Genomic DNA, 124052 nt, shown 5'->3' with positions numbered 1-124052 from the left:
CAAAGATACACACACGTTCTACACGATGCATGTTATTTGAATTTCTGTTTACGTGAATCCATTGACCATGAACCTGAGCATTTTGTTCTGTTGGTGTTAATTCTCGCTGCTTGTTGACAGCTTTTCTGTGTCATTTTGTAACAAACACGACAAACTTGCAGAAATTTATGCAGTTCTCGGGGCTTGTCATAAGACACGAAAACATTTTTGACGCCCTCGACAAGGCAAATTTGTCCATTTTCTTTTCAACATTCTTTTTTTTTTTCTATCTAATCTCGGAGCAACTTATAAAGTAGCTTGATCTTGGTGCTCGAGTCTAGTTATACAATGCTTGCTAAATGGGCTCAAAAAATATTTTATGTATTTAACATTTTATATATCGGCTATCTAGTTTATGGGCATATAATATCATATACTGTCGTATCAACATAGAGCTAAGAAGCTATTTTGGGTGCTTATCAAGCGACACGTTTCAAATTTATAATCAAAATATCCTAGGATAAACAGTTATTAAGGCTGCATAATGTTATCGAAAATTAATTTAACTGGGAAGCTTTTATTTATGGCATACCTTTAGAAACTCTTCCGTATTTATGTTGAATGGCAATTTGTTTTCATTTCGTGTAATGTGATTGAATGCATTTGGTCCGGCTTTTAAATTTAGACTGCGCAAATTATGGAATTAGTTGGAAAAAATAATAATCAAAAATTCACATGACAATAAACTGGCTATACAACCAGATCTGAAATTTAGACATTTGCTGCGATTGTAAATATACAAAATGTAAATATGAAAGACTTGTATTGTCTTTAGCTTGTTGTTAAGGTTAACCAGATTTCGCTTACACGTCACCCAAAAAAAAAAAAAAAAACAGGAAAACAGACAATTTTTTGCCTAAGCAAATTGTAACAATATTTAAACATTTGCATATATGAGTGCCCCGTGCTCGACCATTCGCCCATTAATCCCATAAATTTGTTGTTGTTGTTTTCTTTTCTTAGTTTTATTTTAACTAAACACTAAACAAACAAAACAAAGCAGAAACACGCAACGTTGACGTTGACAGCCCAGTTCCGGTAAAACGGCGCTGAACCCTCCCATACCAAAACGCGAAGGTGAGTCGCTTTGTCCACCAGCCCAGGCAGGGCGGGCAGCTACTGGTCTTGGTGCGCTCTTGTCCAGCTGACGATCCGCTGATGTCATATCAAATGGTTAATGACTAATCTCGTGAGCTGAACAGAGTTGAACCTTCCGACATTGTCGCGCGATTTGTTTGTAAACATTCAACAAAAGAAGCGCACATACTTGTCTAATTAAGCCAACACTTACTGGAGTAATTGGCAAAAAGAGCTGACACCAGCTTCAGATGGAAATAAGATTTATCCAACAACAGCAATACTGTTAATCACAAACTTCACAAAAAACTTCCAATTGGCGACAGCTCCGGTTCGGTTCAGGATCCAATTCCTGTTTTACTTCGAGTCGGTTCAGCTTCTGGTTTAGTTCACAGTCAGCCTCAGACTACATTACCTTGAGATCGTGTTAACATATTTATCTATACCAGTTCTTTTTTCTTTTGTTCCATTCCTGTTCCTTATATGAGTTCTACAAAGAACTTCCAATGTGCTGCAACTCCGGTTCGGTTCAGGTTTCTAGTTCATGTTTACGTCGAGTCGGTTCAGCTTCTGGTTTAGTTCGCCTGAGATCCTATTGACTAGCTTATCGATACCAGTTCTTTTTTTGTTCCATTGCGGTTCCTAAACTGGTTCACTCCGTGTTACGCAAACGCTACGGTTTCTGCTTTCAGTTAAGTTTGAATAACGGTTCGCATCCAGTTTGGCTTTGAAACCAAATTCTTTCATATTTCTGTTCGGGCTATGGTCTATTTCCTCAGGCACTCAAATTAATGTCGGTAAACGATGCAGTCCAACATTTTTTGGTGGCTCAACTCAAGTATTTAGGGATTGGTGAGCATTTAACAACATTTTCCATTATACTTATCATATTATGCAATTAGTCATTTAACTTTATCAGGCTGTGATTGTTGGCAACGACTCTCAATTGGGGGATTGGTATAAATGCAAAGCGTGACGACATCATCAGACAAAGCGCCATTTAAAATGTGCTGTGATATTCAATATGCGGCAATTAAAATGTAAATTGTATAAAATGCAATTCGTTTTGCCGCTGGCGTGCCAGTTAAAATATTGCACCTCATAATCAAGCCAACAAATGTCTAGTTGTAACCAATACCCAGAAATAATTGTATTGCTCATACGCAATGTTGACTTTAAGGTTATTGTCAAGAATTTATTTCGAAATGTTAAACAAGTCGCTGAAATTGACACGTTTCAAGTTTAGCATATTTTTGTAATTGATTCGAAATGATTATTATTATGGTTATGATCGCAAATTGTGAAAACGATTTGCATTTAAACATATCAGATTGCCACCTAAACACACACCCAGAAATGCCTAAAGATTAACTTCATATTTCGTATTTGAACATATCAAATTGCATAATTTATAACTAAATACCTAGTACTACTAACTTTTCAAATTTCAATTAATTAACTTTAAATTGCGCTAATGCATAAAACGTGCTTTTTGCTGTTGCCTTGCAGCCATTTGTTCGTCTTCTTCTTCACTTAACGTTACTTCAATAAGCAGCGCTGGTCACACTGTGCAATACGCCCCCACTCACAACACACACACACACACACACACACAGAAAATGTGACGTATGCGAGTTGATAAAATGCATTTGTTAAATTGCATTCAATCGTTTTTCAATTTTTCGCAATTGAAGTGCATGCGTTGCTAAATACTTGTGGAAAATGCATTTAACTATCTCGTCTACTGTCAACGAATCAGCGAATTGACAAATGACGTCATTGTTGTGTCTCATGGCCCATTGAAAGTGCAAATACGTACGTTTCTGCCGGCTGACTAGACGCTCAGGTATTTGCGGGTAATCGCCATTGAGTGCTCTAATCGCTAGTATAAACACGGATCTGCTTAGGCACTCAGCTGACCAATTACCTTCGTTATGCGCATGTGACGTCACAGCTGTCATGTTACTTCATAAATGGAGCTAAAAAGTGAACCTGAACCTGAACTTCAGTCTAAAGCCTATTTGCATATCAAGAGGTGTGAACTAGTGTCAAATTAGCAGTTCACACCTCTTTGTTTATCATCTGTTGCCCATAGCTTTAACCGTTAGAGCGTTGGAAACTAGCCTGGAAGTGAGAAATTGGTTGTCTCTCCAATTATGCAACAGATGATAATTGAATAAAACAAGAGAAATGTTAAAAAAAGTAAGCCCATAAATTAGTTCGCCATGCGTGGGTGGGTTAGTCAGAAGCTAATGAAAATATACGCAAAGTAAACAAGGTTGTTTAAACACTTAATGCCAAGCGTATTGACTATATTCACTGCATGCGGGATTCAGAGAACGTTAACATTCATAACACTGATAAAATGTCTAGAATGCATAAATATGCCAGACATGCGCAGCTGAATCAACTTAAGAATTAACCCAATAAGACTTGGAAGTGAAGGCTTAACTCATTGACTCACATAAAATATTCATTGAAAACAATTCAATATTCAATTCTGTGTCAATGTTTGCAGCAAACATTTTAAAAGGGAAAATTTGGCAAATTTAATCGATCGTATTAGTCAGCTCTATAAATTTGTTGATGAGCTATCCTATAATGAGTTTTGTTTTTTCTATGTCAACGCTTTTGCACTTCATGACAGCATTTAGACAACCCCCTCAGTTAGATTATATATGCATATTATAGCGTAATTAATTGATGATGACACATGTTTCGGACGCGCGATGACGAAAAGCCTCAAACTCAGATTAATTATTCAACTGGGCAATCAATCTTTGCAATAATCATATACATAATACACGTAATAAATAATAATGATCTAATTAATATAACATTATTATAAACAAACGTCTATTGATGTATGGGTACATTTGAGTGTGGCTAAAAATGATTTAATTGTTATTAATTTATAATAAAATAGCTATTGCTAGGGTTTTTAGCTATTAAGTGATTATTTCTGATAATTAATCGTCCTAATCAAAGTGTATCGAAATTTGGACTATGCTTTATGGTTTTTTTATGTTTTCAGCCCATAAACTACCTTCTATAGCCTTTGCGCACATTAAATCGACGAGGGGGATATTGGGAATTGCTTGTCATTCAGATCGCAGATGTTGGCTGCGAGTGTCACTGACATCAGATGGGGCCACATAGGTAGATATAGACAGGCACATATATACATGTTTACCTACTCATTTGTAGACGAAATGATTCGCATTTGGCATTGACAATGACTTTTGGCCGAAATGCTTAAATAAATTAGCAAGCCGCAAACTGAAACCTGTGGGCACGGCCAAAAAGAAAAACAGAAAACAATATAAACAATCGCTTGGCTCATTTACAATGAAAGCGAAGTGTTCTAATTCTGTAATTATTTCTTATAAATAATTTGACTGTCGTAAGCACAGTCAAGGCCTTGTCTGCTAGCCATAACTCTCTCTCTCTCTCTCTCTCTCTCTCTCTCTCTCTCTCTCTCTCTCTCTCGCTCTCTCTCTTTGGGACATCAAGAAAAATGGCAATTAAGGTGACAAAAGTGCATTCGAAATGTAAATGCTTGCAGATGTTTCTAAAATTAGAACTAATCGGAATGCAAACAAATTAATTACTTTTAGGTACAAATATGTGTGCCATTTATTATTAATTAAATATATTCCTAGCTATCTGTGCTGTTACTGCAGATCTAAATATATATATATATATATATATGGATAGCTGGAATCGTGGAGTAAATGTACCTTTACAGGTACAAAGAGTGCGCAAATAAACAGTTTGTCATGCATATCAAAAGAATCAGAGCAACTGCTATTTATATGTAGACAATACGATTGTTTTTTCTTTTTCGCAGACATTGTTATGGCAGACGGAATACGGAGTGCGAGTACATTCCAAAAATATACGTAGGCCCATGTACATACACTGGGAATGCAAAAAGTTACACAAATGTTTTTTAAAGACGCAAAGTTTTGCGTCCCACACAATTTCTAATTAGGCATTGAAAGTAAATAAATGTTAGGCCTCAGCAAAAAAGAAATAGATGTTTATATTTATAAGGGTGTAAAATGTACATTACCAAAAGTTAAACCCAACCTTATAGAGTCTTTATGGGAAATCAAATTTTTGAATGGTTGCAAATCGAGTTTTTAACAATAAAGTTTTTCTCAGTGCACAAATGTAATAATAAATAAAACAAAATACAGGTATGGACCCGATTCTGTCAGCTAGAGAGAGAGAGAGAGAGGGGGGGGGGGGGGCTGGCGCCGATTTCATGGTGTCCCAGTGGCCGATATATAGGCGTTTAGCCGTAGCACTCTGTGGGCGTTACAAAATGGGGCATATGCTCAGACAGGCATTTACATTTGTATCTCTCATTGACTTAATATAATTTAAATATTTATTTTGCACCTTAAGCAATATAATTAACAGCGGGTCGCAATGTGAATGCCCCATAGGCTTGAAAGCTTACTGGAAATGCTTGTGAACATTTTAAAATAATTAATGGTCCGTTATTACGAGCAATGTTAATCTAAAGCTCACGAGCACACTCTATATAGTCTAGAAATTTAATATATATATAATTGACTTTCCCTTTTTTTATTACCGCTCTTTTATCTGAATGTTAAATGCTTGACAAACTAGAATAAACGCATTTTTATTATCAGTTTGTCACTTAAGGGTGACAAAAATAGCACGCGAAACGAACAGCGTGTGAGTAAGCGAGAGAGAAACAATGAGACGATGGCATAACATTAACATAAGAGCGCATTGAAAACAACATGTTAAACTCTACAGTGCGCCGTGTTTAACATAGAAAATGTTGTCTGTTTAACGAAATAGTTGTTGTGCTGTTATTAACATTTTACCACTTGCTATGCCTAATAATTCACAAGCAGTTCTGGCGCTGCCAAGTAGTAACTGTAAAGCGCACACTTATCGCTCGCGAGAGGTGAAGATTGGGTTACTCTTGCCTTAACCATGCTTGAGGGTTTTGTTCGCCCAACTTATACGTTACGACTAACAGAACAGCCTTGAGAACATCTGATCTCGCCAAATATAAACATGAGAATTAATAAATAAATTCACTTCGAGATGCATATTAGATTTTGGTCAGGTGTCAATTGTTGCCGTTTGTTTGGTATTGGCATTTCAGCAAATTGTGATTATAGTTTGATTGACAGCGCACCTAATATGGGTACCCGAGTACTGCTGCTTTATGTACTGCTGTCAAGTACCGGAGATAATTACTACTAACTACAGGCCAAAAAGTGTTCGGTTTTTGCTGCCCTGTGGGCGAGTTGAGTGCATTCAAAACGTCAACATTTCAAACGAAATATATATACCTGTATTATATAAGTACCTGGGCACCCTAGGCCGATAAAGCTGCACTGCTAATTCGCTCGACGGGGCAGATAAAAATAGAATCTTACGAATGACTTCGCAACTTGAAAATTGTTTCCAATAAGCAAATTATGAATTATCAACAGTGAACACTGAATACAAATCTATTTTTTTTCCTTTTGTTTTTTATTTTTATTGAAAGGGGGTAGGGTGAGGGGGAGGGGGCGATGAGTACAATGGAAACATGCGTAAATAATTGTGTATACAAAATGTGTTTATGACGACGTTGCCCACAAAAGACCATGATCTTCCAATGGGTTTATTTTTGTGCAAATTTTTATAAACATTTTATCTGAAAATATCTGAATATTACTAAAGCGTTTCCAGCTGATACGCAAATTGCTGGCACGGTATTTTCATTCAAAAACAAGAAATGATACACCCCATCAAATGTTGCCATGCTACGAGATGACCTGTAGCCGGTGCCAAAAATAAAATCAATTATTTGTATTGACATATAATTCCCCAGACAGGTTATATAACTCGACGATCTGACTTATCAAGGAGGTCTTTGTTTCCCAGTTTCTGTGATAACAGTTGATTTCGTGTATAAAAACCTCAATGTGCAGGTCGGGCATATCTGTGCAAGCAATTGGTTAGGGTATTACAAGAACACGTGACGAAGCGCTATAAAAACATATTCTCTATTGAGCTGCAGCTAAATATGCGGAATTTCTAGAAAAGACCAGAATACCTGGACAGATAGTACATTCTCTTGGCGTATTATCAAAACAATAAAGCAATCTTTATAATTAGGGTCTTGAGCAATGCCTCCAGACGATCAGCTGTCGAATGTTTAAAATCAAAATAAAAGCATGGGCTAAATAAATTGCAATATTTTTCAGTAAAGTGTATAAATTATGGGGCTAGTTGCTCCAATGAACGAAAATGTTTCTGGGAACTTTCGACGGGGCTTTGTATTATTTTTGCTGCCTTTAACAATGACGTCAAAAGTATTCGCTGGGTATTTAGAATTAGAGCGTCTATTTGTGCGCGCAGAACTCAATCTAAATCCGAATAGTACTTGTATTAATAATGATATAATTTCCTCAAAATAGATTCGATTAGGTTATCAATGTGTAGAATATCAATTTGGGCAATGCTTGAATTCAATTGAATTGTTTGGTTTTTGGGGGGTTTGTTGGGAATTGAAGATTCCGAGCACCCGGAAACAGTACGCATAAAAAACACAAAAAAGTCAAAATGTCAAATTCCAGCATGTTTTCTGCATTCCAAAACATTCCGTACGGCACATAAATGTCACAAATACACATAATACTCTCAACAAATCAACAATATATCAAAATGAATGTGTAGACATTTGAATTATGAAAGAGAAGATCGCTTGTCGCCGCATTTATTATTATTATTATTATTATTTTAATGTCATTGATACGCGCTCAATGCCAGACGCAAGGCATATAGACCCCCTGTCGGGAGTTGCATTTGAGTAAAAACCTGAACAAATTCGCATGGCATGCGAAATATTAATACCCCAGCAACATTCCGGGCAGGGGGGGGGGGGGGGGGGGGGATATACAGAGGGGCGCCAAGTTGCACTTGAAGGCGCAGACAATTGAAATTGTAATTGAAAATGAAACGAATCGACCAAATTTTAACAGTTATTAAACACAAATATGCCAACAAATATTTTATTACTCGGCCACGGGCTAAGCAGCTGTCAGCCGTTTGTTGCTGCCGCCAAATTGATACCCTGTAAACGACTAGAGGCAGTCTATGCTAGACGGATAGAGATTGGATGAAACATCTACAGATTTATAATTATATAGAACTATGAGCTAAGCAACCATAGACTTATAATTAATAATAATAATACCCTATAAAAGAGTTGATCTATAGAAATTTGATTGAAAGCCTACAAAAAGTCTCCACCTATAGACTTATATGTAATTAACTATAATAATAATAATAGTAATAATAATTCTTTATAATAAAATTCACCAAATACTAATCGTCTAATAATTAAAAGAAAAAGTATAAAGCATAAATAAGTTAAAGAAAGATTCTCTGTCATTTGAAAACTATTTCAAGGGTGTTGCTTTGTCGATTACACGGATCTGCCCAAATGCTTCATTGTTTTTGTTGAGTATTTGTTAAATTGTCGCTGTCAAAATTAACTAGAATTTAATTCAATTGAATTTATGGTCACACTTCCACTGACGACAGTCTTCAAAAGCCAATACGATTTCGTCATTATTTGACGTGTGGGTCTGTCTGATAGAGAATGAGGCCCTGAACACCCAATTTGTGAATTGGGTTCTTTCTCGAAATGCTGATGCGAATATCGCGTGCAAGTGTGCCCAGCCTTGAGAACATATTGATGCTATACCATATTGCACTCGCCAACAGCCAAACTCACCAAAATCTGAGTTTCGATTTGTTTGGCGTGAGAAATATTTTCCATACTGAAGTCAAATTTCCGTGTAATGCTGCCAAATAATTGGCACTATTGTAGGTGCTGTAATTCCTTGATATTGCATTCTCAGAATGTACGTGCATAGCTCAAGGTTGGCCTTTCTATGATGTTTACCCACACATTGACCTTGATCGGATGAGGAAAATCGAACGAATTTCTTATAGAGCCCACAATTTCAGTTTACACCAGACAATACGTGCGTTAAAGAACCACCCAAATACCAAAATAAACACGATATTGTCCATGAAATTGATTATCAACAGAATCGATTATTTTAATGAGCCGAAATTAAGGTGTTAACACATCTATTTAACGTATCTATTTTTCGTTTTTATTTATTTATTTTTATTGCACCTCAATGCACGGTTTTATGTCATAGAGGTAAACATTGCGCTTGGCTGTAAAGCTCGGCGAATAATTTACGTTTTTGCAACTCACAAACTTTCCATATTCAAACATATTCAGTATATATATCATGATATATGTATTTACTTATGTGTCTCTGGATTTGTTTACTGAGTAACCCATAATATTCTTGCTACTTTTATTAAACGGCATTAACTATTCAGCTAATCTGTGACAATGACCAACATTTCTGATCTATCGAGAAAATGTGTACTAAGTAAAATGCTCGACTAACAGCTGCCCTGTATTTGATATTTGAACTAGATATATACGATCCAAGATCAAATAAACTATGCTGTTGTCATTTGTTCTCTTGGGAGTCAAAATATGATTGAATATATAATTTTGAAATATTCAACATTTTTTATTCCCTTGATATTTATTTAAGTTAAAATTAAAAATCTTTCAAATGTTTTATCATGTCCTTGCCATATACAAGATATTTCTTGTAAAACAAATGAAGTCTAAGACTAGAAAGAACTAGTAGAACTTAGAGCTTGCTTCAAAAAGTTTTATAATCTAATATGATCTAGAAATCGTTTAATTATGCTTTCACAAAAATACAGCCTAGCCAACACACCCTTTAAGGGGTATATACCCAAGGCTTCGATAAGTGAAGCATTTCAAGTCTTTGGCATAGAATTTATATACAATATATGTATTGCGAAACAAACAGATTATTGTTCTTTGGGCATATATTGACTAGGAGCTGTGCTGATGCAATCTTTTTAGTTGCCTAATCCCAAGGCAGATGATTGTGCACAACGATATCTGGTCAAGCATTCCATAGCCATAGACAATTGGAAAAATAAAAATTCTCTGAACGTATTGAAATACGTTGCGATCTTATCGCATTTGTTATCCACGTGAATACGTCACAAATTTGACAGCTTAGAGAGTACAATGTTAATTTATCAATGGGTTCGATTACGCCCGTTGTCTGATAAGCTATTACATGGGTAATACAATTAGGAATATGTACTTGAACTACTTTCCAGGTTGATAAGAGATTTTATAACCTGGAATGTTCAGTTCTCGTTAAACATTGACGAACCACGAGAGAATCTCAAAACATAAATTCTACGCACTTTTTTTTTGCTCAGGGGCTGGCAACTTGAGTTGTTGTTTATTGTAGTTGTAGTTGTTGTTGTTGTTGTTCGTTGTTGTTGTTGTTGTTTGGCCGGCAGTTCATAAATATTTTATCACATGACTTAAATACATTGGAATGCCGCACTTTTGCGCTGATACCGAAGCACCATATTGACTGGCTATTGACCAGAATGACAATATCGTTCAATGTGCCCGGAATTGGTAATAATAATCAACTAAGTACTTAATAGCATATAAATATCAGCTAATTGAATGCCTGCCCAATCGTGTTGGCGGGCCAATCGAACTGCCAAATTTTGGACGAGTTCGAAGCCAGCCAGATGGTATCTGTTGTTTCTCCAAATCCTGCAGGTTGCCAATAAGCGTGCCAGCTGCTTGATTATAGGTAAATCATTGATAAACCCAACAAATGACGTAGCAATTAGTGTGCCTATAGAGACGACACGCTCCGGACATGTTGTCATCGCCATTATTCACATTAGACAATTCAGTTTTTGTACTTGAAACAGAATTCAAGTTCAATAGCTAGACACATGCATACACACATATTCCTATTGTTGTTCTTTTCGTAGCAAATTCATTTAATTGTGCACAAAATTAACCGATTAAAATTTGGAATGAAATATAAGTCGGTGATACTATTGACTTTTTTAAAGAAAAGCATTGCGTAAACGCTACCAAACGCTTTTATTTTTATAAAAATCTGTGCCAAACCGAATTTCCTTATATTCCGACTTTTCCCTGAACACTTAATATATAGTATAAAAGATATAATTAATAAAAAAAAGAAAAAAATTAGATCGTGTATAATCTATAATATAGTATATGGCATATGGTATGTATATATATATAGTACATAGTATATGGAATAGATATATATAGCATAGGGTATATATTTAGTAATTCTTAACAGAACGCAATCTGACCTTGGTTTTATCTATGTGTACATCAATTTCGTCGATTATATATATATATATATATATCATAGTGCCTGGCATGAATCAGAAGGGAATTGAGTTCTTCAATGATAAGAACGTGTGACCTTGGAGTTTGCATTGCATATATTGATACAGCCAGTCATTTATTTAGAACCAAAGTTAAATAATGCCAAATTTTTTATGTACTCTATTACTCATTACCCTGGCCAAGGTTTACGTTGTCGATTTTCGAATCCATCATATAAGATTAAAGTTTTGCTGAATCATAGAAAGCATTTCCGTTTCTGGTGAGTTGCAACGTTGAATGCCTTCAACTGTTTTTTTTTTTTTGACTTCTTAAACATTTAGCATTTACCAAAATTGTGGGTATTGTTATGTTGTCCTCTCATCCTAGCCAGCCGGCGGACAAAGAGTTTCTTTATGCTGTGTCCACTCTCTTTGTAATGGGTCAACATTATGTTGTTGTTTATTTATTCATTTTCATTTTGTTTTTTTTTTTTTTTTTTGGTCTGTTCAATCTCCGGTTTCTGCGATTCTTTTGTTTGTTTGCGTTTGGCCCAAAAGCGATTTTTGTACTCAGACAGAAATCGGCCATAAAACTTAAGTTTAATGTCAAGCAAATGGCGACACTGGGAATTAGCAAATGTCGACGTCTGATGGCTTTATTTCCATGGCTTGATATGCTCTGGGGTGTTTATGGATATGAGGACTGAGTAGAGACTCAGTTGGCCTGAGTCGATTTTAATTAGCTTTCTTAATGTGTCGGCTTATATTTCTTCAGTTCCTTTGTTGCCGTTTGTTTATTATCATCTGCTCTTTGTGGGCGTTAAAACTGAGTTACGATAAATATCTACGAAGCTCATTTGCAATTTCTTTTAAACAAACTCTAATATTCTAAATAATCTCCAAATAGAGAATGGAGAGCCGAATCTTAAAGAACTGGCAGCTCTCTAAATAGATTTCGCAGCGGCTGTGAAAATATTGTACATAATAAAAAATATGCAAATTCCTGCATTGTATTTATGGGAAAACCAGAAGTTCTGAATGATGCCAAGCGAAATGCCAGATCCAGATAGTATCTGATCATATTGAAACGTGCACAGATTTCAGTTTCTTTTTTTCAATGTACATATATTTGAGTACAAGAAGCTATTTATTCAAATTTCGCACAATTTTGGCAAACAAGAAATTGAATAAATATTTGATATGCATACATATATGGTATGTTTGTAGAATTTATCTATATTTTGATTTGGTTTTACAGCCTTGAACTTAAATTGGATACAATTAAGTACGTTTGTAGATATATCGTATCAATTTCGTTTGATAATAAACACAAACAGGCAAACAAACATTGAAAACAAAAATATATTCGTAAATTAACTGCGCACAAGAAATGCTCACGCCTTTGCCCCGGCCAAAGGTCTTGGCAAACAATTTAAGGAATTTTACCAAAATTCCATGTCTGTGTTACATATCACAGGTTTGCATCTGGCGAGGCATACGTGATACTAGTGGAGAATACACATACACACGCATGCATTCACACACTTGGAAAGTGTCTTTTTGCATCTTCTCTGAAATTTGCCATATAAAGCTATTATTGTTGTGCAGTGGGAGAGCTTAGAAAACTGTCTCTGTTAACGGAAGTGCTACAGCTAAGGCAATGCGCTCTCCGATCTCTTTCGCACCTCTATACAAGCAGCAAGCGGTGGGCAACAACAGCGCAGCTTTGTCACAAACACTGTAAACTTAACAGTGCTGTTATAGCCAACGCGTTCGCGCACTCTCGCGCTCTCTGCGTCTCTCGCTCTCTCGCGCTCTCTCTTTCGCACACCACCTACACACCGCAGCGTTCATTGCAGGCGCTTAACAGTAACAGCAAACAAAAAAGTAAACAACAGCAAAAGCATTTGCAAAAGAGACCTCAACAGCAGCGACGGCTTTGGTTTGATGGTGCCCAATAACTTTTATTGAGTTCAGTCATCGGCTGGCCGCGATCGCTTGAGGAACGTGTTGGCGAAAAGAAAAAAGGAAAAACAATTGATTATATTATTATTACGGTACTGTTTGGCAAAAGAACTTATTGGCTGTAGTGTTAAATTTTGAATAAGGCCCTCATTCATTGTGCAAGTTATCAAAAAAGTTAGTATGAATACGTATACTTAATATATTTACAAATTCGCAAAGTGATAATGCTTAAATTTAAATTTATGAGTTTCGATTATGTGCGCTCTTTTACTATGCCAATAATTTTGGAAAACTTGCAAAATTGTTCAAACACTTTTGAAAAATTTAATGTGCAAATGTGAATTAATAGAAATAGTGCAATTATATTTTATTCACACTTCGAAAATATGTGAAATTCTTTTTCAATGCATGTCTATAAATGTGTAACAAACAGCTTAATTCAAATTATTGTTTATTTATTTTAGAAATATTTGATAACAACGATATATTTCTGGTTTCATTAGAGTATATTTCAATTGGGGTAAATAAACTCTGAAAATTTGCAGAGCCAAATAAGATAAAGCTATTTTTATCACGTTTTATTAAACAATTCAAGCTCGTCCGTTAAGCACATATTTAAAATTAGTTTCCCTTATATCAATTAACACATTCCAGAGTTTTAGCTAATTGAATTTGGCTAACTAATTGGTGAATCAAACTCTTAAATAACTTAACACATAATTAAAAACGGGTTCAGCTTTAGAAAAAAATGAAAACAAAAAAGAGTTGCGAATTTTATACAAATGTTTGAACACCCCGAATTATTCAAAAAGTATTTATGATACGATAATTAAATACATTTTGTGGCACTCCATAAAAAAAAAAAAATTAACACAATATAAGCATAAAAACTCACGAAACTGGAAAAATCTATTTGCAATTTGCATTTAAATAAGTAATAAACCTTCTTTATTATTATCATTTTTATTTATTATTATTTTTTGTTTAAGTCAAACAAGTTTAATGCTCTGTCATAACTCTCCGAGTCCCGTGTCCGGAACCCAGCAAAAACGGGCGCTTTGTGCTTCTTTTTTTTTATTACTATTTTCATTTTTTGCTGCCTTTGCGTAAATTTGGATTCGGTGCCTGAACCAAAGACAAAAAAAAAAAAAATAAAAAACTTTCGGGCTTAAAATGAGTTTTTAAAGCTGACGTCATCAGAATTTTTTAAAAGTTTACTGTTATTTGATTGCTGGCGTTTCGGGCTATGTTTATGTTGCCAATTGTGGCCCACAACTTTGGCACTACGCGTAGCATATCATCTCGTTGCCTGTGTTTGTCACACACACATCTATTTGAGTCCCTAAAAGAAATTGATTCATAAGAATCCACAAGTGCCTTAATTGGGATCAAGGAACTTGTCTTCTCTTACATCCCAAACAATCTACAATTCATTTCATTTTCCCATAAACCTTTTGGCAATATGACTACAGGGTATCTGCTGGCACATACTCTTGATCATCATAAATGTGATTTGACAATGCATGAAGTGAATTTCTGATGAGCGTGAAATTTCCAAGGGGTTTGTGTGCGTGAGCTCCTTAACTTTATTTTTACAAGCCAAAAATATGTGATAAACTAATTGATTTCGTAGATTTTTACTACGTCTCTAGCCTCAGCTCCAGTTCTTAACTATACCACAAAACCGATAAAAAAAAGCTATGCAAATGCTGAAATTAGGAAGCCAGCGAAACCAGTTTAGAGCTACCTCAGCTTTATTTAGCCATGCATAATTGAAATTCATCGAGACTTAATTAGACTTTGATGTTCATATTTATCGCTGCATGGGGCGTATGCGTAATACGCAAATTTCAGGAGCTTTCTATTAAACAAAAATAAAAAAAAAAAAAAACAAACGCTGATAAGAGCTGAGATAGCTAATTTGTTGACAAATTGCAAACTTCTTATCTAATCGCAGCCTCACAATTTGCGACCGATGATCTCATAGACCTCCAGACTAGTTGGGATTAGATAAACAAAAATATTTGGGTTAATTTCCACACTAATCTATTTACTTTATCATTTACAGTTGAACGCGCCTAGCTGCATTTTCAACTACAAGACATGGCTGTCAAGTGCGCCCTGCTGGGGCTCTCACTACTCCTGGTGCTTCTAGGCCTGGCCGTTGCCTACGATCACACACTGAAACTGGACTTCCCGGGTCCGTATTGTGCGCGACAGAACACATGCTGCAAGGATCGGCGCGACGGCTGCTCGTTGCCTATATCCAGTTAGTACCAGATTCAATTATTTCCCCATATTCATATAGTAGCCTATTTAAATATTTCACCATATTTCTACATATTATTTAAGTATTTTCTTTTATGCTATCCATATTTGTATATCCAGTTAGTACGAAACTCAAATATTTCCTCATATTAATATAGTACCTTATATAGATATTTTTTGAATATTGATTTTTGATGATTTTTTTGTAATATCTCGGCCAAAAAATGTCCGAATTTATAATTTTATACCTTTTTGAATTCGTACGGATCCCTACTATAAATTGGCATTCAAAGAAATTAAAAATTGATTGGTTAAAAAAAGTTATTGACCAAAAAACGGTTCATTTCTGAAGTCAACCTTTTTTGATGATTTTTTGGAATATCTCGGCCAAATAATGTCAGATTTTGGAATTTTATACCATTTTGGACTCGTAAGGATCAGAACTATCGATTGGCATCAAAAATATGCAAATCAAAATTTTGAACCAAATCGGCCAAAAAGCAAGGGGTTACATCACGTTTTTTGTCAAAATCGGGTTCGGATCGAAAATCAAAACTTTTTTGATGATTTTTTTGTAATATCTCGGCCAAAAAATGTCCGAATTTATAATTTTATACCTTTTTGAATTCGTACGGATCCCTACTATAAATTGGCTTTTAAAGATATTAAAAATCGATTGGTTAAAAAGAGTTGTTGACCAAAAAACGGTTCGTTTCTGAAGTCAACCTTTTTTGATGATTTTTTTGAATATCTCGGCCAAATAATGACAGATTTTGGAATTTTATACCATTTTGGACTCGTAAGGATCAGAACTATCGATTGGCATCAAAAATATGCAAATCAAAATTTTGACCCAAATCGGCCAAAAAGCAAGGGGTTACATCACGTTTTTTGTCAAAATCGGGTTCGGATCGAAAATCAAAACTTTTTTGATGATTTTTTTGTAATATCTCGGCCATAAAATGCCCGAATTTATAATTTTATACCTTTTTGAATTTGTACGGATCCCTACTATAAATTGGCATTTAAAGAAATTAAAAATCGATTGGTTAAAAAAAGTTGTTGACCAAAAAACGGTTCGTTTCTGAAGTCAACCTTTTTTGATGATTTTTTGGAATATCTCGGCCAAATAATGACAGATTTTGGAATTTTATACCATTTTGGACTCGTAAGGATCAGAACTATCGATTGGCATCAAAAATATGCAAATCAAAATTTTGACCCAAATCGGCCAAAAAGCAAGGGGTTACATCATCATTGAATATTGTTCCTTATTCAAATATATCCCTATATGCTGCCCATGTTTACATGTTCAGTTAATACCAAATTCAATCAATTCCCAATATTGTACCTGATTTAAATATTTCCCTATATTTCTACATTAAAATAGTGTCTTATTCAAATAATTCCGTATATGCTACCCATATTTGAATATTTAGTATCTAATTTAAATATTTCCCCATATGCCTAGTCACAACCTAATTCGAAATATTTCCCTTTGTTCCACTTACCCATATCCAGTTAGTTCTTACTCCAAATATTTTCCCATATCTCTTCCTTTTTGTCCTTGTCAGACAGTCTTCATAAATCTGCTAACTGTTGCATATTTCCCTCACTTACAGCAACACTGTGCTATTGCGATGAGTTTTGCGATCGGGATGACTCCGGTGACTGCTGTCCGGACTACCGTTCGTTCTGCTTCAATGAGCCGGATCCGGTGCTCAGCTGCCTGCACAACGGCATCTATTTCCACAAGTACAACACCACGTGGGACAATTGCAACGAGTGCCGTTGTCTGGACGGCGGCCGGGTGCAGTGCGACACGGATTTGTGCCTGACCGACGACGAGCTGGTCCATAGCGTCAATTCGATTCATCGGCTGGGCTGGTCGGCGCGCAAATACGACGAATGGTGGGGCCACAAGTACAGCGAGGGTCTGCGCCTGCGCCTGGGCACCAAGGAGCCCACCTATCGGGTCAAGGCGATGACACGTTTGACCAATCCATCGGATGATCTGCCAAGTAAATTCAACGCCGTAGAGAAGTGGTCCAGCTATATATCCGAGGTGCCCGATCAGGGCTGGTGCGGTTCCTCCTGGGTGCTGTCCACCACTTCGGTGGCATCCGATCGTTTCGCTATCCAGAGTCAGGGCAAGGAAGTGGTCCAGCTGTCGGCACAGAACATACTCTCCTGTACGCGTCGCCAGCAGGGCTGCGAGGGCGGGCATCTCGATGCCGCCTGGCGTTACCTGCATAAGAAGGGCGTTCTCGATGAGAAGTGCTATCCATACACACAGCATAGGGACAGCTGCAAGATTCAACGCCACAATAGTCGTTCCCTGAAGGCCAACGGCTGCCAGCCGGCGTATGGCGTCAATAGGGATAGCTTGTACACAGTGGGCCCTGCGTACAGTCTGAGTCGCGAGGCAGATATCATGGCTGAGATCTATCACTCGGGACCCGTACAGGCCACCATGCGCATCTACCGCGACTTCTTCTCCTACTCGGGCGGCATCTACCGTCAGACGGCTGCCAATCGCGGTGCACCCACCGGCTTCCATTCGGTGAAGCTTGTCGGCTGGGGTGAGGAGCACGATGGCGTCAAGTACTGGGTAAGTAGATGAAGGAACATTGATTAAGATGGGAGATGGGAAACGTATTTACTTAACTTTAATTTCTCCCATTTACCAGATTGCGGCCAACTCGTGGGGTCCCTGGTGGGGTGAGCACGGCTACTTCCGCATATTGCGCGGCTCCAATGAGTGCGGCATCGAGGAGTACGTGCTGGCCTCCTGGCCGTACGTCTACAACTACTACAACACGAAGTCGGTATAAATGGAGCCGAGTGGCAAACTTCTCGTAATCTCGAGCTATACGCCGTGACGAACAATTTATCTCATGTTTCAAAATTTTCCATTTGCTACGACACTGAAAGTGAATTAGGCGCTTCTAATTGTAAATTTATGCTAGAACTTAGATACTAAAAATGATTAGCTTTAAGTCGCGCTGAGACGACAACATTGTTAACTGCCCCCGTGTCCAAGTCCAGCTCCAGCACCCAACGAAATAACTCTTCAACTTTTATAGCCACCTCTCCCTGAACGATTAATTTTCTGAGCTCTCGATGGATATGGAACTGCAAATCAATTCGTAACACGAAACTGCCACATATTAACCTTACCGTCCTGCCCCGAACCACACTCTCTCTCACACATAATACTGCCACAGTAAATAGCAAATCGTATTATCGTCGAAGGACTTTGGAATGCGCTTGGTCCACCAATCAGGTTATTTTGATCGAGGCATGATATGAGATGCGCAAAGGTATTCAAAGAAATGATTAGGAACGAGTTGGGTCTACGTCTACTTATCCACACTCATGTATTGTAAATGAAAGCTAAGTTAACTGATTTATAACCGGATTGAACGTGTTCGGCTTTATAATGTATGTATATTTTTAATAAACGAATTGTATTTCATGTTTGCGTCGTCTTTCCTTATCCCCATTCGTCGTGACAATAACATTCGAATACTTAATATTTGACTATTAATTGGCTAAAAACAATTTGATCTTAACTTTATTTATCCACAATCAAAAATCTATCAAATTGCATATAATCAATAATTGGTTAATGATTAATTTATAATGGTATAATTTTTCGTTTTAGATCTTTTCCTTTGTTTAACAATATTTCACATCTTTATTTATTTATTTATTTTTTTTGTTTTTTTCTTTTGCAAGGGGTTAAATAATAGAATACAATAAAATACAATTCTTTATGGGGGGTAATTACTTGTAATTATGAACTAAATACGCGATAATAAAGGAGAAAAATCATTAAGAATGTTGATACTTTGCACTTACAATTATATAATCGAAAATCAAAGTCATAAGCACTTTTTTGGATAGTTCTTGCACTATCCTAAACAATCTACAATTTATCATGGAATTTCGTTTCTTTTAGAAAACACAGTTGTTACCGTTGTTTTTGATCGTTTTGCAAGGTTCTGCATTATTCTCTGTTTAACCAGCCTTTTGAAGAGTGGGTTTTACTATTTGCTCACTGATAAGTAGCTTTACAAAAATAGGCGTGTATGAGGGGCGTTGTTTGCTGTGTTTTTAAGTGGTTAGCAAATGGAGAAGGTGGAGGAGGAGTTCATCATTAATTGAGTGTGATGCCGGCAAAGGAGACTTCCAGTGCGGTGTCATTGGACTCCATGCGGCTGCGCAAGTGCGCCAGCGTATTCTTATAATGACTCTCAATCTGCTTAGTTTCCTCGCTGGGTTCCAGATTGGGCAGCTCTTCGTTTACCTTGGCAATGAGCTGGAAAATACAATAGAATGTAGTGCAGCACATTGGTTGTGTTCAGTGTGGGCCCTTACCTGATTCAGCATGGCGACTGTGATGAGTGAGTTGCCACGCTCAAAGTAGAACAGATAGTGATTCAATAGTTCCACGTACAGTTGCACTTGCACGCCCGTATCCAGACACTGTGAGGCTATGCGTGCGCCCTTCTTCAGACAATCCAGCGTACGCTTCTCATCGCGCATCTCCTCTCCATTTTGCCTGGAAGTATTGAAATTTTCAAATGTCTGATTTCAAATGTTTATTCGCGATTGACTTACTTGCCGCTCCAGAAGAGCGCCGCACAGGCCACAACGCCGCGACACTGATCTGGCTTTTTGAGCAGCTTGGACGCAGCCAGCGCACAGTTGGTGCGCAGCGGCTCGGCGTTCTCCTCGCCGAAACAGGACATTTGCTCAAATGTGGACATAATGAGCGTTATGGCCGCCAGTTGTGCCTTCGAATCGGATATCTCATCCTCGTACAACGAGAAGGCCTGCGTCATAAATTCATACGCCACAGTCTCGTGATTTGTATAACGTATCTCGCCAATAACCAAAGCGCCCTGCAGATACAGGCGCAACGCCAAATCAGGCAAATCCGCTTTGGCCAATGCACTGATTGTGCTGTGACAGTACTGCACAATCTTCTGACACTTCTTGTCCCAGTTCTCATCCTGTTCAGCAATTGCTTTGTATTTAAATGCCAGCTGATAAGCGGCGAACACAAGTGGCGGCAGGACATGCTTCAGTCTCTGGCCGCCGCCGTTGCCCAAATGTTTGCGCGCTATTTGCAGCATTTTGTATTGCATGTCCGGCTCATCGGACTTCAGGAGGTGTATAAAACTGCGAAATAAAAGACATATGAAATTGAGTTTCAACTTAATTTGAATGCAGCGACAACTTACCGTGCCACTACGCCCTGCTCTTCCGCAAACTCCTCGGCATCCGCGCTATTATTGGCAGCCGTCGTGCTCGTCTCATCGTCCTTGATCAGCGGTGTTATGATCGTCAATATGCTGTCCGCCTGATCGGCTGTGGGCACCAGAGTTTCATTCTCCAATATGTTCATAACCAAATATAATGCCAACGATTTTCGCGAGGTGTAATCGAACTTTTCCAGCAGCGGACAAAAGTTATTCAATTGTATAATGGTCAGCGCATTATTGTAGAAATCTATGCAGATGCGAAGCAGGCGCGAAAGTTCCTGATTAACGGACAACAGGTGTGAAATGCTGCAAGTTAAGTGTAACAATTAACGTATTTTCATATCCAGAGATAACGAAATGAGCACTCACTTGTTCATGTTCATGCGATCGAGTATTTGTGCGGTTGTGCCCAGCACTTTGTCCACATAGTCGACGCGATCGGCATACACTTTCTGCGCCAAGCTGAGTAAGGCCACTTGTAGCGATATTGTGTCCTCGAGCGGCATATCTGTGCGGGTCTGCACAATGTTTGCCACCTGCACGCTGAACACCTCAAATAGCTCCACTTCGGCGGGTATGATGGCATCAATGGCATTGCCGCTCGTCTGTAATAAAATTTGATTATAATAAAATCTCAATTAATATTTGAATGGAGCACTTACCTTGCCGCTGCGTTGATTATAGGCCGCCAGTCGTTCAATTAGCGAAATAATAATGTTCTTAACATTCACGCCTGTCTCCAGCTGGGCGCAGGACTTTAGGAACGGATCAAGTGTCTGCAGATGAAACTCATCGGGAAATACCTGAATAATGCACTCCATCAGATACTCCTGCGCGATGGCATCCCGACAGCTAACCACCTGTTCTAGTATGCCGGGTAGTATCAGACGCCTGTAAGTCTCCAGTGTGGCGGACTCCAGCTGCGACAGACGCACCAGATTCGTGCCCACCAGAATTTTCAGTTCTTCGCGCTCCTTTTCCCGGCGCGTCTTCTCGCTGGAATGGCCCTGATGCTGCATGCGCACCCACAATTTATTCATTTCTGCGAAATTCGTCAATACAAAATCGATGGCATCGTACACATTGCCCTCGTGCTCGTTCTCCGCCACCAGCACATCGGGTAGTATGTTGCGGGTGCACTGCAGCAGATAGTTGCGAAGAAAGAGGCCGCGCAGAGGATGCTGCACACCACGACACATCTCCACCAGATCCTTGAGAATGCTGCGCTTAAGCGTCGAGTCGTTCTTAATGTATACAATGCCCACTGTGATGAGCAGGTAGAGGCGCGGGACTATCGTGTGCGAATACTGAACCAATTCATACAGATCCGTCTCTTTATTGCTTTTCTCGCTGAGATACAGCTCCAGGTGGCACAGCTCATTCGTGACGGACATGTCTGTACACAAATGGAAATATATGAAGAATATACATCTATTTGTCAATCCAATATGTACTTACATAGCTCATAGTAGCTCTTGGGGGATAGCATCGAGGTGCGCAACTCGCTTAACATTGTGCTAGCACACTTGAGGGCGTCCAGCATGCGCTCCTTGTCCAGAAAGTGATTCATTTGGAATGCCTGTTTGCGTGCTGCACCGGCCGCCTCGGCGAGCAGCTTCTCCTGGTCGTCCAAACCATTCGGCATCGTCTGGAACGAGACATAGCATACAGTGTCGGGCAAAGTGGGCCAACCAGTCGATGTGCGCGAATACATGAGAGTGTGAGTAATGGCGATGACACGAATTTGAGAGAATTGAGAGAAACAACACACAAAATATGAAACACATAGCGACATGAGATAAGCGTCGACAGCTCATTCGGATGTTGCTGGATTAAGCTGGGCTCTGGAAATGGGCGAACGATGATAACACAAAAAACAAGAGCTGAAAATGGATTCGCAAGAATGCGACCAATTGCCGACTGCGCCCCCCGCAGCGTGCATTCATCGTGGAAACGAACAAATAGTAGTAGTAAATAATTAATGTGAACAGCAGTAGATAGTGCAAAGGTGGGTGGAGTGGAGTGTTGCATTAGAGTATTGGCTGTGCGTGGCGTATTTACCCTGGTTAGGCCACCAGTGGGCACTTGGCCGCTGTACGTGGAGGAGTTCCAGGGATACATGCTGGATGATCGGGGTGCTGTGCTTGTGGTGGTGGTTGAGGTTTTGGTGGTATGTGGTTATGCGAACTCCTATTATGCTTGCGGCCGCAGTTGCAAGTTGCACAGGTTTTGCCGCTTGCAAAGTGGGCGGGCGAGGGCGCAGTCAGCGTTTTCAGTTTGTGTTTTCTTCTACTTAATGTGGTATTTGCGCTAGGCTGAAATGTCTGGTTCCGGCTGCTGGCGACTACGCGTTGATTGGGAGTGCACTTACCATTACAGCAGCGATGAGTGGGCGGAGCAAGGATGCGAAATTGTCTTAAATTAAAGTAATTTTTTCAATAGTTTTGTACTCAATGTGACCAAATGCGGTTAACAGTAAAAAACCATGTATGTACAAATACCAAACGAATAAAAATACCAACGCGTATAGACACACAACCTGGTCACACTTATTTTTCACACTTCTTCCTGATCACATTTATTCCTGGCGAAAATTTAATAAAATGAAATACATTTTGCATTGTTTTGTGTGATGAGAACGCACAATTAATTTTCCGATTGCTGCTTTTTGCGCAGCTCCTTGCAAGTAGCATCTACACTACCTTCCTCTGATGCCTGCGGATTAGTCTGATTGGCCTCAGCAGCCTCGCGTTCCAATATGGCAACACCGTCGCGCACAACTTTTTCAATGTCATCCAGCAGCCCGGAAGCGCCAAAACGAAAGCGATGCGGTGTCAACCAACGACTTCCCAGCGTCTCGTTAACGAGCGTCATCCAAGAGACCGCGTCTCGCACTGTGCGTACCCCACCCGCTGCCTTCAGGCCAACTTTTTGGCAAGTGCGTCGCTTGAACTCTTGTATGGCAAATATCATAACCAAGCCGACTGGCAGGGTCGCATTCACAACCTCCTTGCCTGTGGAGGTCTTTAGAAAGTCTGCGCCCGCCATCATGCATACCATGGAGGCTTTGTAGACCTGAAAATAACAGAAATTCAGGAGAAAATGCAGCTGTTGCATGCAGCAGCGGGCTACTTACATTTTCCATAGTACCCAGCTCACCAATAGCCAAAATGGTCTTGAGAATTGCGTGGTCACCGCAGGCACTGCGCATGAGCACCACCTCGTTGTAGAGCGCCTCCCAGTCGCCTAAAAGCGCCAGCTGCCGGTTGATAACAACGTCAATCTCTGTGGCGCCCGCCAGGATGGCGTGACTTATTTCCTGCAAGCGCGTCTGCAGACCATATTGGCCTGTGGGAAATCCAGTTGCCACAGCAGCAATAGCCACGCTATCCAATTGGTTAAACTGCTGAATTGTTGTATAGGCGTCCTTAACACGCGCCGGATACACACAAACAGCAGCACAGTGAATGTCCAGCAGGAGCGTGCGCTCAAAGTATTTGTCGAAGAACTGCGGTTCAAAGGGATAGCAAGCGCGCACACATAGTCGACGCACGTTCGCTCGGGTGTCATCTCCCGACAGCGTAGTCAAGTCTGTCAGCATGAGCGCTCTCAGGGCCCAGGCGATTTCATTTACACCAGAGACGACACAACGCTGGGATAAGCTCGATGCTATCTCCTCCACCTGACGCAGCGATATGTTAACCGTTAGCAATGACGCATCTGAGTAAACCAGATTCATATCATGAGTGTAGAGCACGTTATATGCAGACATTTACGGGGCTTACCGAAAGGCAAGGTTTTGTTCACAATCAAAGACTTGCCGTCCATAATGGAACCGGGACTTATAATTAAGCTAAGACTGAGGCTTCTTTTGACTCGATTTAACAGGAAAATCCAAACACTAATCTTTGTATAAAGGTAAGTGGAAAAGAGTTTTCATTTGATTTCGGCAAAAACTATTGACAAGTGTTATACCCAAATATGTTTTTTTTCGAGCATATAATGAAAATGACTTCAAAGTCAGAACTCATAGCCAGCAGGCTAGGAAATTCTTGCATAGTCAGCGCAGCCTCAGGGTGTGTGTGTAGGTGAAACACAAATCTACACACGTGCCAACAACGTACGCGCATACATATTCCTACATATAAACTCTCATACCCACAGGTGCATACATATATGTACGTTTACATACTAACAAGCATTGATATGCCTACATATATATATATATATATATATATCTACACATATATCTACACATATATACACTTGTGTACATGCATATATACATACATAACTTCTTACAATACAATACAATACTTGTTAGCTTACACCACCTTGCCTAAGTTGAAAGCATGAAGACAAGCAGGACCTACTTGAATTCATGAGAATCGCAGAGTAGAGCACTAGACCAAATAATTCTTTTTTAGCAGTATACTTGTGTTTGCCATTGGGAAACATACATACATTAACAACTACATTTGTCTATACTTATATACAAACAGGCAGGTGTACTTACAGACATACATACGAACAAAGACATTCATTCACACAAATATACAGTCAGTCATAGATAAATATTTGTAATAATTACGATTGTGCTAATATCGCCACGCCTTCACATAGCTTTTTATAATATTGGACTGATAATGATTTGGATTGTGCTGGTGCTCGTTACTCAATTAATAAATGGACTGATAAGAGCTAAATTAATTGGATTAGGGCGTTATAAATATGTAAATAATAACACAAAAAGTAATTGATTTGTGACGGCCAGCAGAAAATAGGATAACGTTTAATTCTACTAATTACACTAAAAATTTGCATTGATTTTGGATGGGATATGTTGCTAAATCAGCGATGCTTCGCCCACTGCTCCCAGTACTCTCGCTTCTGCATCTCGTGTAGACGTGATATTGTTCGCTCAAAGGCAAAAAGTTCCTCTTCACCAGTAAAAACACTCGACTGTGTAGCATGAAAGAGAGAAAAGTTTAGAATTAGAATAACATATTTTTTAATGGCATATTGGTTGCTCACCGAATTCTCGTTCAGTTTTAAGTCATCCATTAGTGCACGATCCGAATCAGACATTGAACTAGATTTGTCCGAGATTTGAAATAGATTATCTAGCGATTCATCCGCTGAGATAACTACGCGCACTCGATTATCGTATAGTGTATCTATAAGCGTAATAAAACGACGCATTTGGGACCTAACGTTCAGATTCAGCTGAGGCACGTCGTGTATGAGCACCGTGTGAAAGTACTGTGCAATTTGCAGATAGTCGCTACCTGCTAACGGCTAAGAAACATAGATTAATGCCAGTCCCAATATTATTATTATCGAGAAATACTCACGCGATCGCAAAGCTCGTCGAAGCTGCTGTCCAAGACCTGGCCACACGTGCGTGCAAATTTCAAATCGCGACCAAAATGCGTGATTGTGCGAGGTCGAATGATGTCATTCTCCTCGGCGCACAGAATCTTGAACATGCGATTCATATCGGCTTCGGCGTCCGTCTCACCTTTCACGAAATAATTCGTGTCGCCAGATTGAGCAATTCGCCGATAGTCAATCGAGTCGAGCTTTGCCGTCGCGCACCGTTTCTGCAACAGTGCGATAAACGGCAAAAAGTTGACGCGCTGCAATCCATTTTTATATAGATCCTCAGGGTGTCGATTGCTTGTGGCCACTACAACAATGCCCTGCCTAAATAGGTGGGTGAAGAGCCGCTTAAGTATCATAGCGTCCGCAATGTCTGTCACTTGGAATTCGTCAAAGCAAATGAGCCATGACTCGTTCGCGATCAAATCAGCGACCGGCTTCGTTGGGTCGAAGGGTTCGGGTTTCTCCGAGTTGAAGGCACGATCCGCTGGACCCTGCCGCTCCTTGGCATCGTGTATGAGCGCGTGCACTTTGGTCATGAAGGCGGTGAAGTGTACTCGACGCTTGCGGGGAATCTGTTGAAAAGGGAAAGTGAATTAAATTTGGTATTTCATATATTATTATTAAGTATAGCATATAGTATTAGCAATGTTGGAAGGGACCTTTGGTTAAGGGCCTTTGGGCCTAAAGTTCTAGCCGTAACAGTCCTCGGTAAAAATGTCCTCTAAGTGAGCCAGTCTACTGTTCAAGAAGGATTCCAGCTCGAGTTCTAGGATAGCATGCAGCATTAACAAAAATAGGCTGTGTTATGTAAGAGTATTAATAAAAGTTTATAAACCACATAGCATGATATTAGAAAGCAGTACGTTCGCATGCATTATATCATGTATACTTATGATATATAGAAGGGCGAAACTGAAGATTTTTTAGTCTGGTGTGAGAGATTACGCTAAACTGTTCGGTTGCTCGCCACTTGTTCGGCTAATTAGGTTTTACCTATTGTGTCATATAGTTCACGTATTATACACATATCGTTGTATAAGCCAAAGATTTCCCTTATCGTATCCTCTGAGAAAACGGCTGTTTACACACACCTCTGTACAGCAGTCGAAGAACAGATCCATTAGCGTGGTCTTGCCCACGCCGACGCTGCCGTAGATGTAGAGACCCTTGGGGGAGTGGCTGCCTGCGGTCATGTCATCATCGGCATCGGTGTCTTCACTGGATTTCTTGCCAAAAATCGATTTAAGGAATCCACCGCTAGATGAACTTTGCGTGCTTGGTTGATAGTCCTGGAGGCGACGGTAGAGTGCGTCCAGCTGCTTCATTGTTTGTTGTTGCTTATCGTCAGTCATCAGTTGACCGGAAGCAACGCGCTGCTCATACTCTTTCATGGGGGTCAGGTGGCGGCATTGAAAGACTGCACATGTTAGCTGAGTAACGGGGAGCAACAATTTCGCCTGAAATTGCAGAGTGCTGCGCGCCACCGAACTTACTTGATAGAGCAACATGCTATGGCCTAATTATTTATATCACACGATTTTTGGTAGACTAAAGGAATATTTTGCGTCAGCTTAACATATTACATAAAGCACTGGGGCGTCTTCCGCGTAGCCGAAACGATGACCGCGAATTTCGTACGTTGGCGTTGGCCGTGAATTTATACTGCTGGTCAAATGACAGACAGACATTCGCACAGAATCGAACAGCTGTTGTTGATTTTGCCATTCACCGTTGACTGTCATGAAATGAACAGATGTTTTTCAATTGAACATCAATTCTAGTTCATTTTGGAACTACCTGCACCGGCTTAACGAACTTTTGCATAACCGTTGACTGTCGTGAAATGTCTATTGAATATCAGTTCTAGTTCATTTTGGAACTAGCCGTAACGGTTTAACGAACTTTGGCATAATTTGAATTTAATTTTGATGCAAAGAAAAACGAAATATGCGATTAAAGTTCAAAGTTTACACATTTATTATACATTTATTACACATAATAATCGTAATCGTAAATGGAATATATTCGACTCTCAATCTTTAACTTTCTTGTGGGCTTCTACCTCATGACAAATATTTATTTATTTATGGCTGACTTTCGCGATTCTACATAGCTTTATACATTCAGTTTTTAGACCAGTTTGAATCTGGGTATATTTGCCATTTACTTTTCACGGCTCGAATTCATTTTGGTTTTACGTTTTTCGGCTGGATTTTATGCTGGAGCAAAAAAATACATCTAAATATTTTTACTAATAAATTCATAGACAAGTTTTACATTAGTATCATTTTTGGTTGCTATTTAAAAGTGAATTGGGCATTGCCAAATTTTTGTTTTGTTTTGTAAGTTATTATGTATTCTTTTAAATTCCATTGTGCTGCAATAGTTTTGATATACAATACACTTTAGTTCACATCTATAATTATGAAGCGCAAAGTTTTTTTTTTAACATATTAAAATATGTACGAGCTGTTAAATTGTGACATTGATATTCCAAAAAGAAAAAAAAAAACTTTGTTGCACAGAATCTCCTCAAATCTGATACAGACAGTTATTGTTGTACCCATGATTTAACTTTACTAAACAATTTCTTATTTATTTCTTTTGGATTTTGATATTCTTGTTCATTTTATGTAAGATCTAATCGAATTCCCCATTATAGGAGAACACAAATTTTGTGTGGTAGCTCTAGTTCAATTTCGAATGGTCCCGACTTATCTAAGAAACCTATAATGTGTGCCTAAGCTGTGCACATGGTTTCCGCATTAAAAATATTTTGCTTGCATGCGCCGAAAATAAGCAAATTACTTAAAAACTACATAATGCAAATTGAATTTGAATATTATAATGAATTTTTACTTTTTTTTTTGTTTTTTTTGTTTGTTTTAAATATTGAATAATCAATTTGGAACAACACGAAGATTAGTACGATTTAATAAAATGCAATTGAATTAGCATTATAAGTATATAATTTAATTAATGTTAAATTCTATTCGGCGAACAATTGCCAAACATGCTAAAAATCAGTACAATTGATTCATATCTCATTTTGGGTTATAATTAAACTCTTTAAAAAATTACAAAAAATTATTGCTTTTGATTTGCATTTACCTTCTTTTTTTTACATTTCGAATTTAATATAATATGTTATTAAATGGTCAAGCTTCGTAAACTAATTTGATTTCATTGACTGTTTAATTAAATTGTGAAGTCTTAGGTGAGAAATAATAAATAATAATAATAAAAAAATATTTTTGGCATGGAAGTCGATTTGGATTGTACGTAATTAAACGAAAGCAAACACATTTATAAAATAAATTAAAAGTATATTTATATTTGTTGAATATGTACACAAAGTTTCATACACAATTATAAGGACTTAATACAAATAATATTAAACTGACTAGCATTAAAGTATATATTTTATAAATTATACATACATATATACAAAGATAATACAGCTATGAGTTAGGAGTCTATTTGTAGCTTGTACGTTTCAAAACTTAGGCGAAATGTATCTTTAGGGAGCTTTTCTATTTATTGTATATGTAAATAATCCTCGGGATTTTGTATGCACCAAATTTGGGAAAACCAAAAGGCTAAATGGGTTAATAACTAAAATGTCCCCCCCTCTTCCCATGCTAATTGCTGCCCCATGCTCAGTCGATGTGTGTGTGGGTGTGTGTGTTGGTGTGTGGAGGCGTTTAGAGCACGTGCAGATTCTCGCAGCTCTTCGACTTGGAGTCACGCGTCCAGACGCGACCAAGCAGACCCTTGACCTTGAGACTCGTGGAGGTTCGCGAACCGCGATATTTACGCGGGCTACAAATTGAGAAGCAGAAAAGAGGTTTGCTTGTTATTAGCTGGCAGGTGTTAAGGCCACAGTGTGAGACTAACCTGCTGTGTGCGCTGCCTGGCGGCGTACCAGACGCATCACCCAGTGGTCCTCCAAGCGGACCCAGCGGCGTGTTGGCATTGAGGCAACCAGCGCTGAGCGGTGAGCAGGCACGACGCTTGGACTTGCGAATGGAACGCTTGCGAAACAGATCCCTAAAAGTTGCATAACAGAAAAAAATAGCATTATAAATCTGCAATCGAAAGTTTTGTGCGCTTTTGCAAATACTAACCTGGATTTTTCGGGATTTTCGAGCTTGAGGCGTATCTGCGATAGCAGACCCACCAGCAGCTCATCAACATTGTGATTAATGCCCACCGATGTCTCAATGAACTTGCAATCGTATGCGGTGGCCATGGCTTTGCCCTCTGTAATAAACAAGTTGCGAATTTTTAAGTGCCTCGGTGAATCTCAGATATGCGGCAAGTTAATCAAATCAAATTGCGTCGCTTAGTTAAACTCTTGGGCGTGTAATAAAAAGCAAAACTTGGACACTTAATACCTAAACACGTTGCCCATTAACCTCAGCCACCCTGCGCCAGTCCCTCCGTTCCAGCCCCTGACCCTGCGCCTGCCCCTGGTGTTACCATGTCTGCCTTCTCTATAGATTTCGTCACGTTTACTGCGCCTGCTGTCGTTAAAATCTGTAGCCTACGACTACAATAAGTAGCTATGCGTTTGTTTTCGCAGGCCTGTTTTTATGACAACCACACTCGCACACACACACACACACCAGCACACACACCCTCTCAAGAGCTCATATATATAGATTTTTATTAACGATGTGCGAAAAAAAAGTTTGCGTCATTTTATTAGATTTTGATAGGATGTTCTCATCTCCCTTCCTCTTAAATGCCACCAGCTTATCACGGTGCTTTTATTAAACCCCCAGCTGGCCAAACATTCTGCACTACGAGAAGCTTTAAAGATTTATATGAGAAATATTTATCAGCCCCTTCTTCATACCCTAACCATCGGCATGGTACAACAAAAGTCAGCTGGCTCCTGCTCAGGCGCCTTAATTAAAAGCAAACAAAACTCATAAACAATGAAAACTACTTGGCAGCCAAATGGCAAATGCTATGAATTCTAAATGTTTCTGAGTGCAGCTGCTTAAATATAGTATATACCCATGCCACAACCAGATACTCAGCCTGCCTTATTAAGCGTGTTTTCTATGCATTTTCACAGTTCAGTTGCTTTAATTGATTTTTTATTTATTTATTTACTTATTATTTTTTCAGTTATTAAATTCTTTGAGGTACCCTCATATTTTCGTTGATGTTGCTCCTCAGAAGGCTATAAATATTTTATGAAATTTTGGGAAACACCATCCCCAAGCATTCTCTTTGTATTGACAACAATAGCAATGAGCTTATTAAGGCGTAAGCCGCAGGAATGAAATGTAATCAATTTTGCGCTTAAACAATTTTACCCCGCCTCAGTTTTCCCACACCGCTCACAGTTTATTTGCTTGTCCCATGCCCCAACCTGCTGCCGTATGACCTAAATTTGCTTCTCGTTTTTTTTTTGTTTTGTCTACTGTTGACGCTGACACTTTCGTAAACGGCCATTAAAAACAAATGTAATTTGTGAAAATATTGAATTTGTTAGATGAAAGCCATAAGCCTGGCATGTGCGCCCGCTAACGGTGAATAAATCTGCTGACCTTTTAAATTGATATAAAACAAGAATTAGCATTTGTCTAGCAGATGCCACAATGTGAATACTCTATTTCATCTTAAATTTGCCTTCTGATTTGCCAAGTGGTAAATTTCATTGTTAAATACTCTGAGCCTACGGAATCTGCTATATCAACAGAAACAGAAATTTTATCCACATTAACAGTGAGATATTCACTTAAGATATGTTATTACAACTGCACTTAACAGCGGCTCTTGTTAACATTAAGCTAACGTCTGTTAATGTTTACAGCTGTCAAGCGAACAATTGGTTAAAATGCCTGAAAACACTTTCTACTTTAATAGTGTCACAAACATTTCATTCAACTTAAAATGTAAGTGAATTTCATAGGGTATTTTAAGTGGATATACTTAAATGTACATAAAAGGCAATGAGCGTCCAGTAAAGCAGTTTAGCGACCTTCACTTGCTTTACGTTTAACGATGGCTTGTTTTTGCCGCTAGACATATATATCTATTATATATATATATATATATATATATGTCTTTATACATATGCATCATGAGTATGGGTGGGTGTGTATGTGCGTGTGACTGTGTGTAGGTGTGTGCTGGGTTGGACCAATCGGCAATCGACTTCCGCTTGATCAACTTCCATTGAAAACCCAAAATTAAAGCGACTGCAGCTGTCTGTGGCTGCTTTTGTGGTGTCCTTTGCAGATATCCAACGACACTCAAATACACACACATTCACATACACACACATTGTGACAGTGTAGCTATTTTAACTTGATAAAAAAAAACCCAATCGAGCGCATTTTGAAGTGTTAATGAAAGGAAAATCTGGAAATCGTTTAGTCAGCTGAATTGAGTCTCATTTATTTACCTTCGGATGTAACGAGTCGACTCCTGGCGAGGTCCGCTTTGTTCGACACCAGTATAACGGCTTTCTGTGCGATATTCTGATTGGTCCATAGCACCTGAAGCACCTGTTCGGCAATGTTAAAGCTGCTTCGGTCCGCGGCAGAATAAATGACGCAATAGCCATGTGGATCATAGTTGGTCAAGCATTCATCCGGCTGTGAAAGCAAAGGACACAAAACTGACATTGAGTGAGGTTCAAGAGATGCCTGAGTTGTGTGTTGGTGTGTGTGTGTGTCTGTGTGTTGATTGTATATGTTAATAGCATTATGAAATGTCACAGATAAAGTATCTCTAAGGTTGAATGATGGTGACTGGTGTGGATGCCTGTGGATTGACCTTACTTCAAAGTGACATTTCGAGTGTGCGGGCAAATAGCTATATCCCTATATAAGTCATAGTACTTACAGTCATTTCGGTGTATCCATGATCTATGAATATTAATTCGGACTCCTCGCCGCTGAGTAATACTGATACGGCTTTTTCGCCAGATTCATCATCTGTTTATTGAAAAACATTTCATTAATAACGAATTCCGATATAATTTATTTTATATATAATTATAAAATAAAATAAAGTTTATAATAACCTAGAGCAAGATAAAGCTACAAATAAAAGGTGCAAATAACGTGAATTTCATTCAGATAGTATATATTTTACAAATGTATTTACAATTGACGGACAGGTTTGTGGCTTGGTGGTGTTTGGTGGAGGTATTTCTCATGCAATTCTGGTTCTGTATTCAGGGGCTCTAATATGAGATGTGAGGACAAATACATATAGCTTGGGATGGTAGCATGAAGATTCAGATTGTGCACAATGCGCTGCCAAATATTTTATGAGGGGTTTTAAATATTTTTGATTGATTTTTAACAAAAATTAAATTCCCGCCGCGCGCCCATTGGTATGCTATGAAATATGAATGGCTGTGTGCTTGACTGTGTGTTTGTGTGTGTATGTGCGTGTGCTTTATTTTTATCAGCCATATTGCATATATTGAATTTATTGTTTTTAGAGCTCATTGAATGTACTATACGGTTAAATTGATGATATATCTGAACCAGCCTGACCCTTCAACCTGCACTTATTCAATTTATGGCAGCACATAAATTACAATTGTAATTGACTCTTCAATTGTTATTGTTGTTTGCCTATTGGTTGGATTTATTGATTACCCAACTGAAATTTCATGAGATTTTATAGTTGCTTTCACATTTATCAGCTGAGCGGACATTTAAATTAAGGCCCGGGTAAAATAAAGCGTGTGTATGGATTATTAATTATATTTTTGGACACACAGCATATATGACATATATTATTCTATGACTTTATTTCAAAGGACTTTACCAAACTCTCTCAACTTCATAACATGTACACATATATGTGTTTATTTTGTAATAAGTTGACCCATTCACAGGGGACTAGAGTGAGGGGGGAGTTCTTGAGCAAACAGAGCCGCATTTATTGGAAGAAGGTAATTACTATTTTTTTTTTTTTTGGGGTGGGAAATAGTTTATGTTAGTTTTGGAAACTTTGCGTGTGGTTGTGTGGTAGAGAAAACTACTTAGGACTAAGCCAGTGGCCTAAATTTGAAGGGAGTGTACGTGGGCGTGTGTCCAGTGTGTTTAGATTAGATAAAATTAAGAGCTAGTTGAGTAAGTTAATCGGAATTCAATTGGAAACGCAACGCAAATGCAGCTCAAACGTTAAACAAGTGAAAAATAAAAATATTTTGTAGATATTTTTTTAATATTTTTTTTTTTTCGTTGAAAGCATTTAGTATAGATTAAGTATGGAATTTGAATAAATATAATTATAGTAATAATTATTTGTAATAGATTTTTGTTTGATTGTTGTTATTGTTGCTATTACCGTCGGCGGCTTTTTCAATATGTATGCGTATATCACAGTTGCCTAGATCTGAATTAAGTTTTGTTATTGAATTCGTTAGATTTTGTTTAATTTTGTTGTTGTTGTTGTTGTTATGTTGAATGAAACATTAGGTTTATTATATATGGTTAATGGTCAAAAGACGAGAGAGAACAGAAAAATATCAATAATTTTATATTGTTGTTGGCAAGTGTTTGGTGTTTAGAATATTAAAAAAATGCATTTTTACACTTAAATTAGTTTTAGGTGCTTGCGTTAAATTTCTGATAAATTAAAAGCTAAAACTATGGGAATTTGAAGTCTCAATATTTGACTTTTTATGTATTTTGGAAAGTGTCCAACATTTTTGCCGATATTCACTCCAAATTCCCGCATTGTGAAAAGCATTTAGCCGCACTGTACATCTGCAACATTTTCTATTTGTTTCTTTTTTCGTATTGATTTTAATTTAGTGTGTAAATTTTCCAATTCGAATTGTAAAAATTTTCCAGCAAAAATTTGCTTTTTTTTTCCATGGACTTTTACGCCAATTTATGAGATCAAATCTCCGTGTCCATATGTACAAGGCGGGGGTCGTAAAAAGTCAACCAACATAAAGCGAAAATTAACAAAAAAAAAAAAAACCAAAGCAAATAATAATAAATACAAATATGTTTGTGAGATGGTCGTAAATTGTTGTAGTCAAGGGCAAAGCACAAAACGACACACAAATTCAACAGATAAACAAAAACATACTCAAAAGCCACGTAAAAAAAATTAAAAGAAAAACATTTGTGAAGGCAAATGCCAAGGCAACAAACACAAACCAAACCAAAAATTAAAGGCACAACAAAACTAGACATACACACACTTAAGGGTCAAGGGTTGAGGACCAGACTGACACTAACACAAGGAGTACAAACACACACAAGCACACGCACAGACACACACACAGACACACACACATAGACACACACACATACAATGACAAAGCATTAAAACCTAAACACTAAGACGAAGTTTAAGCAGCATTCAAGTGGTATTTGGTTGTGGCCAGTGGCTGACCGTGCAACAGTTGCAGGACGGGAGATTCGGGCTACTCACCAATGCTTGTGTCATACGCATGCAAATATTCCGAGGTCATGAACTGTGAGACCAGCGAACTTTTGCCCACCGCCGGACCGCCAAGCATCAGAACTCTGAAAAAGGGATTAGATTCAAGTTGAGTGGCAAATTCTGTAGTTGTTCTTAGTGCCGGATTTACCTGTAGGGTCCATTGCCCGGATTAGAGGTGCTGCTCTCACGACTGGAGGCCAGCGAGGTGCGTGCCGACTGGGAAGTGGGCGCGGGCAGCTGTTGTTGTCCCTGTTGCAGCTGCTGTTGTTGCTGCTGCTGCTGGGCGGTCAGGTGCTCCGTGCTGGAGTTGGAGCTGGCCACGCTGTTGTTGGAGCGACTGCGTCGACTCTTTAACGAATCGCCGCGATTTACAACGCCTTTGCCGGTGATGGAAAAGTGCCGCAGTCTGTAGTATTCCTCCTCGACACCAGTATTGGGCATGGAGGCGACGCTATATTTTGCGGCGGGATTGAAGCATGAGTCGAGCTTCTTTAACAAATGCAGCAGCAGCACTTACCGTGATCTCTGCTGGGGCAGACATAGCTGATTGGGGCGTCCAGAGGCGCGACTGCCAGGCATCTTCACCGACTGAGACCGGCTGTGATGTGGTGAGCCATAGCTGCAATTGTTAAGCGCGTTAATAAAAAATAAATATTGCTGCTTTAAATCTAAAAATCAGTTTTTTGCAGCTGAAAAGCTGCAATTGACAGCAGCTGAAACCCAATTTCAGCGGAATGTTGCATCATGTAAGCTTTAATTGGAATACGCCTTAACAACAGATACGCGCACACACGCTCACACTCACATACCCACACAGCCGTATCGAAGTGCGTGTGCGGCTTGGCCTTGGCAACAGTTGCAGGCACTTTTGTTAACTTGGCTTTCAAATGTGCACGGCAGGTGGTATTCTGGCTCTGAGGCCATGGCTTGTGCAAGCCGTTGACCACATATTGTCCGCACGAGCTCAGCCCCAATTTCGATTAGTGCCACAAAGTTGCATGCACTGTGCTGCAAACCTTCCACATGGGAAAGGTGTAAACGAAATGTGCTTCAAACTGCAATATCGTGCATTAATTCAATGGCAATTCAATTTATTTGCTGCTGCTTCAAAAGTATATCAACTTTAATTGAGCATTAGATTTGAGCCTTTTTTGCATATATATTTAAGCTTCTCTACGATTTACATTGTAGGACTTAAGAGCTGCAGACATCTTCCCAAATTCTTAAGCTACTCGACAAGTAAATCTCTTCGATAGGGCGGACATTTCAGATTCCGTACAGCGTCTGGATTATGTCTGCTGAATATCTAAGGCCTTAAGATTTCATTGATAGACGTCATAGTCAGGCCTTTTAAGCTTGCTATGCACACTACAAAATCAAAATGTCAAGTTTTCGAATCACTTTTTACATGATGAGCTTCATGATGTAAAGGTTAAATCGAATCTATAAAAGTATACCCTTGGCAAAGACATTACAATATCTATTCCCTGCCTGCTCGTTTTTTTTCTTTTATAACATTTTGAAGGGCATATCAACACGTAAACTGCCATTAAACTGGGCAACAGATCGTATACGTTATATATGAATTTAGAATTTAGCGTTTTTGATATTCAAAATAAATAAATTTTAAATCAGTTGCAGCCCATCAAATGCAGTCGAAGGCCGTATTTTATAAACACATATATATTTTTACATACAACATTTTAATAGCCTTTTGTTATTTGATTTGCCTGGTTGAAGGTTAAAAGGAATTTGTTGTCATGTTTATGGCTGTGGCATAAAATGCAATCTTCAATAGATGACTTTGGCGTTCTCAAAGACTTACCGCATTTCAAAGTCGCGCAGCTCCTCAATTGTCAGGGTATTGGTTACATCCAACAGCTGTCGCATGTTCTCATCGCGTTTGTGTTGTTGCTGTTGCTGCTGCTGTTGTTGTTGTTGTTGCTGCTGTTGAGAGTAGCCATGTCCCTGCACCTGGTGATGATGATGATGATGATGATGCAGTTGGCCGGCATGCGGCGGATGTGCCAGCTGCTGTGAGTGCCGCTTACGCGCATTCAGCTCCTTGCCCTGCTCCACACTGATGAAATCCCCCTCATTTTTGATCAGCAGCGTTTCGACCGTATTGTCCATGCTGAGGGATGGCTGTATGGGTTGGAACAAGACGAGAGGATTTGCTTTAAGCGGATTCTTATAATTCAATGAACACCCCCTTATGCCCAGCCACTTCTACGCTTTCTTCAATTAGCATTGAATGGTGCTCTTAAAATATTTTTTAGCATTTGGCTTTACATTGTAAAAATTCTATTCAGTCCTTCGTCCATTGCTGTTTGAGTGGCTCAAGGCTGTGCTCCACTTAGCTGGAGTGCCTCAGTCCAATCTGTACAATAACTTTTCGCCTTATCTACACCTTGAAGCGTTCCAGTTGCAACTGCTTCAAGGCATCGCGTGTTGCCTGCTGGCAAAAACTGACGCTCAGCATTTTGCCAATTGGTGTCGAGGCAAAATACTTTTTTAAACAACTAAATGAATAGGGTCAAAAGCAGGCGAATAAATTTTAAACCATGAAAACCTCAAATTTCGTGCTTTCCGGTTCGTTTTTAGACCTTGCATCTATACATTTAGTTAGCTATTGACATGCTTCTTAGGCTCAGCTGAGCTAAATTACAAGTGAAAGTTACTAAGAATATTTGTCTAGCTTTATAAGAAGAGCCTCCTTCACCTGCAGAAGCACTCGTAAATATACGCGAATAAACAAGCAGAACGCATTAATTTCAACAAATTGAAAATTTTTCAACAAATTTACGCAAGCAACAAAAGTTTTACCATAAATTACAGGATGGGTTAGGCCTCCACCTGTAAAGACGAAGTACGGACTGCCTGACTGACACACTCAGCACACACACACACCAATACTCAGCACACACACACATGGTAAACACGGTAAATACTTGAGTATTTATTCAGTAAATGTTGATATTAATTTTGTATACTTTATTGGCTCGCATGACAAAAAACCTTTTTTTCCGCTTGCCCAATTAATGCACACATGAGTGTGTGCGTGTTACACCTTTGGTTATGCTGCCACGCGACTTGCCGCATATATATATATATATATATATATATATATATATATGAAAGTTATACCCGCAAATGCCTCAAGTGGACGCAAGTGAAACTTTTTGGACAAACGCACACGGGGGAGCAATTTACGGGTGCAATCGCCCGCAGCTCGCAGTCCTTGATGGAGACATCAATTTTTATGATGCCAACGCGGCGTATGCGTAATTTTGCGACATGTGCCACACACACACAAGACCGAAAGAGTTAAATGTTAATTAAAACCTGACTTGTGTTGTTAATTAACTCGTGCTCTAGAAGTTTGGTTTTTTTTCTCTTGGCCACCCGCTTATATCTGGTCGCCGTCATACGCCCCGTTGTGCCGAGCAGCTTTGAATGTGCTCGTGAGTGCAGTCACGTAGCTGGAAAGCCTCAAAAAATAAATTTATTTAGCTATATGTGAGTGTGAATGCGTATTTATGCAAAATTGTGGTGTTGGTTATTTTAGAATAATTTAAAACAAATCAAACAAATTATGAATTCATCTTCAATTAAGGACTCAATTGATTGCGCAAACTATTTTGAGCGGTTTATTTAATCGAGGCTGTTTTGTTTAATAAAAAATTAACATTTTATTTTAATCAATCACGTAAAACACCAAAAAAAAAAATAAACAAATTCTGGTTCATGCGTTGCTATGCATTTATTTTCTAGTTGAATAAATTCGATATGAATATGAAAAAAAAAAACTTATATAGAGTACTAGCGGGTATACCTCGGTCTTGCCCACGGTACGTTTAAAATAAATACTCCCAAAGATCTTTGAAAATGAATCTTAATCCGATCGGACGGTTAGTCAATTTACCAATATTGAGGGCGAAGTTTCCCAAACCGCTGAAACATGTATTCATTTAGTTCTTATATAGAGCTTTGAATATAAGTTTAGAGCAAATCAGAATAAGCCAGAATATTGTTTTCAGATTTAGATGCCAAATTGATCTGGAGGCCAACAAACAAAGATCACCAACCAGTCAGTCAGTCATTCAGTCAGTCAGGACAAAGAGTTTTATGTACAGTGATTGGCATTTTTTGAGAAGTTTGGATTTATGAATCAATATGTCAGACATGAAAACTATTTTAATTCGATCAAAAAACTGTCTAAAAAGCTCATGTAGAGTATTTGTTAGTGGAGTAAACTCAACTATGGTTTGATTTCTTTTTTTTTCTCTGCAGAGAGTGTGCTTCCCATCAATTCACAATTGGCCATTAGCCGAAAGCTGCGAACAGAATGAGAGAAACATATGCAGCGATTTTTAAATAGACAAATTAATGAAATTCGTGCCCAAAAATGAACTAATAAAAATGCGAAAAATACCGCCTGATGCTTTTGTTGCGTTCCGATCCGGCCAACATGGCGTATGACTATGTTTGTTAGTTTAACAGAACTCAAATGGATCTCATTTGTTTATTAAGTATTCGCTGCACATCGCTAATATTTATGCAGTTTTTCAAGCTATGCAATATACATTTTAATTTAATGCAAATTCCATAAAAAGTATGGACTTTATAAGGGCCAAGTGTTGTTTGTGCAGACAAAATATGCCGAATGTGTGCATAATTTTATTGCCCGAGTTGTCGGCGTCTGCCAGCGCTCATTTCACACCTCCATGTGCCAGCCTTGCCCCGTGCCACCCATTGCCGTGCCTTATTGTATTTTTTTTGCATGCATTAACATGTCGACGTTTAAAAATACATTAAGTTTGCTTTGAATGTGTATAAAAATAAGCTCGCTCTCTCTGGCCTGCTCCATGCCAGGCGAATCACTTGATTTTTATTATAATGGCGCTTTTTCTATGTTCAATAGCGTAAATAATTCGATGCTGGCAACAACAAGCGCGAACATTATAAATACAACATTTTTAAGCTAAAGATTGCATTTGCTTGGCTACGAGTTGGGGGCGGGGCGGGGGCGTATGTGTCTAAAACGGTTGGCCATTGAACACAGCTGCCATATGCTGGCCGTTGGCTCTTTAAAATTGTGCAAACTTCTGCAGTACGAATAAAAGCGTTTGATTTTGACCAAGCAAAGCAAACATCGAACATTGGACAATTAACACAGCTTGCGTTAAAACTAATTGGGAATTATAAGCCAAAAGTAGATCAGCGTAAAGTTGTGTTAACGGACGCTCGCTTAAGGGCTGTGCAGCTGCAAGCTTTAAACAATTTGTTTGTGTTTCATATGCCAGAAACATATTAATAGATCAACATTGTTATTACTGAGATATTTGCCGTTTTTCTGTTAATAATTAACTTAATTGTTATTGGCTCTATTGTTACAATTCCCCGTTCCCCAATCCCCATATCGCGTGTGCGATATTTCAGTTGATTACATATGGTTATTAATAACGCTGTGGGGAATTTCTCATACGGTTTTATTGTAATTTTGTTGGCCAAGCGCCAGATGCCTGTCGCAAGGGTGCAAAGTCTGTGCAAAATCACGCTTTACAAAGGTGCGTGTTGGCCGCAACCCAATTGAACTGATCAGTTCATCTCGCCCGCTAGCCCATTGCATCTGAACTCGCCTCCAGTTGTTGCAGCTCAACTATTCGTGTTTGCTTAAACATTTCCGTGTGCTGCGGCTATTTTCAGATGCTGAACAATGAAGTGCATGGCATATAGACACAACAGTATCTTGTATCTTGCATCTATATGCATGCATATGTGTGTGCTTATTTATAGCCGTAGTTTATTTATGGAACTGCAAAAAACTGCAGCAAAACGCAGCTGCAACGCACTGCAATTGGGGTCAATGGATTCCAAGCCAAGTCGCCGCCTCGCAGCAGGAAGACACAACGTATTCAGTTGCACTCGCAGGCCGAGCGGGGCACTTGGCCAGGGCAGCGCATTTATCACTTAATTAATGACACTTACAAGACACTTGGAACTCGGCTAACATACTGCCCCCGAAAAAGGCCAACAAAGGTGTTCCCAGCACAAACAAATCGATGGAAATCAGGTAAGAGGGCCATAAACAAAAGTGCTGCACCAGCAGATACCCCGTGGCGAGATTTTCTGTGAGATATGTACAGCTAAGTGTTCTATATGTAGGAGTAGAGTTCCATTTAATGATAGATTTCAGTATTCAAAAGTTAAAGTCGCTTTTAAAGACCAACAGCATTCTATAAATACTTTAAATGTATATAAAACTAATTGCAAATAGATTTGACCTGCGTGTTATATATATTAAGTATTTCTCAACCAGTTACATATCATTTGCATAATTTGATTATACCTGTTTGATCCATTTTTAATGGGCACAGGGTATAAAAACATGCGAATGTTTAATTAAGGATAAATAATTCATTCACACATACACCAACTATTTAACTGAACGCCAGCTGCTGGCTGCCAACTGGCGCTAAAAAGAGAAATTGCTGAAATTAAGTATACGCCAGCGACATTAAGTATACGCCTCATCTAACGGGCCAAGTAAACTGAGTGGCGGCGGCGGCCTGTGAACTTTTTCTTTTCTTTTATTTTTCTGCCATGTCTGTGGCTATAATTAGCCGTAATTCGTGCGCGGCCTTGACAAATGTGCCAAAAAACAAAACCAAAAAAAATATTAAAAGTAAACAAAAACTGTAGTCAGCCAAGTCAATAACCGCGTTTTAAGAGGCAGCATAATATGTTTGGCCATATTATTTTCTTTCACTTATATAATTTAAGCACACGGGGCTAAAACTGTTGACCCGCAAATTGTTTGATTGACCTCTATCGAAATATGCTTCGATATCTAATATGCGAGCAATGAACCCAAGTGGAAATTTCGCGTGCCTTCCAGTTGCCATGTGAATAATTGAGCACCATCTTGTTGCCCACTAGCTACACCTGCCCCAGGGCCAGTTGGCCTTTTTTAGAGTGGAATCAAATTTAAATAATAATCTCATTAAATATTCAATTAAATGCGAGAAAGGCGCGTTGTCTTTCTGAGGATCTGACGTGCTTCAAGCTGTGCAGCCATTAGTCGAGGCTCCTTTTTAGCTGAAGGACACTCAACGTGAGCACAAGAGCTGGCAGAGTGGCTGGGACGGGCGACTGTTCTCTGAATTGAGTTGCCAAATGCATTCATGTGGGCGACTTTGGCGTTGGCCTTAAATGTTACCTGTTTGCGACACCAAGGCCTAAAAACAAATGCATTTGCACGTTAACACTTTGTTTAGCCTTCCCCGCAGCCCCCAGCCGTTGCGTCTCCAGTTGCTTCAATGTAAAATCAATAGACAAGCAACAAAAACAAAAGCTGCAGCTAAGCGAAAATGTTATTTGCCTGTTTTTGATATATTCAACGTGTGTTTTATAGCCAGGCCAGGATGGAAGAGTGTGAGGCGAGTGTGAGGGACAGCAAGTGCAGGAAACTTGCCGCAAAACATTTGTTGTTTACATAGCATGTGTGTGTGTTTGGCGTGTGTGTGTCGGTGTGTGTGTGTGTGGGGTGGGGCAGCAGATAGTGACCACCAAGGCTGCATTCGTTTCAGTTGCAGTTGCTAATAATTCGTTTTCGACCAGTCCAACAATGGGCTGGCTCTTGTTATGATTTGCAAGGATTGCGCAACAAAGCAAAATACTAGAACGGTCAAAAAATTACTTTGCCTTCAAAGGGCGTTCGATTCGCAACCGTTCTGCTAGCTAGAATAGTTAACAAAGATGTCGCTTGCATAAATTACACAGAAATATCAATTTCTTCGTATAAGTCTCAATTTCTCTTTCCAGAGAAAGTGCTCGAAAGCGATTTTCAACTGCAATCAAAATATCAGCTGAACACAAAGTTTAATAGCCACCCTCTCACCCTTTGTTTTTGATTTCACAACAGGTTTTTTATAGCAAATTCTACGAAATGACCGTGTCGGATACTATATGAAATAATTGCGTTGTTTTGGAAAATTTCTTATGAACACGCTGCATATTGAGGAAATTGTATCTTTTTTTTTTGTTTGTTTTTGTTTTATTAACTCAACAATAGACATAGGGCACCTTATTACAGGATGTCTGAGTCTCTATAATAGAGTATAATATGGATATATAATTGCAGCTGTTCGTGTCATGTTTGTTTTTGCTATAATTATAAGTAATTTTCCGTTATTTTTCTCCTACTTATGTTTATCTGTATATACATGAAAAGAAACTCTGATATCATACATGTTTTTCCCCCGAGGGTATTAAAGAACGAACTACTCACAATGAAATCGTAAAAAGTTCATAAATCAAAATAAGTCGCGGGTAAGGAGGTGCGACAACTCGCACAACTTGGACATTGTTTTCGCCTCAGTCTCTCGGTCTCAGTCTGGGAATGGATTACATATGCTTCATGTTTTTATTTTGCAAGTAAATAAATATGCATGTAAAATACTTGTGTATATTGTATCTATAGGAATCGGACAACCTGCGCCTTGGCATGATTCCATTTTCATTTGTTGCTGATTCTGGTAGTTTATTTTGACATCGCTGTCATCGCACGGCGTGAGTTGTGGAAGACGTTGCATAAATGAATTAACAAATAGTACAACTGCAACAATTCAATTAAAAATGATATATGATATTTACGAGCACAGTTATGGCATGGGAACAGATTTAAAAGCTTTTCAAAACGATTAAATAACTTGGAAATTTGTTTTTCTCGAAACTTGAGATGTGACTTTAATGGATATTAAAAATATATTGAAATAGTTTTACCAAAAATTTCTGTCACAAGTTATATAAATGACAATTTAAGAGATTGAAAGTATTTTAAATCAAATTGCTGAAGAATTTGAAAACTATTAAGGAAAAGATGTAACTTAACATATTTAAAGTAAATCCCTTTAAAATCGTACGTTGTTCTTTTAAAGTTATAATACTAAAAGAATTGTGATGATGTTTTCTAAGGTTTCAAACTAAAGTTCTGCAATATTGAGTTCAACTCAACATAATTGTAAATGTTTAGTCTTGGTCTGAGTAACGAAAAACCAGGCATTTCATTTAATTAGATATTTGATCTTTGCAATCAGCTTGTTTTCATGGGACCAGGAAAGTCAATTGCCTGGAAAATCTATTCGGCAGGGCCCTCAATTTAATAGTTAAGCTAATTAACTTTTGCCAGCTGACCTCGACTTCACTTTCACGGCCATTTGATTACAAATGCTCCCCAGCGCCCATTTTCTTTCAGTACTATGGGGCATCGGCGCCAGATTGTCAAATTGACGTCATATAATAAATCAGCATATCGGTATCGATATTGATATAGGCGCCATAAACTGGGCAACAGCTCATTGCCAAACAATGAACTGCGCGCTATATCCTACCCTATCTTATCTGATGGCCTGTTGATGTACTCAATCAGTCATGGTCAAAATCAATAAACTCGACTGGAAACATTTTTGATACACCTACCTCCTTGTAGCGCTTCGATAGGCTGCGGCAAATGCGCTTATAGAAGGGCGCCATTATAGTTGTACTTTTTTCACGTTGAATCAATTCGGAAATGTGCAACAATTGAGATTATATTTCTTTGGTATAGTCTATGATCGGGTTTCTTGGTTAAAGTGGATGAATACGGATTTACAGTTTACATGTCGGGCAGACTTTCAGGAGTGGATCGCGGCACATACACGCACTTGATAAAACAATATTTTTCGACACTTGATGCCACTGTTTGTGTATTTAAAGTACTTTAAGATATTCTGGCGAATTTTCAGTTAAGAACTTTTTGTGTTTTTTACGCAGTGGTTAATATCGTATTTTGTATTTTATTTTACGGATTGTTGCTTGGATGCTGTGTTGCTCTCTGGCGGATCGTAAACATATGAATGACTCGATCCGCCAACGGTGCGAGGCTTTTTATGAGCTGCCACAAGGCACGGCAACAAAGCAGAGAGCTTGTGAGAGATAGCGATAAGAGAGGAAGAGATAGAGAGTGTGTGAGCGAGAGAGAGTGCGCGCGCAGCTAGAAGCGGAAATGAGGCACAAAGAGAGCCAGACAGACAGACAGATAGACGAAGAGGCAGACAGCCAGATATATGTACATATATGTATGTTATATATGGAGAGGATGGAGGGGTACTTACTTGTTGTACAACGATTGTGGCACGGGGCTGCTTGCAGACGGCGGCTGCCTCTAAGGGATTTGCAGTCACATTAATGGCGCCCGCACTCGAACTTGAACCCGGTAGTAAATCCTCCAGTGCCTGAGCCTGCAGCTGCGTCTGCGTCTTCGATTTGGATTTGCTTTTGAAAGAGCGTTTCCGTGTGGTATCTGTGGGACTAAGTGATGCTGATGCCAAGGATTCGCTGCCTGGACTATGCATATGCAGCATCTGCAGATTTAGCGTCGAGTTGGAGCCATGTTTGGGTGGTATTTGCTCAAATTTGCTAGCGATATCCTCGAATTTGTTCAGCTCGGCATATGAATGATCGCTGGGCGAGGAGGATGACTTGGTCTGCGGATAGAACGCGTCCGATTGTGGCACATATTGCTGATTCTCGCGTATGGTTGTGTGTATCACGGAATCTGGTCGTATGCGCTTGGAGTTCTTTCGGGAGGGTGGACGCTCGCGCTCCCGCTCCCAATCCCTATCCCGCTCATGATTAAGCTGATGCTGCTGCTGTTGCTGCTCCTGTTGGGTGAGACGCGAGTATTGCTGAAAGATGTCGGCGCTCAGCTTGCGCTCGTATACGGAACAATTCTCCCCTTCTTCCGAGTCGCTGCTGGTGCTGGCCGTTGCCGAGCTGGGCGCAAAGCATTCCCGCTGGATGCGCTCATAGTCGAGGGCCTCACGATCAAAGGGAAACATTGTGCCGCCAGCGGCTGCGTCTCGTAGACAGCGTTCGCTGCTGCCGCTGGATGAACTGGACGAATACTTACGCTGCTGCGCAGAGGTCGAAGAAGAGGGTGACAGCTGCTGCTGCTGGGATTGACGCTGCTTTTGGTTCTGGCAGCTGCCGAAGAAGTTGCCTTCCTTCATTGTTGGCGGCGCAGAGTTGATCTTGGCTATGGCGCCCGTTGAAGCAGAGGGCGTGGTGCGCTTCCGTTCACGCTTGGGACTGGTGCGGTTGCTGGACGAGGGTGAAACGCTGGGCGAGATCCGATTACGTGTGCTGCCACCGCTGCCGCTGCCGCCGCCGCCATTAGCATTCATTGTATCGCGCTCCCTGGCACGCAGTTTCTTGTTGCGATTGGCCGCAGTGCGCTCCTCGTGCATCTCTTTAGCCTCGGCGGTGGCTGTACTGCCCGTATAATGGGAGCTACTAGCTCGGCGCGCCTGCTGTGTCTCATCCTTGAAGGTGAAGTGACTGCGGGCCTTCTCGCTGCTGCGCGCCGACTTCGGTGACTGCGGCGGATCGAAGGTGAAGTGCTCACGTCCACGTGTGGGCGGCGGCGCCGTGCTGGGCTGACGTGACGACACGAGCAGCGGGGTTGTTGATGACGGCTCCCCCGTCAATATGGACAAACAGGATTCCTGGCTCTGGCGTGTGCATATGTGTGCGTGGGTGTATGCAAATGAGCGAAAGGCAGAGCAAGATACAGAAACAGCCTTTGGCGTACTCACCTCGGTACTGTCCTGGAGATTCATGTCGGGTCGCGGGGGATAGCGTGAGCAGCTCGTTAGTTCCAATTCAGTGCCGCCCGCCTCATGTTCTGAATCGATTTGTATGGCCGTGAGCAAAGGCTCCTCCAGCGAGCTGAACAGCGGCTCGCTGGGGCCAGAATTGTCGCCTGATGGACAAGCCAAACGTAAACCATTGTGATTAGTTGATTAATTAAAATGGCCGTCAATCAATCAATCAATGCAGTCCGACTACATACCCAAGTCCAGGGAATCGCAGGTCTCCGACGTGTCCGTGTGCGTCACATTGGTAATGAGTGTGCAGGCCGAGTCCGTGGATGTGTTGATGGTCGTATCCGGAATGGAGGCCGATGAAGTGCCCATCACAACCAGCTATGCAAAAAATTTAATTACAGTATACTTAAAAACAAATAATAGGAGAGATTAATTTCAAAACAGGGCTTCAAATTTAATATAACTACTCGCAATTCAATTAAATTCAACTTAACTTCTAAACCTATCTATAAAAGTTTTAAGAGCAGTTTTCTGTTAATCGTAGTTGTCAGTTGGTATTGAGAACCTGCACAGTTGCCTTTTAAAATTCGCATCGCCTTTCTATGCGGTTCTCACGAATTCAAGTAACGTTTACATACTTTGAATAGTGTTAGGTTTATATTATGTTGTGCGACTGTTTTCTGTTTTCTTCTGTGTACATAAACCTAAACTCAGAAGCGGAACAGGGTATATCCCATAGGAAAAGAATGTCTGCCTTTTCTCCTTTTTAATCTTTGTTTGAATATTACTCACCTTGGGCACTCCAGAGACCCCCATTGTATGCATGGCCGTTGCACCACTCACCGAGTTGTGATAGGCGCTGGAGACGGCATTCATGGGCAAATTGTTGAGTGGTGCGGAGGAGGTGGATGAATTGATCTTGTTCTTGATGCTGCGCCCGCTTTTGAAATACAATCGACGGAGAGCCGTTGCCGTTGAGGAGCCCGAAGTGCTGAATCCATCATTGTCCGAGCCGCTTGAGTTGCTGCCGCCCGAGAGGATACCTATGCCGTTTAACTGGGCAGCAGCCCGCACTGCTGTGGGCGTTGATGGCTTCGTGGCTCTGGACGTGGTCGTGGACGTAGCTGTTGCTGTGCAAGTTGAATTAGCAGCATTCACAGTGGACATAGCTGCCGTTGCGGGCGTGGATCGGTTAGCAGGACGCGTCATGGAGACAGCTCTATTGTTAGTGCGTGGCGAGGCATTGGAACTGGAACTGGACGTGGTTTGCTTGCCGCTAGCTGGTTTTGATGACTTCTTCTCGCTGGATTGTTGGCCCAGCGTAAGTGCCATCATCGCCGCGGACCGAGTGCTCATGTAGCAGGTGGGCAAAGGCTTGGGTTCGTTGTTGTTGTTGCTGCTATTGTTAGTGGTGCTCTTTGAGGCCGTTACGTTGCCCTGTGCTGCATGTGAAAGGGATATTGTCATGGCTGTCGATAAAAAGCAGATAAATATAAGGTTTAATTACTTTGCCTCAACCTGAAGAGATAAAAGCGTGAAGGTTTTATTAAAGCTTAAAGCTTGACAAACTGATGCTCAAAGCTCGACTAACTGAAGCCAATATCTTGATATTTTTGATAACTCTAACGTTGACTTTAAGCTTTGAAATTAAAGTTCGACAGAATAATGCTGCATTCTATGTGCACATGCCAGCTTAAGGCTTTACTTAATGCTCGACTAACTGTCAACCAAAAGCTTACTCCACTTTTTATATTAATTACAGCTTTAAAAAACTGTTTACTCTAATGTCATTGTGATTTAAAGTGTTGAACTAATTAAAATCGACACCTGCTCATTCTATGAAAGCTTAGCTGCAGTGCTTGACTATATGAGAAATCGCGCGCTCTAAATCAACAAAGAAAATCGATAAACTGTAGCGTGGCACGCACCCTAATCACCCACACATTAAATGGGTAAATGACTCATGTGCTGTTGGCTATTTGGGGTTGGGGTTTGGAGACGCTTTGCTCTCAGGGTACTTTACCGAAACGCGTCAGGAAACGCCGCCCGGCTGAACTCAACCTGTGCAATTTGGCACGTAAACAGATTCGAGATTTCGAGGAAAACAAAACAAAACAAAAACATAGAATAAGGCATTGAGATAGATATGTACATAAAAATAATATCGTACAATCAAATTCCACAAATAATTGAGTAAAAGATTCGTCTAACGTATGTCTGGATATCATTCGAACTCATTGTTGTTGTCGATGTTGTTGTTTACCTGCAGCTGTGTATATCTACCTGAGCTGAACGCGCTGCTCTATGAAATTGCCCGTTAGTTTTGAAGGCTATACAATTCGCAAAATATCGATGGCAAAATAGCTGAAAATAACAACGGAAGCAACTGTGTACGTGGCATGCAATGGCAACCTCTCCCCGCCCCCTCACAATGGATATGGAGACTTTGACCCAAAAAATTGGCAACATGTCGAATCTTTTCATATGTCGCGCCCCGCCGAGAAAAAGCATTACGAGCCAGTTAATGCAGCAGGCGTCCAGCTTTATTTACACAAAATGTCACCGAAAGTGTGTCAACCATTGCGGCAGGAATATGTCAAAAGATGTGTGTGTGTGAGAAAGTGGGAAAATGCGGGCTGCTTGTACTCTCTATAAAGAAAATCTGGCGGAAAATTGAGTTTACTTGAAAGCAAAAATAAAGCTTACCTTGACCACGACTCCTGGAGGTGGGGGAAGCGCTCGCTGTGGTCGTCGTCGTGGCGGCTGCTGCTGCTGCTGAGGGCGCAGCTGTTATAGGTGTTGTAGGCGTGGCATTGGGCGGTGCGCTGCTATCGCGAAAGATGGGTGAGCCGGGTACATAGCGCTCAGGCTGTAAAAACATAAAATGTCCTTAATGACAGTTCTTATAAGCAAACTGATCAGAGATAAGATAAGACAGCAAACTAGCTATAAAAAGTAAAAGACAGTTGGCCTTTTCTATGTAAATAAAGAAAGCACAGCCCTTATCAGCAGGCGCTGACTGATAAGATATGACTCTCCAATTCCAATTGAGTCCAACAGTTTAAAAGCCAAACGGCAGTTGGCCTGCAATCGAGCCCTCTACTGAAAGATGTCAGTTTCAGTCGTACTCCAGACCCAAAGCCGTTAACATTATCAACTGTCAATACCGAGAACCGATTTACGTGCTGCCGAAGACAACTTGAGATGCGAAAAGCCTCATTGATTTTGGCATTTTATGTCATTTGCTGTGCAGCACAAACGCACGGTTCGTATCGTGATTATAATGATATTGTTGTGTGTCATAAGTATATCTTGTGTGTGTATATACACGCGCCCAATTCAAGACTATTCGATTTCCACTTAACTAAATTAGCTGGTTTTATTTCGAAACTTGTCTACTCAGTATTCCGAATTTATGACAGCCAACAAAAATCAGGTAAATTTCAAACGCTTTTCTGCTTGGCACGCTCTCTGGCTAATTCTGCAAGAGACCTCCACGCGATTCCAAGAACTTTGCTCTGCTGACGTATTCCAAATATACTATATATATGTATGTTAATGTCTTTGAGTATATGCAGTTGAGTCTTTTAACCATAAACATTTACAGTGTATAATAACCAATCTCTAGTTCAGCTGTCGACGCCACTCTCCAGTGACCGCATTTAATTTATTGATTGCTACACAAAAGATGATACGAATCATTTCTCGAAGATCTCACGGTATAACGCAATATTTTTAGAACTCGCATAACCGTGAGACCAAATCGAATGATTTTGATTGGATTTATCAATATTATAGAAAGAATTCCTTTAATGGATAAATTCACAAATATTCCCTCTTGCTTAAATTGTGTAAGATTTTAGGAGCAACTATTCTGATCGTATCATATGTAAGCAAAGACAACTCTGATATGAAATATTTACCTAACATTGTTTAACCATTTCAATTATTTACCTATCGATTCCATTGATGATGACTAAGGTGTAGCTGTCTTTTATGAATTCTGATTTCAAATATAGAGCCCTATAATATCATCGTCTATTTATCTACTGGAAATATTGTACTAAGTAATTGATTTTACAATACCATGCACATTGGATTGAGCACACTGTGCGTTGAGTTAATTTTGATCTGTTTGGGTGCTGGGATTTCGTACGAATGAATGACGAGTATTTTATGACTGATTCGCGAATACGGGGAACTGAAGCGTGCCAGTGGATTTTGTTTTATGCAGAAATCGTGCAGTGCAAATGTTTTAAAAATAATCTTTAATTCTGAGCGCTAATTTTCTTGTCTATACACAGATTTTACGATGAAATTGTGAATCTGTAAAAGGCCTATTAAAAGAGCACAGCTCATTATTTTGATTGCCCCTAAATGAGTTGGTGGGGCATGGTAGGGGAGGGGCGACAGCTGTGCCATCTGTTAGACAATCAGTTGATGTAAATGCACAGGGTCGTTTGGGGTCTGGGACCGAGCCGAGATGTGTTTCAATGATGCCCTTCCCAAGGGAAATTTTACTTCTTTATGAAATATGCAACTGTTTTAGTGAAACGTACTTCCGGCTTCATAAAGAATATACATATGTATAATATCTAGCAATGCCTTGAATTGAGAGAAATTTACTAAAAGCTACTGCAAAATATTTGTATGTGCATAATCTTCTGAATTTGCTAAAACATATACATACATAAATACATAATAATTTCTAGTCTTTCGAGATCGTTCTTAACCAGATTAAGATTAAATCAGGTCTACTCTTTTATTAATATATGTACATGTCTCGAGCTTAAGATAAAATCCGTTCTACTCTTCAACATATATGTACATACATATATCTGCTAGGGTATATAAGCTTCGGCAACTTGTAATTTACTGGGCTATATTTTTTTTTCAATATTTTTTGACTATTTTTATGAAGCACTAAGTCTCGTGTCATGAAATCAGTTTTTACAAATGCTAGCCATTGGCTGTGCCTGTTGCTATTCTTGTTACCCGTTGTTTTTGTTGTTGTTGTTTTTGATGTTGTCTATTGACGTCATTGTTATTACACAAAACGCATGTAGAGTATAGAGAAGTATAGATGTGTAGATACATGTCGAGGACGCTGTCGTGCCACTTGGCAAATAGACAGAAAGTCTCGTTGCCAAAATTCTCACTTTAATGCAATTAATTTGTATAAAAACAACAAAAAGAACAGATTTTGTGTTTTTAATAGAAATTCATGTGTGTTGTTGCTTCTGTTGTTGTTTTGTTGCGTTGCCTATAAATAAATTCTAAGAAAAGCACAACAACATCATCATCATCTTCATCAGTTTTATCATCTTCATCAGCGGCCACAGAAAGCGAAAGGCAACGTCATGACCTCGTTCAATATTTGTGAGTTGCGTACTTTTTCGTGTTTCTTATATAGTTTCTATATAGTTTTTATTTATGGATTTTTGGACTTGCAGCTCTCGAGTGCTACGTCTGCAGCTATTTGCTCGGCCAGAGCGATGCCACCTGCCTGACGAACGCGAGCGCTGTGCGCGCCCTCAACTGCACCAAGAAGTATTGCCTGACGGTGCGGCAAGAAGCGATTGTGAGTATCATACAATGTCGTGCAACTTCTCTTGTAGCCAACAGTGGCAAGCACAGTAGCCACCCATCCAAAAAGCCATAATCCTGCTAGAAACTAGACTCGTATATTCCAAGCTTAACTTCTTTTAGCCGCAGCTGGCTGATTGCTTTGCAACAAAGTGGCAGCTGCACACGAGTCCTCGATTTTTGGCGCTTTTCTTTCTCTTTTCTTTCATTGTGTATATATGTATGTATGTACATATGCAACAGCAAAAAGTTCGGTGGGGCAACTTTGTTGCTAAGTGTGGCAAAAACTGAAGTTTTTGCTCAACAAATTAGCGAAAAACTCATATCCAGTGAAGCTTTTAAGCTAGACTCTTGAATACACACACACATACGCACACACACACCCACAGGCAAAGTAATTGAATATATGATGGGCACTGGGCGCATGTGGCGTATGAGCAATAAGTGCCTGAAACTCACATCATTTTGAGCGCCATTTTAAATTACATTTATATGCATTTCATTCTGTGCATTTCAAAGTGACTTTCAGGTCAAAGGATAAAAGGAGAGTATATTAATTTTGCTACAAAGCAAAAAAAAAATAGAGTGTAATAATTGCGCAGAAAATGCTCTTCAGAGTGCAAAGTACGCACTTTACAAAAGAGTATATTAATACAAACCTTTCAGCGCAATAGCAGCAAAGTTAATTTTCCCCCAAATGAAGTCTTCTTTTTTTTTTTAAATAATTGTTATAGATATCGTTAGTGGCTAAAGCCTTAAAGCTTTAATGAAGAGTTACCAACAATAGTTAAGAAATTAAAGGGTTTCCTAATTAGCAATTGTTTAGTTTATTTCAGAGTAAAAACCAGTCGGTCATAGTCTTATGCTTTTCGTCAATTTTGAATAGCAAATTTATGTAGCAATTGCCATGGAAATAGGGAGACGTAGCTGCAAGCTGCTGAATGAGGCACGAAGCTGCAATTCGCAATAAAAAACTTGGCTCACAAATGGTTAACTCAAGCACCCCATCATACATGGGGCTGGGTGTCCGGGAAAAGCTGTGATTCTGCTGCTGATGAAGTGCTTGGCTGGGTGACAAAATCATGTACTACTACACAATACTTTTTTCTTTAGTCCAGGGCAGTTCAAGTATTCAAGCTCTAGGTCTATAACGATTGTTTTGACACAGCAATGCAAATAAGACTAGAATTGGGAAGTTGTTTTTTGTTGTTGACGTTGAAGCTTTTGTGCTTTAATTTCCACGGCCACAAGAGAAAATCAAGCCAAGAGCTGCGCTGAAAAGTGGAGTGCATAAAAAGTCCATTACCATAATTTAATGGAAAGCCAGAAAGGCGTATAAAAGCCACAAAAGCCGCGTCAAGCAGCGCGTCACACACAACATCAAGGCATACGCAGCTGCTAACCCCATGCTCCCCACCTCCTACACTCCATAATATGGGGCTTTAACTTTGTCTTCTATTTGGTATCGTCCCACTTGTGGAACAGCATAATCTGCGTATTTCTTTTTTTTTTTTTTTTTTTTTTACCATGGGCTGGATAAACATTTGCTGGCGCTTCATTAGTCGACAAGCCTTGAACTCTTTGTTATTGAATTTACCGGATCAAAGGAGCATTGAGCCAGCGGGAAATGAACTAAAAGTTACTTTGTACAAGGCACAAAGAGCACCGCACCATCTGCTGCTTCTCACTTCCAGACTAAATGCCCCATTGATGCTCTGGCATAATGCAATTAAAACTTTATCTTCACTGGGTCTGGTTTAATGATGAATAAGACAAGTAAATTGAGGCTGTGACTTTACTGGGTTAACAAGAGCTCGCAATGTTAACTTGTTTTCGCTCCAGCCATAGGAAAACTAATGATAGTTAAATTATAATCAGTAATTGATCAATAAGATTAAAGCCGGCATTTGCAGATTAATCTGATGCTAAGCTTAAAGCCTTACGATTTCCAAGGCTTCCGCACTTTAGTCGAGCTTAAGTGTTTCATTTTAACTTTAAGAGTGAACCAAGTGCTTAGCGAACCACATTTTATGTTATTTTCAACTTTAAGCTGAAGTATAGAAGTGGCATAAAATCGAAAGACAATTTAAAATCAAAAAATGTGAAAAATTACAAACACGCAGCTGAACAAACTTCGAATATAGCGTCTGGGACATCTTTGGGAACATTTTGAAAAATTGCTGAAGTAACTTTTTCTTATGGTCCTTCTTCTTCCTTTTTTTTTCTTCCTCATATGTCGCCGCTAGCAAAATGGAAACAAAGTCATGTCCTTTCTACGTGACTGTCAGGATAAGCCGGTTGTGAGTATGGGCTTGGGTTGGAATGGGAGATCAACTGATAGACAGATTGCGTCTGGAGCAAAAATAAAATTTACGCACTTTGCAGATACTGAATGGAGTTAAAACGGATGCCTCCTTTCGCACCTACTACCGCTCCTGCCAGCAGAATCTCTGCAATGGCCACAACGGACGCGTGTACAACTCGAGTGGCGGAGGAGGCGGCAGTGGCGGAGCGGGCGGATCGGTTGGTGGCAATCACAATGCCATTATACCTGGCAAAAATGGTTGCCTAGGAGCCGGGGCAGACATCCTTTGGCTGCTGCCGATGTTGTTGCTGCTGCTGCTCTGTGACTGTAATTAGCATAAAATGGATGCTTTTGAATATGGCAAAAAGGACAAGACAGATTCTAATCCTAATGTCTTCTAGAGATGAAAATAAAATGCCGCCAGCAGCCAATTAAAACGCTTTTAGCAGCTGTCTGGGCAAACAGTGGAAAGTGCGGGTAGCATCGACTCCTTAACAGGCTGTGCATTGCGCATCGAAACACGTTTAACAGTTGGGGAGGTCATCGGGTTCAGCCTCCAAGGTAAACTTCCGTTGGATCCGCCCACATGTTGACCGCAATTCAAGTATGTCAGCAGGGGCGGACACAGGGACGGGGCCTTCAATTGCTAGCTCATTAAAATAAAATTAAATAAGCGTTAAAAGCAAATATAAATTCCAGCTAATAGCCACATTTTTGGTCGCTGTCATGATTTGACGACATTTTTATGTAAATTTTTGGCGAACCAAATGCAAAAACAAAAGAGATGTCAAGTTGAAAACTGACATGAAAAACAGGCAGGCGAATATGAAAATCAACACAGGCCTACATCAAGAATATATATCCTTTTAATTTCCCAAAAATTAACCCTAATTCATTATTGTTTAACTAATAAACTTAAGACTCGATTGTTGGCTGTTGGCCTTAGCTGCTGCCAAGAAGTTCTATCCAACTCCAGAGCTCCGAGCAAGGACTCTAGACTCGAGACTTCTCAACTAAACAAATAACTACAGGATGCCTCATTAGACTACTTAACTGAAGTGTGAGCGGCTGCAGAAGGGTTAAGACGTGTATTTTCATTTATGCTTGAGCAAAGTAAATTAAAATATGCTGAGAAAATACGTAAAGTAATTGAAATCGATAGTAAGTAGGGCGTTTCCCTCTACAAAAAAAAAAAAAAAATCAAAACTTCTTGACAGCAAAGTGCTTTAGTGTGTGTGCGTGTGTTTGTGTGTTGACTTAACGCATTTAAGTTTCCATGAGTTAAATTGTAAAATGCTTGTCAGTTGTCGTTGTCGCTGACATTTGACGTTGCTTTTGCTCCCTTGACATGCTTTTGGCGCTTTGGAAATGCACGAAAAATGTTTGCATGGCAAACAAATCGCTGTGTACCCAACCACCCACCGCCTGCCACCCACCCACGTCATGCGCTCAAACTGTGACATGAAAGAAAAAAAAAAGCGAAAAGAACAACACATCTCGCGCCACGCCCAATTCCTGTTTTTGAGTTTTGTTGGGGTCAGACAGCAATTGCAATTTGGGATAGCAAATGGCCAGCAACAGGCGTCGCGCCGCATGTACATTTCCCGATATTCAATCAACGAGCTGGCATTGAACGCATTTGCATACATGCTTGCATGATCCGTTTTGGCCAATTACAGCAAAGCCAATCATTGAAAAAAATAACACAAACTTGATAAGTTTGTCATCAGAAAGTCCAAATAGATGCACATGAGAATTGCCCAATGAATTGAGCATATATCTTCAATTACTGCTTTTCATGTACCCACGCAATCAATCATCTGATCAATCATGCAATCAAATATTTTGGAGCTATAAATAATGCTTGGACACGTATGCAATTATTTGCCAGCCAAGGACCAGGCAAGCTGCATATACACAACAAAAAGTTAAACAATAATTATGGTCTTTATTTCATTCCCATTTTTGTGGCCCCAATATTAATTTGACTACGCCTCAATAACCACAGCTCTTAAGTATACACGCCCCGAAAGTCGAAAAACAATAATTGGTAAATTATGAAGCATGAAACATAAAGGTACAAGTATCTGGAAAATTCGATTTCATTTCATTGAGGAAGCAATTTACGTTCAACAAATATTGTCTTGTTCCCAATCCAAAGAGAAGGCCACGGCAAGAAACCAGAAACGGGAATTTTCCTCAATATGTACTGCTGAAATTTCCGATGCCGAAAACATGAATATGAAGCACTTGACAGTTGCCACAGCATTCAACAACTGAGAATAACAATAAACAAGCCAGTTGAAATGCAGACGAAAGTCTAAATAACAATGCACGACTCGGCTATACCCGTACATTGTTGAAAACAAAATAATAAATACATAAAATATTTAGAATACAGCTAGCAGAGAGTATAAATAAATAATTAAAATTAAAGTAATAAATAAGTAATAATTACAAAAATAATAATAATGCAAAGTACAAAATACTCGACTGTGATATACCCCACACAGGCTGCAAGCTACAAAAAATAATTTGTATACACCTTCTAGCCAATAGGGGATTACTTGTACACTCTTTCCATATTAGTATAATGAAAAAATGATATAAATAATTAAGCTGAGGTGCGCACACTTTTCACACCTCAATTCCCAAATAATTAACTGTCTTATCAATTTTCTTCTCGAGTGCTTATAATAAATTGTGCGCGGGCTGTATTCTAAGTATAGTTAAGAGATACAGATCTGTTTTGCTTAAGTTAAAAAAGACCTTACGAACTGTGTGAGGTATTGATAAGCTAAAGTAAATCACTTGAAAACAGCTAAGAACTCACTGATAACTGCCATAAAATAATGAGTTATAATAAAATAAGAGTCCAATTCTCGAACGACCGTCAGTTGATATGAAAGTGTTTATAGTCATAGCTCTGGTTATAGCCAACGTTGCCGTCTCCATATCCTCGGGGGTGCAGTCCCTGGGCGCAGTCCAAGGCGTCCAAGGACGCATCACGAATGGACAACCTGCTGCGGAGGGTCAATTTCCATACCAGGTGGGACTCAGTTTTCTCAGTGGCATAACCAGCGAAACATATTTCTGTGGCGGCACCATAATTGGCGAACAGTGGGTCCTAACTGCCGCCCATTGTACGGATGAGTAAGTAGGCAAATGGCTGACAGAAGCAACTAGTTAACACAAGGATGTGTCAATTGCAGCGCCGTCAATGTGGTCATCTTCTACGGCTCCACGGAGCGCACGTCGGCCCTGCTTTACCAGGTTGCGATGAGCCCACAATTTGTGCAGCATCCGGATTACAGCGACCGTCCGCTAAGCAATGACATCGCTTTGATCAACACGCCAGTGATTGCCTTTAGCGCCTATATCAACAAAATCGAGCTGCCGCCAATTTCCAGCAGCTACTCCACCTATGCTGGCCAGCAGGCTATTGCCTCTGGCTGGGGTGTAACCTCTCAGTGGAGCCATGATCTTTCAGATACACTGCAATACAGTATCTTTGATATTATATCTGTCGATGCCTGCCAGAAGTTCTATAGCGATGTGGTTGCATCCAGCAAAGTTATCTGCATTGCCACGCCCAACAAGAAATCCACATGCAGCGGCGACTCGGGCGGCCCATTGGTGGACATCAACAGCGGCAAACTGATTGGCGTCACCTCCTTCGGCTCTATCTATGGCTGCGAGTATGGAGAACCATCTGGCTTTACTCGGGTCACCAGCTATCTAGACTGGATCAAGGATACCACGGGTATATTCTATTGAATCTGTTACCTATGGTTGAGAATAACTGAAAAAACTGCAGTTCACCCATGGCTTATTATTCCAAAACTCTGACGGCACACAGAAAGCCCACATTTTAGAAACTTTTCACTATTTTCTAAACTTCTTTTGTTACAATAGCTCACCCTTAGAGTGTAACATACCCTTTACACCGGCGAGGTCATAGAATTATAAGCTGTTGGGAGGAGACGAGTCTGTGGCAAGTCAGAGTCTTTAGCTGTCTTGAAAGGTGTGTGTGCCACATTATAAATTTCCTTCGTTTATCTTTCATTCCCGCGGCCAACCAGATATTAATGGCTGGGACTGACAGTCTTGTATGCCACGATACTACGAACCAGCGGTGGGGCGAACAGAAAATTCCGTTCAATGACTGCGTCGACATTATTTCCATTATACCCATTTAGTTGTCGCTGCGTGCACTAAACTTATCCATTGACGACAGCAATTTGTGGTCCTGCGGCGCGGTCGGGGCAGCTTGGGGCAACAGACGGACAATAGTTGGCTCTGTTTAATGCCCAATTGGCATTACAATGGCTGCTCGCGCAATTGAATTGGCTGTTTGCAGTGCATTGAACCTGCCCGTCCAGAACTCAATTGGCATTCCTCAGCGTCTCAGTTATCGTCTTCCGTCCCTGGCTGTCGCCCGGCTCTGTCTGTCTTCTATATCTGGCTGCCGCCCGTCTCGGGCTGTGTCCCTTGGGCTGGCGTCGCATAGCGTCGCGACGTTCTACCCCCTCTTAGGTAAATGAAGTCATAGTCATTAATATTGCACACACCTTGTGAATACACCTGGTACATTGGGTACATCCATGTCCCAAGTGCACCCCTCTGTTCCAGCCGCGCTAAAAATAAATGCAATTTATTGTTGCCCATTTGCCAAAAAAAAGTCAAAAAATATAGGGAAGACAGCTCGCAAATTGCACAATCGCAATGCATGTGTTATAAATTTAAAGAGAATAAAAAATAAAAATGAGCCATAATAATACAAAAAAAAAAAAAACAAAAATCCAGCATGTCAGCGACAGCAACAAGAACAACAAAAGATAAAGGCAAAGTCAAAGAAGGCGGAACCTCAGACTAAAAGTCGCGTGATTTATGCCCTTGCACACAGCCAACATCCCATCTCCTCATTTGGGTGGGTGTGAACTGTGCACCCAAGAGGCACGTCTGCAATCTTATAGAATCCATGTAGAGGGAAACAATTTTCAACAAGTTTCAATGTTAAGGGAATATAAATTCTTGTGCATTGTTTAGATAAAATATCTGCAAATGAAATGAATACGAAAAAATTATATACCTTATTTAAACATAAGATCATCCTTGATATATATAAATACATATGGAGCTATACTGTGAAGTCTGAAGGATATTTTTAAATTGATTGCTTTGCTTTGCCTATTTATAAACACATCCATTGTTTGTGACCTTTGTAAGATAATTAGACAGCTCACGAATTGTAATGCTAAGCACTCAGCGCATAGCATTTATTTTTGTTTCTATTTAAAAAATAATGAATATAGTAAACAGAAATGTTTGTTTTCTATATGCATGGACAGCTCCCATTTATTATTCAAATTTATTACACTTTTTCCGACAAGTGTATTAATTATTGATGCATTTTTTGACCTATATTTATGGAAAAAATAATCAAAGTAGAAAAGACAACGTCACTTTAGATGTTTGCCGCTTAAATTGAGCGTAAAATTTTGCTTTACAAAACGGGCAATGCGCCAGCACACATTAAATCTTACGAAAGATCTACACCTCCTTTGGCCCCCCTTAAGTCCCGAGCACACCTTTTGCTGTCGCAGAGGCGCCGTCGTAGAGCAGGAAGGGGGATCATAGCTAAAACCATGAATTGTGCGCGCCACTGGGAACATTTGGCAAGGCGTTGCGAGTTGATGACGTCAAACCTAAAAAAGATGAACTGGCGTCCACCAATTTGTGTAGACGCAGCTCTTGGGCACACTTTTGCGTTATTTTTGTGAACTGGTCACGAATCAGCCCCAGCCCCAGAACCTGCCCCAGCCGCAGCCCCAGACACGGACAGAGTCCGTTGGTCTTCGTTGGGCGGCGCTCGCTTCGGCACTTCCAGGAAATCCCAATGAATCATTTGACAAACCGACAAGCCTCAATGTTGGGGGATTTGTACGGCTCGTCCATTGGGACGGCTGTGTAAACAAAAGTCACTCAAATTTCATGAGCTTTACGCGATTTATGATGGTCGAAAACTGAATGAGTGACAATGGAGACGGCTGAAAATGCCTGGAATGCCGCAATGTTGATGAAAATTAAGATGTGACTTCTTGGAGACACGTGTTAACTAGCCAAAAAATGCCAAGTCGAAATAAGGAAATATTTTGTATTCTATATATGTATGTATATTGAGAGGATAAATGCATCAATGGCGTTAGTAAAAGGATATAGATAAGAAATGTATACCTTATAGATCAGGAATATAGCTTAATATCTGTCTAGACTCTTATGGCGGATATAAGCATGAGTTTAATGCATTAACTGCCAACAAAGATGCGAATGAATGGCTCCACCCTACATACATACATTTGTATTTGTTTGCATTCACACAATTATTTATATATATATGCACTTATTCGTATACTTAAATATATATGCACATATCTGATGATGTTGACAATCAATTAATTTCACATATGCCCACAACAAAAGCAAGTGTCGGCGAAGCTTTACGCCTGTGGTAATTGCTTTTAATGTAAATTGCATAAAAGAATACGAATATATTGCTATATTCATTCATTTAAAAATGGCTTAAAGTAGTCATTTCAATTTCAATTATGCCATAAGTTCCCTATCAAACTGTGTGCCGCCCTCCCTCCCTCTATATTCCATGCCCTGACGTCAGCAATCGGCAGACGCACATCTTCCATGTCCCATGAATTCCAATACCATGAATACCACTCGTCTGCTTACCATCTCCATTCTAAAATCCGCGATGAGGCAATGCACAGTGCACAGTTCATTGACATGGCCATAAATTTGTTGTCGCCACGGAAATAGTTTTACAGTTTTCCCCACTTTCCACAAGCGCTATTTTCCGTTCTGTTGCATAATATCGGCTTATGAATATAGAGGGAAAACATAAGTAAAAGTAAACGACAGGAAACTTATGGGGTCGAGTCTTAAGACACGTTCATATAACACATTTTATGAAGTCTTTTTAAAGAACGCGTTTAAACCATGGAAGTTAATAGAAACTAAAAATTCCCATTAAATAATTCACAAGCATAAGCAAAATCCCCGCAGGAACAACCTTTTCAGAATAACAAAGAAGCTTATTAAGTTTTTAAATCTCAATTGTTTGTCTGTCCCTGTCAGTTGATATATCACAGGTGGCACAAACTCTGGCAATTTATGATTTTTGTGGCACTCTCTCAAATTCATAGCTTTTCTACGTGGCACTGTGGCAAATGGAAATACATTGCTTGTGGCAACTTGTGGCTGTTGCAGTCTAGTTAATTAAAACGCATTCACAATTGTGGCAACTACAATGGCAATGTCACTCCCGCACCGAGCTCTCCACCCCGCAATTAAAACTAAAACGTGGAGCGCCTCTAAAGCACCGAAAACCCAAAAGCATTGAAAATCCTGTCAACAAATTTGTATTTATACAGAAACGTATACATACGAGAGTGTATGCGTGTGTCTGTGGATACAAAAGGAGGTTATCCAATTTGTTCGGGGAAAATATAAAACATTGCTTCTTTACAAACGAATTTCCGTATTTTACTGGCACTCACTGGCGAATGCCGCACCTTTCCCCACTATACATCATATTCCGAAACAGATTTTTCATTTTCATACAATGCATGTGGTAAACAATATTTTTGGATTCTTAAAACTGAGTCAATGCAACGTGTGGGCGTGGCCACAACTTAAATATGCTATGCAATGCAGCATTTTAATGAGCAGCACAGCCAAAAATAAGTTTTACATACATTTTATTTGCTATGCTGCTGACAATCTGAAATGAAAATGAAAATTTAGTTGGCAAAAATAAATGAGTTCTGAATGGTCAGTTTTTGCGTGGGCCGATGGCCAAACATTGCAAAAAGTCAATGCGCTCATTAGCCAGGCCAAAACGTAATAAATCAACGGCAATAGCAAAGTGTCAGCAGCGACTCAATTGCAATTGGCCAAAAACAAATGCGACAATTGTCACCCAAAATTTGGCTAGCAGAAGTTCACGGGCGTCTAACCAACCCCACAAAGTCAAACAAATAACTTGAAGGATATATCGTAATGAAATATCTTTGGCTAATTGACGTTTTGAACACTTTCACTTGTCACGGAAGAATTCGCATCTGAACCCCAGGCAGACACTGTTCTTGCCCGGAACAATCATAAATATTGCGAATCGAAGCAATTTTCAATTTTGGCAAGCATGAATGATGATTTTTGCCATGGGCGAGGACATATTGCGGCCAAGTCCATTAACCATTTAAAATCAGAGCTTCTCTGTTCAATTTCCAATAGCTAAGTGATATAATACAATGCCAAAATATTAATATTATAGTGCAAAGTGCTAGCTTTTAATTCTGAGCGGCTCACTTTTAAAGAAATATAGAAAGTTTCAGTAAAGTGCAATAAGAAATCACTTTAGGCAGCGGTTTTTCATTCTTCATTCCAGTTCTTACATTACTTTTTTTTTCTTCGGCCCAAAAGTATGGTACAGTTTTGCATTCAGAATATCTTCAGCAGTTGACTAGGGCTGGTGGTCTAAATGCGTTTTCCAGCACATATTTTGCAGCAAAGTAGGCGACAATCAAGCCAGAAAAGATGTCTAGCTAAAGGACAAAAGTTGTGACATTTCATTCTTTCGCAAATTTTCGCATTGAGCAGAGCTCTTTAAAGTAGGAAATAAAAAAAGTAAAAATTAAATTCCTCTCTCTGAGTCGTTGTGTCGAGCAATCTTTGGTTTTTCGCATTCCCATCCTCGCGACTCCGTTCCCATAAAAGTGTAACTGTCACAAGAAGATATCGAACGAAGAAAATATGGTTCCAGTTACCAAACCGAACACCAAGGAGGTGCAGTGCCAGCTCGCTGCCTGCGATGAGACCAAGCAGCAGCCAGAGGCCATTGTTACTCCTGAGAGCGGCCGCGTGGGCATTTTCAATGCGGAGGACTTTTTATGGCGTGCCCACATGAACAACAAGATCAACAACATCTTGCGCTCGCCCACCAAAGCTCCAAATGGCGTGCGCCAGCGCTCGGTGTACACCAACAACAACCTGTCGCCGGTAAATCCTACTGAGAAAATTCTTCCTCATGATAATTTATCTATGTGTGTGTGTGAGTGTTACATTTGTTCGCTAGTGTGTGTGTTTAATTAATTGAAAAAGATTAAGGTCCGTTTTTAAAATTGCGGCCATTAATGTTTTGATCAAAATAAAATACCGGATACTATCGAAGGAATAATTTATATTGCTATCTTAGCAGTCGTCGGTTCCTTTGTCCAGTACGGCTGCGTCGTTGTCAGCACGGATGAGCATCATCTCACTGAACAGCGGCAGTGTCAGTGTAGACACAAATAATTCTGTGGTTACTGGGGAATGCTCTAGCCAGACCAATGCTGTGGGTGGTAGTGGCTCCTATCGGACGCTTGGTATGAACATGCCGATACTGACCGCTGCTGCAGGTTTCGAACCCTTGGTTCTGAACACCAAATCGTTGACTGCTCGCTTCGCAAGACCTGTTGGTTACTGTCAGGTATGTAAAGTCTAAGGCCTCCGATGGACCAATTCTATCCACATCTACTTCACTTCTAGCCACAACCGCAACCACCCATGCACCACACTCAGCTGTTCCCGTCACCAATGCCGCCACCACCTCATGCTCTGGGTCGCGTTAGTTCGCGCACCTTTGAGTTTGAGAATAGTCCGCCACCACCACCACCCTGTCCTGGCTCCGGGCCGATTGCCATGTCCAATGGCACGATTCAGCTGCGCCTGCGCGAAGGTGTTAGGTGCGTACCCCAATTGTCAGTTGAATTGAAATACTAATAGTAATTACATCTCAGGATTGACATGACTCTGGACAAGGCAGTGCGCGTGTTGAATCAGCGCAGCATGGTGGCCGTGTCCTTGTCGCGCAACGGCACAAACTCTGCTCTGATCCATCCAAATGGCCGCATTCTGCAGAGCGGCTCCAAGGTGGAGATCGTCACATATGACGGCATGAAGGCCAACAACTTTGTGTAAGTAAATCACTTTAAACATTGCTAACGTAATTGAAGATTTCAATAATAAATGTTCATGCATTAAATGTTTGAGCATATTTCAAATTGTTTGAAACTATCTGTTACAGTCGCTACGCCAAAATGTGGTACAAGGGTGTAAGCTTCACCAGCGAGTCTTGTGCTTTAATTTATCTGGTAGACACCGCTGGAACACGCACCACAACCGACACTTTCACTGACCTGACCAAGGACTACACTCTGGCAGTGTTTTATGAGTAAGAAGCAGACTGTGTCTAATCGAGGCTTATATTGACTGTATTGACTGAACACACTTTCAATAGCGACTCACGCCACGGTCCCTCTTTTGTGCCAGATGCACAGGAGGTGATTGCCAAGTCATCGTACAGTTGCGCAGACGACGGCACCGAGATGTACGACATCAACGGCTTTCGCATTATTCAGGCCACTGATGGCCTGGTGAAGGTGACTCGCCAGCACAACAAGGGCCTCATTCGCACTAGCCCTGGCAACGGATCAGTCACTTTAACCACCCTTGGCATCCACTGCACCGCCTCGTTAGGCAAGACCTCGCATCTGTTCTTGCGGTGGGTTTCAATTCCTAGTGAAACAGCAAATTCTATTACAAATAATTTTGTTTATTATCCCTTTGCAGTCGCAATGAGAAACGCATGCACTTCGATGGATCGAATTTCATAGTGCGCAATGCTGGACACTCGGCGGGATTTAACGAAAACAACCTGCTGATAGTCTACTAAGTTGCCCTCGTCTTAAACACAACCGCACTCTCATGAAAGACACACACAGAAGCAAATAGCATCTATCGCAATTTTAGGGACCGTAGCGCAGCCGTAGCGTGGAGAGGAATAATTACTGAAAATTATATCAAGCACAAAAAAAAACTAACTAAAAATAAGGCTCGCAAAAGGCGCGGGAAACAGTAGACATCCTGACCATAAAAAGCACATAAGGATAATCGACAATAGTAGACCGGATGATTAGGTGCCTCTCGAATGTCTTTCGTATCCCGACGTAAGCGAACTGCAATCAAAAAAGGAATTCGGTTTTAGTTATCCTTTCGTACTCAATCATTTTGATATCAGTGAAAATTTAGTAAGAAACCTATTTAGACACGTATCCATTGCCCTGCCTACTACTTAAAAACGTTGACCGTTTTCGCAAAATCGATGATGTCAGCTTTTTTTGGTTTTGAAGGGTCATTTTGGCATTAAAAACGACGTTTCTTCAAGAAAATTTGAACAAATTTAAAAATGTATCATACGTAAAGAAAAGCCCTGAAAAAATTTTTAAAAATTCAAAAACAGAAGATTTTTTCTGTTTGCGTCATGGTAATATGTATGTGTAACAGTTAGTAGGCAGTGGTCTTAAGAGATGGCTGTCCCTCTGAATGCTGGGCTGATCTTGTGGCAGTAACAGTGCCAGTAAGAAATCTAGTTACACGTTACATTTAAGATTAGTTTGTTGTTGCAGCAATGCAAATATTTTCATCCACACAAATACAGACAAGTAAAATTTGAATATTCCAATTCTACAAGCCACCAAAGAAAAGTGAGAAATTATCAAATACAAGTTGATAATGTAATAAGTTATTTGAGAGAGGTTCAAATAGCTTTTGATGACACACACACACATTTCTCAAATTTTTCATTACTGGGTTCTTAGTACATTAATCACAGCCTGGGCTTAATGAGCCTTACAACAGTATTCCACACCCAAAATTCAGAAAAATGTGTAACGAAATTTATGTATGTATCTAAATCGTCAAAAGAATAAATATAGAATGGAAAAATTATGCAACTATATTTAATATTGATCAGTTAAGTGTTACAAGGATTGCTTAGTTTTCCTTGTGCATAGATTTAAAAATCAGTTCTTAAACTTAGTGCTGTAAAGTCTAACGGTATTATGATGTATATACCAGCATTATTTTGTATTTGGTTTGAAGTATTTTCACATGTTCATGAAGCTGGTCACATTAATAAATAACATATAATAAGCTTTGATACTATCAGACTGGCAGTTCAGATCCGTATTGGGAGTAAAGCACGTTTGGAATATTGAAACAAATGTTATCTTTTTTTTTAATATAAACAGTAATTTTAATATGCAGCCGAGAAGTGTGCAACAATTGCAAATTATACAGCTCAACAACTTGAAACTTGTCAAATGCTGGTGGAAAAAGTGCGTTTTCCAACACATTTTTGGTAAAGCTGCTTTGTAGCAAAGTAGGCGACGGTCACGCCAGAAAAGATGACTAGCTAAAGGACAGCAGTTGTGGCAATTCATTCTTTCACAAATTTTCGCAGTGAGCAGAGCTCTTGAAAGTAGAAAATAAAAAAAGTAAAAATTAAATTCCTCTCTCTGAGTCGTTGTGTCGAGCAATCTTTGGTTTTTCGCATTCCCATCCCCGCGTGCAACTCCGTTCCCATAATAGTGTAACTGTAATTTTTAGTCACAAGAAGACATCGAACGAAGAAAATATGGTTCCAGTTACCAAACCGAACACCAAGGAGGTGCAGTGCCAGCTCGCTGCCTGCGATGAGACCAAGCAGCAGCCGGAGACCATTGTCACTCCGAAGAGCGGCCGCGTGGGCATCTTCAATGCGGAGGACTTTTTGTCGCGTGCCCAGACGAACGACAAGATCAACAATATCTTGCGCTCGCCCACTAAAGCCCCAAATGGCGTGCGCCAGCGATCGGTGTACACCAACAACAACCCGTCGCCGGTAAGTCCAGTCAAGAAAACTTTCCAATTGACAGTCTGTGTGAGACAGTTTTTTTTTTTGACAGTGGGTGTGTGTGTGCGTGTGTTAAAGGTACTCGTGTGAGAAGTTCGATGTCAGATAAATCATTTCAAATAAATCCATATCATTTAAATCTTATGTTCTTTATTAAAAATTAATTAAGCGTGAAAATGCAAATGTTTCGACAGCACTGCATTTTTGTGTTTGCATCCATATTTGCGGGTCGTCGAGTTATAATAATTAACTCTATATTCCGCCGTTTCTCACACAGCTCAAAATACACGACCTTATTAATATCTAATATAATATAATGTATATATAATTTTTCTCAATGGTGGCCAATAACGTTAGCATATAGTCTATATTATATATTTAACTTTTGATAACTCAAATGAATCTACGCTTTTGTTTCTGTCTCTTGGTCGAGAATGCTGAATGCTTGCCAGTTGCATACTAACTTTTATTGAATTTGCAGCAGTCGTCGATGCGCTTGTCTACTACGGCTGTTTCGTTATCAGCACGGATGAGCAGCATGTCACTGAACAGCGGCAGTGCCAGTGTGGGCACCAATACTTCTGTGCTGGCCAAGGAGTGCTCCAGCCAGACAAATGCCATTGGTGCTACTGGCTCCTACCGGACCATCGGCATGAGCATGCACCAGTCGCAGCCGCTATTGACCGCTGTTGCAGACTTAGAGCCTTTGGTCCTGAGCACCAAATCGTTGACTGCTCGCTTCGCAGGCCCATTTGGGTATGAGACTGGTGCTTACTGTCAGGTATGTAAAGTCTAAGGCCTTCGATGGACCAGTTTAACATCTACTTCACTTCTAGCCACAACCGCAACCACCCATGCACCACACTCAGCAGTTCCCGTCGCCAATGCCGCCACCACCTCATGCTCTGGGTCGCGTTAGTTCGCGCACCTTTGAGTTTGAGAATAGTCCGCCACCACCACCACCCTGTCCTGGCTCCGGGCCGATTGCCATGTCCAATGGCACGATTCAGCTGCGCCTGCGCGAAGGTGTTAGGTGCGTACCCCAATTGTCAGTTGAATTGAAATACTAATAGTAATTACATCTCAGGATTGACATGACTCTGGACAAGGCAGTGCGCGTGTTGAATCAGCGCAGCATGGTGGCCGTGTCCTTGTCGCGCAACGGCACAAACTCTGCTCTGATCCATCCAAATGGCCGCATTCTGCAGAGCGGCTCCAAGGTGGAGATCGTCACATATGACGGCATGAAGGCCAACAACTTTGTGTAAGTAAATCACTTTAAACATTGATAGCGTCATTGAAGATTTCAATAATAAATGCTCATGCATTAAATGCTTGAGCATATTTCAAATTGTTTGAAACTATCTGTTACAGTCGCTACGCCAAAATGTGGTACAAGGGTGTGAGCTTCACCAGCGAGTCTTGTGCTTTAATTTATCTGGTAGACACCGCTGGAACACGCACCACAACCGACACTTTCACTGACCTGACCAAGGACTACACTCTGGCAGTGTTTTATGAGTAAGAAGCAGACTGTGTCTAATCGAGGCTTATATTGACTGAACACACTTTCAATAGCGACTCACGCCACGGTCCCTCTTTTGTGCCAGATGCACAGGAGGTGATTGCCAAGTCATCGTACAGTTGCGCAGACGACGGCACCGAGATGTACGACATCAACGGCTTTCGCATTATTCAGGCCGCTGATGGCCTGGTGAAGGTGACTCGCCAGCACAACAAGGGCCTCATTCGCACTAGCCCTGGCAACGGATCAGTCACTTTAACCACCCTTGGCATCCACTGCACCGCCTCGTTAGGCAAGACCTCGCATCTGTTCTTGCGGTGGGTTTCAATTCCTAGTGAAACAGCAAATTCTATTACAAATAATTTTGTTTATTATCCCTTTGCAGTCGCAATGAGAAACGCATGCACTTCGATGGATCGAATTTCATAGTGCGCAATGCTGGACACTCGGCGGGATTTAACGAAAACAACCTGCTGATTGTCTACTAACTTGCCATCGTCTTAAACACAACCGCACACTCACTAAAGACACACATATACATAAACAGACAACATCTAGACAGTTTTGGGGACTGTTGCGCTGCCGTAGCGTGGAGAGAGTAATAACCAAAAATAATATTAACAACAGAAAAAGCTTCAAACTTTAAAAAGGCTCGCAATAGGCGCGAGCAACGCTAACGACATTCTGACCATATGTATAACATAAAAGACCTAAGGCCCAATCTCTGCGTGGTTGGGTAGCTTCTGGATGTCTTTCGTTACTCGACGTAAGCGCAACGAAACTAAAAAGGAATTCGTTTTTAGTTATCTTTTCATACTCTAACTTTTTGATATATCAGTGAGAATTTAGTAAAAACAAAAAAAAAGAAAAAAAATACCAACTTTGGGACACGTGTCCACTGCCCTGCCTACTACTTGAAAACGCTGACCCTTTTGGCAGATTGAATGATGCCAGCGTTTTAGTTTTTAAGGCTCATTTTGGCATAAGAAAAGACTTCTCTCTAACCAAATTTCTACAGAAAAAGACGTAAAATTAAAAAAAAAAAGAAGAAATGATTTACATACATAAAGAAAAGCCTTAAAAAATTTTCACATGCTAACAAAATTAAAAAAAAAATTAATTCGCAGCATGGCGCGAATATGTGTGTGCAACAATTAGTAGGCAGTGGTTTTAAAAGGTGGCTGTCCCTCTGATCGAACGCTGGGCTGATTTAGGTGACAGTGCCAGTGATATTTTTATTTACATGTTACAGTTAAGATTAGTTTGTGGTTTCTGCAATCCAAACATGTTCATCCACACAGATACAAAGTGAATATTGTTACATTCTGAATTGAAAATTCAAAGTGAACAATCCCACAATTTTAACACACTTACGACGCACCATAGAAAAGTGAGAAATTAGCAAAGTGTTTAGCACAATACAAGCTTATATTACGTAGCCGACAATACTTGAGTTAATGTTAAACACAATTAACGCAAGTCCAATCGTCTTACATGCGAACACTACACAACCACTTTTAAACTTTAGACAATTTGGGTTTTTATTGTTCAAGCTAGCCCCAAAGCTTGAGTTTTACGAGCCTTACGACAATCTCCGACACCCAAAATCACAAGCATGTATAGCGAAATTAATGTATGTATCTAAATCGATAAAAAAAAAAGATAATAAATGTATTTTAAACAAATTGTGAATGTGGACAAGGACACGTCAGTGCTGGCAGCTCTGGTCAAGGACAACATTTTCATGTTAAATGAATTTCCCAGATGAAAGCCATAACTTCAAAGGTGCCCATGTTAGCTTACCATAACCCTAAACCGTGGCATTCAGACGGGCATCCAAGACGGAGGCTCGTAAATTTTGAACGAAATTGCTTTATGGCGCACTCACACAGCTGCGTCCATGCTATCTCCCTTACCTACCATAAACTAGGTAAGAAGAAAAAATATATGGACTTATGTGTGGGCCACTTTGGTACAATCGTGTGGGTAATTACACAATTGCCTTTGCAGGAGCACAAAGAGTATTTACAATAGTCTTTAGTCCAATTAAAATCTTTTTCATTTTACAACATTTTCTTAGCTCGACCTATTTGGTATATATGTTATTTGCTTGCGCTGTGGTTACCTGTAGACATATCCAAAAGCATAAGGAGATCGGATCGGCTGTCATATAGACTAATGCTTCCAAAATGCTTGGGGTTGAGGCTGAGTCGGGCTGCTGCTGTTGCTGTTGATAAATATTATTGGATAACGCTTAGCCAACAATGTTTGATTCTGTCATAGGAAGAGAGTTGAACCATTGTTAAAGAGAGATAGATTTCAAGGCAACGACAACAAGCAGCTAACATCGACTAGACGAGCAGAATTGGATAGAGAATATAGATACATTGAGCTGAAGATACATGAAGCAGAAGCAGAGGTGAGAGGTGTGCAGTTAATATCAAATAGAGAGAGAGAGAGAGCAGCAGCAGGAACATCTACTTATAACCAAAAATTTACTTAAGTGTGACATTTGCGGAAGGTCTGTCTGATGGGTGTTTTATTTTTATGCGTGTGTGTAAGTGTGTGTGTGAGTGTGTGTGGATGAGTGCTTTCATAATAGAGAGTCGAGTCAAGGGTAGTGAACCGTACTGCATCTATGTGTGTAGGAAGTCCCGACATCGCATCCAAATCGTTTGCCTCATCTCGTTAAGGGCCATAGATGTGGCATATTCAATGCTCACGGTTGCGTGCCTCTTGGCACACGCTGCGCACAGGATGGAGGATGCGGAGGAGGTGCAGGGAAAACGCTTGTGCCCAACATCAAACGCTTTTCACACTTAATTGGGCATAAAATTAAATCAGAATTGATTAAAACACTTGAATGACAACGAAAAGCAACATCAGCAACAGAAACAGCCGCTCAAACTCGACACAACACAACGACAGCAACACGGACGGCAACAGCTTCCACATGCCCTTCCTTCTATTGGAGTCCGCCTTAGTCCTTCGAAGTATATACCAAAGTTTTGGTTTTGGGTTTCCCCAGCTGACGCATCGCTATCGACCTGGTTCCGTACTAACTTTAGCCAACTTCAGTCAACTTCTCACATTCGCGCGGCCAACAGGGGGAGGGCCAAGCCTTTCGGTCAGAAGGGAGTGCATTAATTGCTCCCCACTCATCGCCTGGCCAAAGTTTATAAAATTCAATTCCGTTTTAGGGTGCTCTGCACAAACAAATTACGCGACTGCGCCAGAGAGAGACAGAGAAAGGGAGAGAGAGAGAGAGAGAGAGAGAGACAGAGAGAGAGAGAGGGAAAAAAACAACTTTATGTATTACCATTTAATATGCTGTCAATTATTCCAGGCCAGCTTTGAATTTTATGCCACAGAGAACGGACTAAAGACATGTCTTATTACATTCTATTTTATGGCCATAAATCTCGAAGCATGTCACTTTGCATGCAAGAGCAAAAAAGGCAGAGATATCCCAAGGAAATCAATTCCATTTCCGCCCAAGGAGCTCCAATGGCATGCAACAGACTAAAGATATAGTTTAGGTTGAAATTAGGTGCTAAAGTAATTAATGCATAGCATTAAAGCGTTTTATCGGTAAAAATAAGGTACTTTGTTATTTACATAGAGCCCGTTTTCTTAAGTTTTGCCTTGTTTGCACCTCCCAAACAAGCTGCCAAAGAGGCAACCGCACTGTTTACAAGAAAAGTTGTATCCTTTGCGCCAAGTGAAAGATGTGAGTTTTGGTTTGTGGGCTGTCAGTGGAGCCGTCAATCAAATAAATCAAAGGAACAGTCAATTGCCAGCGACTTGGTAGCTACTCCGGAGAAGGTGGGCACAGGATCAAAGTAAATTGTCAGCGATGCGTATTTCCCCTTCGCACAGAGGGCGGTGCATTACTGTAGCTAAATTCTCGATGTTATTTGATCAGTTTTGCCCTCTCGCTACAGTCGTGATTAAGTGCGGAACTGATGGCAGCTGCCTGCCGTAATGGCTATGGCTGACATGGCATCCAGTTGAAAGTGTGCCTGGAGCAGATGTTGTTCGAGTAACTTAAGATATGGGTGTCACAACATTTATGGCTGGTTATTGAGGGCGTCTGTCAAAGGTGATTGCCGCCGTCTGCCGATTTCATGAAATATGCACAATAAATTTGCCTGACAAGTAAATGGCGCCGGGGACAGATTTATGAGGTAAACGATTGACAGCTACTATTGAGGCATTGCCAAATTGATTGTCATTTCAATTACTTAATTAAAATCAATTAAATCAATTTACTTCAATGGCTAATCAGATTTCAATGTTGCCTTCCAGGAACACGAGGAATTTCAACTTCAGCGAATCTCAACTTCAGCAGGTGCCTTTGCACAAGTAATTACAATCAGGACTGGGACAGGACCTCCCTCGTTCCTTCCCCCATCGAAAACAAGCAGAACAAACTGCCAAATTCCAATTCCATTTTTCCGTACTTGGCAACGACTTGGCAGTCGACTAAGCCAATTGCAGGCAAGACGTGACAAGAACCACAATACATTCGACTACAAATATTCATGCTTTTACATTTTTGAGTCGGAATTCCATTCAGATTGTAAATGAAGAATATAAGTAAAAGACTTACGTATACTAAGCATATGGGTGAGTAAATAATTGGCTGGGCTAATTTTCCGAGCACACCCTGATAGCATATCAAATGAAATATTTTTTATTTATATTTATTATTAATATACGAGACAATGCGGGTTCCTTTTTGTAGCTGCTTTTGGCCCTGTTTTGGCTGCTTAGTAAGCAATTTATTCTAGTATTGAATTCGATTATCTCTTCCTGAAGCGACCGAAAGTTGCCTCATTAATTATTTATGTGCTTGATTAATGCGTACCACCCTTTTGCGCATCACTTGGGATTTTGTGTAGCATAACAGTTTGATGTATTTGAGGAGTCATTGAGTTATTTCTGTTGGTTTTCTCATTAGGTCTGCAAACACTCGCGATTTTAAGTAAAATGTTGATTCACCAATAAATTGACTTCAATTAGAGTCAAGGGGCGAGTAAACGTTTTGAGCTCGTCTTAAGAGAACAACTTAGTTATTACTCCAAATAATTCACCAAAGCAACAGCTGTGACAAAACATGCCACAGTAAACCTCTAATCGACGGCCTTTAAACAGACATTTTGTGGGCAGAGAAACTCAAAGCTGTACCTAAATTTTATTCAACTAAAAGTTGAGCTAAAGTTTTTATGCCAAGCACACAAACGCACAACAACTAGAAGCGAAGCGATTTTGATTTTTGCATACTTTTGTGCGCGTTGTGGAAGAACGTGACTCGAGACAGACAGAGAATGTTGCCCGAATATATGTATGTATACATCTCATTACACATATATGCACCCATATATGAGCACATACATATGTATCGGAATATGTATCGTTTCCGTTTCCGTTTCCTGTTCTTAAGCAGCAGCTAAATAGTATGCCAAAATGTTGTGTATGGCCCAGGGCGAGTTCTCTAGTTGCCATTGGCGTTGGCAATTTTCCATATGCAGACGACAAGTTCTCGATGACACATTCTCAATTCTCAGTATTTCTCATCCAGCACCCATTGTAAGTCGCATGCAAAACATGGCGGCAGGTGGGGCAGCGCTTTAATTAAGTCGCAAATCTAACCTGTCTCCGGCCGGGAGACCACACGTCCACGTCCCAATCTCCCCCTTTTGAAGTGGGTTGTCCTATTAGAATGCATGCGTTTTGGCGGTGTGGCAAGTAATTCTCATTATTTCTCATTAAAATTCATTAACGTGTTATGTCTGGCGTTTAATATTCACCTGTTCATCTGCTCGGCAGTTCAACTGGAGTGCCTGCTTCGGCCCCTTCACCCCCTTCTCCACTGGCACTTATTATTTGGCTCGACGATCCAATTAAGTCTAATGGTAAAATGTTGTTAAGCAATTAAATTGCTTTTGTTTTCAGCGCTGTTTCCCTTGCGAGGGCTCAGACACAATATCCCCGCCCATGTAATAAAAAGTCTACTCAAATCAAATTACCGCGGGCATTAAAATCAGTAAAAAGTGCTGCACTATGGCGCTGCCGACAACGACTATAAAAATAAAGCCGACTATTTTAACAACTCATCTTGGAAATAATGAAATGAACTTTTATCTGTTGCGATTACAATTTTAATTATTTAATTTAACAGGATGCCACTGTAAATATAGATTTTTATTGCAAATGATTTTATCAGTTTAAAATAGCATGACTTATGTGATTGCAGAAATCCGATTGTAATTTTACACATTATTTCATTGTGATTACAGATTTAAATGTTAGTGCTGTAAAAGTCTGCCTTCAATATGCAGCATTTTTATCGATAGATCGATCAGTACATGTTTCTTATCGAGCAAGTGCATTGTAAAATACCAATAGCAAATTTTTTGGTATTTTACAAGTTCGCGGTAGCTGGTCACTATTCAATAAAGCTACCATGCGTTTTGCGTGATCCGTACTTTATTTTTTTTTGTGTGTTTGTGCTTTGTGTGCTTTAATAACTCTGTTCAAATAGCCGTAGACCTGAAATGTGATCTTGTGTGACATCCTCCACTCTGAGAAATGCTTTGGGATAATATATAAAGCCGATTTTGTGTATTAAGCTTTAAGCGGATCTACATGCCACAATACCTACAAGGTAAGAATGATTAAATTGTACTTACATAGTGAGTGAGGCCATTGATGTGGTTGCCGTCGGCGGCCGATTCTCTTCGCCGTACTCCTGCTCCTCCTTCAGCCTCTGCAGCTGGCTTTGTGTGTGGATGCGGATGCGGGTGCTGTTGCTGTTGCTGAGGACGTGGTCCGGTGAGCGGGCTAGTGGGCGGCAGTTGTTGGGCGTTGCTCGTATATCTGCCGCTGCCGCTGCCGCTGTGTGAGTTGGAGGGCAATGGTGAGGCTGGCGGAGTGGGTTGCGGTTGTGGAATTGAGGGGCCCGTTCTGTTGCGTAAACGGGCCAAAGCACTCCGTAAACCCTCCGTATTGTCTTTGTCGGGCCCCTTTCCAAATGAAATGCATCCGCAGAGCACTTTGAGCCGCGCACCTTGCAAAGCTGCGGCGATTGCTCTGACTCTTAAAAGTTTATATCTAATATCGGATATCAATCAATAAGCTTCGGTTTGCCGCGGAACGTAACTAAAACTTTTTCAATTTCAAAGAATATTAGTTAATTACTTTTAACACTATACACACACGCACAACCCAAAGTTGATGTGACACCACAAAGTTTTGCATCAATCAACACACACACACAACATCACAGAAGCCTGTATAAACAACTGGGCCGGAAGCTGTCTAGGCCCTGAAGTGTGGGTGTATGTGTGTGCGAGCTTTAATGAGGGCTGTCTTTAAGTTAAATTCAAGTTTAAAGCAATGCAATGCCAAGGGATTTCCATTTGAAGTCGCAGTCAGATCTAACTGTAATAAGAAACAACAAAATTTAATTATTGCACAGAAATATGTAATAAGATACCGGTCGAATTTGTAGTTAATGAGCTTTAGTTGCTTACAAAGTTAATGGTATTGAAATGAACACCAAAATTCATGGCCTCTTACTAGCCATTATAAGATTTCAACAATTGCGCTGAAAGTCACTGAAAACAATGACAAAAGTTCCAATTAAATTTGCGGCTGCCCCAAAAATGCAGCCAAAAACAAAGTTCGTTTTTATAACAGGCAGAAAGGAGACGAGTCGGGAGTATTTCACTTTTTGGATACCCTGTAGCATGGGTTTAAGGGAACTAGAACTAGGGTAAAACATAGTTGGACATTCCCATTCAGAGCAGCCTGACTTGTTTTCAAACTAGCAACGTTCCTTGGATTACAAAGTAGAAAAATATGCTATGAAATGTATGTACGGCACAGGGCATGGGGCAGGGGGCAGGGGGAAGGCGGCACGCAACAAAACATAACTTCCAGCCAGCAATTAACAACAGCAGTTTTCTACTCGTGCCCCTTGCCCCCCCCTGGCAGCTGGCGTTGCTATTTTTGCTGAGACCCAAGGATTTGTGCAATGTGACAAACTGGCTTTGTAGGGCCACGCCAAACGTGACATGGCCCACACGTCGAAAGGGAAATACCCTAAAAAAAAATAAAAATAAGAATTATATGTGCATATTTGTGAAATCCAAAAACTAAATAATCAAATTTGTATGCCCTAAAAGTCAGCTGGGAATAGGCGTCGTCAGTATCCTCTTCTAAATATCTAAGGGTATGCAATATGTAAAGTGACAGATGTTGCCTTCTATACAGCCGCAGGCAAACGCAAACAAGCTTGACAAATGTCTCATATGCATACAACGCTCACCTGCCGCACCTGCCCCTACCCCATGACCCCAAACTCGCACACACACACATACACAGCTGTCGCACACAATTCTTTTGGTTTTACGACACTTTTTGTATGCCTGTGGCAAAGCAGGCAATAAAAACAGTTGCATGTCTTGTTTGTCTGGCAGAAGGATGCTCTTATTACCGGCTCTTTTAACTGAACACCTGAGAATGTATACCAAGCCCGACGCTGGCAGCAATTACAAACTTGAATAAGTTAGTGAATTTTATTAGCAATATACAAATTTCGGCTTATGGCCAACTGTTTGATCATGATTTATTGCTGGCTTATAGCATATTAGGCGTTTCATTTGGGTCAGTCTGTTTAGCCTGATTATTTGGCACCGACTTGAGCCAAATTGAAGACGGGCAGGTTACCGCAAATTTGTTTGACCAGGCCATTGAATGCGGCCAGGAGCAGAGGCGTATTTTGGTCAACAAAAAGCGAAAGTAAAAGCAAAGTTAAATGAAATCATTTTGTGGCTATTTTCTGAAGTCTTCGATTTTTCTTTTTTTATTTTTGCAAATTCATCATGGCTTTTGTGTGTTGTGTGTGTGTGTCTGCTCGCGGGTGTTGGGGGTGTGTCTGCACGTTTCAAAAGCAATTTACTCGCATTGTTGTCGCCGCTTGCTACGCAGCAATTATTTTCTCATATTACGTATACGCAGTGCGTGCCCTATTCGCTGTTTACAGATTTACGAGTATCCCTGCCCCATTATACGACAATTTTCTATTACATTTTTTTTTATTCTCCATTGTTGTGCCATCTTCAGAGTGACTTTTTGTTTTTAAGCCCCAGAAGCCAAATTGTGGCCCACAAGTTCCGTCAAAATCAAGTGCTTGCCCAGCTATATTAACATTATTCTAAGAAAAAAATACCTACGTATTCACTCACGCACTCTGTTGGGTTGTTGCTGCAACAAACTGCGTGTCAAATTAACTTGGGCCAAAGACTGAAGCCAGACTCCCAATGGATGTGATGCCATAATTGTAACGCCCCAATGGCCAGCCTCCAAGGCCGCCCACAGGCAGCCGGCTCCTGCTTCCTTTTCTCATGATTATGCATAATTTTGTGTTTCTATTAGGACGCACAGCCGCGGCCAGCCGTGAAAATTTGCAAGCAATTTATGGTATTACAATTATTTAAGATTCGTAACTTTTCACAAGTTTTGTTTAAAAAAAGTTTCTTATTCCAATTGAATTAAGTTCACGTGTCAAATCAATCTAACGGACAAAATATGACCATAAATCGGTAACGTTTTGACAAAGTTAGTAAAGCGCGCAACTTCAATTAAGTTTCTTAGAAATAAATGTCTACGCAACTTTGCAAAGAAACCAACAAATAACTTACAATATTATTTTTCTGGAAAATGCGAATTAAAGAGAGAAATTATATTATTATTTACTTTAACATTTAACTGACTTTTATTTTTCATTGAAATGATGTGATTTTTTTTGCCGAACTGCAGAATAAGGGTTAAATTGATTTTGCACAATTGCTCGTATTTAACAATAATCATAATCACTCATACGCAGCGTAGGCTTCGGCACACACGTGAACACACACACACACACATACACACGGCCGTAGACAGGCAAATTCCTGATATGAAATATAACAACAATAATAATAATAATCATCGGTTTGTCATCATCAGGAGAACGTATTAGCAGCAGCCATCCTTCGATAATTTCGTATTCATTTCACAGATTGTTTGGGACATCGATTATTATTATGATTCGGATTATTTTTATTTAGAGCTTGGCACAATGAAGGTGATTGATGTTTGCCTCATTAGGGTTCCCATTTGTTAAGAAACAAATGTGTTCGCCCGGCAGGAATTTTAAATCCTGATTGCAAATTCTTTTGCTTTTACCTTTATACTATGTAAGTAGCAGCAAAGCTCATAAATCAAAAATACAGTTGTGACAGCATAAAAAGTAAAGAAAATTTACTTTTCTTTTCCTCTTTACACGTGCGACTATGCGGAAAAGTTCGTAAGCGTAGGCTGTTATGAAAGTCGGTTGGATTAAAAAGCAAACTCGTCTAAATTCAAGTGAATTCAATTACAGTTATAAAAGCCATTTCATTGAATTCGATTGGATTAACTAAACTAGAATTAGAAAGCATTTCCAAAAGCCAATCACTAATTAGTCATTCGTGTGAATCGCAAAAGCGCCAATATAAATTTACAGTTTTAGGCTTTCAATTAAAGCTAAATTGGAAATGCATTATGCTGTTATACCTGATAACTGGTAGCTGCAGCGGGTGTATTAGTTAAATAAACCAGCATCCCTATATTATTGCCCATAGCCAAATCCTTGTACAGGGTATACTTCTGGCGAGTAGTTGCGGCATCTAAATTATTGAATGCTGTGACACACTTTTAATGTAATCAAATCAAATTTAGTGGGTCGGGCACTTCCCGAGCTGCATATGCTAACTACGACTCGCAAGCCCATCAAATGAATGGGCGTGGCAACACACAGTGCGTGTATTCTAAGCCAACCAACCGGGCGCATTTCGTGCAAAATTGAGTTTGCACAATAATTCAATTTGGCAAGCACATAAATTTTAGATATGGCGTTAAAAGGATTTCAATACAATTTCAGATAGACGACGACCCATCGCACCCCACACGCACACACACACACATTATTGCTAGAAGCTCGTACGTAGTTTGAGCTCCATGGGAAATGGGCTGCGAGTTGGAGCACAGATTTTGGCAGGCGTAAAGTTCAATTGGTGTCAGCCTACGAATTTCCAAGCGGTCCTTCGAATCGGTGGCCCAAATATGAACTTTATGACAAAAGCCACACACACACACATACACACATACGCACAAACAAAAGCCTAAAAGCCTGTTTCCCTGATGGGATTTCAGACTGGCCTCTAATAGACACTTAATTAGGTGAATACCACACAGCTGGCTCTATGAATAGATCCCAAGGCTTTAAGCAAAACTCTGTGGCTAAACTTTAACTATAATTTTACGTGTGCTTTTTGGATATGACTGCACTTGTAAATTGACGCACACGAATGGTCTGCAGTTGGAAAGTCCTACACTTTGCGAGTTTCAAGGCTTCTGTCGAGCTAGTCCACAATGACAACTGGTCCTAGTCAGCACTTGTAATTCATGGTTTTGTTGTTGGTCTCTTTCGGTTCAATGAATAGGACATATCAATATCTGAATTCGCAAAGTCATTCAGACTGCAAATGACAACTGAAATGCGATACAAAAGAAGTTTTTCTCTGCTATCTAAGGAAGGGGCGGGCCACTAACGCCCACACACACAATCCCATTCCGACACGTTGCATAAATACTTGTGGGCTTTTTCTATTGTGCATGACTTGGCCTAGCTTCTTAGTTTTCTACATAGACGCAAAAACAGTAGCCAAACAATTCCAATAAGCTACTATACCAAGTGGGGCTGGGGCTGGGCCTGGGTCTGGGTCTGGGGCTTGAGGGGCAAATACCGACGACGCACAAATTGATTGTGCCTGTCAATCAAAAGTGGTTGTTGGCCTTTCATGGCTTAGATAAAAACGTTTTTACCTTGCGGCTTAGGCTGAGTTTTTATGCTAGGACTCAATGCTATGCCCGTGTAAAGGCACGCCCCTGACGACTCAATTCTTAACGACTCACGATCCCAACCATCGGCTCCATTGGAGGTCAGTTTGTCGGTTAAGCTGCGCCATTTAGCAACATTGTTGCGCAGTTTATGGCAGCCATACGACCCGCTTGATTTGCAGCAAACGTAAGCTAGGACACTTCGGCGATGCACATGGTGCAATGTTATAGCTGCAGTTGAGCAAACCGGGGGCCATTACCATAAGCCGAAATGCAGCTTTCCCAAGAATAACTTGAGTCCGCAGATCCAGACACTTTGAAATGGGCTCCCTTGAGAGCACGCTTAATGAAATGAATTTGCTGCAAGAGCAAGGTTCACGACTTGGCAAAGAATAGTATTTCCCTCATACTTGCGGGCCAGCTGATGCGTTTGCATTGCCAACCCGAAATTGTTCAAGTCATTGCCCTCTCTTGGCTCTTGCCGCCAGCAGTCAGAAGTGCAATGGTCTGGCAGCAGAATCCTTTGCCCCTTACCCCATGTCCTGCCCTTCTGTCTTTGTGGTTGTGTTGCCTGCTGAGCTGCCGCAGGCAATGCGATGGCTCGGACTCTGCGGTTCGATGTCCTGCTATGCAATATTCTTGTGCGTAATTTATGTATATATAAATTTATTGTTTAATTGTGGATAACGTGGTCTGGATTGCCCTTACATATATATCTATTTATATATAAATTTTACCCATAAATATATATATTACACGCGCACGATTTGTTTATTGGCTTCTTTTAGTACGAGAGAGACAGACTTTTATATATACACAAACTAATGCTAATAAATTTTAATCATAAATAAATTTTATTAATTGTTAGGAAAAAGAAAATCATAATGAAAGCATGACAAAACTTTTGCTTACTTGAATTCATGAGAATCGCGTAGAAGAGCTATATATAAGCTATTTTTGTTATAACAGCTCGTTCATTTCAAGGATTATTCTAATGTCTTTAATCCCGTACAAAGTTTCTAGCCAGTCATTTGGCCTTAAGCGCAGATATTTTTGTCGATATTCAGAATTGCAAATTGAATGTAAAATGTAAAAATACGAAAGAGAACATGAATCTTTCCCAGCTAATTACATTTTAAAGTAAATCCGTGGGATTAAACATTAAAAGGCGCTGCCTCCTTGCGTCGTTTCCAGCTTACCTGCCGAGCTCCCATTTGTGGACTGGTAATTAATTAAACGCCCCAGCACAGTGGATGCACAAGAAGACAATGGCAAAAGAAAACCAAGTAAAATGGTGGGAAAGCGGAAAATAAATGCATCATTGCGTCTGTATTTTTTGGTTCTCAGCTGAAAAAATGGCATTTTATTTAAGGAGAAGCGATTGCCATAAAGATCCCTCTGTGCATTACAATTATAAAAATAAAAATGGACGCAGTGCAATCAATTGTTGCCCTTTTGCACATTGCACAAGTTTTAATTAAAATGCTTTAAAGCGTCTATTTTAAATACAGGCCAAGCAAGCACAGCAATTGCAGCGTCTCTTGGCAAGCTGTATTTGCTTGCAATCAGGTTGATCCTGTTGACTAGATTGGGCCCGAACTTATAGCAATTACGGCGGTAAGTGATGCATAGCTGAAGCTCGTAATTTATGCTGTCGTTGTTAGGATAGGTGGGGAATGGCAACTGGCACCTGAAAGGCGTCAAGTAGCTGCTCATAAATCAGTGGAAAATCTGCGTATGCTTCACATGAGTTCATTAATAAGCGGCAACACCCTCTGACACCCCATCCACAATCCACATGAACGCTTCAGCGGGTCCGTGTCACAGTGCGTATGCGTGTTGCCTGCTTTTGCACACCAATGGCTGACACTCAAAATCGACAGCTGCGTTCGACTTGCGAGTACACCCACATGATGTCTGCTGACGCATTTAATGCCCTATAACCGACTCGCGGCCAAATATCGAATAACTCTTGCGTAAAATTTTATTTTTCTTGGAATTACTTACATAAAAAAAGCTCATATGAATCGAAGTTGGAATTGACACGCTTGTTATGAGCTCTTTTTCTTTTTCTGTATCCTTTTTATAAAATATGTTCGCCCCTCATCTATCGCAATATTCAGAGTTAATCAGGTTGCCTGAAAACTTTGAACGCAGCTAATGCTAATGAATGCCAAAGTAAACAAACGACACAGTAATTAATTGTAGACAGTTCTTGTTTAACTTGTCGGCACAAAATAAACATTAAAATTTCCTCAAAGTGGTGCCACAATCCACACATATTCAAATGCTCGTCAAAGCATTCAAAGAAAAATTGACATAATTTCTATGTTAATTTTTATACCCTGAACCCATTAAAAATGGGTATAAGGGTATATTGTATTTGTGCAAAATCCAAATGTATGTAACAGGCAGAAGGAAGCATCTCCGACCCTATAAAGTATATATATTCTTGATCAGCATCAATAGCCGAGTCGATCTAGCCATGTCCGTCCGTCCGTCCGTATGTATGAACGCAAGGATCTCAGAACCTATAAGAGCTAGAGACTTAAAATTAGATGTAGATGCTCCTAGTTCCCGCGCAGATCGAGTTTGTGTCCGATAATCGATAACTTACTCCGTTTCCAAGCAATCGATAAAAATCGATATCGATATTCTGTTTTTTGGGCAATTTTGATAAATAATAAGAGCTTGAGTCACCAAACTTGACATATAGCTTCTAAAATAGAATATATATATGCATTTGATGTTGTCGGCCGCATTTGTGTCATTGTCCGGCACACAAAACTCGAATGTGGGAGTGCGGCTTTGTACGTGTATTTGTATTTCCGTGCTCTTGCTTGTTACTGGACGGAGGCCGCACTTTCATGCCGTACTCAAGATTCTATGCTGCGTATTTAGTGCGACGCACATATGGGTAAGTATGCCATACATAACATATGGTTGGGAGCACGTTTAATACCATCATAATGTGAGGATAATGCGCTTGGTCAACGACCTGCTCCATGCAGGCTTCAATTGGCAAACGGCGGGCCCTTAGTAATGGAATGCTATCAATGATATCATCGTAGAATGCGCAGCATGTGAATGCTATATAACAATAAATGTGCGCGGTATGCAATGGTTAAGGAGCAGTTGGACATATGACGCCCACAACTGAAACCTGATTAAATACGCTTACGCTATCGTAAAAAATATCGTAAATTGAGCTACCGAGCAAAGGAATTCAATTTCAGGTTCGTAACAAATATCCAGAAAAATATAGCATACTTATTGGAGCATTCATAACTATTGTTGCACTTCTGCTAAATTGCTAACCGAGTTGTTAACATTCTCACATGACACTAAATTCTAGGTAGTGCTATATAAAAGCAATAAGTACGTATTCAGAAAAGTGAGGATACATCAAATTTATGTTGCTAGCTACTCACAAACAGACGATTAGGTTACTACGTCTAATTTTCTGTAAGTAAACCACAAAAAAAAAGGAAAGGAAACACCGACGGAAATACACGATGAAATAAGAACCAAAAAAAAATCCAAAATATAACAACAAAGCAAATTGTGGGGGGGGAGGCAAGCAGCGTTTAGCGAAGACAACAACCGAGACTCACATGTTTTAGCGGGCGCATAAAAGTATGCTACACTGCGGATATAGAAGCATGTCAAGCTGTCATTGAGTTTTAGTTGATTTATTTTATTTTTATTTTTTTAGGGGCTGCTCTGGCATCGAATTCACTGCACAATTGCGGATTATTGAAATTTACATTTCGTTTATAAAATTATATAATTTCTTTTAGCTAAGCAGGAACATTTGGCGGCCCATGCCTTGGCAATAAACACAAACTAGCACAAGAACACACACTCTGAGAAATACACACGCGCTCGCATAACTGCCTTACTTTTTGTATATGGGATTTGCGTTTCAGTAGCACGTTGCGTTGCCAGAACTTGCTGAGCTGCCCAGACGAGACGACCAAAAGCTACGACAGTTCAACTACGACTAACTGAACTGAATATCAAATGATACTGCCGAGCCAGGCGATTCCTAAATGTGAGTATATGTACATGTGTGTGTGTGTATGTGTGTGTGCGTGTGTGTGCAGGCAACGGGCGATGGCAAAGCGTGCGACACAGCAGGCAGCGGAAAAACAGCGCGAATTTGAGTGGAAAGCCCAGCAGGATAGAAAAGTACAAGCAAAGCAGCTGACACACATTTTGGGCTTTGTTTTGGTTGTGCCCAGGCGTCGCAGGGATAACGCAGCATACGCCGTGAGGTGGAGGACGCTGCGGCGGCTGCTTGCCGGCGTTTTTCGCTCTCTCTTACAAAAAAGAGATAGAGAGAGAGAGAGAAAGAGAGAAACAGCGCCTGCGCTTAGAGACCGAATGTGTTCCGACTTCAGACAGCGGTCTGCATAAATAAAAAATAGTTTAATAAAAAGTCCCGATTGAACAATCTGGGCTCTTCAAGATGACCCGTCAACAATATTACGAGAGTTAGGCAAAGGTTTTGGCGCATTGGTCATCGGAGCTATTCATATATTCATTCACTCGGGCATTCATTTTATCGATTTCATTTTGACCAATATTCGGATGAACGTTTTGTTTACGAATTTGTGTGACACAAGACATGAATGAATGAATATATGAACTATACACACACATACCAACATATTTCTAGAGTAAAATAGTACAGCGACAACTAAACAACTGTGTGTGGGTGTGCGTGTGTGTGTGGGTGTGCATCTGTGCATGCTGTCTTCTTTTCACTCAGGTTGAATGACACTAGCAGTGGATGGACACCCGCCCGCCCGTAACTTGCACGTTGCTGGTTTGCCGCTTTATGTCCTCAATTCCAAGCGGGAAGCCATCAGCGAGTGTGTGTGTGTGTGTTCGTCCTAGGCCTCTGTCAAGTATGTGTACACTGACAGCATCAGTTCGTATTTGCACGGGAAGTGAGAAGGGCGTGACACAGTTTCATGGACTGCAAGCGAATTTGTGCAATCTCCAAAGGAATCCAACAGTGTTCGTGCGTATACTTAATATTTTAAACGGTAAGTGATCTTAGCGCGGCTCAAATAATTAAGATAATATTCACAATATTATCAGACAAAAGCAAAACATTTTATTTAATTCTGTTATCAATTTTAATTTTTTGAAACTAAAAGAATTTCAGCTCAACTTAAACTTGCGCTACCTTTTATTTTGAAGCCTATTATTTTCTTACTCTAACATTGAAAAAGAGCTTTTATACCTGTTTACAGACTTTTCACAACTGAATAGACAAGCAAAACCGATGGTTCCCAGACCCATTTATCCTTGGTTTTACCCTACCAAAGATAATGTCCTGATAAACCTAAATGACCGTAATGGTCAAAAAATATGAATGCTTTTTTTTCAGCCATTCCCCAGCGACAATACCATCCCTTCGACGGTACCTAGTTGACCCACATATCCTTGGTCATACCATACCATTGATATAGTCCTAGTGAACCTAGAGGACCGAATTCCTGCAAAATGCGTACGGAAACGGTCCAGAAATATGAATTCGTTTATGCTTTTAGTACCCCTTGTTAATAGTTGCAGTTTAACAGAATCTTGTGGCTTCTGTTAAAAGCGACAGCAAAAGTATGCCATAAAAATTTGAAATCGCTGATTTAACAGATGACTGTTAAGAATATTTTTGCAGCCTGCAGGTATGCTATGCAATTAATTCATGCCCCGTTTGGGTATGCAATGAAATTTTTCATTCATAAAAATTTTAGTTCGTCTACCTGCTGGGCATTTCTGTTCGCCTGGTACTTTGGCCAAATTTTCGTTCAAATCTAACGCCCCCCTTAGCTATTAACAGTGGTATGTTTAGTAACAGCTGCTTAGCAGTAAACTGTTAACTAACAGCTGCAGCTGCTAATTAACAGTGGCCTGTTAAAAAAAATGCAAGTCATCTTTAAAATAAATTTTTCTGTGCATCTACCTGCTGGACATTTCTGTTCGCCTGGTACTTCAGCTGAATTTTGATTTGAAAATGTGAGCCAACGGCCGGACCTAGTGAAATGGTATTTTGCAACCGTTTATATTTAAACTTAATTTAATTGTGGATAAAGCTTTAAGCGAATTTTGTTGAGATTTAGAACTATAGGTTTTCCAGGACTATATCTATGGTATGGTAAAACCAAGGATATATCGGTCATCTAAAAACCATCGAGGGAGAAGGGTTTGGCTGAAAAAAAAACGCATGCATGTTCATATTTCTGGACCATTTCCGGGCAAATTTTGCGCGAATTTCGAGATGTAGGTTAACCAGGACTCTATTAATGGTATATTAGGACCAAGGATATTATGGGTCATCTAGGAACCGATTTTGACTTTCTGTTCGGCCAGGGACGTGCCCGATTTAGTATGTGTGTAGTAAATAAAGTCCTTTCCAGAAAAGGTTGGGAGTTAAAAAGCCTTAAATCAATTTTTTCATTTTGTAACTCATATTTTTGAATGTAAATGGACAACTGGACAACGTTTTTGACAAAATTTTTTAATTAAAATATCTCCGCTTTCCACTCGTACGGATACGAGTATCGATTGTCATCCAAAAATCCACATTCTAAGAGATGTTCCAATTAGACAGTAAATGAAAGCATCACGTCTTTTGCGAAAAATGGTTTTTATCTGAAATCAAAAAACATTGATTAAATATCTCGGGAAAGTATAAGTATTCAATAGATCTTCAATCTTACCTTCGGCTCATATATTTAATTTGCGGGCCAAAAATCTTCTGTTAAAATGTAAATTTTTTTTATTATTGTAGCAGCATTGCAGTATGCATTAATATATTTATTTTATCAGAATGATGTTAAATGGATATATCATAAAAAGTTATGTATTTTAAAAAGGGTGTATGCAGAGATATCTTATTTACAATTAATGTTTCATTTAACCTGTAAGGAATTTGCAGAGGATGCTTTGAATCAAACCAAGCCAGCCACAAAGTATACTGTGAAGCACAAGTGTGCTTGCCTTGATAAACTTGGCATTCTTTTATGAATTAAATGTATTTTATTTATGAATTGCACATCAAATTTACGTGCCTCTAATTTGTTGCTCAACGTATTCGAAGCTCATCGACGACTCATTGAATATTAAACAAATCGTTTTATTTATTTAGGTGTCTGTACATTTGAGAAGTAAACAGAGACAATATGGACTGTCAGTCGCAAAGTGGATTGCGTCGATATTAGAGTGGAGGCAATATTAAAAGAAATACCGCCCGCGAGCAACTAATGGTTGAGTTGGCACTTAAACGAAATCTTTAATATGGAGATGAGGTCAGTCCAAATCGCACTTTGGAACCAGAAACAGCATCAGCAGCAGCAGCAGCCGATACGCAATATCAACGTTCGAGTTGACGATATACAATGTGCAGTGAAGCACAGGATAAAGTTGCCAAGGTACAAATTATAAACAATCAAAACTTTTCCTGCTAATCCCAATGTTCGTGCAGGACGTGCCACAGCATAGGTCATGGAATTGCAGTTGCAAACTTTGTTCCACTTTGACATGCTGCATTGAAAGAAATATATGTGTTATGCACTTGTGTGTGTGTTCTAGTTAATGCCTGAAAAGGGTTGACTTTTAATCTAGTAAAGTCCGAAAACAAAACTGTGCTGCAGGCAAACATGTTAGAGACTCTCCCATAATTTTTAGTGCTCTGGAGAATGTTTACGTAAAATATGTGCAAATCAAATGAGGTTTTTAGAAATATGATCAGGTCGATTGGACCCTAAACTATTTCGTTGAGAATTCTTAAGTAACCGATGTTATGAAGCGATAATATATATGTACTACATAGAAATAACAAGCATTGCTCGTAAATAAGCCAAATTATTTGACTCGCTAGTGAATGCCATTGCGGGAGCATTTGTTTGAGTGCGTTCTAACACATATGCCGCACCTTGTAGCGCACCACAGCTGAATTTGAGGAAGCCAAAGACCATGCAGATAAGATACCAACATATCGGTATCGACTGCCAAAGCAGTCGAAGTCGAAGCCATTCGCTGGCCGGATCAGTCGCTGTCCAAGTGCTGCGAGTTTCAGATCGTCAGTCAGTCGATCGGCAGTGAGCCTCCGCACAAGTCGAGTAGTTCGTGCTGGTTTGCACAACGCGCTGTTCAGAGAGCGATCGAGCTAACGAGAGAAAGTCAGAGAGAGGCAGAGAGAGAGAGAGAGAGAGAGAGCGAGAGAGCATAGGTCGTTTCAAGTGTTTATGTATACATAAAGAACTATTCATTGGGACCGGTTGAAAGTGCACAACAGATCCAATGAGCAGTGATAAAAAAGTGCGGCGTCGTGTTATAACGCCGACAACAGACGCCAGCAATGCGGATCCGTTGCTGAGGCAGCCGCAGTTGCACCTGTACGAAGATGAGGTGAGCTGGTAATCAAGGGCAATCAATTAGCGGTCAAGAAGTTTCTTTAAATGGAACAAGTGCCGGATAAGTGTGTGTGTGTGTGCGTGCGTGTGCGTGTGTGTTTGTATAAGTACATTGATTAGATTACCTAATTCAGGTCGTGCTTTGTTGAATAATCAACAACACAAAAAGTACTGTGTATCGCATATTAGCCATTTGCAAATTCAACAGGTGTATATGTTAAATGTGGCAGCTGCAACTGCCGTACGCGTTCCCATTTTCAAGCCCAGACACAGTCACCCACTCTTCATGGCCTTATCGAGGCAACAATTTCGGCGGCAACAGCTGCACAGAGCGCAACATGTTGGACCGTTGATAAGATAAAGTCGTGTTGGATTAAATCGAACTATTAGCACATTTTACTCGAGCCACAAAGTATCGTCTGTGCTTTAATTAAACACTGATTCACCTAGGCATATCTTGAACCGACATCAAGAACCAACCAAAAAGACCGCAACCACTTGAAATACTAACCAATTCTTGCCGCTCTTTCCACACCCGACAGCAGGCCAACTGCTGCGAACGAGTTTTCGTTAGTCGCGAGAAGATCAAATGGTATTGGGCGCCCGCGTTTATTGGCTTCTGGTTGCTCATCTATAGCGCCATATCCATACCCGCTTCCAATCACCTGCCACGGCCGCTTAGTATAAAAGATGAGGCCAAGTATCCGGAACGCTTCATCGCCGAGCGCGCGGAGCTGAATCTGCAGCGTCTGGTGGCTCTGGGCCCACGTGTGGTGGGCAGTCGCGAGAATGAAATGGGTTCCATTCAGGTGATCACCTCCACCATGCAGAAGGTGCGAGCTGAGCTGGGCGCTGTCCATGAGATTGAAATGGATGTACAGGTGGCCTCCGGCAGTTACATACACTGGAGCGCAGTCAACATGTACCAGAGCATACAGAACTATGTTGTAAAGATCAGTCCCAAGGGCTCAAACAGCAGCACCTACTTGCTGGTCAATAGCCACTTTGACACGGTGCCGGCGGGTCCAGGCGCTGGTGATGACGGCTCCATGGTGGCCGTCATGATGGAAACTCTGCGAGTGCTGGCCAAATCAAAGTACGCGCTGAAGCATCCGGTTGTCTTTCTGTTCAATGGCGCAGAGGAGAATCCACTGCAGGCCTCACACGCCTTCATCACGCAGCACAAGTGGGCCAAGAACTGCAAGTGGGTGACTGACATCAGTTCCTGTTCAACATAATTCTCAACTAATTGTTTTATTTTATTGGCAGAGCTCTGATCAACTTGGACTCCGCTGGCAATGGCGGTCGCGAGATTCTCTTCCAGTCCGGTCCCAATCATCCGTGGCTTATGAAGAGTTATCGCCGCGCCATCAAGCATCCCTATGCCTCGACCATAGCTGAGGAGATGTTCCAGCACAACTTCATACCATCCGACACGGACTTCCGCATATTCCGTGATCATGGCGCTGTGCCCGGTCTGGACATGGCTTATCAGTATAATGGTTATGTCTATCACACGCGCTACGATCGCGCGGAAATTTTTCCACGCGGCAGCTTCCAAAACACCGGCGACAATCTCTTGGCTCTCATCCGTGAGATTTCGAGTGCGCCGGAGCTAGAGGATACCTCGGTAAGAAGCAATTGAAGCTCAAGTGATGAGCAGGAGTATAAACTTCAATCTCTTCGTAGAAACACGCCGAGGGACACACCGTTTACTACGATGTCATGGGCTGGTTCTTGGTCTTTTATACCGAAACGGAGGGCATCATTCTCAATGTGGTTGTCTCCATAGGCGCCATTGTTGTCTGTGGACTCGCCATCAAGCTGATGGCCACCAACTCGGGCATCAAGCTGCAGAAAATACTCAAGCGTACGCTGCACACGTTTATTTTGCTCATCCTAGGCGTGGTAGCAGGCGCTACCCTGCCCATTATCATTGCCGTATTCATGGATATAACGCACATGCCGCTATCCTGGTTCACACACAACTGGCTGATGTTGGGCCTCTACTTTTGTCCGTTCTTCTTTGGCGTGGCCATTGTGCCCGCACTCTATTTCCACTATACCGCGACTGTGAGTATTGATTCAAACCACTCGAACTGTAGCTGGCGGCTCATACGCTGCTTTCTAGGATCGATTTCCGATTGGACAACGTGTGCAGCTGCTGATGCATTGCCACTGCCTATTCCTGGCGCTGCTCACCCTGGTGCTGACTATCTGCAGCATTCGTTCTGCATTTGTGCTAATGCTGACCTGCATGTTCTACACGGTGGGCCTGGTCTTTAATCTGGCCACCAATCTGCACACACGCAGTAAGTTAACCCAGCCGAATGGTCTACGGAATCAACTAATCCTCGTAACAATCGTCACTTTGTGCAGATGTTGTCTGGATCATACCGCACATTGTGTGCTATGTGCCTCCGTTTCTGTTCTTTGCCTATTTCTCGCACAGCTTCCTGGTCACCTTCATTCCCATGTTCGGTCGCTTCGGCGACAAAGTTAATCCGGATCTGATTTTGGCTGTCTTCAGCGTTGCAGTGGGCATGCTTACTGGCGGCTTTATCGTACCCATGCTTCACATGTTCCGCAAATCGAAGACCATCATCTGCGCCCTGCTGGGCGTCACCTTGGTGTGCATCATCATTGCTGTTACTCCACTGGGCTTCCCCTATAGGCCAGAGACGAGTGTGCAACGTTTCGCCGTATTGGTAAGTCGCATGGCATGATTCCCCAGAAGTCAGTCTATATACTCTGTCCTACAGCACGCTAAGCGCACCTTCCACGATGCCAACAACAATGTTCGCCGCTCCGAAACTGGTTACTTCATCATGCCACAGGACAGACGCACCTATTCCGTAAAAAGTAGGTATTTCATTAAAAGATGACTTGTCGCATTATCTAAACAATTTTTCCTCCTGTTTTGCAGATAAGGTAATTAACATGACTCTGGCCAGATCTGTAAAAGAGGAATGTCTCAAGGAAACTTTGTGTGGTTTTCCACTATACAACATGCGCTGGCACAATACCAGGTAAGCCCAATAGCACAACACTCACCAGGGATCCAACTAACTCGTTTCCGTTCTGAAATTCAGGGAGCGTGGCTTATGGATACCCGCATCGGAGCCTGTGCTGGGTACGCTGCCTGCGGTTAAAGTCGTATCCAAGAAGCAACTGACACCCAATAAAATCCGCTTTGAAATGGAACTAAGTGGCCCCGATCACATGGGTATCTTTGTGCAGCCATTAAATGGCGCCCGAGTTGTTGGCTGGTCCTTCCATCAGGCGCCATTACGCCTGAACTATCAGCCGCCATATTATATCTACTTCTCCTACGGCGTCAACGGTGACCCGCTGAAGTTCTGGCTGGAGCTTGAGGTGAGTTCGTGCTCGGATATATTCTCCAAGCTTCTGATTAACGTACGCAATTACACTTTGTAGAAACCCAGCGGAGATTGGAATACTCCTACGCTGGAGTTGGGCCTACATGGTCATTGGATTCACCACAAGGAGTTGCATACCGAAGATTTTAAGAAGTTCCTTAGCAGTTTTCCTAGCTATGTGGACGCAACGCCCTGGCCGGCGTCCTATGACACATGGTTGTACTGAAAATATATGAAATTTATTAGAAATGACAAGTCTAGATAAAGTCTAAATATATACTGAATAGTATTTAATATATTAAGTGTATTCTATGTACCGGAAGTTGAGGAGAAAATAAATATCAATGCAGGTTTCCGTAAACTACGTACATACACACAAGAGATATAAATTTCCTTTCGGTTACATTAGACGGCAGCAAAAAAATTAATTAATTAAATTAAATTTCAGTTCTTATTAATCTAATAGCTGAACCTCTATTAGATAAGGATTTTCGCTACCTTGGCAACTAGTCATTTGTAATTTACAGTTTTGTATTTTTACTTCAAAGACGATTAGGGATTTTGGGGTCTCGCACTGACCCTGTTCCGTAATAGATCCATACTTAGTTAAATACAATCATGGACAAAAACATTTATTATTCGCATCTCATCTAACGTTCGGGTATTATTTTATCTGAACACATATAATATAAATCAAGAATCGAAAGGTCGGAAGGTATACAGCTGAATTAGGCGGAAAGCTCCATTCTATCGTATGCTACCTCACCTAACGTCATTTAGATATGGCCGGCATTGTAAATATTTGTGCTGCCGGGTTAAGCACTGATTATCATTACTAATGATAATTATACTCTGTATATGAGGTGAATAAGAGAATATATTGGCGTTAAGCATAATCAGCAAAATATTCTGGCAAAGTGTTTTTATTCGATCTGTTAGCTGTTCTAAATATGTGATCGATCAGAGAAATGAGAGCAAAACCAGTTTCATTCTTTTTTCTTGGATTCGAAGAAGAACAGCAAAGGTTTCATGCATTATCATTTGCCTTCATTTTTTCTGTCTTTTTCTTTTCATTTTTCGCAGCGGTTATTATATCTCCAATATTATTATGAAGACGATAAAACACGTTCTCAATCATATCCAGACGAGAAAGTAGGCTGCAAAGCACACAAATTAGATTTTTAAAAGTAATTAAATGAATTGCATAATTGTAGATAATTACAAATCCAGATCTGACTCGATTTCCGTATTTTCCTTAATGAGAAGCCTGCAATGGAATGTCAAGAGTTTTTTTTTTTAATCAATCACTTAACTTACAATTCTTCAAGCTTGCTTCCATCGAGCGGCTGGTTTAGCTCATGTGCAGCTGCCCATTCTGGATAACGAGGTGCCTTGAAAAGCCCAAAAGTCACTCTGAACAATTGCTTTCTTATATAATACCACAAGAATGACGGTTGTAAGCCAACCGCCGTTGTGGCTGTTCGATATGATAATACGATAGCGGAAAAGAATATATTCTAAAAAACAACGTCAAGTTGTATAGAGCCCAACTAAGTAAAGCAGCTTACCATTATAACGAAAAATATCAACAATATGTAGGTCAGAAAGAATATGGGACCCAATATTTGGGACTCGTGTTCCAATTGAAAGTAGTCGAAATCAGTAACCAACAAGCGCAACATTGTTAAGAATGCAGTTGGAAAATTTCTAAAATCTTCGTTCTCGGAACCAAAAAGGAGTAGCCCAAGATTTCCATAGGCAGTAAACGCAATGAGGAACATGACGGCAAAGGCCACCAACTCAGCTGAAGCCTAGAATTAAACGCTTGAGCCAATTAAATAGATTAAATCACATTATAAAAGGACTATTACGATTTGCATAGCAATGCCAAGGTTTCGTAGAACGGGATTAAAGTCCATAAACCTAAGCAGATTCATCCAGGTAAGAAACACCAAGATTCCGAAAGCATCCTCATGAATCGAATACGTCAGGATCAAGTAATCCAATGAAACAAAATGGTAAGTTACAGCGTTGATCTGCTCATCGATTTCGCGCTCATAAAAACCGAGATAGATTGTATAAATGAGCGACAGATAAATTATCTAGTGTGAGAAATATTGTCAAGAAATAGAGCCAACAATATTTTCGGGCTAAGCTTACAACTATACTAGGTATATTCAATACTGCCTGTTTTGTAAAGAGATTCTTATAGCCTTTCAGATAGAGTTTCTTGATCTCGACGTAGGTATAATAAAAATTGATAACATATACGACAACGGCGCAACCCAAAATGAATCCACCAGACGAGGTGATCACTGGATTCGAATAGATGGATTCCGAGTCAAATTTTGCATTTATAAGACCGGTGGGCAATATCTCGAAAATTAATCTGCAATTTGTAGGACATTATGTTGAACAATGTTGTCAATTAGGCTAGGAAATCAAATACTTAGTGCCTATTAGCAGACCGATATTTAAGTTGATCATATTAATTTCAAACACAACGATCCGTGAACCACGATTTAACCATTCAATTTCTTTAAGGTGTCGTATGAGGCCCATATTTACATCCTTATTGTATGACAATGGTCGCACATACCCTCCGCTGTGATAGGTATGCACTCTTCCCCGGATAGGCAAGGCATTCAGCTCATCCATTGTTTTGAACTCAGTCCTGCAGTATACAGTTGGATACAGAGAGCTAAACATAATTACTTGTATGCAAATTTACATTTACCCCTTATAGAACGGCTCCTTGAACTCATTGTCAGCCGAATATGCCGCCATACATGTGTTATAGTATCGAGCGAAAGCCTGATGCACATGGCAAGTGTTAGTTTTAACACGAATCTGTCGTAGTCTCGGTGCTCCAAGTAGTAAACTTTCATTTAGAAATAAACGACCATACAAGGTTGGTCTATTGCTAATAACACTTGGCTGCCATTTAACGCTTTCATCATAGACGACGCCATGCAGCAAAGGAAGGACCATAAATTCCATATAATCCCAGAAATCTGGTATTGTAATTACCTTATCGAAAGATATAGTTGTATTTTTAGACGTATATACAGCTCTTCTAAGTAGTTGATGTATGCTCATTGTAAAATAATGCTGGTGACGCGTGTTCAGTGCGTTGCCAACCAAGGTAACGGCTGTCAAGTAGATATAAAAGATGATCAGCTGCAACAAGGCCTTTTTGGTACCCTTCTCCGTTGTATAGGTCAAGGTACCGTAGGTAGGTTGTGGGCGCTTCACGTATTCCATATTTCTTTTTCTTCAGGTTTGATTTTTCAATTATGATTCACTACGACATTTAGTTCTATGCTGTATGTAATTTACAATAGCATCGCATAGTTCTTTAAAATTCGGTGTTGTATTTTATTTAAAAAGCGAAATTAAGTTGGTCGGGAACCGAAATACTGTGTTGTTAAAACTGTTCTTTTCGATTTATAGTTATTGTTTTCGGGTTTTTTTTAAATATTTTTTTTTTTAAGGTAAGCATCATTGTTATAAATGTTTATTTACCTTGCGGTAATAAGATATATGCCGACATAAAGCTTAATCTAACCGCTGGTCATCAAACCATAAACCCGCCAAGTTGCCGCATGCTATCGCCAAATCGTAATCTGTGAGACATTATCGGCGATAAGCCCCAACTTAGTGGCATATAGCCTAAATTTTTGCTTTACATTTGGTTAACTGTGTCAGTTTTCCAACTCAAGTATTGTGGCGCGGTCAAATTTCTTGTGCTCAGTCCAAAAGACTAACTAAAGGTCATCAATAAAGGTAATGTTCCAAATCAATTAAATATATAGTAAAAATGAAAAAAAGTAATTTTGAAATAAAAATTGAACTAGATTTAACCAAATAAAAACATAAGAACGTGCAGAATTGTCAAATCTCACAATATCAGTTCTCTAGAAAGACTTCGAATGAATTTCTTAAATGCAACAACTGAAATTTCAGAAATAATAAATGTAGTTCATTACAAAAGAATTGCTTACATTGCAAGCCTTATGGCCATGGTAATCGATATGATAATGTTTGTAATTCTAAGTATTGATAGATTAGCTAGGGGTTTTTTTTTCAGAATAAGATATTTTTAATGTGCTGCTTACCCTTTCACAGATGTCATTCTCCAGCATTGACATCACAACTGAGAAGTCGTCGAATAAAGGCGGCGGAAAGTGGCCTTGGTATGGGGCGCCCATCTTTTGTGTAATCTGGTTTACACTTTTCTATGTGACCGTCATACCAAGCTTTTTCTCCTATCCGAAAATGATCTATGTTCGAGATGAGGCCAATCACCCGGACGAGTTTATAGGCGAGCGTGCCAAGATTCAGTTGGCCGAGTATTCGTCGATTGGAAACAAAATGACTGGATCGATAAATAATGAGGTGCATGTCGTTAATTTTGTGCTGCGCGAGGTGCAAAAAATTGTGGATCAGTCGCGCAGCGATCTATATGATATCGTTTCGGAGGTGCAGTACTCCTCGGGCAACTTCTACTTGTGGGATACGGCCGCCAGCTACGACAATGTGTCCAATGTTGTGGTCCGGATCTCAAGAAAAGATAGTCCCAATGACAACTATTTGTTGGTTAACTCACATTACGATTCAGAGGTGAAAACGCCGGCGGCAGGTGACGATGGCATCATGGTGGTCATAATGCTGGAAACACTGCGCGTAATCGCACGCTCCGAAAGGCCACTGGCTCATGCTGTGGTCTTTCTTTTCAATGGCGCCGAGGAGGCGAGCATGATGGGCGCTCATGGTTTTATCACAAAGCACAGATGGGCAGCCAATTGCAAGTGCGTAGACTCACGCTTTTCTTGAATTTTATAAATCTTGAATCTGTCATTTGTTTTAGAGCGCTTATCAATCTGGACTCGACGGGCTCAGGTGGTCGCGAGGTGTTGTTTCAAACGGGACCCAATCATCCGTGGCTCATGAATTACTATCAGAAGTATGCTCCACATCCCTTCTCCATAACACTAGCCGAGGAGCTGTTCCAGAATAACTTTATACCATCCGATACGGACTTTCGCATATTCCGCGACTATGGCAATGTCCCCGGCTTGGATATGGCGCACGCCCTCAATGGATATGTCTACCACACCACATACGACAACTTTAAGAACCTGGCGCGCGGTACTTATCAGACCACGGGCGATAATGTTTTGGCCTTGACCTGGGCGCTGGCAAATGCTCCTGAGCTCGATGATACCTCTGCCCACGAGGAGGGACACGCTGTCTTCTTCGACTACCTCGGCTGGTTCATTATCGTCTATACGGAATCGGCCAGCATTGCCATTAATATTGTTGTTTCTGTGGCTGCTCTAATTTGCATTGGCCTCTCCGTTTACTTTATGACCAAGAGCAATGACGCGGATGCACCGAAGGCTGTGGCCGTGCGTTTTGGCATTATCTTTCTGGTACAGTTGGGTGCAGTGATTATAGCCTGGGGATTGACCATACTCGTGGCTGTTTTCATGCATGGCGTTGGCCTTGGAGAGTCCTGGTACTACAGCATTTGGATGACATTCGGCTTGTATTTCTGCCCCATGTTCTTTGGACTGGGCTTGCTGCCTGCCTTTTACATAGGCTGGACCAAGCACAAAACGAACATGAAGCTCAACCAGACCATTGCCTGCTTTATGCATGCTCATTGCATTTTAATTGTGTTCCTTTGCCTGCTCCTGACAGGCCTGGGCATACGTTCAGCCTTCTTTCCCATGATAGGTTTGTCCTTCTACACCATCTCTATCATTGTGCAGCTGATCCTTAAGGTGACCATTAAGAGTAAGTGCCTCATCCAACATTTGATGTATTCAGCTAATTGGTATATATTCTTCTTTTGCAGAGAGCTACTTTATGTCGGTACATTTGGTTTTCCAGCTGTTGCCTTTCTTCTTCTACACCTATTTGAACTATGTAATTTTGCTGGTATTCGTACCCATGCAGGGACGCGATGGGCCTGATAGCAAACCAGATATGCTGATTGCAATCTTCATCGCCCTGATGACGATGCATTTTGCTGGATTCATAGTATGTCCTAAAGGAAAAATAATATTATAGCTGTGCATATATCAAATCTTCGATTTCCAGATACCAATTTTAAACAAATTCCGCAAATCGAAGATCTTTATCTCAATGTTTGGAGTACTAACCATTATATTCATTATATTAGCCGCCACGCCTGTGGGCTTCCCTTTCAAGGAGGATCTTGCCGCACAGCGCTACTATGTTCTGGTAAGATCCTTTTCTATTGACTCCAGATCCATCGTAATCCAAAGTTTCATTTAGCACACGCAACGCACACTGCACAATGCGGATAATAGTATAACACAAGAAACTGGATTCTATATACAACCCGTTGATACTCGATACTCAGAACTTTATGATACAACGCTTAAGAACGTTGAACCCGAGAGCTGGCTCGCGGATAACTGTGCTTCAGAGCCCTATTGCAGTCTACCGCTATACAGTGGACGTTGGTTGAATTGGAAGTACGTCCGAAACGTTAATTTGGTATAATCTCAACTGATCTCCATTATATTGCTTTTAGGGATTCAGCTCGTTGGATCTACAGTACGGCGCCAGTGTTTCCAGTTGTCACAGAGCTCACTGAGATATCAAGACAGTCTATTAGCCAGAACAAAAAGCGTTACGAGTTCAGTTTAAAGGCTGGTGATCGCATTGTCATGTACGTTGATCCCATGGAGAACGTGAAGATTACAAACTGGTCGTTCGACGAAACCGTTTTGGTGGATGGCCATACTGCACCATATTTCATATACCATGTCTCCTCCATGGTTGAGGAGCCCTATAATTTCTGGCTGGAGTTTGAGCACGATGCAGCCAATACAGATGGACCGTACTTCAAGCTGGCTGTGAGTGTACATTTCCTTTACCATCCGGAGTATTACACGAGCGAGTTTAAGGAGTTTCTTAGCACCTTTCCGGCCTGGACATATACTACCGATTGGTTTGCCTCGTATGAGAGTTGGATTTTTTAAAAGCTACAAACGAATAGTTTACAAATATCTGTAACTTAATAAATTATTTAAAATATATTTTAACACAATTATGAGCTAATCGTTTCGTTAGGAGTTAATTTCAATTAAATTCTATATTTTTTTAATTTAAATACAACTTTTGTTCGCTGGATGTCCGCCTGTGCGAGTATCATGTGTGAATTTGTGTTTAGAGTATGGATGAATACGAAAACTTAACAACAGTTCAGATTTCCGAACTATGAGTAGTGAGTTTTGAATATCTAATGTTAAATTAAACATTTTAGCAGCTCTTAGAGTTGCCAACTATTGTAGGAACCAATCCATGAGTTGACATGCGCCCAAGCGGGAAACCTGGCCAAAAACTCTCGAAAGTCTTCCTCTATAAACATATCATCGTGTATTCTATGGCCCATTATGGCGATTTTGAACGTTGCTCCGGACCAATTGGTGCTTTCGCGCTGTTAGAACAGATTTAAAAAAACTTAAATTCAACTCTGAAGAAGAGGATAGCATTTGAGCAAAGCTTACCTCAAATTCCAAATTAAAGCGCAAGGGTGTAGGATCTAAGGCATAGGACCAATAAACGTAGTGAGGCGGCGACAATGACTTTTCCAACGGCTCCTTGGTGAAGGTCCAATCCACCAGTTTGGCATTATTTATTGGATCGATAAATATGCTTGCATGATCCGGCCCAGAAACTTCTAATGTGAACATTACGTTAGTCGACGAAGTGCTCTCTTTGTTTATTATTCTTAACGTGGGCAAATAATCCTTGTTTGGCTCGGGACCAGGCACCCAAAAGCTATTGTCTCTGTAAAGATCAACAGGTTATAATTATGGCATAAAAACTTAATGTAATCTTTGTGACTTACATTGCTTTCAGCCAACGCGAGCTGTAAATGGGAAACCCGCACATAATTTCCGTTTCACACGCGCTACGATCAGCTTTTGTAAAGTTGCTTTCATCAAAGAGTATATCATCCAGCGAGTTGGGATGCCGATCCATTGGCATCACATAATAACCGGCATCGGTGTGATTGACTGAGCTGGCGGCATCTGCGTTGTGGAAGGTGCGCGTCGTATGCTGAAAGTTTGAAGTGAAATAAGGCAATGAGAATAAACTCTAAGGATGAACTATGCGCAATGCATTACCACAGCAAAGAATCGCTGAACTGCTGTCTTCTCCACATACGGGAACGCCACGGGCGTGGCAGCCAGGATAATAAAGAGTATCGTACAGATGCCAAAAAGCGAGATGATGGTCTTGGATTTGCGGAACAGGCAAAACAAGGGTATTAGGAATGGAGATAGCAGCAAACAAAACAGGGCCGTAAAGCCACCAATAAGTATTTCCGGATTCGTGCCGCTTTCGCGTCCTTGCATCGGAACGAATACAACATAAAAGGCATAACAGCAATATGTGTAAAACATGAAGGGCAGGATTTGGCAAATACAGTGAGGTATGAGCCACATGAAATCTGTAAGAATAGATGGTTGCTTATTAAATCGACAAATCGTTATGGGACAATAAACAACACACTTGTTTTATGTGCACATGTGGCCATGTTGAGCAGAACTGAGAGCGTGTAGAAGCCAATGCAGATGAGCAGACTGAAGGCCGAACGTATGTTAAAGGATATCATTATGATAGTAATCACAGTCAATATTAAGCAATGCGAGTGCATCAGAAGCTGAATGCCATACGCAAGTGGTAGACCATGCTAGAAATAATAAAACAATAAAAAGTTCAATAAATAATACGCAAATGAAGCTAAAAAAACTCACCTCCTTGGTGCGACTGAAGTAGATGGCAGGCAGTATGCCCAAGCCAAAGAACATGGGGCAGAAGTACAAGCCAAAGATCATCCAAGTCTGTGAAAACCAGGCCATGGACAAACCCACGGCATCCAGGAAAAGAGCTATACAAAAAGCGAAGCCCACACTCAAGCAGACACCGCAGAGCTGAAGTGCAGCCAAAATTCCAAACTTAGCAAATATGCGACGTCTGAACATGCCCGTATTGCTGGCCATACTCCAAATATAGGCGACGATCGTAATGAGCACCAGTACGCAGATACAAATGTTGATAATAACGCCAACATAGTCCGGATAACAGACGAAAAACCAGCCCAACACATCAAAGAATATCATGTGGCCTTCGGCATATTTCTGAGAAAAGTATAAGATTATTATAGATAAATTATATTAACAAGATATGTTCTAAGACATACCGCTGGATCTTCCAACTCGGGCGCATTCGCCAGGGCTTTGATCAGACCCAGCAGATTTTCTCCGGTCAGCTGATAGGTGCGCCGAGGTATCAGATTGAAGCGATCGTATTTCGTATGATATACAAAGCCATTTGATGTATGCGCCATATCGAGACCTGGAGAAACAAGAAGAAGCATTAGAGTAAGTTCACATTGGCGCATCTGTGATCCTTTGCTTTACCAGGTATTTTGCCATAGTCGCGGAATATGCGATAATCAGTCTCTGAGGGTATGAAACCATTTTGAAACAGTTCCTCGCCGATTGTTGAAGCGAAAGGATGCGTGATGTGATTGCCATAGTACTGGACCAAGTTGTTCAATTAATTAAGGGTAAATAAAACAATCATAATAGTTGATTAGGTACCTTCATTAGCCAAGGATGATCGGGTCCAGACTGAAACAGTATCTCCCGACCTCCACTGCCAGCTGAATCTAGATTGACCACAGCGCTATAAAATGGTTTAAAAAGAAACTAGGAATTAGATTTAAATTTGAGAAAACTTTCTGATTGTAAGCTTACCGCACATTATGAGCCCAGGGATGCTGCGTGATGAACGCGTGCGAGCCCTGGAGAGGATTCTCCTCGGCGCCGTTGAACAGAAAGATGAGCGTATAGGTGAGTGGAGTCTCATATTTCGTTATCACACGCAGCACCTCCAGCATGATGACGCACATCATGCCAGAGTCACCGGCACCAGAGCTGCCGGGCACCGAATCAAAGTGACTGTTGATTAGCAAAGCGGCCTCGCTGGTTGCATTTTTGGGTGAGAGCTTTACAACCACATTTTGGATGCTCTGATAGACGTTCACCATGGACCAGAGCAGGTAATTGCCGGAGGCTATCTGTACATCCTTCTCAATGTCGTACAGATCGGTGCGAGCGCCGTCAATGATCTCACTGATCTCGCTGAGCAGGAACTGGACAGCGACCTGCTCATTCGCCGCACTGCCCACCACTTTCGGACCGATCTTTGACAGCTTTAGCAGAGTACCCTCCGCACGCTCTCCAATAAACTGGCCCGGCTGCTGCAGCTCATCCTGCAGCGTCTTCTGCGGTGGCATTCGATGGAAACTGGGCACCACCACCAAATAAAAGAGCAGAAACCAAAAGGCCACAAAGAGCGGCGCCCAATACCAGCCAATTTTGCTGCGATTGTAGATGATTTTCATGTTCTCATATTTGGAGTTCATCTTTTCGCTAAAATGAATAATGAATAAAGAACAATGAGTGTGAACATAACACAACCCCATCGTGCCACCACAATTGACTCAATTGACTGACGAGTGCTGACCATTGAAAATGAATAAGCCACAGTCATTATCAGCCTCATGGAAAGGGTGGCGTTTAAGTAATTAGGAGCTGTTATAGGTCTTTAGAAGCCATCCATTTCCGCAACCCAAAAAATGTGAGCATGATGGTAATCAAGTGGCTGAACAGCATTGTCGGTGCTTGTGGCTCTCAAGTGGACTCAATTCAAAGCTGACAGCATGATACATTCGTGATATATTACGCGATTATGCGAATCACTCACAAGTACTCACTTTGATCGAAAGGGCGTGACGGAAACAACTGTCAGATAGTCAAATGAATTATCAAAACAGATTCATCAATGAACTTGTCCAACTTTAATAAGATATTGGTAACTGGCGCAGTAAGCATGGGGAGAGTTCAAGTACTTCGTGCTAAGTAAACAATCTTAACTGAAATACATAGAAATGATAAGGCTACCCAGGCTAGACGCTCTTCTGTTGCGCATTTTTGTTTTGGTGAACTCATCTTTAGATCGATTTTGTCATAGTTTATTTCAGTTTCGTCACCAGCGTGAATCGCAATGCATAGGACGACATGTGTTGGCCCAGAAACATTAAAAAAATATTTAATTTCTCATCTGGACAGCTGATGATTTGCTATTTGGAAAATAGCAAATTAAATTTCATCAAACGTTCAACAAATATTCAAACTAATTCTAGACATAGGCAATGCGAAACAGCCGTAAATTAAACGGGACACATTTTGTAAATTTTAATGCGATATTTCGTTTTTATTTATAGCGAAACCGGCGCATAATATTTAAGTTTAATGATGTGCTCTATGCCGTTCGCATGAGTTATCTGTGTGTATATGAGAACTTGACAAACATAGTTGAAGGATTGCATCTTCAATACCCTGTAAAACAATGCCAGACTGTGTCAGATATCTTATAGTAACCCCCAAATGACTTAAGATTCAGATAGTTTGGGCTCACGCACACTTTACACAGACGCTGAGGCTTGAAAAACTCAGGCAAGCTAAGTTGAGCTTTGACTTCAAAATCAAAATCACTAATACACATACCTTTACTTACTCACACAAACGCAACGTTTGACTGCCCCGTAGAAAGCCTCTAAGTGCAGTTTGTGCAAAGAAAAATTGTACTGTGACGCATGGCTAAGAAAAATATTTGTATAAAAGAAAACGAGAGAATTCGGCCAAATGGTTACAGTCCGCATGGCCTATAAACAGAAAAGTGTTGTATGTTTTTGAGAGTGAAGCAAATAAAAGGCAATTTGTACTTGTGGCTAATGATTAAAGTGCATGCAAAATGCAATTGGGGTCCCTTCGACAGCGACCCATTTATAGCAATGCGCCTCGTGACCCTCAGGGGCCAACCGCGATGCGGCGATTAAAAGCGGCCGTCAGACCGAGACGCAAAAAAAATAAATTCACAATGCAGACAGACAGACAGAGGGGTGTGTGTGTAAGTGGAGCACACTCGTTTCACAATACTCGTAGTTCATTAGTGTGCTTGCAGAGCAAGTGTTGCTGGGACGTGTTCTTAATCGATTTAGCATGCAAGTGTGTTTTAATCAGTTGCGGCCTTAGCTATTTTTATTTTTGCTTCTTATTATGATTGTTAATTTTATTTCGGAGCTGAACAAAAAGAGTGAGTGTGTGTGGCCACGCCCACCCAGCTAAATTGAAACAAAACAAATAAACAAACTGGAATGGAAGAGCCATGCAAATGAGTTGTGTGGGGGAGGTTCAAAAAAATTCTATTTAAAGGCTATCTAAATGGGAAGAAAATCCAAACAGTCGGCGCGGCGACGGCAATCAACTGTGACAATAACAGCCGCAACAACAACAATAACAACAACGTTTGTTTGGGTTGTGGCGAGAGAAACGAAGCGGAAGAGACAGCCCAATCCACAGTATCTGACAGATACAGATACAGCAACAGCAAGAGCAACAGCTACAGCTACAAGCTGCAAGCTACATGTGCGACATATGCCGCAAGGGCCGCAACATAAGAAGTCAATAACCTGCCTCTTGACGCTCTGCAACTTGCCACATAAACACACAAACATACACACCAGAGAGAAGCACACGAAGAAGACCAAAAGGAAGTTGCGGTTGTGTTTATGGCTGTTGAAAGAAAGCAACCAAGTGCCTCGCGGTACCACAAGAAGCCCAACAAAATGGTTTGAATATAAAGAGTACACTCAGCACACTGAATACACTCAGCACAATTGTTTGCGAGTCGAGTTTTAAAGTCAACTATAATCCTTATTTTCTATGATTTGCACTCACTGTTTTTGTTTTTTTATATTCATTCGCGCAATTTTAATGAGCAGAACACTTGCCGAAAATAAACACGAATATTTATATATTTAAATATATGTAAATTTTGTTCAATTTGTTTTGTTGCCTTTTCAAAAAGGCGATGACAAAATGCTTAAACTCGGCCAAAAGCAGCGGCAACATGTGCCATCAGCTGACACGAACAACACGAAAGACAAGAGACACACAAAACGCACAACAACCACAACTGTCGCCTTCAGCGGTCGCCGCACGTCTGGCCGGGCACAGAGAATACACAGCAGGAGACGCGCAGGAGAGAGCGACCATGCCGAAGAGCAAGAGATCACAGCACGATCCACATATAAGAGTAAATGAGAACTTGTTGTGCTCATCGAACTCACTTGATGATCATGTTGTTGTCGTTGTCGTTGTTGGCATTGTTATTGTTAACGCTGCACTTCGACATGTTAGCACCGAAAACGTAATCCCAATCCTGTCGAGAAAGAGTTCCAGCTGCTTCTCTGGACTTGAACGCGTGCCGTCGGTTCGCGTACTAAACTTTTGACCAGCGAATGGCAGTAATTTTATACACAACTCCCGAATTCGTGGATTTGAAGTGGTTGAGCCTCAAGAGCTGCCATACCATTGGCTTATGATAAGCCCATATAATCGAATTAATCGAGCAAGCAAATTAACGATACGAGGGCAATTCCGTTCGCTTTTTGCAATATCCTAATCAGTTTTTAAAACTACGGAAATTTTGGCATTTTTAGAAATCGCTTGATTGATCTTTGACAACAAGTGTCTTATAATTAGACTAACTTTTTCATTTGAAACTTTATTATTCAAGAAATAACTCGATAGTAAAAATTTCCCATTACCTGTGCCGAAAACTGATATAAATTATTTTTCTGATCGATCGATCGATGATTGGATTGCGCTCAGAATTAGATAAGCTAATTTCATCTTGGCTACATTTGATTTAAAAATGGGATGCTATTCCTTAATTCCTTTTATTCATCAAATACATATTCCACCCCTCGAACTTACATCGCGGCGCTCGGGGCCTAGTTCAAAGGTACGGATCGGCGTTTATCATTGTTAAGGAAGGGTCGCGCGAATCCATATCAATTCGAATCGCAAGCGCATAGATACTGGCGGGCCGATAAGCCTGTGACTTCACCAATAATAAGCCAATTTAATAATTATTGGCGCTATAATTGATAAGTGTTTGGCGATAAAGTTCTCAAATGCTTTGGATTAAGGTACAAGTAAACATGCTCTTTGATTTCTATGCTCTCAACAATTCAGACATTGTCGAGCTCAGATTTTGCATGCGATTGGCACATTCACGCTAGTAAGTATGCGCACAGAGCTCAACTCATACACAATAGACGATTACAAAATAGGTTGTGTGTGATACAAATTTTGCAAGAATGTTGCCCAAAATTAAAAGTAAAAGCGCCTATTTAACTCACAATTTGAATAAAATTTAAAATTTTCATGCTATAGTATACCACAAATATATATTTCGGGAATATACTTCTGTACACACATATAATTCAGCGCTACATTATGCCATTCAGCAGTATTTCAGATTGTGGCAATCTTGTGTATGCGACCTTGATAAATGTAAAAGGAGAGCTTGTGAACTTGCGAACATTTGCAATATGATTGCTGATATTTTTGGAATAAGAGTAATATGAGTTCAAGAATAATATAATAATTTGTACAAATTTCTGTGAATATGTGTCAAGCTGTTATTTGTGCTTGCTTGGTCAACATTTTATATTTTGTTGTTATAAATATAGATTGAAACGGACCTTTCTTTCTTCAGCTCCGAGCAGTAGAGAGTTCAGTTCTACGTAGGCAAGTAATAAAGAAACAAGAAGAAATACGCTGTGTTTAATTCACTATTCGACTGAATGGTAGTTGTCTTTCACAGCTCTTAAGTCCGAAATTAATTACTTTTAAAGCCCTGCAACAATTTCTTACAAGTTGGGATTTATTTAGGCATAGTGCTAAAAATAAAACTGGGTGGCTGCCACTTGACGTTGCTGTCGCGCAGTCGAGCGCGAAAATAGTAGCTGACATAATTTCAGATCAGGTAGCATCGGCCAGCGAGTCAATTTCCCAGCGCTGAGTGCATTCAGGCGTAACTCAGTCGACTCACACACACAAATAGGCATTTAAACAAAATGATTTAAATAACGAAAACAATTTGTTAATCAAGTGAAATCAAAGTAATTCGTTGCTCTGCTCGATTCCGAAATCCAAGCACAAAGCGCGCATTTTCGAAACAGAGAAAACAGATATGGGAAAACAAAAAAATGGAATGACACATAAACTGAAATGGAATCAACGGCAAACAGCGCAAAAATTAATTAGTCAAGTCTATATAGAAACAAGCATTACAAAACCTGGGACCAGAGACAGACAGCAAACAAGAGGCCAGAGACAAGTGACATAGCCAGCCAGGCACAACAGCTGCCTATCACGATGTCTCTGTCGCTGTGTTTGTGAATGTATCTGGGTTCGGGCCCAGGTCTGGATACTTAGTCTAGTCAGTTAGTCAGTGAGTGGGAGAGGCATCGTGATGACGCTTAATAAGGGCATCAGAGCTAGTGAAATGCAGTATTCATAGGCTATGCCGATATCTAATGTTGCCAATTGGTTATTAAATGGATAAACGAGTAAATTGCAAAAACTTCTAAGGTTCCATGCCGCTAAAAACAAAGCGAAAGAGTACCAATAGAAAGATATCATATTTCTTCGTCATAAAGATAAAACCCGTTAAATAAAAAAAGAACAACAACCCAGAAGAACAAAAAACAAGCCATAATCGTAACACATTATGGACTACTACACAGGTGTCTAAATACTACCGTAACAACAAGTGCGATAATAACATCCAATAAGACAAAAATCAAGCCGAGTTCGGTGTTCGAAGGGTACAATAATTGCTCGTGTTTATCGTATCACCATTAGATATTGAATTCCTCACGATAACTCTGACGTGCGCCATTCCCTAAAGTCCCCCGTGCTCATATTTTAAGAGCGTTGCGCGATTTAAACCTTCATTTGGGTAGTTCCAGTGACGGCTGAAAGACGTGGTCGATCTTAACAATCCACCGAATCGTCTAGAAGTGTCAGTGCTGTGTAGTGTTGAAATACTCAAAGGATAAGCATCAGTATAAATCTTACAGATTATTAAAATGGGTGTACGTATAAAATGAAATAACATGAAAAATACAATAAGAGCACAATGTTTTACACTAAAATGTGTGATAAGAATCAATGAATTTTCCAAAACGATGAAAAACGTGATGTTTGCTTTAATGATATTTTAAATGATGAACAACCGAATTGAGTGTAAATTACAATATTGGTGGACTTTGTGTTTAATTATTTGCAGTTGCAAATTAGAAATAATGCCAAAGCATTTGGAATATGTAGAGTTAAAGAGCTAGTTTAAATAACAATGCAAAAATATAAAAAATTTGAGCATATCGAAACAGAAATTTTCTGACCTAAATTTAATGAAGTGTAACAAAATTGTGTAGTACGATTTTTTTTTCTTAAATGTTTTCAGTTGCATTTTGTTTAAAACAAACCAAAATTTGTGTTTGCCTCTTTTGTTTGCAGCTAAATTTTGAATTTGGTTGAAAACAAAAGAGATTATCTGAAAATTGATCTGGCTACTGAGTTTCACGTTGCGACTGCTTCTAAACTCTAATCTAAACGAAAAATTTCAAATTGGCTAACTCAAGTGTTAGGCACGTTTTTAACGTGTGCCCAACATCCCAACTTATCGCACTGACCAAGCCGAAGTCGACTTATATTAACTAAAAAAAAAAAATGTGCAACTAATCGTTATTTTCTTAGATAGCCCCGATTACTTTGGCTATGGCGAATAGATCAAAGAGGCCGCACGATTTGCAAATTTATTTTTGTATTGCTTGTTGCCAATGTTTGGCGATGTTCAGCACCTAATCAATTTATTGCAGCAATTAAATATTATCAGACAAGTATTCGGGCACGTTGACCACACGCCCACATGAATCATGTATGAAACACGCGACGTGTTTAGATTTCAATGTCAGCCATTGTTCCAGTCGCTTCAGCTGAAATCTAGTTGATGAAATGTTAAAATTTCGAAGAAGAGCCGCTTATCAGCATGCCTATAAGATAATAGGAGTGCAATTGACTAACCAGGGGGCCAATAATTTACCCTGTTGCCATAACCATATAAAAGGAACCCGACCTTAATGTAGAGCGTGTCATGTAAACCCCGAAGTTTGCAATTAGCACGGTAATTTCGCTCATTGCGGGCAATCAGTGTGCACCCTCGTCCGACGATTAGATACCGACTGGCTGTCGGGAAACGCCGCTTGACCATTATAACAGCTATAAATAGCATTTAGAGCTAGTAGTTGGGCACTTCCAATATAATAATTAATAATAACCGATAAAAAATTAATGTTTTTACACTTTTCGTGCAGTTCAACTCCAAGTACCATATCGATGTGGACTTTGAGGTGCCCAAGAAGCTGCAATGGTACTATGCACCCGCCTTCTTTGGCTTCTGGTTTGTCATTTACCTGTCGCTGGTCAACACCCAGATCAATCACATGCCCACGCCGCTGTTACGCACCGATGAGGCGTCTCATCCACGAGATTTCATAGCACAGCGCGCGGAGGATACCCTCATTGAGTTGACACGGATTGGTCCACGAGTTGTCGGCAGCATTGCCAATGAGGTAACCACCGTGCAGTTCTTCAGGGACGAAGTGGCCAAGGTGCAGGCGGAGGCGAACGATCGCTTCGAGATCGAGCTCGATGTGCAGCAGGCGAGTGGCGCTTACATGCACTGGACCATGGTGAACATGTACCAGGGCATACAGAATGTGGTCGTCAAGCTGAGCGAGAAGGGCAATACGAATGAAAACTATCTGCTGATCAATAGCCACTATGACTCTGTGACTGGGAGTCCGGGTGCTGGCGATGATGGCTCCATGGTGGTGACCATGCTAGAGGTGATGCGCGTCATTGCCAAGTCAGATGAGCCACTGGCACATCCCATTGTCTTTCTATTCAATGGAGCCGAGGAGAATCCGCTGCAGGCCTCACACGCCTTTATTACGCAGCACAAGTGGGCCAAGAACTGCAAGTGGGTGCACTTTGATTTTAGCTAATCCTAACATGAACATCGATTGTATCTTACGCAGAGCCCTGATCAATCTGGACTCGGCAGGCAGCGGCGGTCGCGAAATCCTTTTCCAATCGGGGCCCAATCATCCCTGGCTCATGAAATACTATCGCCAGGTGCCGCATCCCTTTGCCAACACATTGGGCGAAGAGATATTCCAGGCTGGTTTGATACCATCCGATACTGATTTTCGCATCTTTCGCGACTATGGCGGTGTTCCCGGCCTAGACATGGCCTACATTTTCAATGGCTATGTCTATCACACCAAATTCGATCGAGTGAATGTCTTTCCACGCGCCTCCTTCCAACACACCGGCGACAATGTGCTGGCTTTGGCTAGGGCTCTGGCAAATGCTCCCGAACTAGATGACATTGAAGTAAGTCAGTTCCAAAAACGTTTGATCTCTTCAGACAACTTGATTTGCAAATTTCCATGTCCTTGTTTTACTACTACTAATTTCAGGCTCACGCCGAGGGTCACAATGTCTTCTATGACTTCCTAGGCTGGTTTATAATTTTCTACACAGCAACCACAAGCATTATTATAAACGTGATTGTCAGTGTGGTTGCGCTTCTGGCGATTGGCATCTCCGTGTACTTCATGTCCGTCAGATCCGGTTGTAGCTTGTCGGGCGTTTTGATGCGATTTGGTATTATATTAGGCATACAGCTGGTCTCTCTGGCTCTTGCTGCGGGCCTGGCTCTTTTGGTGGCGGTTTTCATGGACGCTGTTGATCGATCACTGAGCTGGTTTACGGAGATGTGGCTGATAATCGGTCTATATTTGTTTCCAATTATCGTGGGAATGAGCATTTTGCCCGCCCTCTATCTGGAGAAGACTAAAAGGGATCCGCTCAGCCTCGGATTTCGTGTACAGCTCTTTATGCACTCCCATTGCGTTTGCTTAGTTATTCTGATTATAGTTCTGACATCCATTAGCATACGGTCGGCCTATTTTATAATGTTGTGCGTGCTGTTCGATATTGTGGCGCTGGTTGTGAATCTGGTTACCAAATGGCATCGCAAAGGTAGGTTTTTAAGCTTATTAACTGGTCAAATGTTTTAAGTCCTAACTATCCTATATGCAGCTTATTGGTTTGCCATTGCCGTCATGATCTGTCATATACTACCCTTCACTTACTTCACCTACATCTGCACGGTGGCACTTAAGACTCTGATACCAATGCAGGGTCGTTCGGGTGGCTCATCTAATCCGGATTTAACCGTGGCCATCCTAATGTGGTTGTTTTCGCTCATGTTTGCGGGCTTTATTGTGAGTACTTAATTCGAAACAATATTGGAAACAGAAGAGAAACAAAATTTGACTTTGATTCAGGTGCCACTCATCATGTTCTTCCGGAAGACGAGAACGATAGTCCTGTGCTTCCTGGCTGGCACAATATTGTTCATCATTATTGCAGTCACGGATGCAGGCTTTCCATACCAACCCAAGACATCTGCGCAGCGCTACTCCTTGATTGTAAGTTGAGCTTTTAAAAGCTGGGGCATACATAATAATTTATATCAATTTGTAGTATGCACATCGAATACTGCATAATGCTGATGGTACGACACGCACTGATGAGAGTGGAATTTATGTTTATCCTCAGGATCGACGGCTCAGCATAGCCGAAGGTATGTCTATATCCAGATTCTGTAGGTTCGAAAACCTTGTATCTTTTCCACTTTTTTGTAGATGAAATCAAGACAATCGGCCAGACACATAAAGTCAGCGAGTTCTGCGAGGAGGAAATGTTCTGTGGCATGCCATTATATAATCATCGTTGGCATAAGGCCCGCGAATATAGTCTATGGATACCGGTTAACGAGCAGCCACAGATACCGACGGCATATCCCACTTTGACTCTACAGGAAACCACAGAGTTGGATGGCTCAACGCAAAGGCGATTTAACTTTTCCTTGGATGGTCCCGATCACATGACCATCTTTGTGAATGTAAAAAACAATGCCAAGCTGCTGGATTGGTCCTTCAATGAGACGCTAATAAAGGAAAATGAGCCACCGCCACATTTTGTGTACTTTTCCTATGGTCTGGATAATAGTGCCCTTGAGTTCACCATCGATGTTGAGGTTTGTTTAGTTTACCCAAATTTATGGATCTTTCTTGCTGATCCGTTTATATACATTTTAGAAGACGACATCAACGTTTGACACACCCACCCTGGAAATAGGCATTGGTGGTCATTGGGTGCATCATGAAATTGCAAGATCTCAAGGCTTGGGCGCATATCTCGACCGCTTTCCGTCTTATACCTATGTACAAGCCTGGGTAGGCACCTACGAGAGCTGGTACTTCTAAAGAGGCCATCAATAGCATTAAAAAAAAAAAATAAATATAATGCATTTTGGTATCAAATACTAAACTAATTCAAAATTAAATTATAATCACATTGATAGAATCTGATAAATATATATAATTAGTAACATGCTTTCGCAGTAATGTGTAGTCTTACGAACATGTGTAACATGTGTAAAAATGCAATATTTATGTAGATTTCTAAAAACTAACAAAAAATAAATAAATAAAAAGCCAAATTTTTTAAATCTCAAGAAGAACAGAACAACGATCTTCGAAGTGGAGTATCATTTGAGACGTGTTTCCCACTTTTCGTAGAATCCAAGCTTCCTCGGTGGAAAATGCATGTTTGTTTTGTATATATGCAAACGTGCATGCATGCGTACATTTATATATGAATAAATGTCCGGATAACTGCACACATTCCTACATACACATGTACATACATATATATATACATATATACATATACACATGTACATACATCCATATATATAAACACACATACATACAAGCACACAAAAATATAAAAAACAAAATATAAATAAAAAAAAAACATCAACAAAAAAACCAACAAAAAAGGACTACATTACAAGCTAAGCATGAAAAATTGCAGAGCCTACTTGAATTATTGAGAATCGAGGAGTAGAGCACTTGGTAGAAATTTGTTTGCTGCTCAGCGACAAATAATCCTGGTCTGTGGAACGAACATGCATGCATACATAAATCTGTACATGCATGCATGCATACACATACATACACACACTCACACAACACGCAGGAATGTGGAATACTTCCACAGCTAGTATTTTATAAATATCAAGCTAAGAAATTTAATAATAAAATAGATTATATAAAAATGTAAAAAAAAAGGATAAAAAGACATAAATTTCAAGAACTTATTTATATGTCGTGTTAGAGATATTTCTAACCGTGCATGTTTAAACTGTATTTCGTGCATTGAAGGAACATTCGCCAACCTCTTGTTCTAACTAAAACAAGAGACACGATCGTGTAAATGATTTTAATCAGTATATATAAGAAGCGTGTTCTATATTAATAAAGTCATAAATCTATTGAACGTTTTTGATAATGTATTCTTATAAACACAAAAAGCTTCCAACCAAACAAGCTCATTAGGCGCTATCTAAAGCAGACTTCCAATAAAACTGCTTTATAAACATGGTACATTTCGAGAATTGAGATATCAGGAAAAATATATTGCTGACTCAAGCCTTATTTCGGTAATTTATATCGAAGACTGATTAATGTGTTTGAAGTGAATGCCGCCAATAATATGAGAGCTTCCTATAGGACAATAAAATAGACTGTTGCCAAAAAATGGGCAGGCTTAAAAGTAAGGTGAATACTTATATTCCGTATATTTTTTTAAGGGTATATAAATTTGCCTAATTCGCTTAGAAAAATTGCTTAATTTTTTTGCTTAATATCAGGGTTGTCCTAGGGTCTTATATTCTTCAAGATTTCTTTTTTTAGATCTTACAATGGATTTTGTAATTAACAAAAACCAACCTTATTTAGCTACCCTCGCACAGTCTTTAATCAGACAATCAAATTATATGATTTTATTATTGCCGAACAGTTTCAGTATTTCGTATCATAGTTATGTTACGAACGGACTTGATTGCTATAAAGTGGCCTAAAATACGAATTACGGAGTAGTTCAAATTTGCCAAGCATTGGACTCACCAAACGAAAAATATAGCAAGCGAACAAGATGAGTGACAAGGATAAGCTTGTAAATACAACTGATTAATTATACAATTTGACTCTTTAAATTTTTAAATTTTTCATTATAGATATGGCATGAGTCTGGCGAACGATTTGTGCATACCCCCCGAAACGGAGCTAAAAATGAACAGAAAAGAAAGTTACCCTGGTACTTTGCTAGTGGATTTCTACTGTTTTGGGGGCTCCTCTTTTTCGCAGTTGTGATACCATTCTTCTATCGGTTACCCACAGCCCGAACGGTAGAGGACGCATATACAAATGAATTTATTGCAGAACGTGCGTACAAAAATCTTTACCAACTGTCAAATATTGGTACCAAAATGATCGGTTCTAAGGAAAACGAGGTTGAGGCTGTACAGTACCTTCTTAAGGAGCTTAATCAAATTAAGGATGAATCCCTAAAAGATTACTTCGATATTGAAATTGACTTATCGCAAGTCTCCGGTCAATTTAAATATGCAAATCTGATTATCTTGTATCAAGGAGTTCAAAATATTGCTGTAAAAATAGCTCCCAAAAACAGCAAAAGCGATTCATATCTCCTTGTTAACAGCCACTATGATTCCAAGCCAGAAACTCCGTCTGCCGGTGATGCAGGTTTTATGATTGTCACGATGTTAGAAGTTTTGCGTGTTTTGGCAACTACAAAGCAAACCTTTGAACATCCTATAGTCTTTTTGTTCAATGGGGCTGAAGAAAGTTCTATGCTAGCCTCGCATGGCTTCATAACTCAACACAGATGGGCGCCACACCTCAAGTGAGCTATATTTTATAGAATTCCTTTTTAATTATATAACATATCAAACCAATATATTTGCAGAGCCGTGGTTAATCTCGATGCTGCTGGAAGTGGAGGGCGTGAATTACTCTTCCAAAGTGGCCCCAACTATTCTTGGCTTGTAGACGTAAGACAATTAATAAATGATTATACCTTCCTACCAAGTTTCCCTGTTCATTTGCAGTATTACAATAAGTTTGCCAAACATCCCTTTGGCACAACATTGGCCGAGGAAATTTACCAGTCTGGTGCGCTGCCTTCTGATTCTGACTATACAATTTTTAAAGAGCACATTCCAGGTACGTTGAGAGTACAGGATTACGAAATTACAAAATTAATAAATTTTATGTATGCATATAGGATTAGACCTGGGTCAATGCTACAACGGTTTCGTATACCATACCAAGTACGACGTGATCGACGTTATTCCTCGAGAATCCTTGCAGAACACCGGTGACAATGTCCTAAGTCTAGTTCGAGGATTGGCTAATGCAACCGAATTACACGATACAGAAGTATACTATAGAAACTCAAGATGTTAGCACTAAATTATATTTCTTCTTCTTAAATTCCATTCACAGGCTCATAAAACTGGACACGCTGTGTTCTTTGACTTTCTGGGAATCTATTTTGTACACTATTCAGAGGCTACGGGAATATCGGTTAATTTTGGCGTTGCCGGAGCTGCATTCCTTTTGGTTTTCATTTCAGTGTGGCGCATGGCAGCTGTCTCCCACGTTTCCATATGCCACGTGGTTTGCTGGTTTATATTGGTCCTCATCGTCCAGGCTATCTCTTTTGTACTCGGACTGGCTCTTCCTATTGTGGTTTCATATGTATTTGACAATGTAGGACTTTCGCTGACTTACTATAGCACCCCGTTGCTGGTGATCGGTCTTTACGTGTGCCCCTCACTCATTGGCCTTAGTTTGCCCATAACTGTATACTACAATATCCAGTGCAACGTAAGTATCTGATCTTGTAGGAAGGAAGTCATACGTTTTCTAATAAATTGTCCTTTCCAGGAAAAAATCTCGACAGCGTATCATATCCAACTGGCGTTGCATGCTCAGGCTGTTATCTTAGCTTTTCTAGCCATTTGTCTTACATCATTTGGCTTGCGTTCTTCTTATATTTTCGTAATACCACTTGTCTCCTATGTTGCATCCTTGGTCTTGAATTTATTGACTACTCTGCATGACCGTGGCTATGCCTGGACAGGTCTGCTAAAGGCAAGCCAGATAATTCCTTTCCTCTATAGCAGCTACCTTTTCTATCTTTTCGTGGTGGTAATTACACCAATGACTGGGCGTTCGGGCAGTGCATCCAATCAGGACGTATACATTGCAGCCCTGGCAGCGATAGGAACAGTTCTTTCGTTTGGTTTCTTGGTAAGTCTGCGTAGCCACTGCTCTACTAAATATGCTTTAAATTTTCTTTGTTAACACAGATTCCTCTTATCAATACTTTCCGACGACCCAGTTTTGTGGTGTTCTCCCTGCTTGCAATCACAGCTGTCGCTATGTACTTAGCAAGTAGCACACAAATCGGGTTTCCCTATCGGCCACGGACCAATGGACAGCGAGTTGCATACCTGGTAAGTCTATCATTGGATTTACTGAAATATAGTACTCGATGCTATGCATGCCCTTTGCATTTCAGCAAGTGCGAAATATGTTCTATGAGTACGATGGAGCTCTCAGTAAGGACGAATCTGGTTATCTATTTAATTTTCAAGATAGACGTGAAGAAAAACCTTTCTTGGGCTCAAACGTCAATCTGACTGGATTGGTTAGCATAAAATCGAGATGCGAGAAGCACATGATGTGTGGAATGCCTTTGTATGATTTTCGCTACGTTGACAACCGGCTGCAAAGTAAATGGTTGCCACGATCTGAGCCCATTGTACCACCAGGATTGACCACATTGAATGTGCGGAGCAAGACTGTTCTTAATTCAACCACTGTCCGATTTGAGTTTAGTTTAATAGGCCCCCCTCAAATGAGTCTGTTCTTTGAGCCCTACGAAGATGTGACAATTAGCAACTGGTCGTTTTTACAAAGCTATCTTCAGAATCGCCCACCTTATCCTCTGTCGTACCATATATTCTTCAATTATGGCATTGATAAATCACCTTTAAACTTTTTCGTGGAAATTTCGGTAAGATATTTAAAAATATAACTTAAGTAAGTCTGATTATATTTCCCTCCATTTATTTTAGAAACGGAATGGAGACTTTAAGGTACCCCTATTTCAACTTGGTGTGCAGGGACATTTTGTTGGAAATGAGGGCGATGCAGAAAGTGTGAAGTTTGAAACTCAATTCCCCTCCTATGCGATTCTTGCCACTTGGCCATCATCTTATTACAGATACATATTTTAAATTTGAAAAAGTATTGTAAAAATAAGTTAGAGCTATAATGAATATCTTTTTTATACCAATTTTAAGCAATTATAAATGGTTTTCATAAATGTATCATAATAATTGTAAGGAAGTGCATCTTAGACTGAAAAATATAACTATCGGAAATAGAATTCATCATTTTTCATTTAACCCGTTCTTCAGGAAGTGAACATATAAAAATTGACAATTCACTGGCACTCTGGTTATACCTATTATATAATTCCATTTATACCTTAAACTCGTTAGTCTGCTTTGTGTGTCAATATCAATGCAGTCATTAAAAAATACCTTAAAATGTAAGTGGTATTTATTTCATTGGGAACTTACCAAATTGAGAGATGAAATTGTATTCCTTGGCGTTAAAGAGCATTGCGAACTCCGCGACGTGTTTATAAATGTCGGTTTTCGGTTGTTGGTAATGGCCCCTACAGTAGATGGAAGGTGGGATCCCTACACATCCTTGCTGTCGCCTTTTAGTTTTCATAACTAGCCTTTATATTCTAGTGAGCCTTGATCAGCTGACAGATGTGTCGGTCTGTTTTTGGCGTTTAGGGATTTTATGCCGGAATATCCTTGGTATCATCGCGGCTAAAAAGGTATGTAAAGAATTTCTAATACGTTACTCACTTCTCAACTTATTAAAATTATTTTATGTATTATATTACTTTATGTATTACTTAACGATATTTTATCCACATTTAGTGTCTCAAATTATGACTTTGCTATTTCTAAGAGCGAATTTTAAGCACTTCCATTAACTTCGAGTGTCAGATACAAAATACTAAACCACTGCACGATTCACTAGGTAGTCAAGTTTTTGGACTTTCAAAGAAAACACTCGATTTCGAATTATATAAAAGAACAATCTATGTACCCATAGGAGCATTTTTTCATTACACTGTACATTTTCAATACTGCGTGTTATCGGCATAATAAAATCATTTCATATACATGAACAAGCTATTAGCCCATAAATCCATCAGGAAATACAAATTGGTATTTTGATAAGCTAGAAGTTCCCAGTTGAGGTTTCGGGTAAAGTTGGGCGCGTGTGCGTTTCATTTTGAAACGTTTTACAACGAGCCTTTACATAAACATACATATTTCCGACCTATTTTTAACAGGTTTTCTGATCCCGTGTGGGACTATGGATGCAAAAGCTTTAATACTCTGAGAGTTTATCAGTCTTACGCTAAAAGTAACTCACAATGGGTATGTAAGAGTCAATACACTGAAAATTATGAAAATCAAGCTGTTATATTCACATTAATCATTTTATTGTGACTCTTTCAAGCCAAATAATGGTTTGGCACGATAAATTAATTTATACACTCGGACGTTTTACAATCCAGACATTATGATTTTCTTTGTTCTTTGAATATAAATGCGATATACATTTACTTTTGCCTGGCAGTTCTTAGTTGTCAAATTGGAGTTCACTGCAGCAGACTAGAAATTCGGCACAAAACGATATGGCTGACAAGGAAAAATATGTAAGATCTAAAAAGGTTCCTGAAATGTGCAAATCCACTCAATGTTTCAATTACCCGCATTTCAAAGATTTCGTACGAGTCTGTCGAAGCATCTAGAAATGTTCTAAAGAAGGACGAATCCTTTAAAGTACCTTGGTACTTTGCAAGTGGTTTTCTGTTGTTCTGGGTACTTCTATTTTTCGCCGTCATGATACCTTTTTTTTATCGGTTACCGACGGCCTTAACAATAGAAGATTCAAAGAAAAATGTGTTCATTGCGGAACGTGCGTACAAAAACCTCTACACTCTGTCTAATATTGGTACCAAATTGACTGGCAGTAAGGAAAATGAGGTTGAGGCAGTAAACTTTATCCTAAACGAAGTGACACAAATAAAGGAAGATATGCTAGAGGAATTTTTCGAGATGGAAATTGACTTATCGAAAGTTTCTGGAGTTCAGGGATATGGTACTTCATTTGATGTATATCAAGGCATTCAAAATATAGTTGTTAAGCTAACGCCAAAAAGTAGCAAGAGTGAATCGTACCTTCTAGTTAACAGTCACTTTGACTCCAAGCCGTTTACTCCATCTGCCGGAGATGCAGGTTTTATGATTGTCACGATGTTGGAAGTCCTGCGTGTCATTGCAACAACAAAGAAAGCCTTTGAACATCCAATCGTCTTTCTATTCAATGGATCTGAAGAGGGCTATTTGCAAGCTTCACATGGATTTATAACACAGCACAAATGGGCGCCATACTGCAAGTAAGCTTCGAAAGTTCAGTTCAGTTCGAAAGCAATCGCATTACATTTTATAAACATTTGAGTAATTCTCAACTTTAATCATAGAGCTGTCGTTAACCTAGACGCTGCTGGTAGTGGAGGTCGCGAAGTTCTATTCCAAAGTGGTCCCAATCATCCTTGGCTTGTTAAAGTAAATCTTTAAACTTACAACCTCACTTTTTTTGTTATATAAACATTGAAACAATTTAACAGTATTACAAAGAATATATTAAATATCCGTTCGCTACTACGATGGCTGAGGAAATCTTCCAATCAGGCATTATTCCATCGGATACCGACTTTCGACAGTTTAAAACGTATGGCAACATCCCAGGTAAGAGTTATTAACTTTTCGAATTGTAAAGAATGTCGGCAAAACAAATCACTTAACACAGGTTTGGACATGGCTCAATTTATTAATGGATTCGTATACCATACAAAATACGACGTGATCGATGTAATTCCTCGTGAAGCATTGCAGAACACAGGGGATAATATATTAAGTTTGGTTCGCGGCTTAGCGAACGCAACTGAATTGCGAGATACAGAGGTATAAGCTAGATTCCCGAAAATTTAGATTGATTTTATACTCGCATTTGTCATTTTCAACCCACAGGCATATAAGAGTGGAAACGCTGTCTTCTTTGATTTCCTGGGACTCTACTTCGTCCATTATTCAGAGACTACGGGAATATATTTGAATTTCGGCGTTCCTGGAGCTGTCCTGATTTTCATTGTTGTTTCAATGTGGCGTATGACAGCTATTTCCCGCGTTTCCATATGCCATGTTGTGCGTTGGTTTATATTGGTGCTAATCATCCAAACTATTTCTTTTGTACTTGGACTGGCTTTTCCTATAGTGGTGGCATATGTATTTGACAATTTGGGACTGTCGCTCACTTACTATAGCACTCCATTGTTGGTAATTGGTCTTTACGTGTGTCCCTCACTCATTGGCCTCAGTTTGCCTTTAACAATATACTATAATCTCCAAGGCAACGTAAGTTATAATCTCATATATAGTTGTTCACATTTTGTAATGAACTTTCCATCCCCAGGATAAAATATCGACTGCCTATCATCTCCAACTGGCATTGCATGCCCAGGCCGTTATACTGGCTCTTTTAACTATTGGTCTTACATTATTTGGCTTGCGTTCTGCATATATTTTCGTTGTTCCACTAATTTTCTACGTATTATCTTTGGCCTTTAATTTATTGACTACTCTGCACGATCGTGGCTATGCCTGGACGGGTCTGCTTAAGGCAAGCCAGATAATTCCTTTTCTATACAGCAGCTACCTCTTTTACACATTCGTTGTAGCGCTTACACCTATGGGTGGGCGTGCGGGGAGTTCTTCCAATCGGGACTTGTATATTGCTGTCCTGGCAGCAGCAGGATCGATTCTCTCGTTTGGTTTCTTGGTAAGTCTTCGTAACGACTCCTCTACTAAATATGCTAATGAATTATGTTATTAACACAGATCCCGGTTATCAATGCTTTCCGACGACCCAGCTTTGTGGTGTTCTCTCTGCTTGCAATCACAGCCATCGCGATATACTTAGCGAGTAGTACACAAATAGGATTCCCGTATCGACCGAAGACCAACGGTCAGCGGATTGCATATCTGGTAAGTGTCCTATAAAGCATACTGACGGATATTATTTCATCTTTAAAGAATGGCTACGATTTCAGCAAGTGCGAAATATGTTCTACGAATACGATGGCACTCTCAGTAAGGATGAATCGGGATACCTGTTTAATTTTATGGATCGGCGTGAAGAAAAGCCTCTCTTGGGTTCAAATGTCAATTTGACTGGATTGGTTAGCATGAATTCGAAGTGCGAGAACCATATGATGTGTGGCATGCCCTTGTATAGTTATGGATATATTCAGAATCGTCTTCAAAACAAATGGTTGCCGCGATCTGAACCTATCGAAACCCCAGCATCGACCGCATTGCAGAGGTTAAGCAAAACAGTTGTCAACGCCACAACTGTGCGCTTCGAATTCAATTTGACAGGCCCCTCGCAGATGAGTTTGTTTATCGAGCCCTATGAAGATGTGACTTTAAGTAAATGGTCATTCGTGAGCAATGGTCAGGTACCATCAGCGTCCCAGCAACCATATTCTATATTTTTTACATATGGCATTGATAGCTCTCCATTAAACTTCTTCTTGGAATTAACGGTGAGATATAACTTAAAAATTCCATGTTTCAATTTAAATTTATGTATCATTTTAAGAAACCAAACGGTAATTTCAACGTGCCATTATTTCAATTGGGAGTGTCAAGTCATTTTATTACAAATGAAGGTGATGCTCAAAGCGTGAAGTTCGCGTCTTCATTCCCTTCATATGCAATTCTGGTGCAGTGGCCCTCATTATACCAGAGATACATTTTTTGAATTAACAAAAATATTATTATCAAGGATGTAAGCCGTTCGAATCTGGTGCTCTAACATACACGTATTTAAGTATAATTTGTATGTATGTTGTATTTGTAATTATGTGAGTTATAATATTCTATTCTATTTTCTCAGATTTTGCTTAACCAATTTTAACAAATAATTTTGATAGCTCTTCTGTTAACGCCAGAACATATGTCAATAAGTAGAGTAACATGCTGTGCGCCCTGTTAAACAGTACATAAATCAAATAATAAAACAGTTTAGGAAAATATATAAGAACAATATACAATACATGTGCATACAATGCATGTCCAAATCTTACCCCAAGATTCGTATATAGACATGGGTCAAAAATGGCCACCCCCATATCTCGGCCAAATTTCATCCGATTTTCACGAAGTTTGGCTTTTTCTTCATGGTCTTCCCTCTAGATTAATGTGGCATTCAAATCTCGACACCGATTTTTTGGTCGAAATTCATGTCTTACCCCAAAATTCGTATATACACATGGGTCAAAAATGACCACCCCCATATCTCGGCCAAATCTCATCCGATTTCCACGAAGTTTGGATTTTTCTTCATGGTTTTCCCTCTAGATTAATCTGGCATTCAAATATGAACAGCGATTTTTTAGTCGAAATTCATGTCCAAATCTTACCCCAAGATTCGTATATAGACATGGGTCAAAAATGACCACCCCCATATCTCGGCCAAATCTCATCCGATTTTCACGAAGTTTG

The 124052-nt window shown here is 40.2% G+C and overlaps 16 protein-coding genes across 22 annotated transcripts; 9 read left to right on the top strand and 7 right to left on the bottom strand.

Annotated features, from left to right (window-relative positions):
• Positions 1-13394: 13394 nt before the first annotated feature.
• On the top strand, positions 13395-19542 carry LOC115761155 (tubulointerstitial nephritis antigen-like). Of its 2 annotated transcripts, none has more exons than XM_030702828.1 (4): positions 13395-13551; positions 15446-15646; positions 17268-18256; positions 18336-19542. In XM_030702828.1, the coding sequence occupies exons 2-4, from the start codon at positions 15481-15483 to the stop codon at positions 18477-18479; spliced, it is 1299 nt and encodes a 432-aa protein (XP_030558688.1). In that variant the 5' UTR covers positions 13395-13551; positions 15446-15480; the 3' UTR covers positions 18480-19542. The 2 variants fall into 2 exon arrangements, with proteins under 2 accessions (XP_030558688.1, XP_030558689.1); XM_030702829.1 differs by having other exon boundaries at positions 13454-13469.
• An 89-nt stretch (positions 19543-19631) lies between these two features.
• Positions 19632-23378, bottom strand: LOC115761154 (vacuolar protein sorting-associated protein 35). Of its 3 annotated transcripts, none has more exons than XM_030702827.1 (8): positions 23290-23378; positions 22377-22566; positions 21581-22314; positions 21288-21523; positions 20898-21224; positions 20272-20835; positions 20029-20212; positions 19632-19969 (listed from the first exon to the last, which is right to left on the bottom strand). In XM_030702827.1, exons 1-8 carry the CDS (start codon positions 23290-23292, stop codon positions 19808-19810), a joined length of 2400 nt encoding a protein of 799 aa, XP_030558687.1. In that variant the 5' UTR covers positions 23293-23378; the 3' UTR covers positions 19632-19807. The 3 variants fall into 3 exon arrangements, with proteins under 3 accessions (XP_030558687.1, XP_030558686.1, XP_030558685.1); XM_030702826.1 differs by lacking the exon at positions 23290-23378 and adding an exon at positions 22980-23232; XM_030702825.1 differs by lacking the exon at positions 23290-23378 and having other exon boundaries at positions 22377-22718.
• Positions 23379-23475: 97 nt separating this feature from the next.
• Positions 23476-24897, bottom strand: LOC115760740 (deoxyribose-phosphate aldolase-like). Its single transcript, XM_030702217.1, has 3 exons — positions 24704-24897; positions 24055-24638; positions 23476-23993 (listed from the first exon to the last, which is right to left on the bottom strand). The coding sequence occupies exons 1-3, from the start codon at positions 24744-24746 to the stop codon at positions 23565-23567; spliced, it is 1056 nt and encodes a 351-aa protein (XP_030558077.1). The 5' UTR covers positions 24747-24897; the 3' UTR covers positions 23476-23564.
• A 774-nt stretch (positions 24898-25671) lies between these two features.
• On the bottom strand, positions 25672-28041 carry LOC115760983 (putative ATPase N2B). Of its 2 annotated transcripts, XM_030702586.1 has the most exons (4): positions 27395-28038; positions 26273-26875; positions 25953-26216; positions 25672-25880 (listed from the first exon to the last, which is right to left on the bottom strand). In XM_030702586.1, exons 1-4 carry the CDS (start codon positions 27809-27811, stop codon positions 25770-25772), a joined length of 1395 nt encoding a protein of 464 aa, XP_030558446.1. In that variant the 5' UTR covers positions 27812-28038; the 3' UTR covers positions 25672-25769. The 2 variants fall into 2 exon arrangements, with proteins under 2 accessions (XP_030558446.1, XP_030558447.1); XM_030702587.1 differs by lacking the exon at positions 25672-25880 and having other exon boundaries at positions 26064-26206; positions 27395-28041.
• A 1601-nt stretch (positions 28042-29642) lies between these two features.
• Positions 29643-45615, bottom strand: LOC115761103. Its single transcript, XM_030702730.1, has 10 exons — positions 45231-45615; positions 37573-37892; positions 36265-36366; positions 35896-36198; positions 35736-35830; positions 33171-33262; positions 32728-32920; positions 30431-30566; positions 30201-30353; positions 29643-30125 (listed from the first exon to the last, which is right to left on the bottom strand). The coding sequence occupies exons 1-10, from the start codon at positions 45282-45284 to the stop codon at positions 30008-30010; spliced, it is 1566 nt and encodes a 521-aa protein (XP_030558590.1). The 5' UTR covers positions 45285-45615; the 3' UTR covers positions 29643-30007.
• LOC115760697 (mucin-5AC-like) lies at positions 45587-77960 on the bottom strand. Its single transcript, XM_030702162.1, has 8 exons — positions 77956-77960; positions 76297-76702; positions 50105-50267; positions 48191-48867; positions 47644-47776; positions 47387-47553; positions 45905-47302; positions 45587-45715 (listed from the first exon to the last, which is right to left on the bottom strand). The coding sequence occupies exons 1-8, from the start codon at positions 77958-77960 to the stop codon at positions 45587-45589; spliced, it is 3078 nt and encodes a 1025-aa protein (XP_030558022.1).
• Positions 50543-55729, top strand: LOC115761106. Its single transcript, XM_030702734.1, has 4 exons — positions 50543-50663; positions 52852-52979; positions 55231-55284; positions 55370-55729. Exons 1-4 carry the CDS (start codon positions 50603-50605, stop codon positions 55622-55624), a joined length of 498 nt encoding a protein of 165 aa, XP_030558594.1. The 5' UTR covers positions 50543-50602; the 3' UTR covers positions 55625-55729.
• On the top strand, positions 58192-59066 carry LOC115760652 (serine protease 1-like). Its single transcript, XM_030702119.1, has 2 exons — positions 58192-58442; positions 58502-59066. The coding sequence occupies exons 1-2, from the start codon at positions 58192-58194 to the stop codon at positions 59064-59066; spliced, it is 816 nt and encodes a 271-aa protein (XP_030557979.1).
• Positions 63956-70947, top strand: LOC115761104. Its single transcript, XM_030702731.1, has 8 exons — positions 63956-64099; positions 67803-68064; positions 68558-68857; positions 68913-69109; positions 69164-69340; positions 69451-69597; positions 69655-69918; positions 69987-70947. Exons 2-8 carry the CDS (start codon positions 67819-67821, stop codon positions 70087-70089), a joined length of 1434 nt encoding a protein of 477 aa, XP_030558591.1. The 5' UTR covers positions 63956-64099; positions 67803-67818; the 3' UTR covers positions 70090-70947.
• On the top strand, positions 64097-66768 carry LOC115761105. 2 transcript variants are annotated; one of them, XM_030702733.1, is made up of 7 exons: positions 64097-64361; positions 64561-64830; positions 64890-65086; positions 65141-65317; positions 65428-65574; positions 65641-65904; positions 65973-66768. In XM_030702733.1, the coding sequence occupies exons 1-7, from the start codon at positions 64116-64118 to the stop codon at positions 66073-66075; spliced, it is 1404 nt and encodes a 467-aa protein (XP_030558593.1). In that variant the 5' UTR covers positions 64097-64115; the 3' UTR covers positions 66076-66768. The 2 variants fall into 2 exon arrangements, with proteins under 2 accessions (XP_030558593.1, XP_030558592.1); XM_030702732.1 differs by having other exon boundaries at positions 64558-64830.
• An 11668-nt stretch (positions 77961-89628) lies between the features above and the next one.
• On the top strand, positions 89629-93692 carry LOC115760695 (endoplasmic reticulum metallopeptidase 1). The gene is made up of 10 exons (XM_030702159.1): positions 89629-89953; positions 90501-91162; positions 91228-91588; positions 91648-92031; positions 92090-92270; positions 92338-92666; positions 92721-92820; positions 92885-92987; positions 93051-93333; positions 93397-93692. Exons 1-10 carry the CDS (start codon positions 89846-89848, stop codon positions 93562-93564), a joined length of 2679 nt encoding a protein of 892 aa, XP_030558019.1. The 5' UTR covers positions 89629-89845; the 3' UTR covers positions 93565-93692.
• Positions 93693-94262: 570 nt separating this feature from the next.
• On the bottom strand, positions 94263-96641 carry LOC115760842 (polycystic kidney disease 2-like 1 protein). Its single transcript, XM_030702386.1, has 8 exons — positions 96076-96641; positions 95788-96012; positions 95499-95727; positions 95210-95440; positions 94907-95149; positions 94656-94855; positions 94561-94605; positions 94263-94495 (listed from the first exon to the last, which is right to left on the bottom strand). The coding sequence occupies exons 1-8, from the start codon at positions 96600-96602 to the stop codon at positions 94366-94368; spliced, it is 1830 nt and encodes a 609-aa protein (XP_030558246.1). The 5' UTR covers positions 96603-96641; the 3' UTR covers positions 94263-94365.
• Positions 96642-97063: 422 nt separating this feature from the next.
• Positions 97064-100357, top strand: LOC115760694 (endoplasmic reticulum metallopeptidase 1). Its single transcript, XM_030702158.1, has 7 exons — positions 97064-97124; positions 97467-98149; positions 98209-99140; positions 99202-99386; positions 99447-99590; positions 99645-99847; positions 99907-100357. The coding sequence occupies exons 2-7, from the start codon at positions 97467-97469 to the stop codon at positions 100355-100357; spliced, it is 2598 nt and encodes an 865-aa protein (XP_030558018.1). The 5' UTR covers positions 97064-97124.
• A 65-nt stretch (positions 100358-100422) lies between these two features.
• On the bottom strand, positions 100423-106441 carry LOC115760603 (endoplasmic reticulum metallopeptidase 1). Its single transcript, XM_030702044.1, has 11 exons — positions 106196-106441; positions 103148-103825; positions 102992-103076; positions 102809-102929; positions 102589-102743; positions 102143-102526; positions 101898-102078; positions 101510-101835; positions 101230-101441; positions 100886-101168; positions 100423-100815 (listed from the first exon to the last, which is right to left on the bottom strand). The coding sequence occupies exons 1-11, from the start codon at positions 106216-106218 to the stop codon at positions 100648-100650; spliced, it is 2616 nt and encodes an 871-aa protein (XP_030557904.1). The 5' UTR covers positions 106219-106441; the 3' UTR covers positions 100423-100647.
• On the top strand, positions 105453-113936 carry LOC115760604 (endoplasmic reticulum metallopeptidase 1). 2 transcript variants are annotated; one of them, XM_030702046.1, is made up of 9 exons: positions 105453-105463; positions 110689-111356; positions 111415-111772; positions 111859-112423; positions 112484-112668; positions 112732-112875; positions 112931-113030; positions 113092-113486; positions 113548-113936. In XM_030702046.1, the coding sequence occupies exons 1-9, from the start codon at positions 105458-105460 to the stop codon at positions 113713-113715; spliced, it is 2589 nt and encodes an 862-aa protein (XP_030557906.1). In that variant the 5' UTR covers positions 105453-105457; the 3' UTR covers positions 113716-113936. The 2 variants fall into 2 exon arrangements, with proteins under 2 accessions (XP_030557906.1, XP_030557905.1); XM_030702045.1 differs by lacking the exon at positions 105453-105463 and adding an exon at positions 108790-109407.
• Positions 113937-115784: 1848 nt separating this feature from the next.
• Positions 115785-123491, top strand: LOC115760693 (endoplasmic reticulum metallopeptidase 1-like). The gene is made up of 16 exons (XM_030702157.1): positions 115785-116080; positions 116285-116369; positions 116427-116541; positions 116603-116757; positions 116824-117207; positions 117693-117839; positions 117905-118402; positions 120207-120883; positions 120968-121052; positions 121115-121235; positions 121297-121451; positions 121518-121901; positions 121960-122325; positions 122385-122531; positions 122597-123091; positions 123148-123491. The coding sequence occupies exons 1-16, from the start codon at positions 115785-115787 to the stop codon at positions 123307-123309; spliced, it is 4272 nt and encodes a 1423-aa protein (XP_030558017.1). The 3' UTR covers positions 123310-123491.
• The last annotated feature ends 561 nt before the right edge of the window (positions 123492-124052 follow it).

This window comes from Drosophila novamexicana, unplaced genomic scaffold (assembly GCF_003285875.2).
Source record: "Drosophila novamexicana strain 15010-1031.04,08,12 unplaced genomic scaffold, DnovRS2.1 tig00000462-arrow-pilon, whole genome shotgun sequence".
NCBI classification, from domain to species: Eukaryota; Metazoa; Arthropoda; class Insecta; order Diptera; family Drosophilidae; genus Drosophila; species Drosophila novamexicana.
This window is presented reverse-complemented; position numbering and strand designations above follow the sequence as displayed.

Bases quoted from the DNA above. Each gene is read 5' to 3' on its own strand.
- LOC115760697 (XM_030702162.1), bottom strand. The intron at 47,554-47,643 runs GTATGTAGTCGG...CTTGTCCATCAG, and splicing joins CTGCGATTCCCTGGACTTGG to GCGACAATTCTGGCCCCAGC. The intron at 47,303-47,386 runs GTGAGTACGCCA...TGCACACGCCAG, and splicing joins ATCTCCAGGACAGTACCGAG to AGCCAGGAATCCTGTTTGTC.
- LOC115760603 (XM_030702044.1), bottom strand. From the start codon at position 106,218: ATGAATATAAAAAAACAAAAACA. The intron at 103,077-103,147 runs GTAAGCTTACAA...ACCATTTTATAG, and splicing joins CCCTGGGCTCATAATGTGCG to CGCTGTGGTCAATCTAGATT. The intron at 100,816-100,885 runs GTAAGCTTTGCT...CTGTTCTAACAG, and splicing joins GCTTTAATTTGGAATTTGAG to CGCGAAAGCACCAATTGGTC.
- LOC115760842 (XM_030702386.1), bottom strand. From the start codon at position 96,602: ATGGAATACGTGAAGCGCCCACAACCTACCTACGGTACCTTGACCTAT. The intron at 96,013-96,075 runs GTAAATGTAAAT...TGTATACTGCAG, and splicing joins AAGGAGCCGTTCTATAAGGG to GACTGAGTTCAAAACAATGG. The intron at 94,856-94,906 runs GTAAGCTGCTTT...GTTGTTTTTTAG, and splicing joins TGATATTTTTCGTTATAATG to AATATATTCTTTTCCGCTAT.
- LOC115760694 (XM_030702158.1), top strand. From the start codon at position 97,467: ATGTCATTCTCCAGCATTGACATCACAACTGAGAAGTCGTCGAATAAA. The intron at 99,141-99,201 runs GTAAGTGCCTCA...CTTCTTTTGCAG, and splicing joins CCTTAAGGTGACCATTAAGA to AGAGCTACTTTATGTCGGTA. The intron at 99,387-99,446 runs GTATGTCCTAAA...TTCGATTTCCAG, and splicing joins TGCATTTTGCTGGATTCATA to ATACCAATTTTAAACAAATT.
- LOC115760693 (XM_030702157.1), top strand. From the start codon at position 115,785: ATGATCGGTTCTAAGGAAAACGAGGTTGAGGCTGTACAGTACCTTCTT. The intron at 117,208-117,692 runs GTAAGTATCTGA...TTGTTAACACAG, and splicing joins ACTACAATATCCAGTGCAAC to ATTCCTCTTATCAATACTTT. The intron at 120,884-120,967 runs GTAAGCTTCGAA...CTTTAATCATAG, and splicing joins AAATGGGCGCCATACTGCAA to AGCTGTCGTTAACCTAGACG.
- LOC115760652 (XM_030702119.1), top strand. From the start codon at position 58,192: ATGAAAGTGTTTATAGTCATAGCTCTGGTTATAGCCAACGTTGCCGTC. The intron at 58,443-58,501 runs GTAAGTAGGCAA...TGTCAATTGCAG, and splicing joins GCCGCCCATTGTACGGATGA to CGCCGTCAATGTGGTCATCT.
- LOC115761104 (XM_030702731.1), top strand. From the start codon at position 67,819: ATGGTTCCAGTTACCAAACCGAACACCAAGGAGGTGCAGTGCCAGCTC. The intron at 68,858-68,912 runs GTATGTAAAGTC...CTTCACTTCTAG, and splicing joins AGACTGGTGCTTACTGTCAG to CCACAACCGCAACCACCCAT. The intron at 69,341-69,450 runs GTAAGTAAATCA...TATCTGTTACAG, and splicing joins ATGAAGGCCAACAACTTTGT to TCGCTACGCCAAAATGTGGT.
- LOC115761105 (XM_030702732.1), top strand. From the start codon at position 64,116: ATGGTTCCAGTTACCAAACCGAACACCAAGGAGGTGCAGTGCCAGCTC. The intron at 64,362-64,557 runs GTAAATCCTACT...TTGCTATCTTAG, and splicing joins CCAACAACAACCTGTCGCCG to CAGTCGTCGGTTCCTTTGTC. The intron at 64,831-64,889 runs GTATGTAAAGTC...CTTCACTTCTAG, and splicing joins GACCTGTTGGTTACTGTCAG to CCACAACCGCAACCACCCAT.
- LOC115760983 (XM_030702586.1), bottom strand. From the start codon at position 27,811: ATGTTGCTCTATCAAGTAAGTTCGGTGGCGCGCAGCACTCTGCAATTT. The intron at 26,876-27,394 runs GTGTGTGTAAAC...CCTTTTCAACAG, and splicing joins TCTTCGACTGCTGTACAGAG to ATTCCCCGCAAGCGTCGAGT. The intron at 25,881-25,952 runs GTGAGCAACCAA...CATGCTACACAG, and splicing joins TAAAACTGAACGAGAATTCG to TCGAGTGTTTTTACTGGTGA.
- LOC115760740 (XM_030702217.1), bottom strand. From the start codon at position 24,746: ATGGACGGCAAGTCTTTGATTGTGAACAAAACCTTGCCTTTCG. The intron at 24,639-24,703 runs GTAAGCCCCGTA...TGGTTTACTCAG, and splicing joins GAACAAAACCTTGCCTTTCG to ATGCGTCATTGCTAACGGTT. The intron at 23,994-24,054 runs GTAAGTAGCCCG...TGTTATTTTCAG, and splicing joins AGCTGGGTACTATGGAAAAT to GTCTACAAAGCCTCCATGGT.
- LOC115761106 (XM_030702734.1), top strand. From the start codon at position 50,603: ATGCGAAAAGCCTCATTGATTTTGGCATTTTATGTCATTTGCTGTGCA. The intron at 50,664-52,851 runs GTTCGTATCGTG...TTGGACTTGCAG, and splicing joins CTGTGCAGCACAAACGCACG to CTCTCGAGTGCTACGTCTGC. The intron at 52,980-55,230 runs GTGAGTATCATA...TGTCGCCGCTAG, and splicing joins CGGTGCGGCAAGAAGCGATT to CAAAATGGAAACAAAGTCAT.
- LOC115761155 (XM_030702828.1), top strand. From the start codon at position 15,481: ATGGCTGTCAAGTGCGCCCTGCTGGGGCTCTCACTACTCCTGGTGCTT. The intron at 15,647-17,267 runs GTTAGTACCAGA...CCTCACTTACAG, and splicing joins CTGCTCGTTGCCTATATCCA to CAACACTGTGCTATTGCGAT. The intron at 18,257-18,335 runs GTAAGTAGATGA...CCCATTTACCAG, and splicing joins ACGATGGCGTCAAGTACTGG to ATTGCGGCCAACTCGTGGGG.
- LOC115760695 (XM_030702159.1), top strand. From the start codon at position 89,846: ATGAGCAGTGATAAAAAAGTGCGGCGTCGTGTTATAACGCCGACAACA. The intron at 89,954-90,500 runs GTGAGCTGGTAA...CACACCCGACAG, and splicing joins TGCACCTGTACGAAGATGAG to CAGGCCAACTGCTGCGAACG. The intron at 92,988-93,050 runs GTAAGCCCAATA...TCTGAAATTCAG, and splicing joins ATGCGCTGGCACAATACCAG to GGAGCGTGGCTTATGGATAC.
- LOC115761103 (XM_030702730.1), bottom strand. From the start codon at position 45,284: ATGGCGCCCTTCTATAAGCGCATTTGCCGCAGCCTATCGAAGCGCTAC. The intron at 36,367-37,572 runs GTAAGTCTTTGA...TAACAATTGCAG, and splicing joins CTGCGCGACTTTGAAATGCG to CTATGGCTCACCACATCACA. The intron at 30,354-30,430 runs GTTAGTATTTGC...TGCAACTTTTAG, and splicing joins GAAAATCCCGAAAAATCCAG to GGATCTGTTTCGCAAGCGTT.
- LOC115761154 (XM_030702825.1), bottom strand. From the start codon at position 22,713: ATGTCGCTATGTGTTTCATATTTTGTGTGTTGTTTCTCTCAATTCTCT. The intron at 22,315-22,376 runs GTAAGTACATAT...ATTTGTGTACAG, and splicing joins CAAGAGCTACTATGAGCTAT to ACATGTCCGTCACGAATGAG. The intron at 20,213-20,271 runs GTAAGTCAATCG...CAATACTTCCAG, and splicing joins GCGCTCTTCTGGAGCGGCAA to GCAAAATGGAGAGGAGATGC.
- LOC115760604 (XM_030702046.1), top strand. The intron at 112,669-112,731 runs GTGAGTACTTAA...ACTTTGATTCAG, and splicing joins TCATGTTTGCGGGCTTTATT to GTGCCACTCATCATGTTCTT. The intron at 113,031-113,091 runs GTATGTCTATAT...ACTTTTTTGTAG, and splicing joins ACGGCTCAGCATAGCCGAAG to ATGAAATCAAGACAATCGGC.